At 46.1% G+C, this 144179-nt stretch overlaps 1 protein-coding gene across 2 annotated transcripts; it reads left to right on the forward strand.

The window, feature by feature from the left end:
• The first annotated feature begins 4751 nt into the window (after positions 1–4751).
• On the forward strand, positions 4752–120238 carry LOC144817945 (activated RNA polymerase II transcriptional coactivator p15-like). Of its 2 annotated transcripts, XR_013607005.1 has the most exons (6): positions 4752–4914; positions 31061–31133; positions 35490–35612; positions 49096–49204; positions 117109–118964; positions 119020–120238. XR_013607005.1 is itself a non-coding variant. In XM_078674912.1 (5 exons), the coding sequence occupies exons 2-5, from the start codon at positions 31062–31064 to the stop codon at positions 117186–117188; spliced, it is 384 nt and encodes a 127-aa protein (XP_078531038.1). In that variant the 5' UTR covers positions 4752–4914; position 31061; the 3' UTR covers positions 117189–120238. The 2 variants fall into 2 exon arrangements, 1 of the variants encoding a protein (XP_078531038.1); XM_078674912.1 differs by having other exon boundaries at positions 117109–120238.
• The last annotated feature ends 23941 nt before the right edge of the window (positions 120239–144179 follow it).

Genomic DNA, 144179 nt, shown 5'->3' on the forward strand with positions numbered 1-144179 from the left:
GCAGCGGGATTGAATTTGATGTTTGTTGTATCCGCAAAATTAGTGTATATGTTATTTACTTTGTCGAAAAAGAAAGTGGCCAGGTTATTGCAAAGGGTTTGGGTGGGTATGGGAGTGGATTGAGGGGGCAAATGTGATAACTTGGCTACAACTTGATCAAGTTCTTTGTTGGAATTTTGAGCTTGCTGGATTTGGGAGGAGTAAAAATTACTTTTAGCCTGGCAGATCGACTTTTTATACCGGGTGAGTTCTTTTTTGTAGTTTTCCTTGTCTTCAAGGGAGTATGTTTTCCTCCAGTGTCTTTCTTTATTTCGACAGTGCTGTTTCTGTAGTCTTAGGGCCTCATTGAACCAGGGTGCCGATGGGGCCCTACGGTTCTTAGAGGTAGTAGTGGTAGGGACTAATGTGTTTAAGGCCAGGGAAAGCCAGGTGGAATATTCTTCAGCAGCAATGTTGGGGTTTTGAGATAGATCGGTAGTGGAGACGGAGAGAAGGTCACGGAGTTGATGGTAATCAAGATTTTTCCAAGATCTAGAGGTCTTTATAGTCTGCGCAGTGTTATTAGGGGACAGAGAAGAACTGGATGGGATTGTGAAAATAACTGCGTGGTGATCGGTCCATCCTAGAGGGAGAATTTCAAGGATGTGTAGATTTTTGTCATTGGTGAATATGCCTTCTAGCGTGTGCCCTGCTTCGTGTGTGATTCCTTCGACCAGTTGGTATAGGCCCAGGGATTCTAGATCAGTAACAAGGGTTTTAGTATCATTGTTATTAAGGTTTTCCAGGGGAAAGTTAAAGTCACCCAGGATGGTGATGTTTTCCGTGGCAAGAGATTCCATCGTCTCTGCAAAGGTGGCTAGAAATTGAGTTTTACTGCCTGGTGGTCGATATAGGAGGACGCCTTTAAAACGTTGGGATGGACCTAATGCTACAGAGAACTGCAGAGCCTCACAGGTTAGAAGTGGTATCGAGCTAATTGTTGTCTTATGAATAATAGCTATTCCACCTCCGGTCTTTATTTGTCTGTCCTGCCTGAGGATGTTGTAGCCTTCGGGGGTGGCTATAAGGAGGTCAGGTTCAGATGAAGGGTTGGTCCATGTTTCCGTAAGGAATAGTAGGTCTAAATCGAGAGTGCTGATTAATTCAGCTACCTCGTCTCTATGTTTGCCTAGGGATCTAGTGTTAATTAACGCTGCTTTGATAGGATTGCAGGTTGTAGCGAGGCCAAATGGTTTGTATATTTGTATCTGTTGAGGAGCTTCTATTGTGTAGTGACAATGTGGGCAAAAGTTAAGGTGATAGAGCGGGTCAGTGAGGTTATAAGTAAAGTTGGGACATGAAACTGGTGGACGAAGGTTAAGGAGAGCCTTGCGATGATATGTAAGGGATGGGGCTGATTGAAAAGGACCAAGGGGAGAGGCCCTTGGCCCGGGCGAGACGCGGACGGGCGCAGACGGGCTCCGTCCGCTGCGCTTGCCCTCCGCCCTAAGTAGTCTGGGGCTGCTTGAAGACTGGTGCGCTACTTGCGGCGCCATGAACCGGAAGTGAGTATTCAGTTTACTCCCGGTGTAGCCCTCTGTGCTAGCGGCACCAGCCGAGTCTGTAAGGGCCTCGGGGCACAGGGTGAATCGCACAGTGATCGTAACTGTCTAAGGGTGAGTGCAAATTTTTAAAAACAGGTAAATTCTAATGCTACGATTTCTACAATTTTTAAAACATTCCAAGATTTAAATTTTTACAAGCAAAGTAAAGCGGCAACCTCTGAATCAGGCTGCTAGCATCCACTGAGCTCCAGCTATCAGCTCGCCCTAAGTAGTCTGGGGCTGCTTGATGAGTGAGGGGAAGGATGGAGAGAAAATGTAAATAGCTGGATGTATGGGTGGAAGGGTGATGGGTGAGGAGAAGGATGGATGGAGGGGAAGGATGGATGGATGAGGGGAAGGATGGATGTTGGATGAAAGGAAGGATGGATGAGGGGAAGGATGGATGGATGAGGGGAAGGATGGATGGATGAGGGGAAGGATGGATGGATGAGGGGATGGATGGATGAGGGGAAGGAGGGATGGATGGATGAGGGGAAGGATGGATGGATGAGGGGAAGGATGGATGGATGAGGGGATGGATGGATGGATGAGGGGATGGATGGAGGGGAAGGATGGATGGGTGGGTGAAAGGATGGATGGATGGATGATGAGGGGAAGGATGGATGATGAGGGGAAGGATGGATGGATGATGAGGGGAAGGATGGATGGATGATGAGGGGGTGGGTGAAAGGATGGATGATGAGGGGAAGGGTGGATGGATGGATGATGAGGGGAAGGGTGGATGGATGGATGATGAGGGGGTGGGTGAAAGGATGGATGGATGATGAGGGGAAGGATGGATGGATGATGAGTGGGTGGGTAGAAGGATGGATGGATGGATGATGAGGGAAAAGGATGGATGGATGGATGATGAGGGGAAGGATGGATGGGTGATGAGGGGAAGGATGGATGGGTGATGAGGGGAAGGACGGATGGATGAATGATGGGTGGGTGAAAGGATGGATGGATGATGAGTGGGTGGGTGAAAGGATGGATGGATGATGAGTGGGTGGGTGAAAGGCTGGATGAGTGAGTGGGTGGATGGTGGGTGGGTGAAAGGATGGATGAGTGGATTGGATGGTGGGTAAAAGAATGGGTGGGTGGATGGTGGGTGGATGGTGGGTGGGTAGGTGGATGAGTGAAATGATGGATGGATTGATTGATGGATTGATAAGTGCAAGGGTGAATGAATGGACGTATGAGTGAAAGGGTGGATGTAAGGATGGATGAGTGAGTGAAAGGGAGGGTAGATGGACAAAAGGATGAATAGATGTGTGAAGGAGTGAAATGATGGATGAGTGATAGGGTCAATGGATGGATTCATGAGTGGATGAGTAGATGGATGGATGGGTGGGTGGATGGATGGATGGAAGGAAGGATGGCTAAGTGAAAGGGTCGATGGAGAGAGAAAGGGAGGATGGATGGATGACTAAAAGAGTGGATGGGTGGAAGGATTAGTAAGTGAAAGGATGGCTGGATTGGTGAACGGGTAAATGGCTGAATGGATGAGTGAATGGATGGATGGGATGAAGAGTGGATGGATAAGTGTACAGATGGATAGGGTGAAAGGGTGGATGGATGGATGGATAATGGAGGATGAGTGAAAGGATGGATGAGGGGATGGATAAAGGGATGGATGAGTGAAATGATAGATGGAAGGATACATGATGGATAGGTTTGCAAATGGTTGAATATGTTTGGAAATGGCTGGGCTTACTTATATACTATTGCGCGACCTCTGATGTGTCTGTAAAACGTACCTATTGTCCTGAATTTTGACCTCCTGTCCTGAATTTGTGTCCTGAATTTTGACCCTTTGTCCTGAATTTTTACACTCACCGTCCTGAATTTGCACCAATGCCAGTTGGTCACCCTACTTATCCTCCGTACATGTTACCATCCCCTCCGCCTCATAAACCTTGTGCCTTCCTGTAACCAGAACTTTAACGTGGACAGCGTGTAGGCCCCTAATGCCGCACGAGTGCAAACTGTGGTACTGCAACCTTTTTTAGAGTAGACTGGTGCTGCCACCACTGCTACTCACTATAATCATAAGGACGGCGAAAAATCCAAAGTCAGGAGTCAGTCTGTAAAAAATTCATAATTTACTATTTTATGAATATGCAGCCTCTATCTCCTAAGGCTTGCCCGGTGCAATAGCCGCGCTGTGACGTCTTGTTGAGATTAGTAAGTATTATAATTTATTAGCAGGATGGGGCATCAGAGATTCCCGTTCTATGGACCTCTCTCACATCCTGAATCTCACCTGCTAATAAATTATGATCATTATTAGTTGTGACAGGCTACTTGGTCTTGGGGCAGTCACTCAGATCCACGTGGAGACCCTGCACAGACTCTCTGTGTGTCAAGTCAGTTAGTGCCCTTCCATTTCTGGAGATTTGCAGCTGTTTTAAGAGGATCTTATAGTTTCTTATTGTTCAAATGGGTATAATTTCTGTTTTATAGGTTTTCCTCGTCTTCATTTGGTTAATTTTTTTCTGGCGAGAGTCACTCATTACGTTGAATGTCACTCATAATTACACATAAATTATGAAAATGCCACACTAGCAATCCAAAGCCTTGCCAGCTATGCTAAGGGCAAGCTGCACAGGAGAAGTGTTGCAGGGGGACCTGGCACGAGACACGAGTTTTGCGTCTTGTATTGATTGGCATCTGTAAAGCTGAAACAACATGGTCTAATACAAAAATTAGGACTACATGTCCTATAATGAAAACCAAAAAAACCGGGACTATTTGAGATGACCTAATTCCGCATAGTCTGGACCTGGGAGGGATTTTAATGGAGATGGCAGTCAATCTACCGTCCAATGGGGGATCCGGAGAACAGGGAAATAGGGAACCCGAAATAGGCAATGTCCTAAAATTCCGCGCTTCATCTGCGCCGCCTTTTTCCTCTCGTCCAAAATCGTGGATAGCAGCAGCAGGGTGAGCCCCGAAGTAAGACCTCCATTTATCATCTCAGCACCTCCCGTCTTAAACTGCAAGTGCCCGGCGTCAAATAGAAGAGGTCGGCGTTTGACTTTATTCAAGTTTATTCAGCAGATGCAACTGCAGACTCCACAGCCAATGAGCACTTCCGAATGTTGTACTACGCATTAGGATTGGATAAAGTGCCGCCAATAGTCCAATTCAATGTCATTTTACACATTTCGACTCCGCTTATTGCAGGTCACTCCATAGATATGTGCAGCCATTGGATTGGCTTTTATATAACCTGGAAGTACTCTGACAAATGTCATCCGTTACAAGATAAATTACAAAGAGACCCGACATTACTCTGATTTCACGGACGTTCGGTGTAGCTCGCGATGTAAGTAGACATAAACTTCGTAGGCATAGTTGGCATTGTAGGACTCTTTCCTTTGTACGAACCCCGTTTTGTTAACTCGTTGCAGTTTTTGTTAAATTACAACTTTGTTAAATTCGTAGTGCGTTGATCAAATCCGCGAGTTGTGTGACATTATTGTTGTAGGTAACATGCTTGCTTAATGTACCCAACATAGATCTGTTTTATTGCTCTATATAGATAGCTGCATAAGATGCACACAGGACGTGCTTCTTTATAAGAGCTTGTAAAAACTCAGGTGGTTTGCTCTGTATGTGATTTTTCTTGGTTAATTTGCAGGGTAGAATGTCAAAGAATCTCGAAATTCTCCTGCTGTTGACAGACCAGGGCTAGCGCCTGCCTCACAGATAAAACAAGTATTGACAAAACCAATAGGTCCGGTATAATGACGGAGATTTAGCATATTAGAGCGAGACACGTGAGGGAGCCAGCATGAGCGGTAAGAGCTATACTTATAAAGTAGTCTCTCATGCAAGTACTGCATTGAGGGCGGAAGGGTATAGTTAAACAATCTAGCAGCTCACAGCTTACTTGATAGAGGAGGTAAGTATATTATATTATATTATATATATATATATATATATATATATATATATATATATATATATATATATATATATATATATATAACGTCCTGTTGTTCGAGTATTCTCTGCCCCACTTAACGAGAGTTGCGTCGTCTTGTGTGGACTCCTCGGACCAAGTCCAATAGATACAGCAAAAGATGACAACGCCGTGTGTGGTACCAAATCCTTTTATTTCGCCGCTGCCAAACAGCAGTCGAAACGCGTTTGGCAGCGGCGAAATAAAAGGATTTGGTACCGCACACGGCGTCGTCATCTTTTGCTGTATGTATGTATGTGTGTATATATATATATATATATATATATATATATATATATATATATATATTTTTTTTTTTTTTTCACTGAAAAAACCATAGGTTTCAGGGACGTTATAGTTAGTTGGACATTTCACTCGTACAAAACCATAGAAATTCCCCGTTATAGTTAGTTCAGCTAACTATAACCCATGCCTCCGCTATGCACTGCTGATGACGTCACATATTACATCATTCATGACCTGGTCAGTGCTGATAAAATCGAGACCACAGTATATAGAAAAAACACAGCGACCAACAGCATATTACACGGTAAAAGTTTCGATCCAAACAGTGTGAAGAAAAACATTACTTATGGTGAATTCATTAGGATGAAGAGAAACTGCTCCAATGAAAAAGAAATGAACCTCAAGTTCAATGACACAAAAAGTCGATTCCTAAAAAGAGGGTATCAATACAATGATGTCAGACGAGGAGAAATAAAAGCAAGAGCAATAAAAAGGTCTTACACCCTCGTAAGAAGGAAGGATCAAAAAAGTGAAATACCAACGAAAGAACCAATAAGAATGGTGATGACATTCAGTAAAGAAAGTCCAATGATACGCAACTCCTTGAAAAAATACTGGAACATCCTAATTAAGGACCCCGACATTGGCAAACAACTAGGGAAGTGGCCACAAATCTCTTATAGAAAAGCTCCATCTCTGTCGGACAAGTTGGTTAATAGCCATTTCGTCAACAAACGCCCAGAGACTTGGTTTAAAGGATTCCAAAAGGGATTCAGCAAATGTAGCCAGTGTAAGGCGTGTAAAATTGGCAAAAATCTTAAAAGCATTGTGGATCCACAAGGAAAGCTGTTTAACATCGAAGACACCATCACTTGCAATACCCCTCATGTGGTTTATTGCTTGGAATGCCAATGTGGCAAAAGATACATTGGCAGTACAACGTGCCCTTTAAAGAAAAGAATATTAGAACATACAAGGGCAATCCAAAACAAGGATCTAACCTATGCCATGTCGAAACACATGCTGACACATCCAGGAAAGACTTGGCAAAATATGAGCTACTTTGGAATGGCCACGATACCTGTGAATGAGCGAGGAGGGAATCGAACCTTGAAATTACGGAGATTAGAATCAAGACTAATTATAAGATTTAAGACCAAATTCCAGATGGGATTAAACGGGGACGAAGAGATGTATGTACATCTCTAAAATGGACATCAAGAAGGAAAAAGAACAATTGACTGAATAGGAAACCTCCAAAATTCTTAGAAGTAACATCGAAAGTGTAATGCAAACCAAAAGTGGGAACAATTGAAGAATAAGACCAGTTGAGACCAAAAAGGCACTGAGCCTTAATAACAAACCAGTAGAGACCAAAACGGCACTTAGCCTGTATAATAAACAACAAGAACAGTCGAAATTAGAGTGATCGCGTACAATCAGAAGAAATATGGCTACCCATCCTTAAATGCAAAAAGAAACTGAGCCTTGAAGTCACTGAGACTATCACGCAGGGGGAAGATGGAAAAGCCGACCTCTTTTTCGACACACTGGTACTATACTCAATATGTAAACAAACTGGTCTTGACAAAAGATCCCATATTAACTAAAACATCTGGCATCAAGATTCAAATAAGAATATTCCTTTTTTTCAAATGATTGAAATAAGAAGAAAAAAAGAGAACAAAAGCAACTTTGCACAAGTTGGAACAATCACATTTGCACTAACGGGGTGTTTATTTACACATTTGTTTATAAACGACCTCTCCCATAATGCATCTTAAATTGCAATAGTGGTGAACTGGTATTTAACTGTGAAACAGAAAAGGGACTGATGATATTTCACACCGTGATCAAGCCCTGACGGGTGAAACGCGTTGGTGAAGGGGGATAATGGCACTGCTACAAACATAATAAATCGTTAAACCGAGGTCTGTGAGAGTGTGCGAGTAATTTTTGGCGTTTTGGTGAAGGATATATATATATATATATACGTATGCCAAGGTGTATTGAAGAATGAGTTGGTGTAGAAGTGTCTGGATGGAGGATTTATTATGTGCGTGACTGACTGTATAAGTGAATGATTAAATGTGTCTAACTGAATGCATGGGTTAGTGACTAAACTGTCTGAATGTGTGTATCATTATGTCTGTTGTTGTGTAATCTGCTGCATGTGTTGGTCAGAAGCTACATGAGTGTCTATATGGGTTATTGATTGGTTGTCTGAGTATTTGTATGGGAGACTGAGTGTATGTGTGGGTGGGTGGGAGGTGTGTGACTGCATAGATGTGTGAGTGGTTGATTCACTGGGTGTAGGGTTCAAGAGTGCATGTGGAAACAGCTTTATGGGCAGGTGAGTGTGTGTATGGGTGTGTTGGTGAGAGATTGGATTTCTAAGTGGTACATGTCCAAGTAACTGCATATGTAAAAGGCAGTGTATGGGAGACTTGGAGTATATAAATGACCATGCGTGAGAGTCAGTGACTCAGAGTGGCTGTATCGATGAGTGTGTACTTGTATAAGTGATTGTAATTGTATAAGAGAGTAAGTATGTGTTAGTATATGTTTGAATACGTGAGATGGTGTGTGAGTAACTGTATAGGTGAGGAAATGGGAGTGTGATTGATTCTTTGCATGACTAACTAGGTGTGTGAGTAACTCCATTGATGAGTGGTGGTGTGTGAGTGTCTGTTTAGGTGTATGAGTGCATATGATAGTGTTGTATTGATGAGTGACTGTATGTATGAGTGATTGTGTGGGTGAATGAGTGGATGTGTGTGTAGACCTAGGAATCAGTGATTGGGTATGTAGTAACTGGTATTGGTGTGTTGATGGTTTCGAAAATGGTAGTCTGTATTTTACAGTGGGTGTATCAAAGATTATATTGGAGTGTGAGGAGGTGCATCAGATTTTGAGGTGGATGATGTCATCAGTGATGTCATCAGGGATGTCACTGACCATGTCATGAATGATGTAATATGTGACGTCATTAGCAGTGCATTGCGGGGTGCGAGTTATATTTAGCTGAACTAACTATAACGGGGAATTTCTATGGTTTTGTACGAGTGAAATGTCCAACTAACTAGAACGTCCCTGAAACCTATGTTTTTTCAGTGAATTTCTAAGGTTTTTTAAATGCTAATTTCTAACTATAATGTGCCTGAAACCTGTGGGTTTTTTCAGTGAATTTCAATGTTTTTTTAAATGCTAATTTCTAACTATGCCTACAAAGTTAGGACATGTGAAGAAAGAGGAAGACAAGCGAAGCAAGACAAATGCCCAATGGGGCAACAGAAGTCCAGAAAGAAAAAGAAAAGTGCAGGAAGGAGCAAGAGATGTGCAGAAAGAACCAACAGAGGAGCAGAAAGTCCTCCTGTGCCCCAACTTTTTAGTGGCGGGTACTGATGGTAACTGACACTGACTAACCAGGACCGGAGCCAGTGCTATGCTAATAAAGACTTAGAATACAGTGAAAATACCTACATACACTAGGAAACACTATGCATTGGGGTACCCCTGTAATGAGCATGACCTCCTCTGTATTTGCCATGAGTTAGAGCCTTGGTCATTGCATGAGTACATGGGTAGTGGCTGGATGATTAGAGTGAATGAAATGAAATGAATGAAATGAAATGAAAACAAATTTATATAGCGCTACTAAGCCCAATGGGCGTCAAGGCGCCTAACCAAAAAGAAGCTAGCTGGAGCAAATATGCTCTCTTTACTGGTAGGCCTTGATAAAGCACCAAGTTTTGAGCGCTTTTTTAAAAAGGGACAGGGACGGTTGGGCTTTAATCTCCAATGGGAGTGAATTCCACAACCTAGGGGCAACGATGAAAAATGCTCTGCTGCCCCAACGGACCTTCCTAACACGGGGAACCACCAGCAGATTCATCTCCGAAGATCTAAGGGTTCTACTGGGCACATGGCGAGTTAGCAGGGAACCCAGGGGGTCTAAAGGACCAGCTGCGAGAGCTCTAAAGGCCAGGCACAAGATCTTAAAAGAGATCCTCTGTTGTATAGGAAGCCAATGCAGGCTCTTTCTGGCCATTGTAGCAGAGGATGCATTAGGTAGAGCCAGAACAAATCGCGTAGCCGCGTTCTGGACGATCTGAAGGCGCTGAATGAGTCCCTTGTTGGAGTCTGCATAGAGTGCATTACAGTAATCCAACCTGGAACCCACTAATGCAACCACAGTCTGCTTACGTGCTAGGGGAGAGAGATAGTGCAAGATTCTTTTAAGAATCTTGATGACTCCCCAGCAAGTGGCCACTGTTCGATTGACCTGTAGAGTCATGGACAATGATGTGTCAAGTATAACGCCGAGATTTCTGGCCGATTGGGAGGTAGATGGACAAGTTCCCAAAGATGAAGGCCACCACTCACTAGACCAGATGTCCTGGTCCTTGCCAAAGACCAGGATCTCTGTTTTATCGCCGTTCAACTTTAGGGAGTGCTGCAAGGACCGTGCATGGTGATTTTATAACTGCTTGAGTTTGGGTGGCGTTATTGGATAAGTACATGATGCTGGAAGGGTGATTGGAGGAGTGCATGGGTTGTGACAGAGGGATTTCTGGAGTTGTTAGAAATGGGATTCCTGGTTAGCTGAGACTTGCGCCAAAGCCAGGCAAAAAGCCCCACTCTAGTCAGGATAAGGGAGTTACACGTCTAAAATAACCCCTGCTCACCCCCTTGGTAGCTTGGCCCAAGCAGCCAGGCTTATTTTAGAGGTAGTGTGTAAAGCATTTGCACATAACCAACAGTAATACAGTGTACGCATTACAAAAGGACACCACACCAGTTTAGAAAAATATCTAATATTTTTATATAATTAAGACCAAAAACGATAAAAATCCACACTACTATACTTAAAAGTTTACAGTTCCAAAAATACGCTGATTAAAAAGAGTTTCTTGTGTGGATACCTTCGTCAGGGCTACCACGGCGTAGTGAACAACAAAATCCAACAGTTAGGCTGGTCACGGGGTCGCGGTCCAGCTACAGTGTCACGGAGACCCGCAAAACAGTACCTGTGCGAAATGCAGGTCGTTGAGGCCCTTGAAGTCATTCGCATTTGCAGGTCGAGCTCCTCTCTGGTGGAATCAGTAGCGCTGGCGACGGCAGGTGTCGGGTGCGGCGTGCGGTGCCCCCAGGTCGCGGTGCGAGCAGCGGCACGGTGGCGGCATCAGATGACATCGTCGATGAGACTAAGGTTGCGGTGTGAGATGAAGGCAGTGCTCGTCGCGTTGCAAGCAGAGTCGTCGTCGTTGCTGAAGCGCTGGCGTCGGCTGACGAACTTGAGTTGATGGTGCCGGCGTCGGTAGGCCAAGGCTGCAGTGTGAGATGAGGGCGGTGCGTCGTGTAACTTACGAATGGTGCCCTCAAGCCACGGTGCAAGCAGCAACGTCTATTTCAGAGACATCAGGCCTTCCAAGGCGTCCTCGTGAAGCAAGGCGGTGCGGAGTGCGGTGCCCACAGGTCACGTTGCGAGCAGTGGCTCGGTGGCGGCCTCGTCAACATGCGTCGCCGATGAGACCAGGGTCGCGTTGCAGCAATGCTCTCTGTGGGGCCAAAGCTTTGGCGTGAAGTGAGGCGGTGCGGAGTATGATGCCCACAGGTCGCGGTGCAAGCAGCGGCTCGGTGGCGCCATCAACAGGCGTCGTCGGTGAGACCATGGTTGTGGTGCTCCGTTGCGGCAGTGCCCTCTGCGGTGCCAAAGCTTTGGCGTGAAGCCTCGTCAACAGGCGTCGCCGATTAGACCAGGGTCGCGTTGCGGCGGTGCTCTCTGTGGGGCCAAAGCTTCGGCGTGAAGTGAGGCGGTGCGCAGGGTGGTGCCCACAGGTCACGGTGCAAGCAGCGGCTCGGTGGCGGCATCAACCGGCGTTGTCGGTGAGACCAGGGTTGCGTCGCGGCAGTGCCCTCTGAAGTGCCAAAGCTTCGGCGTGAAGCGAGGCGGTGCGAGGTGCGGTGCCCACAGGTCGCGGTGCAAGCAGCAGGTCGGTGACGGCGTCAACAGGAGTCATCGTTGAGACCAGGGTTACGGTGCGGCGTTGCGGCGGTGCCTTCAGGTCACGGAGTCGGCAGCGGCATCGTAGACGTCGTCGAGTTGGTGTTCTTCGGGTTGCAGCACAAAACACACAGTCCCCAGTGCAGCGGGTCGAAGAACTTGAAGCCTTTGCTTTTCCTGAGACTTCGTGAACAGGGGGCAAGCTCTACCTCAAGCCCTTGGAGAGACTCACAAATTAGGTTGCAGAAAAGTTCAGTCCAGGCCTTTCACTGCCCAAGACAGAAGCAGTCATTGCAGGTCAGCCCAGCAAAGAACCCAGCAAAGCAGTCAATCCTTTTCGCAGCTTCTCCGGCTTTCCTTCTTGTCAGTCTTCTTGATCCAGATGGGTTCTAAAGTTCAGGGGTCAGGGACCCAGTATTTATGTCCAAAAATCCTTTGATCTCTTTGATCATATTTTTATAGAACTCCTGAAACTGATGAGTTGATGGAATTGTGCGTTAGTTTTTGAGTGTGCAGTATAGTACACTTATTACTCAGCCCGGACCGGGCTGGACTGGCTGTACCGGGCATTGGGCAGTTTCTTGGTGGGCCGGAAGGATTGGGGGCTGGCTTAGAGATGGTTGAGACGGTTTTATAGCGGTGCTGCAATATCAGCCTCCAGTAGCAAAAGCAACAGTGCTTCACTCTGGCAGCCCCCCTGGCCTCCCTTGGGCTGGTCTGACAAAACTGCCATGGCTGCTTTGTGTTCCCAATCCGACCCTGCAACCCTGGGTGTCTTGACACTTACAGCGCCTATTCTCCATGTTTGCAGATACTGCTGAAATAAGATTATGCTGCTACAGCAGTGCCTCCCAAACTTTTTAGAACCCTGATCCAATTTTTAGAACACTTTCACAACCCCATCAGAATTAATGTACCGGAAGTGGGTACTTTTAAAAAGAATATAACTAAAGCATTGTGTAGTAGTGCAATGTAATGTACAGACAGCTAATTTTCCATTGAAATTGCCATTAAAGTTGCACAGACATTCGGTTTTACTGAAGGAACTATGTTGTATTCAAATGATAATGTGTGGAAATCATGTTTCAGGGAATAGTTATCATTTGTGCATCACCGAGTAAAGTGTCTTGATTTGTTTTGATCCTATTAAAATCTTTGTTTCCATCGCACTTCAGAATTACAAAAAATTTGCTTTTTTTTCGTTCATAACTGCAGAGTTTGTAGAGTTCATTTAAAAGAATAAAAATGTTGTTATGTTGCCAAAAAAGAACCCCCCACCCCCATGGCCTTTCTTTCCACACTCTCTGTACCCCAGCAAGGTCAGAGGAGTTTGTAAACACCAGTCCCTATGTTAAAACAAGCATTGGCGTAGCCAAATAGTCTCGCTTTTAGGACCTTATAAGTGTTTAGCCATGCAATAGTTGATGTTGTTGCACCAAGGATATTGTGCTGCATAACAAAATACGTATAAGGTCCCAAAAGCGAGACCGATTGACTATGCCAATGCTTGTTTATCAATGGGGGTTGTGTGGCCAACTTTGGCCCTAGGAACCCCATCCCCCGGGGCATGGCCACATTTTGTTTTTTTTAAAATTAAATTATTTAAAGGATGGGACCTGCGTAGCCCCCCTCCTTCGGCCTCAAGTGGCCCCGGGGACCCTTATCCCTCAGGGCTTTGCCTCATTTTAAAAACATTTTTTTGATACATTGACAGAGGGGGGCCACGTGTTCCCCCCCCCCCCTCCCAGGCCACTCCTGGCCCCGGAGACCCCATCCTCCGGGGTCTGGCCTCATCGTTGGGGACCGTGGAAGGAGCCCCAATTCCCCCACGGTCCCGCCGGCTCCCTGCCTCCATTACTTTTCCACATGCGGAGCTGCTAACATGCAGCTCCCCTTATGGAAAAGCAATGTCGTTTGGATTTTGTAAGCGAGAGCTGGAAACCTGCTCTCGCTTACAAAATCCAAACCACAGTTTGCTATGAGGTGCGGCTCCCGCCCTACCAAAGCAAACAGCAGTTTCCCGGGTGGTGGGCACCCCGGGAAACTGTAAGAACCGGTCCTGGGGGGTGGCGGCCCCCAGGGCCATGAAGGGCTCCAGGAGGGGGGCAGGGCAACCCCTCCCACCTAGTGCACAGCCTCAGGAAGGTGGTGGTCCCCGGGGCTTAGGGGTCCGTAACGGACCCCCACATTTGCATATCAGTGCCCCGGGGAGGTGGGGGGTTTGAGTTCCCCCCCCCACACAGGTTTATTTATTTAATTCAAAAGCCCCTGGGGTGGCGATCCCCGGGGCAGCGGGGGCCATGTGCCCCGCAAATATTTAATAAAAGCCATGGGGTTGGCAGTCCCCGGGGCTTGGGGGGGCCTTGGAGGCCCCCCCACACATTTAAAAATTAGCCCCGGGGGTGGCGGTCCCTGGGGCTGCGTGCCCCCCAACTCCTAAATCAAACCCCGGGGAGGTGGTGGTCCCCGGGGCAGTGTTGGGGGGATTGGGGCCCCCCACACATTCTTTCAGTGCCCCCGGGACCTGGCCCACCCGGGGGCTTTAATACAACGAAGCACGATATTTATTTTTTATTTTCTCGGCCGGATTCACGCACCCAGCGCAAATTTGGCCGATTCATTTATTTTTTAAAGGAAATGCTTTTTTTGGCCCTGGAGGTCCTTGTGGGACCACCTGAGCAGGCCTATGGGGTCAGGGTGTTTCTACCCTGCCCCCTTTTCTTGTTTTTTACGTTTGTTTCACTGTTATCTTGTGACTCGGTTCTACCGAGTCACAAGATGGCTGCCAACACTTCCTGGTTTGGAGTGTTGACAGCCATTTGGAATAAAGCTCGTGGTCGGGAGGGTGCGCGGATCCACCATGCCTCTAGATATCGATATTTTTATTTTTTAAATTTCTCAGCAACTACTGAACGCAATTACACCATTTTTAAAAAGGTCGCTTTCCGAGCCAAGCAGTACCTTTTCGCCAAATTTGGTGTAATTCCATTCAGCAGTTCAGGCTGTATCCTTGGCTAAAGTTTCCTATGCGAAATAGATTTTTTGATTTTCTTTTTTTTGAATTTCTCAGCAACTACTGAACGGATTTACACCATTTAAAAAAAAAAAGGTCGCTTTCTGAACCTAGCGCTACCTTTTTGCAAAATTTGTTGTAATTCTGTTCAGCAGTTCGGGCTGTAGGCTTCGCTAAAGTTTTCTATGGAAATTAACATAGCGAAAACACTTTTTGGGACCCCCTCTTTTCTCAGCCTCCGCTTGACGAATCACCCCCAAACTTTCAGTATAGGAGCTTACCTACATAGACTTTTTTTTGGGAGAATTTTGTGAAGATTCGTCAAACGACGCCAAAGTTATTAGCAAATAAAAAATGCTTTTCCTATGGAAACTAGGCTCTAACTATAACTACCTACTGGCGACCGCCAGTAGGATATATATATATATATATATATATATATATATATATATATATATATATATATATATATATATATATATATATTCATCCCAAAAAGCCCCGCGTCAGGGACTGTAACCAATCAGGTTGTAACTGCTGCCTCTATGAATAAAAGGTTCTGTTGAACTCTTCCTCGTGGAGTGCGTCTCTAGAAGCGCGGGGCTTTTTGGGATGAATATGAACACGGCAACTCCGGCCGTGGGAGATGCACCGCCGCTGGCACTAGTTGAAGGTCTGTGGGGCTGCAGACTGTGGCCGCCTGTTTCCAGCACGAAGAAGCCAGAAAATGCGAGGCAGATTTACTAACTTGAGACCCACTGGAGGGTATTGAAAACATTTTTGAAATTGGGAGAAAAACATTATTGGAAAAAACGGACCCCACCGAAGGGGAGGAATTGGGACTACTGCAACTAGCATGCAATTCACTGGAGAATGCATGTTGTGGATAATGAGCAGCAGTCCGTATCTGAATTTCCAAGGACCCGCCCTATGATTAAGATGCCGTCGGCATCGAAACGCGTCAGGGACTGTAACCAATCAGGTTGTAACTGCTGCCTCTATGAATAAAAGGTTCTGTTGAACTCTTCCTCGTGGAGTGCGTCTCTAGAAGCGCGGGGCTTTTTGGGATGAATATGAACACGGCAACTCCGGCCGTGGGAGATGCACCGCCGCTGGCACTAGTTGAAGGTCTGTGGCGCTGCAGACTGTGGCAGCCTGTTTCCAGCACGAAGAAGCCAGAAAATGCGAGGCAGATTTACTAACTTGAGACCCACTGGAGGGTATTGAAAACATTTTTGAAATTGGGAGAAAAACATTATTGGAAAAAACGGACCCCACCGAAGGGGAGGAATTGGGACTACTGCAACTAGCATGCAATTCACTGGAGAATGCATATTGTGGATTATGAGCAGCAGTCCGTATCTAAATTTCCAAGGACCCGCCCTATGATTAAGATGCCGTCGGCATCGAAACGCGTCAGGGACTGTAACCAATCAGGTTGTAACTGTACATACATATATATACACACACTCACACACTCACTCACTCACTCACTCACTCACTCTCCAAGATGCATGCAGGCACCATTTAGAGAGAAACGGACCCTGGAATACGCTGTTCTGCTGTTTAGGATATCGTGCTTTATTAAATTAAATAGTGCAAGTGGTCATAACACGTCTCGGCCAACGCAGTGGCCTTGATCACATGAGTGCTAATCGGGTGAGTAAAGCATTTTTCAATAGTTCCAGAGTACCATGCGACACGCTGTCGGCTGGCGTAATGAACATGGAAAAAATACTATGCAAAACATCAATGCAAAGTACAACATTAATCCTCAATGTCAACAGGAGAAAATATTAGCCGTGCAAATGCTTAAACTAGGTACATTTTTCCAGTTTACATGTAGTGTAAAAATATTTGTCCAGTTCGGTAAAAAGTGAGACTAATTGATCGCCCCCCAGCGCCTTGAGACCCTCACAGGTGTGTAGCGCGCTCTACAAGGTCAAATATGAAACTAACATCGACCACTTCTAAGTCCGGGGAGCCCCCCAGAAGAACCCAGGAAATCACTTTCAAGTACAGGTAGTGTAATGAATGTTGTGCACTCTCTAATCAAACATACATATATATATATATATATATATATATATATATATATATATATATATATATATATATATATATATATATATATACACCTATATATATATATACCTCAGTCCTGAACTTTTTGTAGTTTACCACACGATCCAGGTACAGACCACAGTAGTGCACTTTCGAATATATTTTCAAGTGCTTTATTCTTGTTTCGTCATTGCAAGCATGACGCGTTTCGGCAGCGTAGCAGCAGCCTTGATCACATGACACCCCAGGCATTGTGCTCAACATTTATAGTGGATAGGCTAAATCACATTACTAATAGACCTCGTAGAATTACTAATTGTAAAGTCCTATACATAAAGGTCTGCAGTTATAAGAATATATACATACACATCCTAAATACATGTTTAAAAACCATATAAATATGCGTTCAAAAACCATGTATATAAATAGGAAGAAATAGTCCATAATTAGAAAACCATACATATAAAAAACTGTTTAAAATACAGAGTTACTCATAATGTGGGCCAAGTGGACCATGGTTTTGGGACTAACCATAATTCATATATCTTATTATACTGCCATACTACGTAATCATTTCCTATAGCCGTGATAAACTCCTCAAAAAGTGCAAGTGCTTGACTTATAACTATGCTAAAAAAGTGTTAGTATATCATAGAAATATTAGATATTAAAAAGTCATATCTAATAAATTCCAAGATAAAAATTATAAATACTCATAAAAAATGTATAAATATATCTAGGAAACATGTATGAAGTTATTCAGTTCAAAACCTCACCCCTCAATATAAAGTGCCAGTGCATTTAAAGTTTTTAACTTTAAAAATCTCCAAAGAACCAATAATTCTTTACAAACAGTTGTAGCTTATCTCATCAGATCTTATTACATGGGAATCATTGTGATTATTGTAAAATACATACATCACACTATAATGTCTATTCACCAAGGATTAACCATGTAACTAATTATAGAAAATATCAAACAAGTGTGAGTTAGAAAAATATGTACAACTAGAGACATTTAAGGTTCAGCTCATCCCTTATTTTCAGACTTTGAACAGTTTTGGAAAAATCTTTCTAACTGGGATAACTACAGCCACCGTGAAAGAAAAGATGGTATAAGAGGAAATTATGTAAGTCATCCCCCATGTTCAATCCATTAGGGATTCTAGTATCAAGAAGTAGGATATACTTGGATTCTAATTGTCTAAGCTGTTTCTCCCTATCACCCCCTCTTATGTTCTTTGGTACAGAGTCAATAACAAAGTAGCGCAAATCATTCAAGTTTTTATTGTGGACCAACTTGAAATGACGCACTACCGGGTAGCTCTCATCAGAATTTACTATTGCCCGTAAATGTTGGAGAATACGATTGTATGCTTGTAACCTTCCCATATATTTCATTTTACATGTACATTCAAGTATGTATGTATGTATGAATTGATCTCAAAATATCAGTGTCTGTTACTTGTAATCCCCTGGTAGGTCGTTAGTTGTTGTCTATAGCCACAGCTTTTTCTTGTGCTTTTGACAACTTGAAGGGCTTTCTGAGTTTTAATTTTCGAAAGAAATTTAAAAACATCAATTCTTGTTTGGACATAATCAAAGGAATTTTTAGGACAGTATGAAAGGCCTAATGACAGGAGTTGTTTCTCAGCTTTATATATATATATATATATATATATATATATATATCTATCTCTAAAGTCCACAAACCAGTACTGAGGCACTGGCAAAGCCTTCTGCTCGCCTCTTTCAACGGCGGTCCGCGGCGCGGTGGCGAACCTCGAATTATCAAAACCAAACGCTGTACGCTTCCTGAGAAAGCAGCAGCCGCGGACAACACAAAGAGGCCCATTAGGATCTCGGGCGGATCGCCACTGCCCGGAAGCCGGTGGCAATCCGCCCGAGATCCGTCCCCGCCCGCCACCCATTTCCCCCTGCCATATTACTACAAGTCGACCGGGCGGAAAAGAGTTTAATATGGTGGCGGTGTCTGTTAGACACCGCCAGCCATATTATCATGGGGGCGAAAACATGCCTTTCTGTGGCGGCATTGACGCCACGGAAAGGCATGCAGGAATTGCTTGTGGGGGCCTGTTGCGGGCCCTAGGGGGTCTGGGGGGTGGGAGGTGCACATGAGGCTACCTATGGTACCCCTTGCAGTTCCATGTACAACAAGGCAGGCACTGCACGGTGTCTGTCATGTTGTGCATGGAAGTGCACGACATGCCTTCCTGGCATTGTGGCGGGCGGTGCTGAGTGCAACGCCTGCCACAATGTCAGGTATGCAGGATGCGCCCGCCATTGTGGTGGGCGCATCCTAATGGCCCCCACGGGACCCTGGCCCTTATGACGGGCGGTCCCATTTCCCGATAGTCCGCCGGCCATCCTAATGACCCCCAAAGACTTGTCAGCAGTCGTTTTTTATTGCAGATACCGGCAACTCAACGCGTTATGGGACCAGGTCTCTTGATCACGAGTGCCGTGGGTTGGGTTACAATTTCTTAAATAAACATGTGACTCAAAACATTTCATGAACTGTGAAGACAGACTACATATAACACGGAGTTCACTCACTCCTTTCTTTTCGCTTAATATCTCAAATTTCATGCATGTTTCACATTTTACATTTAGATATTTAGCAACTTACGTTTTGTATTGACATATATAATTGCACTTTCAATATACCAATAAACAATTCTATGGCGAGCGTTGTCTTCAGTGTAACTGTCCGGTATTCATGTCAAAGCCGAAGAACTTTTACAACTTGCGTTCATTCATTACTGGTGTCACTCAAAAGCATTATTGCCTCAGTGGGCGGGCTGCTACCTGCATGCCTATTGCTTTAGAAGCCTCCAGTCGCTTCCTCAGAAGTCTATTCAAAATAACAAAACTTTATTAACAGCGCTATCTCACGGCTACTGAATATACCATCTGTTATTAATACGAACATTGGTTCAGCGCATATATCTACATGTCATATTCTTTTACTACGTATCGGGCCCCAGTGGGCTAATGTATGGAAATAGATACTTTCGCTTTCCAGCGTTTTGTCATTGTGAACAGCAAACACCACTCTCTGTAAAAACAAACAAACAAAAATGTGTAAATGTTTCATAGTACTAAAATACACCAGACAACAAACTACCCACAGTGAAGTTAAAAAAGAAGCCGCTCTCACTCTATTTACAGCATTCCCTATCTTTATAAAACCATGCAGTCTACACAGTTTATATTTATATCTTATTGCAGATGGACCACTATAATAACCTATTCAGTTTGTCCAAATGACACAGGAGTGGATCAGAACCAGGAAACGCCAATAAATCTCATCTTTTATAGCCCGAGACTAACCTAAATGTACGGACAGTTCCTCATCACAATTGTGACCTATCGATGCCAGTGTCCTATATTGCACAATCAATTTGGACTCAAATTGTCGCAGTTCTTTAACCCTGTTCCCTCCTCTTTCATTGATTTTAACTGTATCCAAAATACAAAAGCTCAGAAGATTGTTATTTTGATTATGATGACTTTGAAAATGTCGCGTAATAGGATACTGTTTATCCCCATTCTTAATAGCGCGCAGATTTTCAAGTATTCTTTTTTTGTTTGCTTTATGAATTGTGCTTCCTATGTATGCTTTCTTGCAGGGACAGAACAAGGCATATACAGCAAACTCTGTGCTTCACGATGTATGTTTATTGATTACAAATGGCTTACACTCTGGTGATGATATACATCCTTTTTTGTTTTTACTGGTTTTGCAGGCTTTGCAGTTCCTGCATGTAAAAAATCCCTGTATTCCTGTCGTTTTTGTAACCAATGACTCTACTGCTCTACACAGAGTATCTTTTAGAGATTTTGCTCTCTTAGAAGTAATCTGGGGGAAATTCTCTATGCTGTCTGATAGGTCTTTATCTGTTTGTAAAACTGGCCAAAACTTGTGCAAGCTTTTACGCACTTTGTGTGCCTGTCTGTTAAAGGTAGTAATAAACCTGATCTTCTCTTGGATTTTTTCTTGTTCCTTAAATTTAACCTTGTTGATTACTGACTGCGTGTATCCTCTCTCGAGGAATTTCTTGGTCATAACTATCTCTTCAATTTGGAAACTTTCTACTGTACTACAATTACGCTTCGCTCTTAAAAGCTCTCCCATTGGTATACTGTTGATCAATGAGGTGGGATGACAGCTTCCCGCGTGTAGAAGACTGCCTCCCGCAGTCATTTTCCTGAACAAAGTACTCTCAAGTTTGTCATTTTGGATTGTAAGTCTCAAATCTAGAAATTCAAGTGTTTCTTTTGACTATTGACTAGTGAATTGAAGGTTAAAACTGTTCATGTTCAGTACTTGCATTAGAAAAATATATAAAGCATAAACTTATACTATTAATTTACCTCTCTTTAAAATTGTTACCTCCTTCCGTCGACATACATCCAACTCCTCTGGAGGGAGCATAATGTTTGATATATTACAATAAATACATAAACTTTATGTTCCCTCTGAGGAAATGGACGATAATCTGAAGATGAATCCGACGATCGTAAACTTTATCTTGCTCGTAGTTTGGTTAGCCATAATTAAATCACAGGAACGAAAGTAATCATCCAACGGGTGTGGTTTATATACATTTTGGTTATTGAAGTCACTATGGAACCAATTATCTACTCCTCCCATTTTTTGTCACGTTTTTCGGTTGACACGTGCTTACATTTCCACTGTTTAACTTGCGCACATGTTTTTGTAAAAGAGAGAAACTTGTTAAATAGTTTTGTTTTATATCTTCTTACGTATTCGCTTTCTTTTTCTTTTAATTATTTCTCTCATTTATTATACGAGTATTAAAATAAATATCTTTGTATTTATTTTTATTTTTATTTTTTGAAACAAGTATATTTATTGGTTACTGTGTACAGTTTCTGTCCACAATTTTAATACACTTCCCCATCCAAAACCCCTATTATCCTTATTTTTTTTAAAAGGTGCTATTCCTTTTTTTTAAATTTATTCGAGTATTATAATAAATACATTATTGTTGATGTGCGAGTTCCTTCCCTTATACACAGTTGAGTGCCACATCTCTGAACATCTGGAGGTACCTGGTGGGCTAGTTGACCCCCAGGGACCCACAGGATTGAGGAGGAATTAATTCTCTAGCTTAAAACGCACCACAGGGCGTGTTTGCAGACATGTCACCTCAGGCCTTGTCCCCTTCTTTCAGCACTGTATCCCGTTGCGGGTTTTAAGTGGGGGAATTAATTCTCTTTCAATACTTAGGGTCCCTGAGGGCCAAGTAGCCCAACCGGTATCTCCAGTATGCGCCATGGAGCTGCGTTGCAGATAGGTGTAGAGAGCCAAACCCCTTTTTACACCTCTCTGCAACACAGCTCTGTGGCGCTTATTGGAGGTACCTGGTGGGCTACTTTGACCCTAGGGACCCTCTAAAATCAGCCGAACTATGAATTCGGATGTACTCGCCTGTTATTAGGAGATACTTCAGTGTTGCATCTTTGAGCCTAGTACTGATCCTGAAAAGTAATTCTAACCGTACTTACCAGTAACTTGAATTTCCTTCCATAGGCTAACATTAACTGGTTTCACTTGGAAATTCTTCTAAGTATGGAGTTTTCGAACTTGAAAATATTCATCTAAAAACATTTGAACAACGACTTCCGATTTACTCACCTGTTATCAGGAGAGAACCCAGTGCTGCATCTTTTAGCCCAGCACTGACCCTGAAAAGTAATTATAAGCGTACTTACCAGTAACTTGTATTTCTTTCCATATGAATCCATTGTCTGGTTTTCACAAGACCAGTTTCTAAGCGTCGATTTTCCCAAACTACAAATATTCCTTAAAAATCGCCTGTATAACTTAAACACATTCTTTAACTGTTTACAGGAGATGCACCAGTGCTGGATCCAGGATCCACCACTGAGTAAGAAAAAGTAACGATAACACTACTTACTTGCTAAATGAATTTCCTCCCATTGGATAAGATTGGTGAGTCTATGTGATAAAGTTTCTAAGTGGCAACTTTTAAAATACAATAATATTCCTTAAAAATCACTACTGTAGCCAAAACGATTTTACTCAACTGTTTACAGGAGATGTCACAGGACTGAATCTAGGATCCAGTCCTGTGGTTACAAAAGTAATCCATAAAGTAACTAATTGCATTTAACTAGAAATTCCCATTGAGGTCAATGCTGTATTGTGTTTGAAATTGTGTTGCCCATTGCAACAACTGTTACTACTGTACTTAAAAGTCTATTGCCTATTTGCAAAGTATTTAAACTAAAGTAATTTGTTCTGAGAAAGTATATTTTGTAATGTGTAATGTAATTATAATGTAATTTAAAAAATAAAATATCTAAAAATAAATAGTTTAAGAATAGTAAATCAGTATAAAAAAATAAATATAACAATAAATTTAAAAATTGTCAATTACAAAACCTTTGACATTCACTGAAAAAAACATAGGTTTCAGATATGTTATAGTTAGGAATTAGAATTTAAAAAACCTAAGAAATTCCCTGAAAAAAACAGGTTTTAGGGGTGTTATAGTTAGCTGGACATTTTACTCGTACAAAACCATTGAAATTCCTTCGTTATAGTTAGTTCTGCTAACTATAATTTGTGCGCCTGCAATCCACTGCTGATGATGTCACATATTACATCATTCATGACATGGTCAGTGACATCACTGATGACATCTCAATGACCTCAAATGATTGGACCCGTGCCCTCGGAGGCAATTTATAGAATGCTAACCTTCCATCTTTGCCTACTGGAAGTCCAAGTTGCAGTTTTTACTATGATCAAATCATACCAGCACAAGACTTAACCACTATGTAGAAGGTTTGAAGGTACTGTAAATGTCTTGAACACTCGAGGATCTGCAATTGAAAACGAGTAGCTACCATTTTTATTTAAAGGGTAATGTGTTTAGAGCTTTTAGTGGGATGAAAACGTGGGAGTGGTCTCTAAAAGGGGTGTGCATATGTAATTAAGGGTGTGGCTTAAAAATGTAAACAGTTTTTGTGATTCCTTTTGTGTACCACCCGACCCTTAGTTTGGTGCTTCTCTGAGCTTTCTGATATTGCATCCAGGTATATACATGTAACACAACAACTGATATACACCTAAACTAGCCAGGTCTATTGACTTTGGTTGTTAGCTGTTTAAGATAAATCAGTAACAACAATGATATTCTTGTAAATAATATTGAAAATGGTTCAATTCATAATTTGAGACTATACATTAAACATTAGTGAGGCCTGTGCAGTAGTGGAATTCAGTGTACCAGGTTAAGGACATGAATATAGGGCCCACTAAGGACTTGTTTAGATGTCCGCTTTTACTTACTACTTGGTCCGAGACCTGAATGGACCCCGTCCACTTAAAGACCTAGATGGGTTTATACAGTTTGTTTCAAGCACAAGAAAACACCCATGATGCTTGAGAAAATTTTTACACCATACTAGATGTTCTCTATTATGCTCTAAGAACGAATATTATTGCAGATATCGTTTCTGATATACATCCAGAAACAATTACACAACAAACCTAGACAAAGCTAATTTACACCGATGTGAGCCAGACGCAAGTGGTGCAGAAAATGTGACAGTGTGTTTCTTGCCAAATGTGTGTATGAAGCGATGGATGTGTGTTCGAAAGGCTATTTATGTTGGATGTGTGTGTGTAGATATAGTTAGATGGATGTGTGTACTAAGGGAGATATAATATGTGTGTGTAAAATAGAAGTACAATTCAACAATTTGGAATAGTCCTCACATAATTATTATCTTAAATGTGTAAAGTATGCAAATGTTTGATTTTGCAAAATCTATGAGCTGCTTAGATAATATACATATATGGAGCTACATTATGACATGCAAAATTTACACATATATTAGAAGACAATGTGTATACATACCTAAAACATTGTCACATTATGGACTGTATAATTTAACATTTACAAACGTGTGGAAAGGGGAACATGTAGAAATGTATTTATTATCCACATGCAAAGTTGTCAACTAGTTATGACAGACTCAAGTAATGTATTACTGTCCGGGCTACATTTCCTTTATCTACTTGGCGATAGAAATTTGCTAAAAGTCATAGAAAAAGACAATATTTTTTTGACCAGGTATGAAGAATTGAGTTTGGTGTAAGAGACACTATGAAATTAACACTTTAGGTGGGGCACAGATACACTAATTAATGTATGAAAGTATGACATCTTTTCCATGGTGCCGATTTAAAAATACATTTGGTGAGTCCTACCTCGAGGACAGCCGTTAGGAGAGCTGCTATTCTTGGCTTGGGCTATGTTAACAGAAGATAGGTTTTTCTGACGTTAGAAGATCAGCAATCCTCTCATGCTACACGCATTCTTCCCTCCGACTTCTCTCTGGACAATGTCAGCGTAGAGTTGTCACAGCAGATACTTTTCATGCTAAATTCTCTCAAGTCTGGCAAACGTAACTTTAAAGTATCGATTTCAGTTATATGAGGTTCTTCTGAATGAATGGGCCGAACCGTTCCACAACTAGCTTATATATTATATGAGGACTCGAGGACTGGCAGTTAAAGTGCATGAAAAGAAATGTATGTGCACGTTTTCAAAGCTACTGGGCTGAAAGTGAAGAGACTGGACGTGCTGTGGAACAGCATCTGAGCTAGAGCAGAGCGAGGCAAGAATGGACTCCGTCATAACGTGTGGGTATAACTTAAAGCTAGGGTGACCAGATTTTGAGAAGCAAAAACTGGGACAGCCCATACATAAAAGTAGTACTTAAGCCTTTAGCCTTACTTCTATGTTTGGCCTGTACCGATTTTTGTGTAGCCTTGTATGTGTATACATATATAGCTTATTTTTACTGGAAAAAACAATGGTTAAAGTAACGTTATAGTCTGATGAGTTTGTCCATGATAACATTAACGTTTTAAACAAAGAAAACTCTGAAACGCATATATATAGTTTAGTAGAGCTTACAATATTTTGTGCCCCCACCATGCAATGCTTATGACCTCATATATTGCACCACTCATGATGTTCTATGACATAATTTATGATAGCACCGATGAGTCTGCCAAGCGCCTGATTAGACGGTTCTCTAAGTTGGTGAGATCGTTTAAGTTGAACTGAATCCCCTCATGGTTGCTTCAGAGGGAGAAACGTTTTTATTTCCAGATGGAGAGCAATTGTCTCCTGAAGGCAATGTCATTTTCGTGGGTAACCTGTTTTCTTTCTCGTATCCGTCTGTCTCTTAGGTGGTGGGGGATCCAGTTGGTCAGTGAAACATACTGGCCTGTAGGGGGGTGAGTTCATGGTTGGCAGGAATATTTAGCTCACACTTGCAAGTCACTAAGTAAAACACTCATGAGAACTTTGTCAGTGGGACCTCAAAGGGGTGTGGTTGCAGCATTCGGTAGAGAAGCTGCCAGTGGAGGAGTTCAGATGGTCGCTATTGTGGCCTCAGCCTAGCTGGACACCTGCGTGGTGGTGCTTTTTGGACACTGGCCCTTTGGGGATTTGAGAGTGCTGTTCGTGCCTGGGGACCAAGCTGCCTGGCTTTCTGAAGGGTGCGAGGGTGCCCGAGGCGCAAGCTCTCTGGGGCGAGTAGGCCTTCCGCATTTGACTTAAGATCGGCTAGCTCACAGGAACCTCATGTAAGAGAGGCTCAGGGAACTTTCCACAGAAGAGCAAAAACCCTGGGATGGGCAGGGGTGATCGGGAATGAGTCAACAATGAGTTAACAGAAAAGTAGTTGCTGGGGTGTAAGAGGGGTTAGGTGACTCAATTGATAGCTGACTGTTAAAATCACATGGCTTAATGTAAAACTATGTAAAATATTTGGATTGTGTTTTAGTTAACTAATTACTGAATTTTGTGTAAGGAGTATAAATAACTTGATGTAATCAATAAAAAAAGAATTCACAATAATACTTACTCAGAAATGAGGCTTTGGACCAGGCTCTTTCACCCTTTAGTTGATTGGAGTGTCCTTTGTGTATGCTGCCCTATGGGCTGGTGTAAAACACAGAGTAGTCAATGGTGTACAATCAATGGCTATGTTTCTAGTATCTGGCTTTGTTACTAGTGTCATTCACATTTTGGGTCAGCCCAAGGACTGCATTAGGTAGTTGGATTATCAGGGAGAGTGAGTGATGGCATTTTGTCCCATTACTGTCTGCTTCCTGGAACAGGAAGTTGCATGTACACGGAAGCAAAGGAATTCACTTCTAGGCACAATTATGGCACACCCACATTATCCTCGTTCAAGCGGTTGTTGTGGGTGGTGTAAGCAATGAGGCTAGAGACAGCACTGCTGCCCCCACCAAGAGATCGATAGCACGGAGTGAAAAGACAACATCTCCAACTCCATGGTGATAAAAGGTCTCAACCAGGGCTAGGATGGCCACCTACTTTGCACTTCTCATATTTGGTTGTAGTGTATGGTTCTGTCTGTAAGCAACAAGAGCTATTCAGCTTTCTTACAACTAGCGGCCCCATGCAGAACTATAGGCCCCCCCTGCTCAACTGGTCTGTTTTGGAAGAACACAAAATCACTGCCAACTACCCCCCGCCCCCCACCCGGCCAACTCACCTGTTCAGCTGAATGGCCCTGTAAATGTCCTTAGACTGGTCCACCAATTCCCCTCCCCGGAAAGCCCCATAAGGCAAAATGCTACCTTAAACAGCTGTGAATATCAGACCTTGGGTAACTTCGAACTCAGGGCAACCAGTCTCTGCAGGTCAGTTGACGTTCTCTTGTCTTTCCACTTTCCCTCCATCCTCTGCCAGCCCATTAAGGCTTTTTTGATGGGAAATGTATAGGACCAGTACTTTGCCCACCCAACTTTACAAAGAATAAGAGGGCTGTCAAATACATCTTTGCATAAGCCACTGATCGTCCCTCCACCTTTTAGCTTTGCCAGGAACGCTACCCAGGAGGGTTGCTCCAAAATGTCACTCTAAGTGGGAAGGGTATGCCCAGACGTGGGTCCATGCTTGCTACGTCACTGGATTCATCTTAGCATGGCTGATGAGGGGTGATACCTCAAAACTGGTCCCAGGATGCTTGTTTCTGGCCCAGGGAGGACCTAGCCTGGAAGGTTCTGCTGGACTGTTTCCATTGGGAGCTGGGTCTAAAATGATTTGCATATGGCTGGGTCTAAACTGATATGGCGTGGTGTGCAAAAAAAATAAAACCAGGGCTTTAACCCAGATCTGTGACTGGGGGTGAATGTTTGACTTTCCAGCATTCTGTCCATCATCTGTTCTTTATTTCATTTGTTACCCTAAGTGAGAATGTTATGCCCAGACGTGGGTCCCATGCTCGCTACGCCTCCAAATTCAAGTTAGCCTGACTGATGAGGGGTGATACCCCGAAACCAGTCCCAGGATACTTCTTTCTGGTCCAGAGAGAACCTGGCTTGACAGTTTGGGCTGGACTGTTTCCATGGGGAGCAGGGTCAAGACTGATTTGCGTATGACTGGGTCTAAACTGGAATGACGTGGCGTGCAAAAAAAACAAAAAAAACAATGGATTTAACCCAGATCTGGGACTGGGGTGAATGTTTGCTTTGGTCAGCATTCCTTCCATCATCTGTTCTTTTTGCAGATGACACCATGGCTTGAAAAAATCGGATATCGCAGGAATGCCCCCTCATAGGCTCTCCTCGACTTAGTAGCTAAGCTGGCTGCCACGAGGTCTGGTACAATGGGACACCAAACCCTCAAAGATGATCTGGAAATGGGACGCTGCTTTCTTTGGATGGTAACGTCTGAACTCCTGCAACTTTAGTCGAGACAAAGCATCAGCATCGTTATTCAGTACCCCTGGGACATGCCCCCCTCCACCCTGCCCCCTCCCCCACTGGGGATCCTGAAACCATAGGTGAAGCCATCAAAGCACCTGTGCTGCCCTCAGGTTACTGTAACTATTAAGCCAATGGGTCAAAGCTTGAATGTTTACCGGAGATTGGGCCTTTTGGAAAACGGACAGGGAATCTCTGCTTCTTCTGCCCCTTTTCTTTACCTTTTTTGACTAAGTTGAACTCTGGGTGTGTTGGCATGCCACAAAAAGAGCAATTGTGTTTGAAATTATAGGTCCCAGGTGGTCTTGTGCATGTTTTTCTGTTATAGGCCCAGCAAGCTCCCTTCTTTTCCCCCTGTCCCTTGGCCGCGCCCTGCCCGAAAAGGCTGAGGTATGTTTGACTCTGACTTCCTGACCATCATATGGCATAACCAAGAATCGAAGTGAGTCTGATCCCAATACAATGTTTTGCAGGTTACCTTCTTCCTTCTAAATGACCTGTCATAATCTTTCCATGAGGTACCCCCAAACTCGTCATGCGCACAGTTCTGTTTTGGCCACAAGACAGCTGAGACCCCAGTTCAGGGAACTTCTCTACCCTGACTGAATGAAAGATAGTGAAACATTTAACCAAATTCAACAATGTTTCCTCTACCTTCTGCATGAGAGCAACCTTTGGAATGCGAACCCTCCTTACAACGTTTAGCAACCTCCCTCATTGGAGTCTCAATAATCTGATCAAATATCTCCAAAAACGCACCATTTCATATATATTCTTTCACCTATGCGGGGACATGACCCCCCCCCCCCCAAATGATCACGCTTAGGTCTCACCCAGACCCATACTTGGCAAAGCAGCGGCTGTCGCAACATTACCTTTAATGGCCGTCTCCTTGGCCCTGTGGGGTTGCACTGATACGGAGGACGTAGTCTCTGCTGCAGACCCTTGGCCTTTCTCCCCTGCAGGACACCCCACCCAATGCACTCTATTCTGAGTCGCTTGCTAAACTGTGTTCAGCTGCCCTTGATCACCCATCCCAAACTGGGAGACCAGCTTCCTTGCTCTCTTTAAAGCCCCGTCTAACACTTCGTTGGTTCGGGCCACCTATCATAGAGAGTCTGGGCAGTACACTAGCGATATTAGCTAAATGTGATAAACTGAGAAATTTAACTTGATGCATTTGAGGTAGACTGTTAGATTATACATTAATACTGCTAAATAAATTCAAGAAATCACTGTGTGAAATCCATCAAAGACATAACATTTACGATTCAAGTTATTAAATCCTAGTGTCTGGCCTCACTACATTCTTGATTTAAAGTGCCATTTCATATGCTCCATTTGATCAGTGGACAAAAACTCTATTCTGAATTTATAATCGTAAGATTCCGAAGGGACTGTCTCACAATACAATCCTGTACTAAACCTTAACTGGCCATAGCCCTTTTACGTTAATGTAAGGCAAACTGCCATGTATAAACATGTTTTCAAGTTATGCCATTTTATGATAGTTTGTTATTATCATTGTATAGACCAAACTATCGATGCACGTGAATGATTGGCAGGTGATGGGACGTCAGATGAGGAGGATGGGAGTAAGGTTGTGAAGTTATCTTGCTGATGAGTTGCCCAAAAGGTGGAATATGGTGCCAGTGCTGAATCTAAGGCTTGTGGGGAAACTAAGGTTAAGTGACTTGATTATGTAGAGTGGCCAAAGTGGGAATGAAGTATAATGTAGTTGTAGGAAATGGAGTGAGGATAAATTATCAGTTAGTGGTTAGAGAGGATTAAACCATAGGTGTGTGTTATCTACGAGTGTGTGCAAATATGTAAATTGTTGTCATCTTTAAGTTTTATGAATGCTGAATGTAATGTAATTAGGATGCATCAAATTGTGACTATAAATCAAAATAGAAATATGAGATGGAATGTACATGGTTGGTCGGCTGTGGAAGTTCCACCTGTCGTTTGCTACCTGCCTTTCATAAGGTTGCAGTTAATATACTCACGTGGTTACTCAATGCCTCTCTCCTTGGAACTAGGAGCACTGGTTAAACCAAAGCCCAATGCTTCCAATTGTTAGCTGTGCTTCAGTGGATTGTAGATCTTAGTGGCGGGTGGAAGCACTGTCTTTGTATCCTGTTGCGCAGGTTTCAGCCGGGCAAATGCATTTTGGATATAGAGGGAACGTATCCTACGTATTAAGAAAAATACCTTTTTTATACTTAAAATTGCAAATTCATTCACAAAGGTAAATTTATGATCAATGTTGTTGTTGTTTTGTGTGATTTATACGATTTCTTTCCGTGGTTCCATCATATTACATTATGCTTTCTTCCCTCAGTATGCCTAAATCAAAGGAACTTGACACTTCAAGCTCAGCGGAAAGTGACTCGGACAGCGAGGCTGATAAAAAGGTGAATATTGCACCCAGCGCTATGAACTTGCCAACGGATACTACACACCCATTTGTCAACCATATGTGATTATTGTAAAACCTTGTTGAAGATCCAAGTAGTTGCCAAAAGTAGTTGCTTATTCCCATAGATGTCTTTTGTCATGCACATATTTATTGAGCTTCTTTCACCCTAGTAGGCAAAAAGTAATTGGCTGTAGTTTCACCTCAGTTCTTTCTTTACCACTGAATGAGCTGTACCAAGGATCTGTCGTGAAGAGATGTGGCAGTTACTTTCTACTATTTTTGCATTTTTGACAGCATTGAGTGCCTTGTTCTGTGCTTGCATCCAACTTATATTTTTCAAAATGTTCTTGTACTGTTGCCTTTTTTGTGTTTTCTGTATTTTAAATTAAGGGGTAGTACATGCTATCTAGCCTTAAATTTGAATCATTTGATCTGAATAAGTCATAAACAGGAACTGTAAGTCACATCCAGTAATGTGAATGCTGCGATGTAGTGAAGATCTCTGGGAACCTAAATTCCAGCTTAGTTCTTTGTTAGCTTAGACTTTGTCTCTAAAAAAATATATTTGCTTCCAGGTGGACTTGTAATTTGCCTTAACCTTGTAGGTGAGTACATTAGTAAACTCGAATTCACCCACGGCATATTATCACATCCAGTCTTCATACTTTGTTGGGCTGCTTCCCTGATTTGTGAGATCTCAAGTACAACTAAGCAACATCAAAAGTGAGATGTGTACCATTCTCCAATAACCACGACAGGTTGTTGATCTACAGAAGGGTTGTCAATCTATGAAAGAAAGTTTGCCTACCAAGCCTACTTGAGTTTCATTGTAGATGTGAAGTGAACATGCAGTCAAGGTGGTGTGATTTTGAGTAAAGATATCACAGTTGCAATAAAGATGTTAATTTCCAGGTTGAATTCTGTGTTTTTGGCAAGACACGAAACTTTATTAAGATCTTTAATAAGGTTGCCACAAATATATTATTGTGTTCAGCACAAAGCACAGTAAGATACACAACAAAGAAATGTATTATATTTATGCATCAACTTCTGTTCAAGATAACTAATTACAAATGTAACATTTGCTATTCGGGAGTGCAAAAACCGAAATTTGTCTCCACAAAAATTAAAACGCAGCAGCAAAGTACAAGTTGATCTAATAGTACCTTAGCAAAGTGCAAACAAATTGTCTTAAAGTTTAAAAGCGGAAAACGCGACTAGGAAGATTAGCTTATATTGCAGTTTAGAGTTAAAAATTGTCTGTTGCGTAAAAAGTGCCTATTTTGCAACCTGGGAACCCTAGTGACTCATGGTCGGAGGCAGTACCCATGTGGGAGTGATCAGACTTGACTGCAGAATGCTGTCTTATGCTGTGATACAAACGATGTGTGAATCACAGGCAAAGGACCTACACTAGGATCACTGTGGTCCTACGTGGGGTCTCCTTAGTCTGGCTTGCGAGTAGTCTGTCGAGGTACTAGACCGCTTCACAAAAAGACAGGGTCAAATTTGAAATGCGTCTCACGGCCCGGGGCTCCTGTGAGCGGTGGAGAGCCCCGGGGCCCCCAGTAGGATGTTGCGCAAGTGTTGAAGAGCTGCAGCGTGAACGCCTGCCCCTGGCGCGTGCTGAGAGCGGAGTCCCCCGAGATTGAGCCGGTAAGTGCAAAAGGGTGGAGGGGGGGTCTCGGTGCACTTGTGTGTGTGTGTGTGTGTGCGCGTGTGTGTATGCACCGGCGGGGGTGGGTTCTCTGTATGTGTGGGTGCGTGCATGCATGGGCGATCGTGTGTGTGTGTCAATTGAGCGCTCGTACTTGTGCGCGTGACAGTTTCAAATCGCCTCCAAGGCGATGCGCGTGGCCAGGATTGTCTCCTGGAAAGCAGACACGGCGACAAAAGGTTCTCGGCGAGAACGCGCTTCCGCGCGCTTAGCCGAGACCTAAAAACGAGGAAAAAAGCGATAAAAGACAGAATACCTACTCATGCACACAACAGCAAAGAACTCTTCAACATCATCAAGGAGTTTGCACAACCCACCAGCGAGTCCACCGACATCCCTCCCTCACAAGACCTCTGCGACACACTCAGCACCTTTTTCCACCACACAATCAAGAGCATCTACGACAACTTCGATGAAGACAACCAACACACTGAACCCTCACCAACCACCCCCGACACCCTGAAGCCAGCGATCGACAACTAGACAGCCCTGACCACCGAAGACACACTGAAGACTATGAAGTCAATCCACCCCACGGACCCCTGCCCCCACCACATTTTCAATAGAGCCGCCGACACCATCGCACCCATGCTCTGCCACACCATCAACCGCTCCCTGGCAACCGCCTCGTTCCCTGACGACTGGAAATGCGCGGAGATCAACCCCCTCCTGAAGAAACCCTCGGTGGACCCCACCGACCTCAAAAACTACAGACCCATCTCCCGGCTTCCGTTCCCAGCGAAAGTCATTGAGAAAGTCATCAACAGCCAACTCGCCACAGTCATCTAACAGCACAACATCCTCGACTCCTCCCAATCCGGCTTCAGAAAAAAACACAGTATGGAAACCGCCTTCCTTGCCCCAACAGACGACATCCGTACCTTTCTGAACAAAGGAGAAACAGCAGCCCACATCCTGCTCGGCCTATCAGCGGTGCTCGACGCGGTCTCTCACCGCACCCTAATACGCAGACTCCACGATGCAGGGATCCAAGACAAGGCCCTTGACTGGATCCACTCCTTCCTCTCCGGCAGAACGCAGTGGGTCAGACTCCCCCCATTCCTCTCAGACCCTACACCTACCAAGTCCTCCCTCAGCCCTGCGCTCTTCAGTGTCTACATGGCTCTGCTCGCCCCCATAGTCAGAACCTACGGATTTAATATTGTGTCAACTCATCCTCTCCCTATCCAACGAACCCAACACGTCCAGACACAACTTTCGAGAAGGCATGGAAGCCGTCGCCAAATGGATGAAAAACAGCTGCCTACAACTAAACATAAACAAAACGGAAGTACTCATCATGGGCCCAAACCCAGACGCCTGGAATGACACCTGGTGGCCCTCGGAAGCCCACCCATCCCCACGGACCAAGCACGCAACCTGGGAATCATCCTGGACTCCGAGCTCAAAATGGACCGCCAGATCAACTCCGCCTTGCTGTCCTGCTTCCACACTCTCCGCCTCCTGCGTATGGATCCCCCTCGAACACAGAAAAACCGTCACTCACGCCCTGGTCACCAGCAGGCTTGACTACGGCAACGCACTCTATGCCGGAATAAACAAAACCTCACCCGCAAGCTACAGAACATCCAAAACGCTGCCGCAAGACTGATCCTCAACCTGCCAAGCCACTGCCACATCTCCCAGCACCTGCACACACTCCACTGGCTCCCCATCGAAGCCAGAGTCACCTTCAAGATACTAACCCACGTTCACAAGGCCCTCCACGACACCGGACCAGCCTACCTGAACAGCGGACTCAAATTCCACGCACCCCAAAGGACCCTACGATCAGCCCAGCTCTCCTACGCCGTGGTCCGCCGCACCAGAAAGACCAGATCGGGCGGCCACTCCTTCTCCTTCCGCACGGCCAGTGCCTGGAATGACCTTCTACTCCACCTCAGACAGATAACGTCGGTCCCCATCTTCGCAAGAAACCTCAAAACCTGGCTCTTCGACAGACCCCCTTCTTGATGGACTGAAACCTGCGAACCCCCCACACCCACACTCTAAGTGCCTTGAGACCCTTACGGGTGAGTAGTCGCGCTTAACAAACACCTGATTTGATTTGATTTATGGGACGATTTTTGGATTGGTTCAATGGAATGCTGATGAAGTCAATTTTTGAGCGTCTGATTTTCCTATAATAGACGTTTCTCGTGCTTCTGAGTAATTTGAGGTGCAGGGAGGAAGGAGCTGTTCTCCATTGCCGTTCAATTGTTCTTAGTGCTCTTCTGTCATCATTTAGTACTGTTGAGCATTGAGGTGTTCTCTCTCTCCTCCATTCTTTTACCAGCAATTATATTTCAAGTGAAGCCAGAATGATGTTGATGAAGTGGAATAATTCCAGCAACCCGAGTTGACACAGCGGACACTCTGGATACTACGTGTTTGTTCTTAGTGAGGAAGATGCTGTGACACATACTGTTATTGTTATATCCATATTGAGAAAAACTTTAAATAATATTAAAAAATGGTAGGTGAATACAAGTCAGGGGTGGCTTCTTGGTAGTAGTACAGACTACGTTCAAAATGCATTTGTAAAAGTTTCACATTGATTTATCTGCTTCATTTGTTTTTTGCTTTACGTTTTGGGACTTTGCAATGTTGCATGACCATTTTCTGTCTTTTTAGGCAAAACGTAAAAAGCAAGCACCCCCGGAGAAGCCTGCAAAGAAACAGAAGACTGGGGAAAGTTCTAAAGGATCATCAGCTTCTTCTAAGCAGAGCAAAAAAGCGGATGATAATATGTTCCAGGCAAGTTGGCTATGGTAAACGTTATTAGGTGTACATGTAGAAGGTGATTTGGCATGACATTTTAAGTGTACATCCTACGCCTGTGCATGCAGTATACAGAGACTATCTTTTCCTGGGCAATATCACTAGTGCAGGTTTGCATGTATTGCTTTGAGAAAATTCTGCAAATGAAAAATAACATTGTGTTCATTATGGTTTATTCTACAATTGCTTTCTGGATGCAGTTAAAATCTTGCATCATTGGTAGTACACTAGTTAGGGAGCATTGACGCGGCTCAAACTTATTTTTTTCTTATTACATTTGTTTGGATACTTCTGTTTACGTTAATGATGTAACAGTAGAAAAGTACCTTAAACGTTGTTTCCTGAATTATGATGTTGGCTTCTCCAAGCTTCCTTCGGGTTGAACTACCTGTGTTAGGAAACTTCTAAGATTTTGACCTCTATGGATAGTTTGTGTCATGCTGCTTCCTATGTCCAGTCTTCTGTCGGGATGTTAACAAGGCACATCAGGGTGTGTCCACCATTTAGCTGTTTAGGGTTGTCGAGACTATGCTGTGTTACGATAATCTGATATAGCGCAACAATTCGACCTCAAAGGGGCATCTCAGCGCTTGGATAGCAAATCAATTAGGAATCAACCATTAAAGGAGGAGGTCTTAAGATGTCTTTTTTGATAAACAATTTTATTGATTTTTGCACAGAAGAACAAAACAATTTGTTTATCAAACAAGATATCTTAAGACCTGCGCCTTTAAAGTCTGAAAACTCGATGCAAGCCTTCATTTGAAGGGGGAGCCTATTCCAATGATGGGGAGCAAGATACAAAAAGGAACGACCACTGTATTTAAGAGTTTGAATACGTTGTGGGTGAAGAAGAAGCTGGATACTTGATCCGAGGTTTCTTTGGGAAAGATAGAGCACTGGTTTATTCTGCGGCTATATCGGTCCTTTGATTGACCTAACTTTAAATGTCAGACAGAGCAGTTTAAAAATTGCTCTTTTCTTTACGGGTTGCCAATGAAGGGCCCTGTGCGGGGGGATTAACGGTGTGTCTGGTAACTGTTTATTAACCAGTCAGGCTGCAGTATTTTGCACCACCTGTAATTTCAATAGAAGGGATTTATTGGATGGTACAAGTAGTGCATTTCCATAGTCCAGGCGACTGATTATCAGCCCCTGGACTAGGGTCTTCTTGGAGGACACCAGAACCCACTGGAATACCTTCTTAAGGAGGCACATTACCCCAAAGCACGTGCCACAGGTGGCTATCACCTGCTGTTTCATAGAAAGTTTGTTGTCTATCAAAATACCTAGATTTCTTGCTGTATTATTACGAAAGGGAGAAGGCCCGAGCTTGATGGGCCATCCAATCAGTTGTCCAAAGGGACTGTGCTTTTCCAAACAATAAAATCTCAGTTTTATCCCCGTTCAACTGAAGGCAGTTTAGGAACATCCATGTAGCAATGTTTCTCATGCATGTTGTAAAACGTATTTTGACATTCTCTATCTCTGGTCCAAGAGCGATGACCAGTTGTATGTTGTCCGCATTACGAAGTATTTCAAAGCCAAAGGACCTAACCAGCTGAGCCAAGGGGGGGATGTAGACATTAAAGGGTGTGGGGCTCAGGGCCGAGCCCTGAGGCACTCCCGTTCCCAGGGACAGAGTCTTGGATTGGAAAGGACCTTGCGTTATTTTTTGAGTCCTATCCTTAATGTCAGTTAGCCAATTCAATGCCGTGCCATGAATTCCCATCTCGTGCAGAAACTGAATCAGGAAGGAATGAGATATGGTATCGAATGCCGCCTACAGGTCGAGAAGAACCAGCATTGCAGGTGTACCTGCATCCAAGATAAGGCTGAGCGAGTCAACTACCGCTACAAGGATGGTTTCTGTACTATGAGCCGGCCGAAAGCCCGATTGAGAGTCATCCAGCAAATGATGTGTCTCTAAATAAGAGGAAAGTTGTCTATTGACAAGAGATTCCAACAACTTACTAATCGAGGACAGGAGAGAAATAGGATGTTAGTGTGCCACATCCATAGGTTTGGCCAATGGCTTAAAAAAAAATCGGTGTAACAGAGTCGGCTTTCTATTCCTCAGGCACCGTGGCTGACGACAAAGATAGGTTACATAGAGAAGTAACCATTGGTGCAAGAGAAGTGGATAGCATGGCTGTGATATGGGGGGGACAAAGGTCTGCTGGAGAGCCAGATTTTTTTATAGCTAAGATATCCAGTACTTGAGTATATGCGATCAATTCAAATCTTTCTAATATAGCCTGGGAGTTATTATCTGAAAATTATCGAGTTCTGCGTATATTGGCGACAACGTGTTCTTATTAAAATTGCGATAGATGTTATCTAATTTTGTTTCAGAGTACAAAGCCAGGGATTGGAGGTATTGAAGATTCAGGTACAGTCACTCAATGATGTACAACTCATGGTCACTTTACTTCTGCCTTTTACTGATGACACCTATAATTGTCACTTTTTCTTGCTGCAGGAAGAAGCCACCATGTACTCTTTGCTAAAGCTTCTAGCTTAAAATATAATTATTGAAAAGTTTTTCTGAGTGCAGCAAATTGATGTTCTGCCAGAAGGTGTTGGAGACTTATAAAAGCTGTGGTTTAGTTGGGCTCACTTCTTATTTGACGAACTGAGGATTATGTTAATTAATCCACAGAGGAGGCACGCAAAACAGTGTGAACTACCTACTCTAGATTCACCTGTCTGTGTGTTATCCCATCATCTCAAGCTTTGGCATGGAAGTATATCTTGTTTGCTTGAATAAAGTTTTGGTTTTTGACCATCGGCAGTCTTAGAAAGACTCATGCCAATTTTGGTTCGATATGCATGGTGCCTCCCATTGATTTTGGTAGTACAGGTGCTATCAGGACAGAGCAAGTTCGGGCTCTGCACAATATTGGTCCGGGATACCTTGTTTCCGGTATTCTTTTCTACAGTCCATCGAGGAGCTTATGGTCCTCTCATCTGGCACTGGCAAGAGTGCCAAGAATGGATTGGTGGGCGCTCCATTCCCTTGTTAGGGCCTTCTGCATGGAACTCTCTCTCCCTACATCCGAGGCCAGAAATGTCAGAACCAATTCTTAGGAAGGGATTAAAAACTTAGGTGGAGAAGTGTGGCTCACTGGTTAGAGGAGGCAGACCTGGAAGCAGAGGTCAGCCCGGGACCAGGGTTCAATTCCCGGCTCGGCGGGGTCTTGAGTCCTAAAAAAAATGTCCATGGACTCGGCAATTCTCGCTCCGGTGCCTACTCGATTCACGGGTTCACACTCTGCGACTCTGGGCAATAGCTTGCTTAATCTCCACAGCGGCCCCTCGTGGCGGGATGCCTGGCTTTCACCTTGCGGATACCCTGCCGGGGTTATCTCACAGGGAAATACCAGGACGGGTTCCCTAAGCAAGCGCTTAGAAACCGCTTGGTGATTTGCGCTATATAAATTCCTGTACATTTACATTTACATTTACATTTACATTTAATTATTGACTAAGTAATTTGGATTGCTCTTGGACTAGTGTCGGGACTCCCCTTAGAGCACCTGTGCACTTTATGAAACTGTTTCAACGTCATCATAGTAATGACTCCAAAATGTATGTAACTGACGGATTCTATCTGTCTTTTTGGGAAGTTGGTGAACAAAATGCTGTTGAAATGTAACCATTGGGATACATGGGTTAATTCTATACAAGCTGTTCAATTTGTGTCTCCTTAGACCATAAACCATAGAGAGGAAAGCACGAAGGGGCAGATTCTAATACTAATATTTGGGGGGCAGATTTATAAATATTTTGTGCAACGGAGCAAGACAACTTGCGTCAAATGAAGAGGGCAGGAATATGCCATATCTACTAAGAATTGGTGGATTCCTATTGCGCTGGCACATTTGTGTCTGCCAAGTGCCAATGCAGGCACCCTTGCGTCATGTCATAAGGGTGCCTGTGTTACAGCCAAGATTGTTTTTTGTGCAGGAAGGGATTATCTTCTGAGGTTATTTCCTCTTTCTACATGTGGTGCAGAATGCAGCTCACGTAGAAAGGGAAAAAACGAGGAGAAATCAACAGCTTTGTTCTTGTTGCGCTTCTCCTGGGAAGGTGTATCTTTTTGACACATTCCCAGGTTTACTAGTGTTAGTAAATCTGGGAATGTGCCATAAAACCTGGGTCGATGTATCGGAACACTCATTCTTCACCCTTGAAATGTCTTCCCAGGGCAGAGTAACGCATGGGCCGCAACGTGCTGCCCTGCATTACTCCTGACTTAATATGCTGCACAGAGCCATGCAAAGTGGCTCTGCGTGGCATAGTAAATCTCACTTATGGTCTAGCGTTGCCCTTGTGTCACCTTTGCAACGCAAGGACAATGCAAGCCCTTGCTAAATCTGGCCAGAGTTTATTTATGATAGCTTTGGCACCATGCTTGACCCCGTTTGGGGGGCTACAGGTCAAACAGGGTCTACTGGGCCTCCTATGTTGGAGTCGAGGTTGTTTGCCTCTGATTTCCCAGGGTCCGGCATATTATGGCTCTGCAGGCTGGCCCAAGCACAACTTCTTCAGCGTTGACTCTTGGTGGCAGAGATTGAGAGCAGTCACATGCTTCTCTGGTAGGTAGTGTGGGAGGTGCTCCAGCTCAACACTCAACAAACATGATTCCTTATAATACCTGATTTTCCAACCCTGTCCTTGAAAGAAGTTTTCAGTTTAAAACTCAATACTTAGCATAAAGTTATGCACACAGTGCAATTTAGTGTTTTGGTGCTTAGTGAGTTTCCGCTTCCTCCGGCTGCAGACCGCGGTTCTCTCCCCTCATGGTCCAGATGGTCCCCACCACAGGGTAGGTACTTAGCATGATTACGCTGATGTGCAGATTACCACCATACCCTAGTGTTAAGGCACCGTCCTGAACAGTTCTGTCTTGTTTCCCACCCTCAAGTCTTTCTCAGTCTGTGATGGAGGCTGGCGCTTCTTCATAGGCCGCTCGACTCTGGAGCTTGCTCGCTCATCAGCTTTTGTACTAAGCAAGAACATGCAGTTTTCCTTTGCATCCTCAGCGGTTGCGTTGGGCAGTCCGGCTGTAGTCTGGGACAGCTTCGTAGGGAAAAGCTGGATCCTCTTTACGATTAGTCCGGCAGGTGGTCTTTGCAGCCCTACATGGGCTGTTTGTGTCCGGATTGGTGCGGCATAGCATGGCCGGACTCAGAGTTAGTTTTCGCACATGCCTTTTAGCTCCGATGTTGAGCCATGGCCTCAGGCATGCTGCAGTCTTGGTTTCACAGCAGATCTGGGTAATGCTGTGGCACTTGCAAGTGCAGTGGCTGTCGACACACCACCACTTCACAATTCAGGTGCAGCTACTCTGGACGTGCTGCAATCTTCACAGCTCTGGCACAGTGGCTGCGGTCACACTGCGATCTACAACAGTCCCGCCATAATGGCACAGATCATACCACCCCTCTAAGATGACAGTCTCCTTCCCTCCAGGAGGCAGGCAGGCTGGCTTCTAAGCACTTTAGGACAGGTAATAGCTCTTGTAGCAAGTGGTGGAAGTAGGTATTGTCCCTTTAACTCTAAGAGCTGGCTGTTAGGCTGGCGCCATCTCTGACTGCACATCAGACTTCTCTGTACTCTGCGTAGCTCTCCCTTTCTTGGTCATAGAGAACTTGGACTGGACCAACAAGTGTCCCACTTTTATACATTCAGCTTAAATAGGAGATGTAGATATACTGTCTGCACTTAGAGAACCTCTTTGGTTTAGGGGCTGCTGTATTTTGACACCGCTTTTGTGCATAGGGATGCTATTCACAGCATGGTAATATCCAGCAGGACTCCTTATAACGGAGGCACTAAAGGTGTGTGCTTCCTGCACCTGACTTTCATCAGCTGCATTGAAGAGTGGTCGTGCAAAAGACAAAAGGCAGGCCTTACCAAAGGGGACCCATTCACTTTGAACAACAGAGACGGCAGTCCCACCCTTCACCTTAAACATCTAGAGCTACATAAACAGTAATCAGCATCTGCTCTCCGCAAAAGGCCTAAATGAATTTCTAAAGAAACCATGTCTTTTCATTCCCAACTTGAGTGTCTTGGTCTCTTACTTCCTGCTTCAGGAATTTAAGCAATACACTCTTTAATGTCTGGAAAATAACCTCGCCCTTGTCTTGTGCACAAGAGTAGGCTTGAGGTATCCAAAATGGATCTCCTAGGCCTCCAGAACCCTGGTTCACCTAAACACACCATGCATGCACCATACAGGTTACGCAGACAAACCTGCACCATATACAGACTTTATATGAGTGGGCAGTAGGCCTCCACTCCAGTGAAAACTATGGCCACAATTATGGATTTACAAAGTGCGATACGCTGCCACCATCGCTCCATGGGCTAACCAGTAGTCCACACCGGTTGCACTCCTCCATATTGCCGAACAATCCCAGAACCTCACTCATGTCGAGGGGCAAGCGGGTAAGGCTGAAATCAATAACCTGGATACCAGATTCACACAGTCAAACACTCAGGGCAGGGAAATCTGTCTGCACACAATGCATAGGGCATTTCTGTCCCAAAATAGCATGACTGTTTCATTATGCGGTCTAAACCTGCTCATCATAGCAAGGCTATTTAATACAATGCTTACGTTTGGTTCCTGAGGACAAAGTTTGCCAAGGGCCATACCATTGTTTCAGAAGATGATGCGAATCAAAGGAAGCGCTTGATCTGTTTAAAGACTTGCAAATAGTTTTCCAGTGGTTATACCAACCTTACTAATAACCACTGAAAAGGTGTGGGCACACCAAGAACTTAAAAGGGCTTGAAAAAAGCTATTGAGACATTTTAATGCTGTCAGCTTTGAGAAAGAAAAAAGACTTAATTATAACCATACGAAAGACTCCTTCAGGCAAAGGCTCCTTTTTTCCTGTTGTCCTACGACAATTGACTTCAAAGGAAGATGTTGAGGTCTTTTAGTGCTGTAAATTTGGAACCACTGAAAAAAACTAAGGTCATTTTTAAAAATGTTCTAGGATCCTTTATAATAGCAAGCACAGCCAAAACTTCCACAGAAGGAGTGTGTGTGTGAATTTCGAAAACGTTCAGATCCCTCCGAATAGGGACAAGCTATACTTGCCCATCACCATACCAATCTTGTCAGAAGGCTGAAGGTATTTCTTCACAATTGGTACAAGATAAGTGGGTGCTTCAAATTGAATACTGTATAGAGTTTGAAATTATTCAAAAACCCCAACAAACTTAATGGAAGGAAGACCATATCTGTTATGTACATGAGAACCTAATCCGTGCTACCAAAGTGGTAGACAGATGAGATTCCAAAACAAGAGAGTAGTCGGCGTTCTTTACACTTTATAGCAAAGACCAACAGGACCTTGCACCTAATCCTGGATCTTCAGTCACTCATTTGATACACTTGATCACAGTTGAAAAGGACAACTTTGTAGGGCGTCCTTTACCTTCTACAACAGAAGTGATTTTCTGTAAACTATCAACGATCAGGATGTGTAGTTTCATATTGCCATACTTCCAAACCACGGAAAACAATCATTCATTGCTCTGTAAAAACTCTTTATCAGATGTTCTTCTGTGGTTGTAGTTCATCTACAACACAAAGCTATTCATGTGTATTAATACTTGTACAATGCCATAACATCACAAACAAGAGGAGCCATCTTATGAATCCCTTTGGGCTTCGCTTTCAACTTATGAAAGTCCTGTATATATTCCATGTACCTTTATCTGCACAGACGGATTGTGCCTTATAAGAAGACAATACCTCTTTGTCAGTCGTTAAAGTCTGACAACACGGACAGTGATGAAGCTGCGGGGAATGGTTGAATAATTTTTTGCCATCTACCACATACATTTCTTTATGTGAGATGACGTCAGTGATCACAGCCCTTGATGGACTTTGTAAGCTATAGTGGCTATAACATAAAGTATAAAAAGATATATACTAGTAGACATTGACATGTATTGCTGGGCAGAGTGTTCACAATCCCATCATGACTGTGACCATCACTAGGGACACTTGCGCCCAGATTTGGAGTGCGCGTGGCATATATGTCAATCAAATAGCAATGCCCAAAACTATAATCTTGTATCATAATATTGCATCAGTGTCTTAGATTTACAGGCACATTGCCTTGAAAACATTTCAGAGTCAGATACATGGGAAGGTGTTCTTAGAAGGCACCACTACTATTAGTGATTTGTCTCCTTAAGCAATTGGGGCCATCGTCTTTCTCTATCCTGGCATGCACATGCAATTAGGTACTGGGTGATATGTCTCAGAGAACTGAACAACTTCGCACCAAGGAGTTTGAAAACATACTAGACCGGGAGCTGTGCATGGTCTTTCTTTAAGTTGGTTATACAAGGGGGGTTGTACCCATAGGGTCAGTGGGACCTGGGTGATCAATAGCGTTATATATAGGGGGTCCCAGACCAAGAACACAATTCCTACTTTGAAACACACACTATTTAAATGAATTTAGGAAACACACACTAAATGAAGGTGACCAGTGTTTTTAATCCACTGTACCAGACAAACAGTCAATGTTGAGAGATCAGACGTAAAATATACAAAATTCAATGCGCCCACAAAAAGAGGGGGAGGGGGGAGGTGCAGGGAGGGGGATGTATTTCACTAGATTTTACATCACTAGTTAACATTCAAGAACAACAACATAATACATAGTTCAAAACGTAATTCCACATACATGAAAAACCATGGAACATGACATATATCATAGCAAAAAATTCCTAAGAAGATACTCCTATAATGATTAATATATCAAACTGGGGTTAGGAGTTCCTGGTTGTAGGGTGTAGATGTCTACGTTTCGACCCCGAAGGTGTAGGACAGTGGATCCTTACTGCGTGGGTCTTCGTCAGGACGTGATGGGTGAAGGGGGGGGGTTGTTGGGGCGTGTAACTCTTGTTGTAAACACGAGGGTTAAATCATGGGTCAAAGCATTGCCGGCTACATCCGTGTAGGTTGTACACCGAGCTAAGCCCAGCTCTTTATCCACAAATTTATTTGAGTGACGTGCGTTGTCAAACTTGCCTCCGCAGTATTAATCCGCAGTATTGTTTGAAGGGCCAAAACGGCCTTTTCCAAAATAGACCAAATGTTTTCAGGAGCGCGCGTTGTCAGAAAAGCCTCTGCAGTGTAAAAATCCGCAGTGGTGTTAGAAGGGCCAAACCGGTTTTTCTCTTTATTTCTTTTTATCTTTTAGACCAAATCAGGGAAAAGCCTCGTCGGTATACAAATGCCGCGTATCAAAATCCGCGCTGCTCATGGAAAATTCCGATAGTGGTGCGTGCGCGCCGCGTCTCCTGGAAACAGGAAGACGCGGCGCGCACGCACCACTATCGGAATTTTCCATGAGCAGCGCGGATTTTGATACGCGGCATTTGTATACCGACGAGGCTTTTCCCTGATTTGGTCTAAAAGATAAAAAGAAATAAAGAGAAAAACCGGTTTGGCCCTTCTAACACCACTGCGGATTTTTACACTGCAGAGGCTTTTCTGACAACGCGCGCTCCTGAAAACATTTGGTCTATTTTGGAAAAGGCCGTTTTGGCCCTTCAAACAATACTGCGGATTAATACTACGGAGGCAAGTTTGACAACGCACGTCACTCAAATAAATTTGTGGATAAAGAGCTGGGCTTAGCTCGGTGTACAACCTACACGGATGTAGCCGGCAATGCTTTGACCCATGATTTAACCCTCGTGTTTACAACAAGAGTTACACGCCCCAACAACCCCCCCCTTCACCCATCACGTCCTGACGAAGACCCACGCAGTAAGGATCCACTGTCCTACACCTTCGGGGTCGAAACGTAGACATCTACACCCTACAACCAGGAACTCCTAACCCCAGTTTGATATATTAATCATTATAGGAGTATCTTCTTAGGAATTTTTTGCTATGATATATGTCATGTTCCATGGTTTTTCATGTATGTGGAATTACGTTTTGAACTATGTATTATGTTGTTGTTCTTGAATGTTAACTAGTGATGTAAAATCTAGTGAAATACATCCCCCTCCCTGCACCTCCCCCCTCCCCCTCTTTTTGTGGGCGCATTGAATTTTGTATATTTTACGTCTGATCTCTCAACATTGACTGTTTGTCTGGTACAGTGGATTAAAAACACTGGTCACCTTCATTTAGTGTGTGTTTCCTAAATTCATTTAAATAGTGTGTGTTTCAAAGTAGGAATTGTGTTCTTGGTCTGGTCTTTCTTTAAGACACTTTGTCAGACTGGTGTTATCTGACAAATGGACTATGGCTAGACTTTGGATCCAGGTACCAACATCTTGAGGCAGGAGTAATGTGTATGGATCAATTGGTGCCAGATAATTTAGTAAGTAATCTTTATTGACTGTGCAATTAATTAAAATCTTTACAGTATAAAACACATGAACGTCCCCCCCCCCAGAGAGCCCTTCGCCCAATAAAACCCTGTGTACAACTTTAAAATGACATAACGAGTATTTTCACTACTTTATGACCATTAAAACGTCTGTTAAAAAAAACAAAAAAAACAAAAAAAAACATTTTTGTTTGATCCTGGTCTTTCCACCTTCGAGAATTTAGAGCTTGTGTAGGAGTTCGACGTGGTAGTTCTCGACACAATACCAGTGGTCAGTCGGAGTGTTCTTCATGAGGTCCTAAGCCAACCCTGTTTTGATTTTTAAGTCCGGTGAATCCACTTACTTTACAAGCTAAATTAACCGAAACCTTTTATGGTTGGGGTTCCAGATGGTACTCCTTACACAATATCAGGACCCTTAGGGTCTGTGGCCTTTTGGTGGAACTCAAGTGCCATTCTTACTTGGTGGATAAACTTTCCGACCCTTGCTAGAAGGCAGGTCTTAGTTACCGAGAAGCACCAGTCCGAGGCCTCTCTACAGGTTCTGTAGCCTAGGTTCCGTAGGGCCGGGCGCAGCAGACGATGTCGATCGCTGTCCAGCTTTGTACAGCAACACAAAAGATGCTACCAGGATTCTCTGCGGTAGCTGCATAGCCGGCAGGCGATGGCACCATCCGTACGTGCCCATTTTGGATTAAAGTCCACAATCCTGAGGGCCAAGAGACTCAAATGCAGAATTTTCTTCCTCGCTTGAATTGATAGCGAGTCTTGCATGTATGGTTGAGGTTTGCCTGGGATATAAGATTCATCCAGGGCCAGAGTTAATGTATTGTGCCGAAGTGTTGAGCAGTCGAGCTCAAATGAGATGATCTGGACTTGGCGCTTTATGGCTTGGGCCCAGGCAGAATAGGGAATTTCAAGGAGGGGTAAGTTCTTGCCCTCGATTTTCAGTGAGGCAATACCTTTTTCCACCATAGCGTGCCATGGGGTGCCCGCTTGTCCAAAAATTGTTTTAAAAAAGTGTTTAAGGTTATTTTCGGGCGCTTTCAGCACTCTCAGCTTCACACCCTATAGTGTCAGTTCTGGGCGTTTCAAGCCTATTTCTAGCCTTAGCCTGTTGTCCCTTGCCTGTTTTGGGGCTTGTAGCACGAGTTTTGCTCCTGGATAGGCTATGTGGCCGTACGTAATTGAGGGGATCAGTTTTGCCCTAAGTACGGTCAGCATAGGTTCTACTGAAGGGCTGGCTAGGCGATGGCTTAATCGTCTCAGGGACAGAATTATTCTATCGATTCTAGGTTTTAACTCCTTTAGATGGTGACTGCTGCGGCCCTCTTTGACACCCAGACACCCAAATAATTGTAGGAAGAGGCTGTACTGATTCGGTGCTCCCCCAAGGACCACGTTGCTTGTTTTTTGTGGTGGTATTTGCCGAAGATTACTATCTTTGTCTTGCTCTCGTTGATCCGAAGGCTATTTTCCTTATAATTTAGTATGCTTTTCCCCCCATTGCCGCTCACATGGGAATGTCATGTAAGGCATTCACATGCACGGATACTGAAGTTTGCATCATGACGTCTGAAGCAGTAGAGTTTCGGTCTTGAAAATGTGCAGCAAAGAGGCCTACACATTCTTAGGAAAGCTAAAGGACCATCTGCAAGAACTTGCTACTAAGCCAAGTAAAAGCGATTTCTATGCTTTCTGTTCCTTACTACAAATGATGCCTTTCCTAACCACAATCCAATATGTTTTTGAATATTTGATAATCTGTTGTATGCACATTAGTCACCAATCTATTGGAGTTTGTTTGACCGCTTACTTGGAGACATGCATTTTTGAAGGTGCTAAAACTGGGTAACACACGCCTCACCATACCCTGCTACCCACATGGCACCTAAGGACAGTACTCACTAGATTGATGCCGCCACCTCATGAACCATTTTTCAAATGGTCCCCCAGCACGTGGCATTGACCATCACTTCATTCATTTCTGTGATCTCACAAAATAGATGAGTATCGTTAAGACTCTGACAGTACAACATCCATACAGCTTATAAACAGCTCTGTTGTAAACACTAACCCAATGTTTATTTCTAGTTACTAATTCTCCATGTCAGTTGAATTCTAGAAAAACCTAAGCTGCTCCCTGGTATTAAAATATCATCAAACAGATTACACATGCTGTGCGGTGAGCTCCTTCAATTTTCTAGAACGGAAGCCTTTAGAGAGCCACATTATCAACAAAAATCTGTTTGCTAGTGGTTGCATGTAGCACTGCTATAGTGTGGGGAACACCGCTATGTAATCGGTGCACAACATGTGATGCTAGAATAAGTTGGTAAGGGAAAAGTTATTTGTCTGGAACAGCATGATTCTATTCTAGATACTCATGAGGCCATGTCACCTCTCATGTGAAGGTTAGAGCTTTTGCAGCAAAGTCAAATGTATTTGAGTTTGTATACAGTGTCAAGGAAAGCACAATTTGAAGCTGTCTTCTACAGTTAGGAGACTCTGGGTTTTAGTGGCCATCTGTTAAATCATCTTAATGCATCTTAGGGTTGATGACTAACGCGCCATAGAACTAAATAAGATGGTTTTCCTTTACCGTTTCGACCAACTAATTAATGGGGTAATAGACAGTACACATTTAAAACCGTCTCAGATTTCAAAGATTTTGTTCATGGTTACGTTTTTTTTCTCTTTCATTCAATAGATGTAGAGGTGTTCAATTGTATAGATTCGTTTTTTTGCAATGATATTCAAGGTTATTTAAAGTAACCTTATCTAGTGCGGCAGTTTTTGACTTAGAATGGAAGATTTGAAAGCTGTTCTTTTTTTCCACTGATAAAAAGAACTGTAGTTGGGAAATGCATTTACGTTTTACTGATAAAAGACACTAGATCATCCTCTTTCAGTTAAAGCTGAGAATGATGTATAGCCAATATTTTGTTCTTGGTAAATTTACTCAAGTTTGAGTGACAGCTTTTATATTTTGTTCACCTTGATTGGTTAGGTCTATATTACACGTCTTACAATTTGAGTAAATTACTGAATGTGCTTGTCCTCTTCAGATTGGAAAAATGAGGTATGTCAGCGTTCGAGATTTTAAAGGGAAAGTACTAATTGATATCCGAGAGTACTGGATGGATCAAGAAGGAGAAATGAAACCTGGAAGAAAAGGTGAACTTTTTTGTACTTTTAATAGATTGGTTTGATTTTGTTTGTTTGTTTTACCTGTTAAATTACAAAGTGAATGTTATTGGCCAGTTTGATTGTCATGCACGGGTATTTCTGATAAACTTAGTGTAGTTGGGAAGACAAATACCATTCCCTTTTGTTAACTAAACTTGGGGAAACAATATTTAAAGGGAACTTACTTGGTAGTAGTGATTTAGAGTTTATGGAAAGTTTTGCACGCTTATGTTGTACTGTCTCAGTGTCATTTGAAGTTATAATTTTAGCTTACTTCTGGTAAAAATATCCATACAACAATCGCAAAGTTATCATAAGGCAAGAGAACATAACGTTTTTTTAAAAAACAATAATTAAAATCTCCCAGCCCTATAGCAGCAGTTGCATTAGATTCTAATAAACTTAATAAAATCATCATTAAAACAAAGGAGTATCCTACACAATGCTCCTCATCATTTAAATATCTCCCTTTTACAAGTGCTACATTTACATTCACAAGGCATTCTGCTCTCAGTGGCTTGAAGACACTGGGGCAGATTTATGAAGGGCTTGCGCCGCCGGTGCGTCACTTTATTTGACTCAACCGTGGCGCAAAGAATGCGCCCTATTTACAACGTGACGCATCTAGGAGATGCGTCACGTTGTAAAGCCCTGCGCCATCAGGAGGCGTTCCGGCGCAGGGTGGGCGTTCCGGGGCAGGTGCGCCTCGCAAAAGTGGCTGATTTCACTCAGTCACTTTCAGGACAATGCTGCGTCAAAAGCCTGCGCCTGCTTGAAGCAGGCGTAGGTTTTGACGCAGCATTGTGGAGATGGGGCACCCCCGAGCCTTGCTGGAGCTGCGTCGCGCTTGCGACGCAACTCCAGCAATGCGCCACCTTTACGGCACAGATGCGTCACGCATCTGTGCCGTTTTTGCCCCATGGTGCGCCGCATTGTGAATGAGGCGCACCATGGGTGGCGGAGCAGTGGCGCAAAATAACTGGCGCATCCCTGGGGATGCGCCAGTTATCATAAATCTGCCCCATTGTGCCTTATTCATAAGAGAAAAAGACAGCCATTTGTTAAAATAGGAGGAATTTAAAGAGAAGAAACATGCTCCATAAACATTAAGATGTAATTGGCTTAGTTGAAAGTGGAGAAACCCATTAAAATTTGATGTTTCGGGGCGTGGTCTCACTACCAATGGAGTGAGACTCACTCCGTGGGAGCTCCGAACCGCCGGGGGGTGAATTTAGCACCTAAAGCGGTTCCGGGCCGGACCCGAGTAGGGGCTTGGGCGATCGACTGGAGGCTCGGTATCCCTCCGGATCGGCAAACGGTGGCATGAGCCGAGCCAGTGAAGGGCACAGTGCCAGTGAAGGGCACTTCGTCTGCCAGAAGCGAGGCCGCCATTGTGCAGCTCCCGATCCTGTGCACACTGGGGCGATCTGATAGCTGTGCCGCACTGTGCTCTATGGCCGACGCCTTGACGGAACCTGGAGAGCCCTGATTCAGTTTGGGCCCTACTCGGCCATCCACCGCTGCACTGGGGTGCTTGCTCCCCCCTCGGAGGTTGGGAGCGACACCCGGAGGCCTGAGCTCCTCCAGGTGGCCTCTCAGAGAGCACATGGCCACGCTACCCTCGTTGCTGTTCCTGATGCTCCGGCCCGCTCCCCCGCTACGCTGTGGTGACTGCGCTGGATCTTACCAGTGAGTGCGCGCGGTGTGCCGCCGGCTGAACGCTCCCCGGGGAAGTGAACACCTGTGGCCCCACACCGTAAGTGCACCTGCAGTCCTCACGGACCTCCTGACGAATCCCAGAGGGGAGCGCTATTGCTGAGGGCAGCCACGATCCCTGAGATGGCACCCCGGACTGCACGAGTGGCTCTCCCCTGGACGCCCTGGCAGAGGGGTGGAGATATCGTACTCTTGCCTGGCCTGGACCTTCATATATCAACTGATCAGCCCTGACTTGTGCTCTTATCTCTTCTGGACGGCCAGTGTGGTACCTGGGGGCCTCGCCAAACCGCCCTTCAGCCACCTACACGTTACTTCACCAGCCTCTTGCCCCGGCTGGCTGGACCCCCACGTGTTCTTTTTCAACCAGGCCGGGCAGCCCCCTGACCTTGCGCAGCGCATATTCGTCTGGGCCTCCTGCCGTTTGCATGGAACATTGAGGGGACATGACTCGCTCACAGACCGGTAAGGACTCTTCTGCACCTCCTAAAGACAACCCGGACACGGCTCTGTGGAACAAGTCGGGACCTGCTCCTGCTGCGGATATGGCCTCTTCGGCGGGAGGGCCGTCTGACCCTTTCACCCATTCCTTTATGGCCACCTTCATGCACAAACTCAAATCTGAAATTGTCTCTTTAAGAGCAGAGGTTCAGGCCTGCATCAAGAAGCTCCGAAGGGATGTCGTGGAGCTCAGAGGGACAGTGGACAACCTCGAAAGGACAATTGACGCCCGCTTGGAGGATCAGGAGCACTTGTGGCAGTGCCTGGCCACCTTGGAGGAGCAGCACATTGAGCTACAGTTCAAACAGGAGGACCTGGAAAACAGGGGGCGCCGCAATAACCTGCACTTACGGGGGATTCCGGTCGGGGCTGAGGGCACAGACATTATGACCTTTGTAGCGGACCTGCTCTACGACATTAGGGGGGACGAAGATGCATCCCCTTCAGCCCTGGATCGCGCCCACAGGGTGTCTGGCCCTCCTGGCTGCCCTGGCCTCATCCCCGACATCTTGACACAGGTCCATTTCTGTAGTAGGGGATCTCTGTGTATAGTCATAATCTAGTGAATGGTCCCGCTCATGTGCGTGGACCCCGGCAATCAAAAATAATCTCTTAAGTTGTCAGAAAATTGCAGAACTGCAAAGACACTTAAGAGAGAATTTAAAGACAAATAATGCAGCCTATATCCACAGGCTACACTGTCCAGTACTTCAACTAGAAATTCCACCAAAAAAACACACAAATAGTACAGCCTGCCCAGTTTTCTCCATAGAGAAACTTGCCTCTACCAGAAAAAAACCTCTGGAATGATAGAGAGGAAGGAATGGACAGACAAGCCCCATAGGCTGCCATTATGTGGCTTAAATAGGATAAAGTGCCTTTAAGAGAACTTTCCAGAACTTCTCCCAGTATCCCAGAATGCACAGCAGGTCCCTCTTACTTTCAGTTCTTTTTTCCGGCTCCTGCTAACAGGACCCTGGTGCATTGAGCTCTCCCTTTTTCAACGGTTTATTGGAATTTTGTGCACTTTTGGCTTTAAAAGTGTTTTCAGTTTGTGTACTTGGTGTTTCCCTTCACTCCTGTGTATTTGGTCAGGCTTTTTAGGGCTCTAAAATGCCTGCTCTCTTCGACAAGTGCCCAGCATGTGGAAGGAAGAAGGCCAAGACTGATCCACACGACGTATACATACTCTGTCTCCCTGAAGCACATGTCCCTGGAGAATGTGACATCTGTCAGACCTTGTCTACAAGGACCCTGAGGGACAGGCTGAAGATTAGGCTTCAAGGCCTAGAGGAGAGACGGCTACAGGCTGCAGGTGGGTCTGGGCAGGCTGGGAAGGCTCCCTCTGCCTCTGCTGAGGCCTCTGGGGGGCTCCCCAGAGGCAGGAAGCCCAGCAAACGGTCCCGGTCTCTGTCGATGTCGATTGCATCGACGTCGAGAGGGATGACGACGGTGTGTTCCCCATCTCCCCGGGGCTCCGGGTCGAGCCAGCGTGGAAGTTCGACGTCGAAAGGCCTGGGTAGGCTGCCGTCGAGATCACCGTCGACGGCGTCTTCGTCGTCGTCGTCGAGCCATCGACGTCGAAGAAGGACCGACAGGCATCGGCGCTCGCCGTCAAAGCGACATCGCCGGTCGCCGTCGAGCGGACGGTCGGCGTCGAGGGGATCCTCGACGCCGAGGACCTCGGACAAGCGGTCGGCGCCGAGAAGGAGTCTACGCTCATCGTCCAGGGCTGCACGTTCGACGTCGCGGAAGGGGCGTTCAGCGTCGAGGAAGAAGCGCTCGACTTCGCGGAGGCGGCGTTCGCCGCCGAAGTCGCGGAGGCGACGTTCGACGCCAGAAAAGCGACGCTCGACGTCGAAAAGAAAGAGATCGACGTCTTTGAGACTTTCCAACTCTCCTAAGCGGCGCATAAGGATTTCTGGTGCCAGAAGTCAAGCTGGGTCTGGTGGAGGATGCCGGAGACGGCGATCACCTACTGGAGGGGCTGATTCGCAGTCACCTCCCCCGAAGAAGTCACCGGACTCGGTGTACTCGGTGGTTTATACACCACCTCGGCCTAAGACGCCCCGCCTCCTTTACCTAGAGAGGATCCTCCCATCAATCCTCCTCTTCCACTACTTCCTCCCTCGGGGCAACCACCACCACCGCCTCTGCCACGTGGGCCGGCTCCTCGGTCGGAGATACCTCCTGTTCCTCCACCAAGGTCGGTGTCACTGCCTCCGCTCCCTACACCGCCTAAGGGGACTCCAAAACCACTACCCCAGGATAGGCCAAGGAAGACGCCTCCACAGAGGCCTGCGGAACGTCCACGAACTGGGAGATCGCGCCCTCGCTCCAGGAGGAGGAAACGATCGCGCAACAGGTCGTCCACGCGGTTGAGACGTCGCCACAGGAGGCGCAGGTCTCGTTCCCGGACGAGGTCCTCGGGGACCAGGGACGATTCTCCGACTTTGTCGGAGTCACCGGAGACAAGGGTGTCACCGGTTGACGATCTGGTGTCCTTTCATGATGTCCTTCTAAGAGGTGCAGCGAAATTGGGCATCTCGTTGACAGTGCCCACGCCCAAGACATCGGTGATCTTCGAGACGCTTCACCAGAAACATCTGTCTCGGCCATTACTACCACTGGTACCGGGCCTGGTGGAGCCGGCCATGGACCTATTCCTCACCCCGGTGGTGGCTAAGGCGGCCCCCTCGAGACTGCAGAAAAAATACCGGGCTCCCGACTCGGATCCGGCTTTTCTAAGGGTGGAACCCCCTCCAGACTCTGTGATAGTGACGGCGGCTCGTAAACTGCATGCCACCACTCCGTCATCCACAGTTCCACCAGATAAGGAATCTAGGTGGCTGGATTCGTCTGGGAGAAAGGTTTGTGGGACGTCGGCGACTTCCATGAAGTCTGCGAGTGCCACGGCCTTGTTGGGGCGGTATGACCGAGCCCTCTGGGAATCCCTCCAGCAGTTTGTAGAACATCTGCCGCGTGATAAGAGAGAAGATTTCCAAGAGGTGTTGAATGAGGGGATGTTGGTGGCGAATCAGGTCATCAGTGCTGCAGCCGACTCTTCCCTGCTGGCGGCGCATGGTTTCTGCCATGGGATTAACCAGCGAAGACACGCCTGGCTCCGCCTCACGTCACTAAAACCTGACGCACAACAAAGGGTTGCCAACCTACCATTCTCTGGTGAAACCCTTTTTGCTAAACATGCGGATGACGAAATGGCCCGCATGAAGGCGGAGGCCGAAACGCTCACGGCTGTGGGTCTGGAAAAACCCAAGGATAACAAGAAGTCGTACCGCCCGTTCCAGAGATGGTTCGGTGGACAGGGCAGAGGGCGTGGCCAGTCTTCGGGACAGCAGCAGCAGCAACAACAGCAACAGTTCCGAAGACCGTTCCAGAAGCGCCAGAAAAGCAGAGGCGGCCAACAGTCGGCAACAGCGACTAAGGGCCCGGCCGGGTCTAGGCCCTGAGCGCTTACTTCCCCTATCAATCAATCAATCAATCAAAGCATTTATATAGCGCACTACCCACCCGGAGGGTCTCAAGGCGCTGGGGGAGGGGGGTGGGGGGGGTCCGCTACTGCTCGAACAGCCAGGTCTTGAACTGCTTCCTGAAGGCGAGGTGGTCTTGGGTCAGGCGGAGGTGGGTCGGGAGGGAGTTCCAAGTCTTGGCGGCCAGGTAGGAGAAGGACCTTCCTCCTGTGGTGGCTCTTCGGATGCGGGGAACGGCGGCGAGGGCGTGGCTGGTCGATCGAAGCTGGCGTTTGGGAGCGTAGAAGTTGAGGCGGCTGTTGAGGTATCCTGGGCCTTGGTTGTGTAGGGCTTTGTGAGCGTGGGTGAGGAGCCGGAAGGTGATTCTCTTGTTGACCGGGAGCCAGTGCAGGTCTCTCAGGTGTCCGGAGATGTGGCTGCAGCGGGGGATGTCCAGGATGAGTCGTGCTGAGGTGTTCTGGATCCGCTGGAGTCTCTTCTGGAGTTTGGCGGTGGTTCCGGCGTAGAGGGAGTTGCCGTAGTCCAGACGGCTGGTGACGAGGGCCTGGGTGACCGTCTTCCTGGTCTCGATGGGGATCCATCGGAAGATCTTAGGTAGCATGCGCAGGATGTTGAAGCACGACGAGGAGACGGCGTTGACTTGTCTGGTCATGGAGAGGGAGGAGTCCAGGATGAAGCCCAGGTTGCGTGCGTGGTCTGTGGGTTTGGGTGCGCTGCCCAGGGCGGGGGGCCACCAGGAGTTGTCCCAGGTGGAGGGTGATGATCCCAGGATGACGACTTCCGTCTTGTCCGAGTTCAGTTTCAGGCGGCTGTTCGACATCCATTTGGCTACGTCTGTCATCCCTTCGTGCAGGTTGGCTCTGGCGGTGGCGGGGTCGTTGGTGAGGGAGAGGATCAGCTGGGTGTCGTCGGCGTAGGAGATGATGTTGAGGTTGTGCTGGCGTGCGATGTCTGCGAGGGGGCTCATGTAGATGTTGAAGAGTGTTGGGCTGAGCGATGAGCCTTGAGGAACGCCGCAGATGACTTCGGTGGCCTCCGATCTGAACGGGGGGAGGCGGACTCTCTGTGTCCTTCCGGCGAGGAAGGAGATGATCCACTCCAGTGCCTTCTCCTGGATTCCGACGTTGCTGAGGCGCTGTACTAGGGTACGGTGGCAGACAGTGTCGAAGGCCGCGGAGAGGTCCAGGAGGATGAGGGCCGCTGTTTCTCCGTTGTCGAGCAGCGCTCGGATGTCATCGGTAGCTGCGATCAGGGCGGTCTCGGTGCTGTGGTTGGCCCGGAAGCCCGACTGCGAGAGGTCGAGGGAACCGTTCGTCTCGAGGAAGGCGGCCAGTTGCTTGTTGACGGTCTTCTCGATGACTTTTGCCGGAAACGGGAGCAGCGAGATGGGGCGGTAGTTCTTGAGGTCGGTGGGGTCGGCTGAAGGTTTCTTTAGTAGAGCGCTGAGTTCGGCGTGCTTCCAGCTCTCCGGGAAGGTGGCGGTGTCGGGGGGAAGCGTTCAATTTTTTCTGGCAGAGTGGAGAAAAATTACTCAGGACAAGTGGGTGCTGAATATTGTTTGCAATGGATACAGTCTTCGGTTCACCAGCCCGCCTCCATCAATCCCTCCGGTCAGCTCGCAGTTTCAGCTGCGCGAGCTCCAGGCGGAGGCCGATATCCTGTTAAGGAAAAGGGCGATAGAAGACGTACCTCTGTCTCAAAGAGGAGGAGGTCTGTACTCCCGGTTCTTCCTGGTTCGAAAAAAGGACAAGAACGAGTTCAGGTCCATCCTGGATTTGCAGCAAGCAAACAAGTGGATTCGCAGAGAAAAGTTTCGCATGCTGTCGTTGCATCAGATTTATCCTCAGCTGCAACAGGGAGACTGGCTGTGTGCGCCATAGACCTACAGGATGCCTACTTCCATGTGCCCATTGCACACAAACACAGGAAGTTCCTGCGATTCCAAGTCGGCGCCAATCATTATCAGTACACCGTACTGCCATTCGGGCTGAAGTCTGCGCCCAGGACATTCTCGAAGTGCATGGCAGTGGTAGCCGCACACCTAAGGAAGAACAAGGTGTTTGTCTACCCTTACCTGGACGATTGGTTGATCAAGGCCTCCTCCTTCTCGGAAGCTCAAGCGCACTTCCAGGAGACGTGCGTTCTCTTGAACAAGCTGGGGTTGCACATCAACATGTCCAAGTCTGTCCCGACTCCGGTCCAGTGCATACAGTAGTTGGGAGCCACCATCAATACGCTGTCAGCAAGCGTGTCTCCTTCGGAGGAGCGACGATTATCACTCCTTCGCAAGGCTCAGGCTCTTATGACCACTCCATCTAGAACAGTGAGGACGGTGTCTTCTCTACTGGGATCGATGGCCTCTTGTATCTTCCTCACGCCTCACGCACGGCTGCACATGAGACCATTGCAGGAGACAGCAAATGCCGAGACTTTGCCTCCAGGTACTACCAGCCGGGGACGCTGGGGAATGCGTTATGGATCAACTGGTCGAACAGCTTTCTGTACGCTTTTCCACCCATTCCCCTGATTCCGACGGTTCTCATCAAGCTGTCCCAGTCTAGGGCGCGGATGATAGTGATTGCCCCGGAATGGCCCAGACAGTGGTGGTTCACGGACCTGCTTCACCGGTCTCTCCTTCCTCACATGCGGCTGCCGTGCAGGCCGGACCTTCTCACGAAGTTCGGGGGCCAGATGTTGCATCCCAACCTCTCGTCTTTGAGTTTGGCGGCATGGCTCCTGAGATAGTGCAATATGGACATCTTAATCTCCCAGAAGATTGCATGGACATACTGAAGGAGGCTAAGCGACCTTCCACTAGGACTTCTTATGCTTACAAGTGGAAGAGGTTTTGCATCTGGTGCAAGTCCAAGAACTATGACCCGACGACATGTAAGGAAGATGTCATCCTTCCATATCTTCTACATCTGGCGCAGTCTGGCCTTAATGTCCATTCCATTAAGGTTCATCTGGCTGCATTGACTGCCTACAGGAAATGCCCTTCACAGACTTCCTTCTTTCATATCTCTGTGATCAAAGATTTTTTGGAAGGCTTGAAGAAAGTGTTCCCTCCTGTCCGGCTTCCTTCGCCTTCATGGGAATTGAATGTGGTGCTGTCCAGATTGATGAAGGAGCCTTTTGAACCTATTCATAAGGCTTCGTTGCAGCACCTGTCCTGGAAGGCGGCGTTCCTCGTGGCCATTACATCGGCCGCAGGGTGAGTGAAATTCAGGCGTTGTGTTGCCAAGAACCTTATACTGTATTTCATGCTGCTAAGGTTGTTATGCGTACTCACCCTAAATTTCTTCCCAAGGTTATTTCTGATTTTCATGTCAACCAGACCATAACTTTGCCTATGTTTTTTCAGAATCCTTCATCTCCAGCGGAAAGGTCTTTACATTCCCTGGATGTTAGGAGGGTGTTGAAATTTTATCTGGATAAAACCAAAGATATTCGTAGGTCAGACCAATTGTTTATCAATTATGGATCGGTCAGGACGGGTCTTGCGACCTCTAAGCAGTCTATCTCTAGGTGGATTGTGTCCTGCATACAGCTGTGTTACCAAAAAGCTAATAAGACCTTAGGGGGTAAACCTAAGGCTCATTCCACCAGGGGCAAAGCTGCCACGACTGCTTTGCTCCGTAATGTTCCAATTGCAGAAATCTGCAAGGCGGCCACTTGGAAGTCGGTCCATACCTTTGCTAAGCATTAATGTCTGGACACTGATGCCAGGGCAGACGCTCAGGTTGGGCAGGCTTCGCTGCGAAATCTGTTCGCACAGTAGTGGTGTTGTTTCTCTTTTCTCCACCGCCGCTTTGGTGTGGGGATGAGCTTGCCATTCTATTCACTAGATTATGACTATACACAGAGATCCCCTACTACAGAAGGAGTAGTTTCTGTCCTGTAACTCCAGTTCTGTAGTAGGGGTATCTGTGTTATAGTCATAAGCGCCCGCCCGCCTCCCCGGTGGAGAGAGATATTCATGTAAGGAATGCTACAGGTCTGGCGTGTTACGCCTTCAAAAAGAACTGAAAGTAAGAGGGACCTGCTGTGCATTCTGGGATACTGGGAGAAGTTCTGGAAAGTTCTCTTAAAGGCACAGTATCCTATTTAAGCCACATAATGGCAGCCTATGGGGCTTGTCTGTCCATGCCTTCCTCTCTATCATTCCAGAGGTTTTTTCTGGTAGGGGCAAGTTTCTCTATGGAGGAAACTGGGCAGGCTGTGCTATTTCTGTGTTTTTTTGGGTGGAATTTCTACTTGAAGTACTGGACAGTGTACCTGTGGATATAGGCTGCATTATTTGTCTTTAAATTCTCTCTTAAGTGTCTTTGCAGTTCTGCAATTTTCTGACAATTTAAGAGATTATTTTTGATTGCCGGGGTCCACGCACATGAGCGGGACTATTCACTAGATTATGACTATAACAGAGATACCCCTACTACAGAACTGGAGTTACAGGACAGAAACTACTCCTTCTTCACAGAGAAAGAGGCCATCCTCAAGGCAGCACATGGTAAAGCTGAGCTCACCTTCAAAGGTGCCCCCATTCAACTGTTTTAGGATCACGCACCCACGACGCTTCGCCGCCGCAGGGACTTCTGACCCATTACTGACAAGTTACGAGAGTTGGGCATCCGCTAAAGTGGGGGCACCCGTTTGCACTTATCTTTCAGTGGGAGTCTAAATACAGGGTGCTGCGGTCCTTCCGAGAGGCTGCCCATCTGCTACAGATACCAAACATGCCGCCTCCTAGCCCATCGCGTCTGCCCTCCCTGACCCGTGAGCCGGCAAAACCCCAAAGGACTCCGGTGCACCTCTCCAAATGCCCCTCTCCTCGGGGGTCTGCACCTTATCTCAAGAAAAGGAAGACATTATACAACATATCCGATCCTTAGAAGGAGGACATTCACCCTCGGGCTCCCAGCCCTCTGAAAAGTAGTCACTTGGCGTCCCATGGTGACTTTTTGCGGGAATGGTGATTGTCGGGTTGTACCCCTAGACTGCGATAACGTTCTACTGTGACCCGCTTCCACTCCTATTCCTCGGAAAGTGACATCTCTGGGATTGCCTGTGCCACTGAGCCTGGCTTGCCCTTGGACTGGAATAGGCCTTGTTGGCCCCGTTGGTCGAAGTTACTTTTGGATATTCTGTCTCATCTCTTCTTTGTTTCTCCCTCTCTTTTCCTTTCTCCTTTCCTCTTCCCTGGCGGGAGGGTGGTCCAGATCATGGTGGTTGTTTTCTCCTCTGGGCGGGTAGATTCCTCTTCTCTCAGCATTGCACTGGGCCTTGCGATGACTCTTCGCCTGCTTCGGGGATGCGCTTTGGGGGGTATGGGGGGGTGTGAGAAGTTGGCCTGATGTGCAGTGCTCACTATTCTAGTGAGCACTATATATCAGTCCAAACAACCCTTATTGATGATTGGTTGTAAGTCAACCTTATAGACCAGCTATCCTAGTAGCATGGATACGAGCAGTCTAAGGCTAAGACTCTAGAGGGCGTGTTAAGCCAGCTGTTTTACCATCACATTACCCCTTGAACACCCAGTGAAAGGACACCACACAAGTGTTATGAAAATAAACAGTGTATTTATTAGAATCACAACAACCCTGTACTCTTTATGAGGACAGGGTGCTAGGCACACAACAAAACTCTTACGAAAATACTTAAGTTAGCACGTTATACACAAATGCCCGAGGGGCACGAAAAACCATATACTTTAAAAGTGGAATGCGAATTACTAGCAGGTAAGTAACAGTTCTAATAGGCTTTGGAATCGCTAGGACTTGACTAGGGAATCGTTAGATTACTACTAGGAGACCCAGGGGACTCGGGTGCAGAGTGTGCACTCTCACGCGGGATGCGGGACAAAGTCTATGGAGGCTAGTAAAGGCAAAGTTAGTGTTCACGGGCGAACCCGACCTGGTAGGAAGAAAACGACAGTGGATCCTGACCCTAGGATAGTGAGGCTATGCTGGGACACCGAAGTTACCTAGCCCAGGGGCTACAGCTGCATAGGTCTGAAAAGACGTCGGGGATCTCGTTGCCGGACCAGGAGCCTGGAAGGAAGAAGTTGCTGGCAGGCGACCAGTGAAGAAAAGTTCGATGGATCCAAGCCTGGATCAAGGAAGAAGAAAACCTGAAAGCAGAGGGGACCAAGTTCTTGAATCACTAGCCAGTGATTAAGTGGGCACCAGGATGGCACCGGGCGAAGTCACCGCAGTCAGGTGAGTGGGCGCTGCTGGGCTCTGCAGTCTCTCGGACCAGGAGGCGTTGTCGGCGACCAGGATGGAGGTGCGAGCTGTCCCACGAAGGTTCTTGCTGTCGACGTCGCTGGACCCAGGATTGGGCAACAAGTCTTGGCAAATGCAAGGCCCACGCGGTGGACCTAAAATGGCGTCTTGGGCGGACCAGGAGGGTCCAGGGTACTTCTCCGATGGAGGGAAGCAAGGGCCAGTCTGGAGCAACCAGACCAGCAGCAGAAACGTCGTCGGGCGTCGTCAGGAAGGCCACAAGCCAGCGGGCTAGTAGCCAAACAACGCGGTGAGCAGTAAAAAGCAGAAGGGCCCCACGCAGATCGTGGAGATGCTGGGGGGCTGCTCTTCGGTGCTGGAGCTGCTCAGGGTGGGGGCTTCTCGGACCCCAAAGCACTCACCAGGAATTCACTCGGCGGGCTTGCTGGAAAGAAGTCGTGCAGTCTTGCAGATAGCCGGTCCCTTGAGGTCTCGTCGCACCCACGGTTCTCAGCTGGGCTGTAGAGGTGGGTAGAGGTCAGAGGTGCCAGGGAAGCCGGTTCTCGTCGAGCTGGGCAGTCGGATTCCGGAGGAAGGACTTGCAGCAGACCGCAGTGTTCTTAGATGGTGCCTGCGGGTGCAGGGTGACTACTCCTTAGTCACAAGGGAGAAATCTTAGGAAGAAGTCTTGTGTTCCTTTCGCAGAAAGTAGTTTCAGGATTCAAAGATGATCTGATTTGGAAGGGGGCCAGTCTCTACCTTTATCCTGTAAAAAGGGGCTGGCACGCGACTAAGTCCTGCCCTATGGGTGGGACTAGGAGGGGGGTGGTTACACCCACTTCCTTGGCGGGCTTTTCCCCAGCACAGGGTCTGGAGTGACCCTGGAACTGGTTCCAGCCAGCCTATGCACAGTGAGCACCGGGGTGCCACGTGCAGTCACCTTCCTCTAAAGCCCTGCCTACCTACAATACACAAAACCCTGTCTGGGACGGTGCTGGCACCGTCCCTGGCAGGAAACCCTTTGTCCTTATCTCCTGCTCTGGGAGGACTCCCAGCAGCAGGAGGGCAGACTTGTGTCTCGGTGGCAGCATCCATTTTGTGGATGCTAAGGCTCTGTCTGACTTTAACCGGGGTTAGGGGTTACATACATGTCGTGTCCCTCTAGAAGGGTGGAATGCTAACCCCGTCGCCAGAATTGGCGAGGGGTTAGTATTCCAATTCGTATGACACCTTACTCGACATGTTTTGATAAAGCGATACCAGAGTTGGCACATAACCGCGAGGATTATAATGCACTTAAGAGTATATGGTATGCGATATCATGGAAACGGCTAAGGGATGGATCCCGAAAGCCGCAGACAGGCTCAGCTCATGCCAGAGCACCATCTCACACGATTCCAAGCACTCTGCCTTCAGGATTGTTAAGGCCTGCCATAGGAGTGACTGATAGGAGATCTGTGTGTCCATTTTAGGGTTAGATATAGGTATACTATATCTAAAGCAAAGGGTGAGTACACCACCTTGCCCCAGCTGTCGTGCAGCCAGTTGTGTCAGTTTTAGTTAGTCAATCCAGGGGTGGCACAATACATGCTTCAGCCCCTGGGAGACTTCTGGGTGCACCTCAGCCCTGGGTACAGGGACTTGGAGAGGGCCCAGTGCCAATTCAGTACCTGAGTACAATTTGGATAGAGAGAACAGCTAGGCTGTGGGTCTGATTAGCAGGCCCACAGCCAGGGAAAGTCGTAAACCAGTGCAGCAAAAAGCAAAAATCTGGGTGATCATAGGATTGCAGACCCTACTCTCCTACATGACCCCCCCCAAACTTTGGGACAATAAACTAACCTTGACCAGGTGAGTCTTCTTGCTCTAAGTGGAAATACCTGGAGAGCCCATCAGCATTGCTGTGATCAGTCCCAGGTCTATGCTCCACTGTAAAATCCATCCCCTGTAGGGAAATGGACCACCTAAGCAGTTTGGGGTTTTCACCCTTCATCTGATTTAGCCACAAGAGGGGCTTATGGTCTGTCTGAATGGTGAAGTGAGTGCCAAACAAGTAGGCCCTCAGCTTCTTCAGGGCCCAGACCACAGCAAAGGCCTCCCTCTCAATAGCTGACCAATTTTTCTCTCTGGGTGTCAACCTCCTACTAATGAAAGCAATAGGCTGATCATTACCATCAAAATTCAGTTGAGACAGAACAGCTCCCACACCCAACTCAGAAGCATCTGTTTGGACAATGAATGGCTTGGAGTAATCTGGACTCTTGAGGATAGGTGCTGTGCACATGGCCTGCTTTAGGTCATTGAATGCTTTCTGACAGCTTGCTGTCCACTGAACTTTCTTTGGCATCTTCTTGCTTGTCAGGTCATTAAGGGGGGTCACTATGGACCCATAATTTCTGACAAACTTCCTATAGTACCCAGTCAGGCCCAAGAAAGCTCGAACCTGAGTCTGGGTGATTGGAGGAGTCCAGTCCTTGATGGCCTGTATCTTACTCTCCAGTGGCTGAACCTGGCCTCCACCTACAAGGTGGCCCAGGTATACAACCTGTGACTGCCCTATCTGGCACTTTGTGGCCTTGATAGTGAGGCCTGCCTTTTGCAGGGCCTCTAACACTTTCCTCAGGTGGACCAGGTGATCCTCCCAGGTGGAGCTAAAGACAGCAATATCGTCAAGATAAGCTGCACAGAAGTCATCCAGCCCAGTGAGGACTTGATTCACCAACCTTTGGAAGGTGGCAGGTGCATTTTTCAGTCCAAAGGGCATTACCACAAATTGATAATGCCCTCCAGGGGTAGAAAATGCTGTCTTAGGTTTGGCTTCCTCAGCTAACCTGATTTGCCAATACCCAGCTGTCAAATCAAATGTGCTTAAGAAGTTGGCAGAAGCCAATCTATCTATAAGCTCATCTGCTCTTGGTATTGGGTGGGCATCAGTCTTAGTGACTGCATTGAGGCCTCTGTAGTCTACGCAAAACCTCATCTCTCTCTTACCACCCTGGGTGTGAGGCTTTGGCACTAGAACTACTGGGCTAGCCCAAGGGCTATCTGAGGGCTCAATGACTCCCAGCTCCAACATTTTCTGCACTTCAGTTTTGATGCAGTCTCTAACATGATCAGGCTGTCTGTAGATTTTACTCTTGACAGGCAGACTGTCTCCGGTGTCAACATCATGGGTACACCAATCAGTTTGGCTGGGTGTCAGAGAGAACATATGTCTGAAGGATTGCAAGACTTGCCTGCAATCCTGTTGCTGATGTTCAGTGAGGCTGCCACAAAAGACAACACCATCAACTGATCCATCATCAGGATTCTGAGTGAGCAGGTCTGGGAGAGGGTCACTCTCTTCCTCCTGTCCCTCATCTGTGGCCATGAGCAAGCTCATGTCCTTCCTGTCAACATATGCCTTGAGCCTGTTAACATGGAGCACTCTGAGAGGGCTCCTGGGAGTTCCAAGGTCCACCAAGTAGGTAACCTCTCCCTTTTGCTCAATGATGGTGTGGGGCCCAGACCATTTGTCTTTCAGAGCTGCTGGGGCCACTGGCTCCAGCACCCACACCTTCTGTCCTGGCTGGTACACAGTCAGTACAGCCTTTTGGTCATGCCAAGCTTTTTGGAGTTCCTGGCTGGCCTCAAGGTTTTTAGATGCCTTCTCCATATACTCAGCCATCCTGGAGCGGAGACCAAGTACATAGTCCACTATGTTGGTTGCAGGCTTTTTGAGAGGTCTCTCCCATCCTTCCTTCACCAAACACAGGGGTCCTCTTACAGGATGCCCATACAGAAGCTCAAAAGGGCTGTAGCCAACCCCCTTCTGTGGGACCTCTCTGTAAGCAAACAAGAGGCAGGGGATCAGGACATCCCATCTTCTCCTAAGAGTTTCAGGTAGTCCATGAATCATCCCTTTCAGGGTCCTGTTGAACCTCTCAACAAGCCCATTGCATTGTGGATGATAGGGTGTGGTGAACTTGTAGTTCACACCACACTCTTTCCACATAGCAGTCAGATATCCTGACATGAAGTTTGTACCTCTGTCAGAAACGACCTCCTTAGGGAAACCCACTCTGGAGAACACTCCAACTAGGGCTCTTGCCACTACAGGGGCTGTAGTGGTCCTAAGGGGAATAGCCTCAGGATACCTGGTGGCATGGTCCACCACCACCAGTATAAACTTGTGTCCTGATGCTGTCTGGGGTTCCATTGGACCAACAATGTCAATCCCCACTCTTTCAAAGGGAACCCCCACCACAGGTAGTGGTATGAGGGGGGCCTTTGTTGTGCCACCTGGCTTGGCAAGTGACACATGAGCGACAAAACTCCTTGGTATTCTCATTCATATGGGGCCAGTGAAAGTGTGAGACAAGCCTGTCCCAAGTCTTTGTCTGACCTAAATGACCTGCAAGGGGAATCTCATGGGCCAAGGTGAGAAGGAAACCTCTCAGAGACAAGGGGATGACCAGCCTCCTGGTTGCACCAGGCTTGGGGTCTCTTGACTCAGAGTACAGGAGTCCATCTTCCCAGTATACCCTGTGGGCACCTGTGGCATTCCCTGCAGCCTCAGCAGCAGCCTGCTGTCTGAGGGGTTCAAGGGAAGGGCAGCTCAACTGTTCCTTCCCCAGGTCTGCTCTGGAGGGTCCCCCTGAGCCCAGAAACTCAACTTGATCAAGTTCAAGCTCTTTAGGCTCAGTTTCCCTCAGCTCTTCTAGATCAGCCTCCTCAGAGACCTGATCCTCAACCTGGGGCAAGGGGGAAGGCAAAGCCTTACCCTTACTGCTCTTCTTCTTGGGAGGTGTCTGGTCCATAATTTCAGGATCCAGCACCTGTTCAGTGGGGCATCTTCTGGCCTGTGACCTAGTCACAGCAAGCACATGTGCTGGCAAGCCTAACATCTCCATGTGAGTCCTCTGCTCCACTTCTGACCATTGTGATGACTCCAAATCATTGCCCAACAAACAATCAACTGGGAGGTCTGAACTGACTACAACTTTCTTTTGTCCCTTCACTCCACCCCAGGAGAAAGCCACAATTGCCACACTATGACTAGTAGTGACATTGCTGGCATTGGTCACCAGGAAATCAGTACCTGGCATGATCTGTCCAGGGTCCACAAAGTTAGGTGTCACCATGGTGACACTGGCACAAGTGTCCCTATAGGCCTGAGCCATTTTGCCATTAATCAAAGGTGTCTGCCTGTATTTGCCCAAAGTATTGGGACTTATTTCAGGGGACATATCCATATCCCCTGTACAGACAAGGACAGCCTGAGTGAGTGTGCCAACTAAGTTGTCAGACCCCTCAGTACCCAAGGTTAACCCAACTAATGCCTTGGGAGTGACACTACCACTACTGACTGTACTAGGGGGTGCAGTTGCTTTAGGAGCTGTAGTGGCAGGAGTTGGTCCTCCTCTTTTGGTGCACTCACTAAACCAGTGAGATTTACTTTTGCAGTACTGGCACCACCTTTTTGACTGGCCTTCTTGAGTCTTCTTCTTCTGGGAAGCCTGACCCCCACCCTCTTTGGTTTGTTGGGGACCTGGTGAAGACTTCTGGTCATTTTGCTCATTCTTAACATTACCCTTCTGGTCTGCTTTCTTCTGACCACCCTGGTTCTGGTTCTGGTTCTGCTTGATCCTTGTCCTGACCCATTTGTCTGCCTTCTTTCCCAATTCTTGGGGAGAGGTCAGATCTGAATCAACAAGGTGCTGGTGCAGCAACTGGTTCTGACAATTGTTCAAAATTTGTTCTCTCATCATTAGATTATACAATCCTGTGTAATCTGTAACCTTGCTACCCAGCAATCAGCCCTCCAAAGCCTTAGTGGCACAATCCACAAAATCAGACCAGTCCTGAGACTGAGTTTTCTGGGGGTCTCTGAACAGCAACCTGTACTGCTCAGTGGTTAAACCAAACCCATCAACCAGTGTATTCTTCAGGACCTGGTAATTGTTAGCATCCTCCACTCTTGTAGTGAGGAGCTTATCTCTACCTTTACCATCAAAGGAGAGCCACAGTATAGCTGCCCACTGACTCTGGGGAATGCCCTGCACAGTGCAGGCCCTCTCCAGAGCAGCCATCCATTTCTGGATATCATCCCCTTGCTTAAAGGGGGGCACTATTTTAGTCAGGTGTTTAGTATCTAAACCCTTCTCTCTATCTCTTGGGAGATTGCTGCCACCAGTGGGAGCTAGCCCACTCATCTGCTGCTCTCTTGCCAGGGCAAGCTTCTCTTTGGCCAGGGCAATTTCTTCCCTTTCGATCCTCAGTTCAGCTTGTCTCATCCTAGCCTCATGCTCCCTTCTCTGAGGGGAAGTAACTCTCCTCTGTGGAGGATTCCTTCTCCCCTGAGAAGAGGCATTAGAGTGCAGAGATCTATTGGAGTCCCTAGAAAGAGATCTATCTCTCCTAACTCCAAGGTTAGGCCCACTTCGGGTTAGTACTGGGGGTCCCCCAGATCCTAGCCCAAGTAAGTCTAAGTTGGTCCTAGTTAGCCTTCTGACTACCTCAAGACCCTTGTCTACCTCATCCCCAGAGAGTACCTCTTGATCCTCCTCCTCAACTGCTGAATCAGTGTTGGGGAGATCTGGATCCCCAGAGGTTCCCTCTAAGGCTGGCATGTTCTCATGTAACTGAGAAAGCTTTCTGGCATCATATGTCTCTAAGAGACCTATCAGAAAGGGAGTGGTGGGGTTAGACCCCTGCTTCAGTTTCCTGGAGACACAGATTTGTCTCATCTCCTGAAAACTGAGAGCTGCATATCTTGAAGTGACCTGTGGAGGGTCAACACTGACCAGGGGAGTCTCAGTAGAGTCCCCCTGAGTCGACATGCTTTTCTAGTGAGGTGTAAGTGGTGCACTTACCTACACTATATGTTTGCCTACTGATCCCTTGCTAGAGTTGTAGTTTAGGGTGTGCTAGGCCCTAGGAGCTACAACAGCTGGTTCAGTAGAACTCAGAGTATTCTAAGCTAAGTTATATGTACCTTTAGTACTTATGTGATCTTTCACAAGATATTCTTAGGGCATGTGTGGTAAAACAACAGCAAGCTCAAATCCCAACCGCTGCTCACCAATGTGAGAAGTAGGCCTGATGTGCAGTGCTCACTATTCTAGTGAGCACTATATATCAGTCCAAACAACCCTTATTGATGATTGGTTGTAAGTCAACCTTATAGACCAGCTATCCTAGTAGCATGGATACGAGCAGTCTAAGGCTAAGACTCTAGAGGGCGTGTTAAGCCAGCTGTTTTACCATCACATTACCCCTTGAACACCCAGTGAAAGGACACCACACAAGTGTTATGAAAATAAACAGTGTATTTATTAGAATCACAACAACCCTGTACTCTTTATGAGGACAGGGTGCTAGGCACACAACAAAACTCTTACGAAAATACTTAAGTTAGCACGTTATACACAAATGCCCGAGGGGCACGAAAAACCATATACTTTAAAAGTGGAATGCGAATTGCTAGCAGGTAAGTAACAGTTCTAATAGGCTTTGGAATCGCTAGGACTTGACTAGGGAATCGTTAGATTACTACTAGGAGACCCAGGGGACTCGGGTGCAGAGTGTGCACTCTCACGCGGGATGCGGGACAAAGTCTATGGAGGCTAGTAAAGGCAAAGTTAGTGTTCACGGGCGAACCCGACCTGGTAGGAAGAAAACGACAGTGGATCCTGACCCTAGGATAGTGAGGCTATGCTGGGACACCGAAGTGCCGAAGTTACCTAGCCCAGGGGCTGCAGCTGCATAGGTCTGAAAAGACGTCGGGGATCTCGTTGCCGGACCAGGAGCCTGGAAGGAAGAAGTTGCTGGCAGGCGACCAGTGAAGAAAAGTTCGATGGATCCAAGCCTGGATCAAGGAAGAAGAAAACCTGAAAGCAGAGGGGACCAAGTTCTTGAATCACTAGCCAGTGATTAAGTGGGCACCAGGATGGCACCGGGCGAAGTCACCGCAGTCAGGTGAGTGGGCGCTGCTGGGCTCTGCAGTCTCTCGGACCAGGAGGCGTTGTCGGCGACCAGGATGGAGGTGCGAGCTGTCCCACGAAGGTTCTTGCTGTCGACGTCGCTGGACCCAGGATTGGGCAACAAGTCTTGGCAAATGCAAGGCCCACGCGGTGGACCTAAAATGGCGTCTTGGGCGGACCAGGAGGGTCCAGGGTACTTCTCCGATGGAGGGAAGCAAGGGCCAGTCTGGAGCAACCAGACCAGCAGCAGAAACGTCGTCGGGCGTCGTCAGGAAGGCCACAAGCCAGCGGGCTAGTAGCCAAACAACGCGGTGAGCAGTAAAAAGCAGAAGGGCCCCACGCAGATCGTGGAGATGCTGGGGGGCTGCTCTTCGGTGCTGGAGCTGCTCAGGGTGGGGGCTTCTCGGACCCCAAAGCACTCACCAGGAATTCACTCGGCGGGCTTGCTGGAAAGAAGTCGTGCAGTCTTGCAGATGGCCGGTCCCTTGAGGTCTCGTCGCACCCACGGTTCTCAGCTGGGCTGTAGAGGTGGGTAGAGGTCAGAGGTGTCAGGGAAGCCGGTTCTCGTCGAGCTGGGCAGTCGGATTCCGGAGGAAGGACTTGCAGCAGACCGCAGTGTTCTTAGATGGTGCCTGCGGGTGCAGGGTGACTACTCCTTAGTCACAAGGGAGAAATCTTAGGAAGAAGTCTTGAGTTCCTTTCGCAGAAAGTAGTTTCAGGATTCAAAGATGATCTGATTTGGAAGGGGGCCAGTCTCTACCTTTATCCTGTAAAAAGGGGCTGGCACGCGACTAAGTCCTGCCCTATGGGTGGGACTAGGAGGGGGGTGGTTACACCCACTTCCTTGGCGGGCTTTTCCCCAGCACAGGGTCTGGAGTGACCCTGGAACTGGTTCCAGCCAGCCTATGCACAGTGAGCACCGGGGTGCCACGTGCAGTCACCTTCCTCTAAAGCCCTGCCTACCTACAATACACAAAACCCTGTCTGGGACGGTGCTGGCACCGCCCCTGGCAGGAAACCCTTTGTCCTTATCTCCTGCTCTGGGAGGACTCCCAGCAGCAGGAGGGCAGACTTGTGTCTCGGTGGCAGCATCCATTTTGTGGATGCTAAGGCTCTGTCTGACTTTAACCGGGGTTAGGGGTTACATACATGTCGTGTCCCTCTAGAAGGGTGGAATGCTAACCCCGTCGCCAGAATTGGCGAGGGGTTAGTATTCCAATTCGTATGACACCTTACTCGACATGTTTTGATAAAGCGATACCAGAGTTGGCACATAACCGCGAGGATTATAATGCACTTAAGAGTATATGGTATGCGATATCATGGAAACGGCTAAGGGATGGATCCCGAAAGCCGCAGACAGGCTCAGCTCATGCCAGAGCACCATCTCACACGATTCCAAGCACTCTGCCTTCAGGATTGTTAAGGCCTGCCATAGGAGTGACTGATAGGAGATCTGTGTGTCCATTTTAGGGTTAGATATAGGTATACTATATCTAAAGCAAAGGGTGAGTACACCACCTTGCCCCAGCTGTCGTGCAGCCAGTTGTGTCAGTTTTAGTTAGTCAATCCAGGGGTGGCACAATACATGCTTCAGCCCCTGGGAGACTTCTGGGTGCACCTCAGCCCTGGGTACAGGGACTTGGAGAGGGCCCAGTGCCAATTCAGTACCTGAGTACAATTTGGATAGAGAGAACAGCTAGGCTGTGGGTCTGATTAGCAGGCCCACAGCCAGGGAAAGTCGTAAACCAGTGCAGCAAAAAGCAAAAATCTGGGTGATCATAGGATTGCAGACCCTACTCTCCTACATGGGGGGGAACAGAGCTGCGCTGCGTCCCATTTCAACCCACCTGCCCAAGATGGCGCAAGAGTGTGACACGCCTGCATCATGACTTCTACTCCCTGTCTGAAACTACTCTCCCTTAATGTGAAGGGCCTCAACTCCCCCAATAAGTGCCGCCAGATATGGCGTTTCCTCTTGCACAAACCAGACGTCATATTCCTGCAGGAAACGTACTTTCTGAGGGATGACGTCCCTCTCATGGCCCATCCTATTCTGGGCATCTGCGTTCACCAAGACAGAGGGGGTGGCAATTCTTAGTCATACGGGCATACAAAAAGTGACCCCCGGGTGATCAGCAGCACAGATGGCAGACTCCTTAAAGTGATGGTCAAGGTGGGCAACACCTCCTCACCCTATGTAACATTTACGCACCAAACCAAGCTCAGGACTCGTTTCTCAGGGTTGCTTTGCGGGAACAGATAACGCGCGATGACCCTTATTCTGGGTGGAGACTTTAACCTTGTATGAGAGGCGGGACTTGACCGTAGCGATGGCACATTTCACGGGACGGGAGCCTTGTCCTCCGCCTTAAAGAGTCCGCTTACAGAACTTGATCTCCTATATATTTGGCGCTATCACTCCCCGCGACCATTTTTATTACTCTCAGGTTGACCGTTCCTACTCCTGCGTCAGTGACATTTTTATCTTGCGCTGACTTCTCTAAGACACACTTTCGGTAACCATATCTGACATCTGTCTCTGATCACGCTCATGTAGAGCTTCTCATTCACGACCGTTCCGCCTGCCCACACCGGCCCCCCAGGTGGTGCTTCCTCCTCACATCCTCAGGGACCCCGTAGACGTGGCAGAACTCAAGAACGCTATCACGTCCTATTTCGATGGCAACGATCTCCCAGAGACCCCACTCCCCGTGGTCTTGTATTCATTTAAAGCCACAATTTGCGGCACCATTACATCCATTGCAATTGCTCGGGCTCAGGAGGCCCGCCTGTTAGAAGATAAACTCTTTTGGGACATAAAAGGCGCTTGAGAGATTGGACCAGGAACACCCCCTGGCGCTACATAAGAGCCGCCTCGCTATGCTTCGGGCCAGTTACGGGCGCATAGAAGCTACAAGGCAGAACACATCCTCTTAGCCTTGAAACAATGAGGGTGGGGTGGATAAGGTGGGCGCAGTCCTGGCACGTCGGCTTCGGGCACGGACCGCCAAGGCGTACATCGCTAACCTTAAAATAGGGGACTGTACCTGGGCCACTACTGAAGCAGCTAGACTGCAAGCTTTCCAGGAATATTACTCGTCCCTCTACCTGGGGGAGTCAACCGACCCGGACCAGGTGCAGGCTTCTTTGGAGGCCTCTGAGTGGACCCCGATCGGACGGTATCATTCCCAGCTACTGGACGACCCCATCTCTCCAGAGGAACTAGTCGGCAATTTAAAGGACCTTCCCTTTGGTAAATCCCTGGGGCCGGATGGCCTATCGGTCTTGTTTTACCAAGCTTTTTATCCGCAATGCAGGTCACATTTGCTCCGCCTCTTCAATTCTTTCTCACATGGTGGGACCCTCCCCGTCTATGGCCAGGGCTGAAATCGCCTTAATTCCCAAGCCGGGAAAAGATCATACGCTTTGCTCCTCTTTTCGCCCCATTGAAATTCTAAATACAGATCTCAAGCTTTATACTGAGATACTAGCTAAGCGCCTGGACCCACACCTCCCTGGGCTCATTGAGCCTGACCAGGTGGGCTTTATCCGCCAACGGCAAGGTGCTTATAACGTGCAACGTATTGTACACATAGTCGGGAAGGCGCAACATTGGCGGATACCCTTGTGCTTGCTATCGCTCAATGCTGAGAAAGCATTCTATTGAGTAGATTGGGTGTTTCTCTGAGCTGTTCTACATAAAATAGGACTGGGTCCTCGGATGATCGCTAGAATTATGGCTCCCTATCTCACACCATGTCGCAGGTGCCGGTTAACTGCCAGCTTACAAGCCCCATCTCTATTCACAGGGGCACCTGTCAAGGGTGTCCCTTATCCCCCTTATTATCCAGTATTGGGGTATCTTTCATAGATTCACATGCCTGAATCATTCCCCGTCGTCGAGGCGGGAGTCCCACGGTAAATTATATATATATATAGCAGTGCCTAAAAACCATTAGTAGTAGGCTAGAAAAGGATATAGGCCCAACTAGGCCCAAAACTTAGCAGCCTATCTACCTCATTATGTAAAAAGAACTGAAAATGTAGCCTCAGCCAATCAGCTAACCTCACCCTCTAGAACCTTCCCAGCCCAGGCAGTTCTCCTCAGATTTTCACCGCACTTCGTGTGTAAGGGAGTCTCCCTGAGTGCCTACTCAGTTTTTCTTCAAAATTTCTCTCTATTCAAGGCTTGTGGTTCCTGCTTCAAGAAGAGGGTACATGTGGACGACCAGCACTCTGATTGTATTTATTGTTTGCATCCTTCACATGTTGTGAAGGATTGCAGGATATGTCGAACCTTCCCTCCTAAGACCATCAGGGATAGAGAGGCAAGAGTTCTTTTGTGGCTGGAGTCGTCTGCCACAGATGACGAGGACAGAGCCTCTACCTCAAGTAAGAGAGCCAGTTCCAAAGAGAGGTGTTCTCCTGAGAGACTGAAAAAACCTAAACTCTCTCATAAACCCTCTGAGTCCACAAAGAGTGCTGCGTCAACAGAGTCTTCTACTGTGAGTACAGTCCGCACTAAAGCTGTCTCTTTGGTGTCTTCTCTCACTGTCACCACCTATTCTACGTCCTCTACTTCTTCAAGTACTGTTACCACCTCAGCAATTACTTCTCCTGTGATGTCCGTCATGGTTTCTTCTTCTGATAAAAAATCATCGAAGAAAAGCTCGTCGTCGACGAGTCTTCCGTCGACGACCAAATCACCATCTACGAAGCATTCGTCATCGCTTCCGTCGACGCTCTCGTCGACGGCTCCCCCGTCGACGAAGGTTTCCACTATCCCGTCGACGAAGATCCCGTCGACGAAGATCCCGTCGACGAAGATCCCGTCGACGAAGACCCCGTCGACGACAAGCCCGTCGACGACAAGCCCGTCGACGAAGACCCTGTCGACGACGAGCCCGTCGACGACGAGCCCGTCGACGAAGGTTTCAGCTCCATCGACGACAAGCTCGACGACGAAGAGTCCGTCGACGGATCCGTCTACTAGGACGCCTTCAAAAAAGTCCTCGTCGACGATTACAACACCAATGACGATACCGTCAACGACAATACCGGCAACGCACACATCTGTTTCACTTCTACCGTCGACAGCAGCGCTGGCATCTTTGAATGTGCCGTCTACGCATTTATTGCCCACATCTCCAGTAAGGGTACAGTATACCCATTTCCAGATTAAATCATTTCAGAGACAGAGTTACTCTCATTTGTCTCCCCTCTTGCCTTCGCATATTTTGGAAAACTACGTGGAGGCAGATTCTGATGATGAAGGGGATGATGAAGAGCCTTTTGGAGTGGCCCATCACCCTTCCCAGTTACACATAAAATATCAAGAGGATGAAGATGATGATGAGGTTCATTACTATCAGGAGAATTTAGCTACTCCTTATCATCAGGAGCAACAACACGCAGAAGACACGGCTCATCATCCGTCTTCTCTAATTCATGATTTACAGGCCATGCTGGCTGATTATCGTCAGAGGTTTCCACCAACTCTGCCTACTCCAAATCCTGTGCCAGTAGACATGCCGATAAATTCCCCGCCACATCCTTCGCACTCTCCAAGGCAGGATGTTGACCCCGGGACTGGAGGTCATGATGTTGACGTCTCCTCTCCAGATGAGGATGAAAGAGAGGATGGTGAACTTCCGGATTCCACGCCTACGGAACCATGGAATGATTACATCATTCCTATGCCCTCTCCTAATTTGCCACAACCTTCAGATTCTCCGCCAGAAGACATAGGAGGTTTTCATAACATCATGCACCGGGCAGCTGCTCGATTTGCAATTACAGTTTCGGTTGAGCAGACTGACTGTTTTCTTCATGATTTCAAAGAAGGGTATAGAAGTGTATCCAGATCTATCCCTATCATTGAATATATTTGGAAAGAAGGGATTAATATAATGAAGACGCCAGCTTCCATCCCGGCGGTTCTTCCAAGAGTCGACAAGAAGTACCGAGCACCACCGGATACTCCTTCATGTTTGATTGGTCATCCACGACCTGACTCAGTGATTTTACAAGCGGCTCAACAACGATCCAAGAATCCGGCGGCACCAATTTCAACACCTCCAGACAAAGAGGGCAGGAGATTGGATGCGATTGGGAAGAAGTTCTCAGCTAATGCCGCTGCTACTGTTAAGATTGCTAATTCTTTGGCAATTTTAGCACGTTATGACAGACAAATGTGGTCAGATCTGTCGGAATTCATCAACCTGGTTCCCGATGACCGTGTTGAAGAGGTCCGGAAGGTTGTCATGGAAGGCGAGCGGGCAGCTTCTGAGATTATCGATTGCGCCCTCGATGTCTCTAATACAGCCTTTAGACAATTGGCCGGAGCGGCAGTTCTCAGACGGCAAGGATGGCTCAAGGCGACTTCTTTCAGACCTGAAGTCCAGACCAAAATACTTGACATGGCCTATGATGGCGAGTTATTGTTTGGCAAGCACATAGATGAAGCATTGCTTGCGATCAAAACGGATACTGATACGGCCAAATCGCTTGGTACACTACAGTATAAGCGAGGTTTTTTCAGAGGAGCAAGAGGCCGTGGTTTTTCTTCCAGAGGACATTATCAAAATCAGCAAAACCGCCAGTATCAACCTCAGAATAAGCCGTACTACCAACAGTCCTATCGGCAGTCATCGTCAGCGGGTTTCTCTCGTCAAGGAGGGAAACGACGTTCTAACTACCAGGGACGCGATTCAAATAAACGCCAGTGAGTTTTGCCGGACACCATCCTCCCTTCCTTCCCTCCCCGTGGGCGCCAAGATCTCCGCCTTTTATCAACAGTGGCGGAAGATAACTTCAGATCAGTGGGTTCTGGACATAGTCAAACACGGACACACTCTGGAGTTCTTGCAGAAACCTCCAACGTCACCGCCCAGGGGTCCCTCCCCTCCTCGTCTTCATTTGTTATACATGGAAGCCATGAAGATGCTACACAAAAATGCGATAGAAAAAGTTCCAACATCCCAGAAAAATCAGGGGTTTTACTCTCGCTTCTTCCTTGTGGAAAAGGTTTCAGGAGAGTGGCGTCCAATTTTGGATCTACGAAACTTAAACAAATATCTGAAAAAGCAGAGTTTCCGCATGGTGACGCTCACGGATGTCCTCAATTGCCTCATGGAAGGCGATTTCATGGCTTCCCTGGATATGGAAGACGCTTACTTCCACATTCCCATTCATCCAAACCACCGCAAGTATCTGAGATTCACAGTGGCTGGTGTCCATTTTCAATTCAAGGTGCTCCCTTTCGGCCTGAAATCTGCACCGAGAATCTTTACCAAGACTCTAGTTCCGGTTGCAGCTGCGTTGAGGTCACAGGGAATCCAAGTATTCCCGTACCTCGACGATTGGTTAATAAAGAGTCCAACAAAAACTTCAACAAAGCAATCGGTCAAAAGTGCTCTATCAATGTTCTCGAATCTGGGCCTGACCCTCAACGTCAAAAAATCTCAACTGCAACCCAAACAAATTCTGACGTTCCTAGGAGCAGTACTGGACACTTCTCAGTGCAAGGCCTTCTTGACCCAAATTCGTCAGGACAAGATCACAAAGCTGGCAAGTCAAATACGGTCAAAAAAGTCTCTTTCGGTCCGACAGTTTGTTTCCCTGCTAGGGATGTGTTCCTCTGCACTCCATCTAGTCCCACTGGCTCGACTCAGAATGAGGCCTCTCCAAGAGGAATTGCATCGACAGTGGCGGCAGATAGACGGATCTTTCGAGGACCGAATCAAGGTCACGCCCAAGATCAAACAGGCTCTTCTATGGTGGGCGGCAAAGAACAATTTGTCTCCGGGGCTCACTTTTCTTCAGACCCTACCGGAATTTACTCTGACGACAGATGCCTCCATGGAGGGTTGGGGAGGCCATCTCCAAGACCTTCAAGTGCAGGGACGGTGGTCCCATCAGTACAAGCACAAACACATCAACTGCCTCGAGTTGAGGGCCATTTTTCTGTCCTTGCGAGCCTTCCTGCCAAGAATTGCAGGCTCTGCAGTGCTGGTGCGCACGGACAACACCACCAGCATGTTTTACGTAAACAAGCAAGGGGGCACAAAATCTCTAGCCCTGTCTCTTCAAGCGCAGGAAATGTGGGAATGGTTACTCCATCACAAAATTTCCCTCAGAGCGGAGCATGTTCAGGGAATTCAGAATTCTCTGGCCGACGATCTCAGCAGATCGTTCACAGGATGTCACGAGTGGGAACTCGAACAACGCCAAGTGGACACAATTTTCCGGCTCTGGGGCACACCAACACTAGACCTGTTTGCCACGCAACAGAACAGCAAATGCATATACTTTGCCAGCAGGTTCCACCAACAAGGATCGAGAGGAAATGCCCTGTTGATGAGGTGGACCGGAATCTTTGCGTATGCCTTCCCACCGATTCCTCTCATCCCAAAGGTTCTACAGAAAATGAAGAGAGAGCGTTGCTCTCTAATCCTAATTGCTCCTCGCTGGCCGAGACAGTATTGGTTCCAGGAGCTTCTGATACTCTCCCATCAACCTCCACTGCGCCTCAAGCCGACACTTTCAATGCTGACAAGGGAGGAAGGACAAATACTGCATCCAGATCCTCAGTCGCTGCACTTGCACGCCTGGCTCCTGACTTCCTAGAGTTTAAGGACCTTGAGATTTCTCCAGACTGTAGAGCTGTTCTATCTCAGGCTCGTGCACAGTCTACCATCAGAACCTATCGCTTCAAATGGAAGAGATTCTGTTTATGGTGCGGAGAGCGTGATGTCCATCCACTACAGGCTCCTCCGGAGAAGATTCTGCCTTATCTGCTGTCTCTAGCCAGATCAGGTCTCGCTTTTTCTTCTATCAAAGTTCACCTTGCTGCCATATCCAGATTCAGAAAGAGTTACAACAAACCATCTTTGTGCTCTTCCTCTTTAATTAAACAGTTCCTTAAAGGATTATTTCGAGTTTTCCCTCCAGTGCGGCCTCCTCCTCCTGAGTGGGATCTCAATATTGTGTTATCTCAATTGCTGAAAAGGCCTTTTGAACCAATTCATAAATCAGAACTTAAATTCTTGACTTGGAAAGTGGCTATTTTGTTGGCCCTCACTTCAGCCCGGAGAGTAAGTGAGATACAAGCGTTCACTATATCGGAACCTTTCCTACATTTTTCAAAAGATTGTGTGACACTTAGAACTCATCCTAAGTTTATTCCCAAAGTTCCGACCCAGTTTCACATCAATCAACCGGTGAAACTCAAAACTTTCTTTCCAGACCCCAAGACTCCAGCTGAAAGGATGCTGCATTCCTTTGATGTCCAAAGATGCCTCAAATTCTATTTACAAAAGACAAAAGATTTGCGCAAATCTACCCAACTGTTTGTAGCTTATGGCCAAGCTACACGTGGTCAGGCTGTGACGAAGGCAACTATTGCCAGATGGCTTTCCTCTATCATTGTCTTCTGTCATGAGAAAGCGAACAAACCCCTGACAAGAACGATTAAGGCGCATTCCACCAGGATGATGTCAGCGTCTACAGCCCTATTTGCAGGGGTGACCCTGGAAAACATCTGCCGTGCTGCTACATGGAAAAGTGTGCATACTTTTACCAAGCACTATTGCCTGCAGCCGGTGCTACATGAAGATACGTCAGTGGGAGAAGCAGTGTTGCAGCATCTTCTTCACTGAGGTTAGCCTTTTATGGTTTTCTTCTTTCTATTGTTACATTTGTTCTAAAATACTGTTTTAATGCTCTATATATATTATATGAAGGTATTGTCATGATTATGCATATGTACTGAAATATGTTCTTGCTCTAGTACCTTCCAGGTTGTGTGGGGATATATGGTTTGGATTGTCTCCCACCTTCCTCTACCGACAGGTATGGTTATTACTGCTTGCTATTCTGATTCAGGCATGTGAATCTATGAAAGATACCCCAATACTGGATAAGAAAACAAGTTACTTACCTGTAACTACAGTTATCCAGTATTGGTATCTTTCATAGATTCACATGCACCCACCCTCCTCCCCGGCAGGGCAGTTCTTATTATGGATACTACTTCTCACTTGTGCTGGGAAAATCTGAGGAGAACTGCCTGGGCTGGGAAGGTTCTAGAGGGTGAGGTTAGCTGATTGGCTGAGGCTACATTTTCAGTTCTTTTTACATAATGAGGTAGATAGGCTGCTAAGTTTTGGGCCTAGTTGGGCCTATATCCTTTTCTAGCCTACTACTAATGGTTTTTAGGCACTGCTATATATATATAATTTACCGTGGGACTCCCGCCTCGACGACGGGGAATGATTCAGGCATGTGAATCTATGAAAGATACCAATACTGGATAACTGTAGTTACAGGTAAGTAACTTGTTTTCTTATTTGCCCTTGTAGCAGAACCCCTTGCTAACATGATGCGCCTGTCCCCTGACCTTCGCAGCATTATACTTGGGTGGGTGGAACATAAAATCGCTTAATTTGTAGATGACCTCCTCCATTATTCCAATCACTGTCCTCACTACCCACCCTGCATAGACTGCTTCAATCCTTTGAGCTAGTATCAGGACTTAAAATCAACCATGCAAAATCGTGGCCTCTAAATCTCACGATACCAGCAGAGGAGATCCCTACACTAAAATCTCTGGTCCCTTACCAATGGGCGCCTCACTCCATCAGGTACCTGGGGCTCAACCTGACCCCTGACCTTGCCACCTGGACGCAAGTGAACTGTCAGGAGTGTAAAAAGGCCGTACTAGCCGATCTACGAGCGTGGAAATCCCTCCCGCTCTCTTGGTTAGTGTGCCTGAACACGATCAAAATGTTGATCCTTCCAAAGATACTCTACCTCTTTCAGGCCCTACCCACGCCCATTCCAGAATATCAGATTCAGAGTCTTCAGCGTGAACTCACCGTGTTTATCTGGGGAGGGAATAGGCCGTGCTTCTCTAATAAGATACTTATGCTCCCGCGCGATAGAGGGGGTCTGTCCTGCCCTAACTTATTAGGATATTATTGGGCATCGCATCTCCGCTTTATCTCAGAATGAATAGTGAAAAGGTTTGGTTCCATATGGACAGGGCTGTGATCTGTCGACCCATCTGGGACCTTGCCTGGCTCTCATGGGAGGCCCGTTCTCGTAGCACGTATATAGCGGGCCCTACCAAGACGGTACTTGATGTCTGCGATAAGTTGGCAGTGCGTAGAGGTCTCACCTCCTTTCCGTCCCCCCCATACACCTATAACTCGCAACCTACACTTTCTGCCTGCTTACCATCCAACCTACTTCTCAAATTGGACTGAAGGGGGCTGCTGGACGATTCTGGACCTGTTTACAGGAAACTCCTTCAAAACTTTCGATAAATGCAAGCGGGACTTCCAACTATCCGGATAGATTTCAATATATCCAACTCAGACATTGGGTTCAGGCATCATCTTTGTCGCAGGCGGCCACCCGACCTTTAACCCCATTCGAACGACTGGTGCGCTCTTTTGGCAACTCCAGGGGTTTAGTTTCCCGTACATATCCAACACTCTCAGCGGACTGTGACCCACCCTTACCAGTCACGGTGGCAGTTGGCTTCCGATACCGACATCACCCCCACTCAATAGGATCACTTGTGGCAAGACATCCTGAATGTCTTCCTTAGCATATCCCAGCGGGAAACCTCATATAAGGTCATGATGCAATGGCATTCTACCCCTCACCGGCTTCATAAAATGTTCCCACCTCCTCACCACAGTGCTGGCACTTTGCAGGGGCCCTGGGAGACTTCATACACATTTGGTGGACGTGCCCGCTCTTGACCATCTATTGGAAGGAAGTTCTTAGCCATATCCGATGGGTGATTGGTTACCCGCTGCCTGATGTCCCGATCTCGACTGTCTTGGGCCTCCTACCGGAGAACCTGCGTGCATGATTTGCCCAGACTGGCATCTAAGCCTCCATATGCTGGGTGCTGCCAAGCAAATCATTTCTCTTTACTTGAAAAAGGCTGAAATGCCTCCGATTAACGTATGGTTGACCCGTCTGTGGCACACAATGGCGATGGAGTTGCTTACTCGTGTCTGCAACTTCGCAACACTAACTTTACCAAACTCTGGCAACTGCTTGTGGACTACTTCTGTAAGTTGGAACACGCTCATCTTCAGCTTCCGAAACTATGGGCTTTGCACCTCTTTGAAGATGCTATACTCCCTTCGGAGGCAGATAGACTTTGGAGACTTACAGATGGCGCAGCGCGAACCCTCTCCCTGGATGAGTGTTCACCGCAGGCCCTAGACACTTAGCCTCCCTCTCTGGGATAGGCTGCCCCGGCCCTTGGATGTGCACCACCGCGAGCTTTAGTGACCTAGACAATCACGGCGCCCCGCCCTACCACCTCCTACACCAAGCGCCAAGAGGCCGCTGACCACTCCCCGCCTTGTCTTTCCTATCCTTCTCTAGCCTTCTCTCCTCTCTTGTCTCCTCTCTCCTCCTTTTCTCTCTCTCGCTGTACCCTTTGCTGTTTGTATTGTTCCTCATCGATTCTGTGATCACCATGAGCAGCTTTGCAATGTACCCCACTCAGGCAAACATTAGCTCTGTCGGAGTTTAGCTTAGCAATACAGTGATTAGCTGGTCATCCTATGCAAATTAATGCTCTGAGGTCGAACTCTGTACTAGGCACAACTCTGACACCGAGATCCCTCTTAAGATTATCATTCCCTATTGTTTACAATACCTCTGACACTATTTCAGTTAAACAATGCATATGGCAACCCTGAATACTATATAATGAATCTCGCCCCTTGGTGGAAACAATGCATTATAGTACTGTGGGAGAGCGGCCAATAACACTGCCTGTATCTGCTCTTGTGTGATTGCATATTGAGGCCACCTGTGGGTTACCCCACACCTACCCCTAATTGCCACCCATCTCTTCTTGGCTGTCCACCACCACAAAGCCTGAGTTGCGGTGAAGGAGCACTGCTGCCCCAGCCACCTTTCTGGGTGCAGAGGAAAAGAACTGCCTCAGGACATTGCTTCATCTCCTCCAATGCTGATCCACTTCAAATAGGTGCGTTTCCTGAAGGAGGCAGAAATGTAATATCCACTGTTTTAACTCATGACATTCAAGCCCCTCATATCATAGGAAGCTATGAAGACATATAAACCGAAGAAAAGTAAATGTAATATGTACCTTTGCTTTGAGTGTTGTGAATAAATTGACTGACCTGCTGACTATACTGATAAATCAGACACACAATGTTAGATAAATACCATAGGTGTAGATTTATCCTCATAGCTTCCCAGGGTTATTGAGCTTTCAAATCTAGGCCTAGAATTGATGGGGGGATTTGGGCAGACTCCTTTGCTGTACTGAGAGACCTAAAAGTATGAAGGCAGCTGTGCCCTCTTATCGAGATGCACACAGACATCCTTGACAGCCAGAAGGGCGACTCAGTCCTGTGTAGTGGACGAAAGTCGGATTGAGAAGCGTCCAGGAGTTTTTTGATAGCGGGGAAAAAGTAAGATTGATTTGTTTTTCCTTGATTTGCACAGTGAACGTAACAGAGAAAAATGTCTATAGTTAGGTGAAATCTGGGGATCAAGGGACTGCTTATTTAGCAGCGGAACAATTGTAGTATACTTCCAGGCTACAGGAATAGAAGATGATTCAATGGATGTATATATTCATGAGATCTGTGATCCCCGGATAGATGGCCTTTACTCCTGAAGCCAGAACATGATGAGGGCATGGTCAGATTTAACTGAATTGATCAAAGTGTGGAGTGATTAAAGAATCCTAAGAAGTAGTTCTGTGGGAGAGTAGCCTGCGAGAAATCAAGAGGACTGTGAAAGTTCTGGAAAAGGGACTACAAAGGATTTAGGGGGAAAGTAGAGTATATGGTTTCTATTTTTGGCGACCATTATATAGTCAAATTGTTCCAGAAATCCTGAGAAGTAGGGGTAGTTGGAGTAGGTGCAGGTGGATCTGTAAGTGATTGTAAAATATTTACCAGAAACTATTAGTGTCAATCATTTTTGTTGGAATAGTATGCTGTACCAATGAAGCAGATAGTTCTATGATAATATGTGACAGCCAGTTTGTACTTGGCTTTGGGTGTGGGGGGTCATACTTGACTCTATGGTCATGCTCTAACGCTCTGTATACAGTGCTTAAATTGCACACAGAGCCGGCACTCATTTTGAGGGACAAGTACTTATTTTTCCTTATCTGACTTTGTCCCAATACAAACGAGAGAAATCACTCAAGAGGAAGGGTGAAATGAAAGATGGAGAAGCAATGACCATGGCAGAAAGCAAGGGTGATAAAGAACTTGAAAGAGTGAAATAAATGGACATAGATTGTCTTGTGGTTGATGGAAGAGGTGGAATCAAGAATATGCAGCCCTGATATATAATAACACCAGCGTGGGCATATGGACAAAACATTTGACACCAACACTTTTGCCAAGTAAGCGCTGCCTCCAGGTATATTCCAATGTTCTCAAATGGTCATTGTCCCAATGGGCCGTGAGCCGAGATCTGGTTATGGAAAGCTTTTTTAAGGGGCTAGCTTTGTCTAAAGCATTCAGTTGGAACAGTTGGATGTAGCAGCATCAATGTCTGAAAGTATCATGGGAGGGCATTTGCATAAGGTTAAGCAGAGGTCAGTAGGGTTAAATTAAGACCATGTGCAGGAAAGGGCAGGCTTGGAACAGGACATCTGTTAGAGGAGGAGCACAACAGAATTTTAAAAAGTATTACAAGATGGTTGGTCCGTAGAAGGAGGATTTTAGAGCTGACCATTAGCTTTAGAGAAGATAGGATCTAGTATATGTCCTCCTGCCTGATTGGTAAGGGTGCAGAAAAGTTTGTGTAACTGCATGACAGCTGTGGCTTTACGGAGATTGTTGTGCTCTAGCTTTCAGTTGGCCTACTATTATTACCTTATCATTCGATGTTCCGCTGCCCTGCTCGTGTGTTACTTTCTGCCAAAGTGGATTACTGCATATTGGAAATTTCCTTCACAAACCTCTTTCTTTAAGATACCCGCAGGGAAGATTTTCTAAAGGGCATTAAGAAGATATATTCTCCAACTAGAATTTCTTCTCCGTCTTGGGAAATGAAAATTGTTCGTTCAAAATTAACAGGTTCACCATTTGAACCAATACACAAACCTACCCTGCAGCATATAACATGGAAGGCCGTTTTTTAGGTAGCTATTTCTTCCATTTAAGAGAATGAAATTCAGGCCCCGTTTTCGCAAGTACCCTGCAGTTTGTCATAGGAAATGGGTGGTAATGAGTTTCTTATCGAAAGCAATAAAGGATTTCTATGTAAACTAAACAATCGCTTTACTAACCTTCTTTCTGAACATTTCCACTCCAGTAGCAGAAAGGGTTCTCATTAGATGTTAAAAGATTTCTAAAATTCTTTCTGGACAGTAGAGAAGATGTGAGGCAATCTGAACTCTTGTTTTTAAAATTAAGGTTCTGTAAGGAATAGATTGCCTACACCAAAACAATCTGTTTCACGATGGATAGTTTCTAGCATTAAACTGCTTTATCAGCAAGCAAGTAAACCGCTTCCCGCCAGATATAAGAGCCATTCAACCAAGGGAAAGACTGCCATCTCAGCTGCTACCTAACCATACATATTCTTACCAAACACTATTCTTTATATTCAAGCTCCATGGTTGATGTTCAAAGGATGAATGCTGTTTTTCTTTCTTCTCCACAAGTTTAAATGGGATGGGCTTTCTACTCTATTCATTGATTTTGACTATTGATGAAGAACCCCTAGAAGAGATGGAACATGTACTTACCTGTAATCCTAGTTCTCTTCCAGGGGTCCACATCAAAGTCCAGCATCTCTTCCATACACCCAGGATTCTCTTGTTTCTGTAAAACATAAACTGGCGTAACTGCCACCTGTAGGGCAAGCTGGGACGCAAGAGGAAGCTTGAGGTCATTAAAGACACTTTAAGTTTTTAATTTCATGCATTGTGCAGCTTATCTGTAAACATTATCCTTCATTCCCTTTCTTTTTTAATTTTAAAAGAAACTTTGTGAAAAATATTTTCTAGTTACTTTTGTAAGTGCAGGCACTATTTGATTTAATTAGATGCCTTTTTTAAAATGAAAAAATATGAAACATGGACATTTCTAACCTTTAACAACCAACCACACGTCTCTACTCAAAAGACTTGGGCAGGTATACAAATGTAATTTTTTTTAGATATTTTAGTAGTCTGCTCCGGGATCCCCACGTGGGCGGGCCCATTTAGTGCTTATGACTTGTCTGATTCCCCTGGAAGAGAATGTAGGTTTCGTATGCAGCTGAAGTACAACCTAAATGTTTCAATGACCGCTTTCTTGCAAAGGTGGACTGTTATAAACCAAAGATAAATAGTAACAAAACTAGGACAGTTGACCCGTATATAAGCAAAAATAAGATACTGTTTCCGAATAGTAAGATCTTTCTTGAATAGTTGCATAGTAGCGAAGGAAAAGATAGTTTTCAAGATTGTGAAAATATAATTTGGTGATTGTTACTTATTTATGGAAGAGCCCACCATTGACTACAATCAAATGGCTCATGTGATCAGTCCAGTGATTCCCAGGAAAAAAACAGAACTAGTCTAGGGGTGAATGTTTGAGGTTTCTGTGGCTCAGATTGCAAGATGTTATCAAGGAAGATAAAATTCATTTAAAATACCTCAATACAGGATTACTGCTAAATTAAGCGATTAACAGTCTATTCTTCATAACGTTAGCACAAATGAATACGTTTTATGATTCCTAAACTCATCTGAAATTGTAAATCCTCAAAGTTGTAAACTGGTTTACAAATTGCAAAACAGCATATTGTAATGTACAAAGTCCCTAAAATGAGTTGATCGCAAAAAATGCATAGCAAACCTATTCATTTTGGTAGTCACAAAATGCAAATCTAAATCATGATTACCAAATTACGACTCTGTAATCTGCTATGCATTTGCAAATAGCATATTGTCACAACAATAAGAAATTGCACTATCAATATACCATGAGGTCACAACCGGTGTTGGTCATATACAAAATGTAAAAATTCATGTGAAATGCATTTAAACCAACACAGTACATTACCACTTTGTTAGGTGATGATATCTGATGCACATCAATGACAAACAATGAAAGGGGATGGGTATAAATAAACGTATTACTTATTACTACAGCAGAGGTTGTAAAGGCTAAGTACAATATGTAATGCATAAAATGATGTCTGGCAGTTACCTGAAGGCTGTACTTCATAATCATGATCCATTGGCTTAAATGTGACTTAGTCATTACTGTTGTGTCTTACACCATGGCTAATGCGTTTATGTAAATCAGGAACCACAATACAATGGATGCTTTACAACACAAAGCAACAACATTATCATCAAATGGTTTTATAGATGATGTGTAATGACTTCAAGACCCTTCCATCTTAATTAGAAATGTGGCTTTAACTGCAGTGTGTATTGTCATTTGGCACAGTGAACGTTCTCTACATTGATCACTTTTCTAAGGCTGAGAATGCCGACAGGGTATATAGGATAATACCAAGGAAGCACTCCCCATGTAGGGATGTATACGAACATTTGAAGAAAAAAAAAACCACAATCCATATTGTTTAATATGATATAACAAAGTTGACACCGAGGTACATGTTATGCTACTGAAACATTAGCGTGTGTATTCAATACACTATTATAAGAAATTTGGGTAATAGTTGACAGGTATGAGTACCCTCCTCGGATAATAACCACAGCCCGTGCCAAGGTGAACCCTTTAAGTCGCTAAATGAACTTCAGCTCAACCCCTTGGTAGCTATGGTACAGAGGAGACTGACTTAACTTAGAGGCAATGTGTAAATTAGCAGAGGCCGGAAGCAGGGTCCAAGGCATGTCCAGTTGCAACTGGTCAGCTAAGCAGTTACAGAAAAAGGCCCAGTTGCAGAAAGAGGCCTCTTGTAGCTTGTTGTGTCCCTGAGCTTGAACAGGAGGTCAGCCTTGTGGCCCTTAGATTCCACTTATTTGTCCTGGGTGCAAGAGAGCGAGCATGGCCAATCTTTTAGGCTCTTCTCTAGTTACAGACAGCAAATGGAAATGCCAATTTAATGCATGGCACAAGACTGTGGGCGGGGAAACTCTGGTCACTTCCTAACCAATGGGTTAAAAGTTACCAAAGATTATTCTTCCCACTTTGGAGTAGTTCCTGTATGCCCCACTACAGACAATTCCACAGTGCTACTCACTACCTACAACCAAAATAGAAGACACTTTCTTCCCCTGTGCAGAGCTTCTGTGGCCAACCCCACTGGTGTGACCAGGGAAATTAGCAACTCTCATTTGTGCTCACTCTAAAGTATTTCTGGGGTCAGCACCACTCCCACTGAGATTGTGCCTCCCCCCCTGCCAGCCAGGCACCTAAGGGCCCTGCCCAGGCGTCAGCTAATATTTGCCTGTGACAGGGTAATCTTCTTTGAAGTAATTCAAGTTCCTGGGCATAGCCCTCGATGGTCATCCTGCCAGAAAAAGAGATCACCTCTCCATGCCCAAGGCCTTTGTTACAGCTCTGTGAGCAAGTTGACATCTTATCAAGAGAGGTATTCAGCTTCCAGGTGATAGTTGAAGCTCATGCAAATGGGCCTCTATAGGTTTTAGGCAGGAAAAAGGAAACTTTCTAAAAGTGCCTGTTCCAAAATATTTATTACAAATCTGACTTCAGCAATGAATTGGGCTTATAACAATGTATTTCAGTAAGTCCAAGAATTCATTTTGTAGTGGGTTCCTAGTCAAAGATAACATTATTGCATTTAATATTGTATCCCAATTCGCCTTTCTATGTAACAGCCAACCCTGCTACAGTGAAAATAGCCTTTGGGACCTTTTCACTGTAAGAATAAGTTTAACATTAAACTTTTACGTGCCATACCTTTATATACCATGTTCCTCCCCTTATGGGCAGTAAGGCCGTCTTAGAGGTGACTAATATTTTGAAGGAAGGTTTAGGCCTGTTAACAGAGGTGATTTGACAGGTCAAATTTGCATTTTTAAAATTGCACAGCCAATCTACGGGTGGTGGGCCTTCAGTCACATTTACATTGTCAATGTGGTAGATTGCACAATGGGTGCTGCAGTCCACTTGTGACATTCAAGTTACCGGCCCTAGGAACCTTTTTTACCATATACTAGAGACTTCGAGGTAAGTTAAGTAGGCCAATTAGGGTTATGCTGCTTTCATTATGTTGAAAATGAGAGGCCAGGCTCTTTCCTACTGGTTAGTACGAGTGAAGTGGTCAGAGTTTTACAATCAGTACAAACAGTCAAGGCAAACATCTGAGATTACACCATGCAAAAGATGGTAATTTGCTACAAATATACAAAGAATCCTAAAGTGTAAAACACATAAATGTCTGAACATATGTTAATGATTGTGTGCCATATCTGTACCCAACATTAATTGGGCATGCCGGGAAACGCACTGTATACAAGCTGTTGACTCAACTACATTACAATCTACTCTGGTACATATGCTTAACACCTAAACTAATGTGGCCTTTACTCCTATCCTTAGTGCTGAGCCTGATTTTTTAATGTTTAGAGCACTCCACCCTTAAGTTTCATAACGTTTTTTACACTAAAGAGTCTGAGGCCAAATTTGTGTTCTTTGTCACACTTGTTGGGGATTCTAAAGCTACCACGTGTTGTGTGTTTTGGGTTCTGAAGGGAGCCAAGAAATTTGTAAAAAATTAGCAAAACTTTGGGTTTTGTTTTGAAAAATGTGGTGCAAAAAATTGTATGCTTTTTCATTTTATATTTTTATAAAATGTATTAACCTAAAGGTTTGCTGTGCTAAGACCATTTTCTTTTCAGCTTTTAGGAGCATGCAGATTTGTTAAAAAAATAAAAAATAAATATATATATATATATATATATATATATATATATATATATATATATATATATATATATATATATATATATATATATATATATATATATATATATATATATATATATATATATATGTGACATTTTCACCTGTAAGAGTAATATACCATTACAGCTGTCAGACCGTTTTTGTTGCAGCAATACACAGTGCTTGTTGCTTGTCCAGAAACATACGATACCCAGAGTCAACAACTGAGCTGCAGCTTATGTTTTTATTTTTTTTATTTTGTACTATTAGACCTGGCACCCCAAATTGCCTTTACTGCTCCTGTTTAGCTGAAATTGTTTTGTTGGCCTTAGGACTTGTTACTTCACCACTGCTACCAGAGCTAAAGTGCTTGTGCACATGGTAGAATTGGCCTACATCTAATTAGCACATTAAATTTACTCCTAAGCACTTTTGGACCTGCAGCTCTCATTGTGCCAGCAATTAAAGTAGCACTTACAAGAATGTCCCAGGCCTGCCACTGAAGCCTGTAGTGCAGTTTTAACCTGCTTTTCGCACTGGTAAAAGAAATTAGATTTTTCGAAAGTTTACTGTGCCAAACCCAGTGTGCCTTACTGTCAATGTCCTGGGCCACATAACTCTGAATGGTTCTCCTGCTCTGGGATGTGCATTCCTTCCAGATGAAGGGACAAAAGGGGTGTAGGTGTGACCGGACGGGCCATCCTGGCAAGAAGGCTGGGGGAGAAGTTGTGCCCAGTTCCAAAAAGGAGCTGCCGCTAGCCATTTGTCACCCCAGCCATTTGGGAGCTAAAGCCAGGAAGGACAGGGCAGTAGACCAGGTGTTCCCCCTCACTTAAAGGCTGGTACTAGGGATAAAAGGTGATACTCTCAGACTCCAAATAAGGTCAGTTCTGGACCTGTGGAAGACTCAGAATGAGGACTGCACTGCTGCCGCTTTGCTGAAAGGTCTGCCCTGTTTCTGGAAGGACTGCCCTGCTGCTTTAGAAAGAAAGACTTGACATGCTCCTTGAACCCAGGACCACCAGAGTAACTCCAAGTGCTATCTAGCTGGCCTCCGATGTGATCTACAGGGACACAACAAGCCCCAGAGGTCCTGAAGCAGACTGCCTGCTGCTGCTGTCCCTTCTGGAATGAGTCCTGGACCCCAAGTGGTGCCCCCCAGATCCTGGACCCTTGGTGTGGTGCTAAAGTGACCTCCTTCTACAAAAACCTGGGACTTAAATATTTTCCATCAAACATTGCTCTGAGAACTGACAGAAGTCCGGCACCTACCTGCAAGCCGATTCGACGAAGGTGCATTGCCGATGGGATAGAATCTGTTGCTATTCCGCACCAGCAAATCCTCTTGAGTGGGACCTCTTAATGACGGCATCTGGCCTCGTGGAGCCCTGTTCTGCTACAGCCAGCAGCCTTGTTCTGCTGGATGAATCATAGTGTTCCCCTAATTCGTCGACCGCTTCACCGAGACCTCGTCTAATGGTTCCCCGTCGTTGACGACTCGTTTTCAGATACAGCCATTGTGCCTTTCCCCGCTTGGATTCTTATCTTCTCAAGAACTTTTCTGAAATTGATTCTAAGTCCGAAGATAAGCAAAGACCAAGCCCAATCCACCCCTTGCATCCGACCCGCTCTCCATCGTGGACAGCCTTTTGACTTTGACCTGGTCTCGTGACACTTTGGGCCATATATACAAATCATTTTTGCGGTTGGAAAGGTTTCGGCAGTAAAAATGCTTTTGCAAATGTACATATGCCAAATTACAATTCGTTAGCTTGTTACCGAATCACAATTTGGTTTAGCGATAGGGTATTTGTAAGGGGCGTGTTTAGGGCGTCCCTTCCAAATACTGAATTGTAGTGCTATGTATAAAAAATTTGTGACCAAGTTATGGTCGCAAAATATTAATTTTTTACCATCAACTAAAAATTGGTTACCATTCACAAATGGGAAGGGGTCCCCACTGGACTCCTTTCCCTTTGAGAATGTAATAAAATATATATAAGAGCAGGCAGTGGTCACACAGACTTCAAAGTTGCATTTTTTCTTTTTAAACGCAGTTTGTATTCCTTTAAGAAAAACGGGCTGCATTTAATTTACTTTATTAAAAAGCAATCACAGACATGGGGTCTGCTCACTCCAGCAGGCGACCATCCCTGTGATAGCTATCATTCCTAATGGTTTGCAAATTGCGACCTACCACATTAATATTCACGAGGTAGGTCGATTTGAGGCCCATTAAAGATGACTATTGGAAATTTACGTTTTGCAATTTCTTAATTGCGTTTCAGTAAGAATTGCAATTAGGAAATTGCAATTGCTAAATTTTTTTAATGTGGCCCTATATTTTTTTTGGGCGCAAGAGTTCACTAAAATCTTTAAAAATTCATAACTGCGGTTCTACTAATTGGGTTTTGTTCGTTTTTGGTAGTGTTTTATTTATTAAAATATACTATTATTTTTCTAAATTGGGTTTGGATTTTTCTTTTGTTGTGTTTTCACTGTATTACTGTTTGAGTTCTATATAAATACTTTATACATTTCCTCTCAGTTAATCCTGAATGCTTTTGTGTCAAGCTACCAGAAGGTTAAACACCCTCTTAATTTAACAAGGATTGTGTTTATTATGTGAGTGGGGCTGCCACCACACTACTAATAACCCAATTACTTACTAGTACTGATTCAAAGTAAAATACAATACAGGACACTGATAACATAGAAAGGCATCCCCCACATTACCCTATGCATTGTTTTAATGTGTGCAAAATGCGGAGTTTAGGAATAGGGATTATTTGTACAACTCTAAATTTCTAGTTACCCATACTTTCCTGTGATTCAGAGGGAATTTTGCTAAATGCGTTCTTTCTTGTACTTTGAATTACGTTTGAAAGGCAAAAATGGAGAGATATTTAATTGATAAAACATGCTCTACTATTCTCTGTTCCCTCACTTCCCCCTAGACAAATGGTACCCCACTTGTGTGACTAGGTCTATCAATCGTGACAAGAAAAGACCCATAACACAACTTGGAGATATCAAGATTTTATCTTGAAAATTTACTCAGTTTGGCAATGTGGGTCTCTGTGGCATTTAGGCCCGGTGCTGGGCTGACACCAATCGAACCCAGACATTTCTAAAAACGCAACACCCAGGGTAGTCTATTGGCATATTACTTTTGTGGAGCCCCTTATGTCATAGAGCTTTTGAGCGCCTGGGTGGCAGTTGGAATATCATGCAAATGGGCTTCTAGAGGCTTTAGGTAGGTTATGGTGACTTTTTAAAAGTATCTTTTGTAAAATGTTTCTTACAAATTCGACTTTACCAATGAATTGGATTTGTACTAAATATTTAGAAAAGTCCAAGAATGAACGTTTTATCTGATTCCAAGGGGGAGGTAAATGTAATCATGTGTCCCAATGCTTTCCTATGGAACTTCTAACCATGCTACAGTGAAAATAGCATTTAGAGCAGTCTCAATGTAAGGCCGTGTTTAACGTTACATTTTTCATGTCCTACTTTTTTTTTTTAAAACACTTTTTACATTTTTTTTATTAAGCAACTCCCAATATTATACAAAAGGTAATAAAGATATACATATACATCAGTATAACATATTTAAAAACCTACAGAATCCATAAGGTTAATTAGAAAAGGTAATTCCTTACATTAGATAACACGTATCATGAAGCCTAAGATATCTATATAAAAGAAAAAAGCAAGAATAGGAACATTTCATCTTTAAACATTTCTTACATCCCCTACTCCAGACAGCAGTTAGAAGCCAAATGTTACCACCACATATTCTAGAGTTTTTCCCTCTAGGTGCTTAAATGGCTTTTTCTTGATTATAGATCCCCAGAAAGCGAGTTAGCCACATTTGAAAGCTTGGGGAATCCGCGTCCTTCCAACGGGCTGCCAGTATTATTCTATAAACTGCTGTACCTAGGAATAGACATGTTTCCTCTTCCGTGCTATGCCCAAGAGTACTATCATAACCAAGAATAAAAAGGGTGGACGATTCTGCCACTTTATGGCCAAACACTTCCTCCCAAAATTCTGATAGCATTCTTTTCAATGGTGTTAATTTAACACATTCATAAAACATGTGCGCTAGGGTGGCAGGGCCTACTCCACATCTCGGACATTCATCATTTAATCTTTTGCCCCATGCATATAACTTAACCGGTGTGTAATATAAATCGTAAATAGTTTTGTATAATTGGGCTTTAAAATTGGATGATAGGAGTAATCGCGATGTTAACAGCCGACACATATCAATATCTACATTGGGATTAACAAGTTTACCCGCCCATGATGTCTCTATGGATGTATGACATTACAACGCATGCTTTTACATCGCATGCCTTTTCAACGCTGTTTTTACAACGCATGCCTTTACAACGCATAGTGCTTTGGGGCGCTGGATAGTGAATAGTTTAATTTACTATTCCAACTCCAGTCCCCGTGGATAGTAGGGAAGGTGTTGGATAGTAAATGAAACCTATTCCCTATCCTAGAGCGCCCCCCAGCGCAATGCGTTGTAATGGTTTGCGTTGTAAAAGTTGCATCGTAAAGGCACTGCGAGGTAAAAGTTGCGTTGTAAAGGATGTTTCCCTGTCTCTATATGTTCCAAATCATCCTTAAGCTTTTCCAAAAGCATATCATAGATTGTGCCTATTCTAGTCGAGCGTTTACATATATTGTCAAGAAAAGGAATGTTCTGGAGTGTAATTCTTGGGATTTTTAAATTAAGAATAGTATTAACTTAGAGCCTCATTGGGAAAAGCCATTCCACTGTCACCAAAGGAGGCCGTCCTCAATGTCTGGGGTGCCACGGACCTGAATGACCTAGAGCTACAGTGGACTGCTTTGAGTTTCCTAATTGCTAAACGTTCGATTGCAATGAAGTGGGGTGTTGCTGAAAGACCTCTCGTGGTGGGTTGGATGGCTGAACCGGACAGATGCATGTTGGCAGAAAAAACTGTTTACAAGATCCGTGGCTGCCCCACGAAATGGGACAAGAAATGGGGCCATTGGAACACTTACCGGGGCGAACTCTGTGAATCCCCCACGGCGGAACTGGCCATGAACCGGACTAAACTTTTGGGCTAAATTGTGCGTCTTGCATTCATATCAATGTACCATGATTTTGCTTACACATGCCAATTTTGTACTGCTTTTGACTCTGACCTGCTTTCATAAAAATGTATGTTTTAAAAAAAGAATAGTATTAACTTGGATAAACTTAAAATAATCAGTGCTAGGAATAGCAAAGTTTGTCTGAAGGTTCAGAAACCTGGTATCTAAATCACCACCCAAGAAATCCCACACTGTGGCAATAACCATTCTTTCCCATTTTTAGGCAATATTGTCGTTAGTTTGTATTGACAATACAGAGGAGTGCTTTAATGGAGTGTATTTGTTAAATTTTGGGATTGCCAAATGTCTGGAAGCCTTATTCCATACTTTCCAAGCACTGATAATAATTTTAAACGTAACTTTTTTATAATAAGAAGGTTATAGTTGTCTCAGCAAAAGACCTTTTGCTTTTTTCCCAATTGCTAATTCATAGATAGATGGTATTTCACTGCTCTGTGTGCTTTCAGTGGGTGATACCGTATTAAATAGCAGTGCCATTTGATGGAGAAGAGCAGCCCAGAGGTAAAGCATCATATTGGGAATCGCCAAACCACCCCTATGTTGAAGTAGAGATAAATATGTCTTAGCCCTCCTAATTTTTCCGTATTGCCCAACAAACTTAGACATTTGTGACTCGATGGATTTGATTATATTATCCTCTACAATTGGGGGGATAGCTCGGACCAGATATAGTAGCCTGGGAAGTATATTCATTTTTAAAAAGTTTCCCCTACCAATGATTGACAGATGTAGGCTATTAACCCTAGTAAGATCCTTTTTATAGCCCTCATTAAGGGTTCAAAGTTAAGCTTGTTGATGTTTTCTACCTTTGGAGATATAAGATATGTGGCTTTATCTACTTTCCTGGGATCTACATATACAACATTGTCGGTGCATAGAACCACTGTTTTGTCTCGATTAAGCGAGTACCCAGAGTAGTGGCCAAATGCCTGAGTAATAAGTTCTATTTCTACAATTGCCTCAGCAGGGTTTGGTGTTATTACCGCCACATCATCGGCATAGGCCAGTATCTTAGTTTCATAAGCGCCGACGATAATAGGTTTTATTGCCCGAGATCGTATTAGTTTTAAATTCAGAGGGTTAATGTACCTGTCCCTGCCTTGTACTTCTTAATATGTTAATTGAGCTAGATTCAATACCCATCACTTGAAGCTTGGCCCTTGGGTCCTGATACATTGCTCTGATTGACTTCGCAAAGCCGGGCCCAAAATTATTCAGCTCCAGCACTCTCCATAGAAATTTCCATGATACACTATCGAAGGTTTTCTCCGCATCAAGGAGGATCATAGACATCTGGCCCCCGTCTCGCTCATGTCAAAAAGGGAAATGACCCTGCGGGTATGATCCATTGTGCCTTTACCGGGAATGAAGCCATGTTGCCAGGGGGAGACCAGGTGTTCGATGACCCTCCCGAGCCGATTGGCCAAAATCTTTGCATAGAGCTTCGAATCGGAGTTAATCAATGAAATTGGGCGATATGATGATGGAAGCTCAGGAGGTTTTCCGTTTTTAGGGAAGATAATTATGTTGGTTTCCTTCCATGACTGGCAGGATACCGCTCCATTGTATACCAAAAAACAGATCTAATAAGAAAGGTATTATTTGCTCTCCATGAATTCTATACAATTCTAGAGGAAGTTTATCGGGAGCTGCAGCCTTCCCTGAGGCCAGGCCGGATAGGGCCAATTGCAGCTCAGTGACCGTGATCTCTTTTTCCAGATCTTCTCTAGTCATATCATCAATGGTCCTACTCAGCCTGGTATCCATTAACAATTCCCTTAGATATTCTCTAATTTCATTTGAGTCAGTTATACCGTCACTTTGATATAGCTTTTGATAATACTGCCGAAATACTTCCACAATATCACCAGGTTTTGTGTATTCTTGACCCTCAAATTAATAGCGGTGATCGTATTATAGGACAAATTCTGACGAGTACGCAATGCCAGCTGCTTTTCCACCCTCTCCCCATTTTCATAAATATTATTTTGGTGTGACTGAAAGGTCTCTGCAGCTCTCTGGGTAAGCCCGTTGTTAAGTTCTGTTTTAAGAACTATCATTCGACGCATGGTTATTCCCCCGTCTTCACCCCGAGCTATTGAAGTGGCATGTTCTTCCTCTGCTCTAGCCAGTTCTTGCATCAATTGATGATAAGCCTTGTCTTGCTGCTTTTTACGTCTGGCAACATAGCTAATTGTCTCTCCCCTGAGGGCGGCTTTGAAACCGTCCCACACAATCCCCCTAGATGCACTATATCGATTGCTATAAAAAAATCCCTGAGTCGAAGCAGTTATATACTTTATATAGTCTCTGTTAACCAAGAGTTTTCTATCAAATGTCCAGTTTGAAAGCGCCCTGTTGAAATTTGCTATATTGATTGTGAGAATCGGTGAATTATGATCAGAGATTGTCTTCGGGCATTTAATAATTTCTGCTTGAGTAGAGTGGTCTCTAGTTATCAATATTTAATTGATTCTTACATATTTATTATGGGGATACGAAAAATATGTATACCCGGGATCAGATTGGTTTTTTACATCCCAGATATCTATAAGATCATAGCTATCCCTGAGCTCGCTAATGGCTCTAAATACTTTCGGTTTACGTCCTATATATATATCCTGCCTCTGCCTGCTACCTGTAGACCCCAGGGAGACATTAAAATCGCCACAGAATATAAGCGTTCTTGGCCAGTAGGCAAGTTCTAATTCTAACTCTTCGAATATTTGTGGGTCATCCTGATTTGACCCATAAACTGAGCAGATGGTAATTCCCAGTTCAAGTTCTCCAATAGCCCACCTTCCATGAATGTCAACTACATTGCGTGTAGCTTGTCAAAGGGAGATTTTTAGCTAAAATGGCAACCCCACGGGTATTTGATGTTTGTGTAGTAGAGGCAAGCAGGGACTTTTAATAGATCCCTTTTGTCCCCAGGCAGGTGAGTTTCTTGGAGGCAGAGTATATCATAAGAGTTTTGTCTAATTATTTCATATAATAGAGCCCTCATGCCCCTATCATTGAGTCCAGCCACATTCCAAGAACATAGCTTTATTTTCCCCATTACGGTTTACTTGTTAGCTCCCATGTGATATGTACTCTTCTCAATTTTACAAATATTTCCAAGATCTGGATCTTTTGCATTTCTTCTAACCATTTTATCCTTATCGTTGTTTTATTTTTAATCTTGGAGTTGCTTTTTTTTTAATTGCTTTTTCCCCATGCCTTCCCACCACCACCCCCCCTCCAAACCTGCCTCCCCACCCTCCCCCCCCAGCACCCAAATTGAAGCATTCAGACTCCATAAGAGTCTGTTTGTGATGGATATGCATCTCCTGACCAGTGCTCAGTTTGAATCTCCTAACTCGTTAAACATACAGATAAAGTAAGCCTATATATTTTTAACACATGCAAGTACCGAATTGAACTAGTTCCTCATATAGTCCTGTTTCTTAATCTCTGCCCTTAAGTGATTTATTCATGCTATAGCTTATGCAGTTATAGTTGTTATCAGCACTTGCTAAATCTGTTTAAGCCCTATTAAAGCTCTATTTAAGCTCGTCAAGATATTCTTTATCTTTGATTTCCGAAGAGAAAGAATTTCGTCTGGCCCCCATAAATCACTTTGAGCCGAGCAGGATTATTAAGATATGCCTGTGCTTTTTTTTCTTGGAATGGTTTAATTAGCTGGCGTAACCTCCACCTCCTTTTGACGGCGGTGTGGCAGAAATCAGGGCGCACAAAATAAGAAATCCCACCTCTAGCACATTTAGCTTCAGGCCTAGCTTTCTCAAAAATTGCCTGGCAGAGGAGGAAATTACCCAAAAAACGAGAATAGCCCGGGAATATGCCCCAGGTTTCACTGGGTGTTTTAGGGTGAGGGGTACACGATGCACGCGCTGAACTTCTGTGGCCCAGTTCCAGCCGGACAATTCCGGCAAGGAGTCGCGGAGAAGATCCACCACAAATGATCGAACATTTTCCCCCTCTGCCGCCTCCGGAACACCTAGTATGCGTAGATTATTTCTACGCTGGCAGTTTTCGAAGTTCTCTAGCTTCCATCGGACATCTGCCAGTTCAGCCTCGTGAGATTCGATCCGCTCCTGGTTCACAGCAATCTCGGATTCGTTTGAAGCAATTCTGGACTCCAGCTCGGTCATTCGATCCCCAAATGTGTTGACAGTTCTAGTCAATTTACGCACCACCCCTTGCACCTTCCGTAGAGCTGCCCGAGCTTTACGCCCATCTTGAGATGTCTCTTCGCGGTGCGCAGCAATGGCTTGGAGCACAGTGTCAAGTGTTGGTATAGCTGGGTTTGAGTATACTGGGCAGTCTGGATGCTAGACTGGACTAGCAAGCTGAGTAGACGGAGTATAGTCCCAGGCCAATTCCGCTACCCCGTGATGGCTTTTTTTGTGTCTCAGCACAGTTTTTGGATTGACCTTGGGATCATCGAGTTTCTCGCCACTGTCACTCTCATCCGTTAGATAGGACTCAGCATCATCAGACCCCTCAAATTCGTCTGAGAAAGAAAAGAAATCACTGGGGTCTTTGTCTTGTTCAGCACCAGTATCCTCTATGTTGTTCAAGTTTAATGCAGTAATCTTTCCAGTGTCAATCTCTGTCTTGGGGTCAATTAGGCTTATTTGAGGCGTTGGAGGCTTGAAGACATCCCCTACCACAACATGTTGCTGACTAGCTTCTCCCGCTCCGGTCCCAGCCCTATTGTCAATGCTGAGCCTCCGCCCTTCATCTCCTGTGTTAATGTTAATGTTAGGGATAGTATTGATATCTGATTCTACCATCAGGGGGAGCAATGAAGGGGACATACCTTCTTTATCGCCAAGGTCCCCGAAGTCGCTGTCACACTGGACCCTCGTGCTTGTGCTCACTTCAGGTATCTCACTGTTATCGCCCTCCGAGTTTGGTAATTCAGATCCCCCAGGGGTATCAGAAGCATTAGGGGCGTTGGCCGGTGTTGCCGCAGTATCAGGGTGTTCGTCCGACAGTAATGCTGCGGTAGCCAGTTCGGCAGGATCTCCTGTTTTGCTCTTCCCTCCTGGACCCGGAAGGAGTTTAGCTGGTGTTCTCCGCAGCATGTCTGCCACCGATGGACCGGTCGCGCTCCCCTTCCTGGCTGCAGTTCCTCCCTGGTTCGGCGTTCTGGAGCCTGGAACAGTCTCCACCGTGATACCACCACCTTGCTTGCCCACCGGTTCGCCAATCTCTCGCTGTGCGAATCTCGCCGCTCTCGCGCCGCATTTTTTGGAGCCATATCAGCGTCAGCTTGACCCTCGGTGCTCGCAGAAAGGTATGCTCCGTTTCCTGTTTTTTCTTGTACTTTAGTATTGTTGGATATCTCCCTCCATAGATAGCGGGGTACCATGAGGCCAATCAGAGAGCCTAGGGTTAGTAACTGGTTTCTAGCCGGCTTCCTTCCATCAGAACAGGACTCCGCCACCATCTCCTCTTCTCCTCCTGCCAGCTTTTTTCCTTTATATAGCGCAAAGATTCTAGTACCGTTTTGTCAACATGTTTTTATGCAAGCAACGGCACTTGTATCAGCATAATCCGCAACTCTACTTCCAAGAACACTGGTCCGAGTGCACTGCGGTCTCACACAACCGCCATCTTGCCTCGGAGGCACATAGTCCTTTAAACACATGTTGTTGTGTTTTTCATATGAAGGAAAGAAAAACATTGCACTACCACACAACGTGGTAAACCTATAACTGTAACAAGGCGGAGTTCACCACCCAAACTTCACCCACCCACCAATAGCACAAAGGGCTCCTGAATCATGTAGGAGATGAGTCTCAAAGTAACTCCAGTGGTGTGTCAGTGGTTCGGACCACCATAAGTTTCAATCTTTGCACCCTGGCTTGATCTTTGAGCCTCGTCTGCTCAATGGGAGCGCCTCTTTGTTCACCCAGCGCTGCCAAATTTTCACATATTTTTGGGGCCACCCCATGGCATCTTATACAGTTTTTTACTTGTCAAGGAACAAGTCCAGGCCCTGTTTCCATTGTGGATCAGGCCAGACTGTATCCTTTCAGTGGTGAGCTGTATCTCGTTTCATGACAGTTGGGCTGAGCCAGAGGAAGGTGATTGTGTATCAGTCATCCTCCTAATCACTCGATATATGAAGAAGGATCAGCCTAGTATCTTGTGGAATGGGGCATCCCAACACCTGGCCCAAACAGTCCAGAATTTGTGTTGAGCATCTTTCTATGGTTGCACAGCTCCACACATATGCAGGAAGATACCCTTTGATTCTGCGCAGCGAAGACATGAGGGGGAGGCAACCCTGCCCATTACCCAGAGCTCATGACGTATGTGGTGGAGGTACTTCAGCTGTATGAACCACAGCTTGGATGCAATGGCTGCACCTCACGGGGAATCCCTAGCCTCTGCTTAATCCTCATTCGCCAAAACCCCGATATCCCTCTCCAAAGCCTTGCGCAGTATGGCAAATAAAGCGGGCATGTGGTGAACCAGAGACGTATAACCTGCGTGATTCTATGCTTAACTAATTCCCCCAGGGAGTAGTTTGGCCTTGAAGAAGGTTATATTCAGGGAGTCTCTCCAGCCCGCTAATGTGTGGTGGTCAAGGCATGGCACAGCTGGAGGTAGCATTGACTGTATTGTCATTGAAATTCGCTCTGGAGGGTAGTGGCACATCCTCCATGACCTCCCCTAGAGTCGAAATACCTATAGTTTTTCAATTGGAGAAGCCCTCTAGAACCGCCACCACTGGGAGTGAAGCACCAACCCATAGTGGGGGTAGGTGCCGTAAGGGGCCGTTCCCATCCCATCTTCATCAGCGCCCCCTCTCAGCTCCATAGCACCATCCACATCGTTAGGGGAAGTGGAAACCGCTCCTGTCCTCCATACAATAAGTGTTGGATTGAGTTGCCTTGGAGCTTCCACTTCTTGAACGCAAAAGCGGGGTTGTCTTGGTTGTCATGAATGAATGAATGAAATTATTTGTTGAGCGCACGATGGCCAAACGGCTTCCTGGCGCTGGGAGGACTCGGGAGCAGAGTAAACAGGGCCAGGGAGGATTAGCAGGGGTAGGCTAAGGAAAACAAGAATGTTTTAAGCGCTTTACGAAAATGTGAGAAGATAGGGATAGAACGCATAGAAAGAGGAAGAGAATTCCAGAACCGGGGTGCAAGAACAGAAAATCTAGACCCACCGGTGCGAGTTTTGGGGAAACTGGGTACAGTGAGGAGGGCAGAAAAAGATGAGCGGAGAGTACGGACAGGGGTGTGGGAAGAGATAAGAGAGTTGATGAACGCCGGTGCAGAGCGATCAAGGGCCCGGTAAACAAGGCAACCTAATTTGAACAAGGATCTCTGCGGAATGGGTAACCAGTGAAGGGATTTGAGGACAGGAGTGATGTGGTGAGATTTGGGCAGGTGAAAAATGAGACGGGCAGCCTGATTCTGGATTGCTTGAAGACGGCGGGTTTCGTAGGCAGGAATACCCACGAACAAGCTGTTACCATAATCGAGGCGAGAAGTGATGAGGGCAGAAATGATAATTTTAAGAGATTCAAGGGAAAAAAACGGGAAATTTTTCGGATCAGCCGAAGGGAGAAAAAGCAGGAAGATACTACAGCACTGACCTGGCCGTGCATGGACAGGTCCTGGCTGACCTTGATGCCCAATGTTTTAACAGAAGCAACCGGGGTGGGAGGGGGGCCGAGGGTGGGGGGCCAGAAAGCAGAGGACCAAGGGCTGGATGAGCCGCCAGTCAGGACAAGCTCAGTCTTATCTGGATTGAGCTTGAGATGATTGGCGCCCATCCAGCCAGAAATAAAGACCATAGTGGAACGAAAGAAGGATAGGGAGTGAGAAGGAGAGGAAAGGTCAAAGACAAGCTGGAGGTCATCTGCGTAATTAAACACCGAGACCCCCAGCTGAAGGAGAGAAGAAATAAGTGGGTGAATGTAAAGATTGAAGAGAAGTGGAGAGAGGGAAGACCCTTGGGGAACCCCACAGGGCACTGGAAGGGGGGGAGCAGAAAAACCGGGGAGGTGAACAGCTTGTGAACGTCCTGTTAGAAAGGACGTGATCCAGGAGAGGGCAGGGCCTCTAATGCCCGCAGCGCTGACACGGTCCAAGAGAATGTTATGGTCGACCGTGTCAAACGCAGCGGACAGGTCGAGGAGAACCAAAGCTTGGGGAGAATTAATGTCAGCCTTGGCTTTCAGCTCGTCAAGAACGGCGAGCACCACAGATTCGGTCGAGTGACCCGAGCGAAAACCTGCTTGGTGAGAAGCAAGAAGATGGTTCTGCTCAACGTAGGTAGAAAGACAAGAGGTGACATAAGATTCCAGAATTTTAGCAAGGTAGGGAAGAAGAGAAATGGGCCTGAAGTTAGAAGGGAGGGAGGAATCGAGACCGGGTTTTTTGAGAATAGGGGAGACAATAGCAGATTTAAATGAAGAAGGGACCGATCCAGTGGAGAGAGAGGCGTTAAGAAGGGAAAGAGGGGTAGCAGGGCAAGAAGAAAAGAGAGTTTTAAGAATGCGAGCAGGGGCACAGTCGGTGGGAGAGCCGGATTTGATTTTAGTGAGCAGGATTAAGAAGGAGTCCAGGGAAAGGGGTGGGAAGGAGGAGAAGGAGGAATTGGACGCAGAGGGGACAGAATGAAGCGGAGTGAAAGGAGTGATAGAAATGTTAGATTTAATTTTAACGATCTTCTCGATGAAGAAGTCGTTTAAGGAAGAACAAAGAGCCTGAGAGGGAGTAAAATTAGGGCAGGCACGATCAGAAGTAGCCAAATTTTTGACTAAGGAGAAGATCTCTTTAGATTTGTTAGACGAAAGGATTACTTGTTCCGAGAAATACTTAGACTTAGTCTCGAGAATGGCTTTCTTGTACTCCTTAAGAAGAGATTTATATTTCTCCTTGAGGTCGGGGCAATAGCTACGGCGCCAAAGGCGCTCAGAGCGTCTAAGTTCCAATTTAAGGGCCTTGAGCTCAGAGTTAAACCAACGGTGAGCCTCGTGGGGACGGATGAACTTAACTAGCTTAAGGGGGGCTACAAGATCGCAGGCAGACGATAACCAGTTGTCAACTGCGGCGGCCTGTGAGTCAAGGGAAGTGCCAGTGAGGTCAGGGGGAGAAGAGGCGAGGGAATGAGAAAGGGAAGACAGGTCAGCACGATTCCAGCTACGTGCAAAAACATTCTTGGGACGAAGGTGTTTGTGAGGGGGACCAATGTTGATAATAAAGGAGATGAGAGAGTGGTCGGACCAGGTGCAAGGGAGAATGCTGTGGGAAGAAACTATGTCCGGGGATGACCAAACTTGGTCCAGAATGTGTCCAAGATTGTGAGTAGGGGACATTACATGGGACTTAAAATTCAGACATAAGAGAGTAGCCGTGAAATCCTTGGACGCTAGGTCCTCCCTGGGGTCACCTGGCCAGTAATTAAAGTCGCCTAGGAGGAGGACGGAAGAATTGTTGACTACAAGGGTAGCGAGAAGTTCCTGCAGGGAGGCCACAAACCGAGGCATACTCAGGGGGGGGCGATAGACAAGGACGACAGTAAGAGGCGTGGAAAGATTGGTGGAGCGGGCGACCAGAAAGTCCACCCCAGCTATAGAAGGTTGTGAAAGAGGCTGAAATTGAAGGGTGGATCGAGCGATCATAGCGACACCCCCCCCCCGGTCTTGCCGTCGGGGCGATCGGCCCGGAGGGCGTAATAAGAGTCGGGGAGGATGGCTAGAATGTCAGGGAGAGAGGCCTCAGAGAACCATGTTTCCGTTAGGAACAGAATATCCGGGGAGTCGGTGGTAAGAAGGTTGAACAGTTCCAGGTGATGCTTGCCTGCCGAGCGAGTGTTAAGAAGGTAGGCAGAGGCAGTGTGAGAAAATAGTGAGGTAGTAATGGGGGGAGGTCTAATGTCCTGGGTAGGCAAGGCTGAGGCACAGGCTGAGTGGGGGACATAGATGCCTAATGCAACGAGATGCTGCATGAGAGAATGGGGAAGAGGTGCATTAGCAGTACAGGAGAGAAGTTGTCCGGAAGTATATGTCACAGAAGAGGCAGGGGGTATGGCCCCTGGGCCCGTCCAGCCGCGGACGTGCGCAGACGGGCTTAACTCTGGCGCAACTCCAGCGCGTTTACGGCGCGCCCGCTGCGCTCGTCCGCTGCGCTGACGCGTGGAGGACGTATAAATAGGCATGTGACGAGGGAGGTGGGAGGAGTCAGGAGGGCGGGGTAGGAGGGGTGTTAATTAAAAAGAGTAGCCGTCCGCCGCTCGTATTCAGTGGGACGGGGAAGCTGTGGGGCTGCTAGTAGTCAGCAGCGAAGGTAAGGTAATTTAAAAGTGCTGTCTGCGCTCAGCGCACGAGCCCTCTGCCCTCTGCCACAGGGCTTCAAGTCTGCGCTAGAAAGTAGGCGGAGCCTAAATAGGCATGTGACGAGGGAGGTGGGAGGGGTCAGGAGGGCGGGGTAGGAGGGGTGTTAATTAAAAAAGAGTAGCCGTCCGCCGCTCGTATTCAGCGGGACGGGGAAGCTGTGGGGCTGCTAGTAGTCAGCAGCGAAGGTAAGGTAATTTAAAAGTGCTGTCTGCGCTCAGCGCACGAGCCCTCTGCCTTCTGCCACAGGGCTTCAAGTCTGCGCTAGAAAGTAGGCGGAGCCTAAATAGGCATGTGACGAGGGAGGTGGGAGGAGTCAGGAGGGCGGGGTAGGAGGGGTGTTAATTAAAAAAGAGTAGCCGTCCGCCGCTCGTATTCAGCGGGACGGGGAAGCTGTGGGGCTGCTAGTAGTCAGCAGCGAAGGTAAGGTAATTCAAAAGTGCTGTCTGCGCTCGAGCCCTCTGCCCTCTGCCACAGGGCTTCAGCCACCATTCATGATAATTAGTAGATGGTATGTCCGATAATAGGAATCCGTGTCAGGCTAGGCAATCCTTCCGTTGTTATGTGGATTTGAAACATTTAGTGAAGGCTAAGTATCTCCAATCCACTGAGTCAAAAGCCTTTTCAATATCAGTCAGCAGTAATGCCCATGGACCCTCTGGCGGCCTGCCAGGGCAAGTGCATTATATACCCTATGGATTTTATGTCTGGTGGCTGGCCAGGGCATAATGCCCACCTGGTCACAGTGGACCAGGGAGGGGATAACCTTAAGCTAGCGGTTGGCTAGAGATTTGGCCAGGGTCTTGGCCTCCTTGTTTATTAAAGAGATCGGACAATAGGAGAAGCACTGGTCTGGGTGCCACCCCGGTTGGGGAATCCATACGATCTCCGACCTGTGGAAGTCAGGAGGAAGTATTCCTGTGTCAGCCACTTCTTTTGAGATCTGCCATCGGGATTGCACTGAGTTTGCGTGCAAAGAATTTAAAGAACTCACACGGGAACCTGTTGGGGCCCGGCGTCTTACCTGATTGGAGCTCACCCAGGTCAATAGTCTACTCTTCAGAGGTCAGGCTTCAAGTGTTATACTGTCAGTCAACCAGAGGGTTCTGAAGGGCAGGTCTGACACAAACTGAATGATTTGCATGTGAGGCAGCTGGTCGAGCAGACCTTATAAGTCTGCAAAAAAATGAGCAACTGGGTTTGCCATAGCATCATCCCCAGAGACCCCGGAGCCCGCAGCAGCCAACAAATAAAGGATATGGGAACGATGTCTACCATTGGAGCATAGATGGCGGAGTAGTTTACTATCTTTGTCCTCCCACTGAAAGAGCCGGGACTAGGAGGTCAGCCACACTGTCATGACCTCATCGAGCAAGAGAGACGCATGAAGTTTATGCCTGAAGAGCCTAGGGTCGAGGTTATGGGTGTAGCGTCTTTCTAACCAGGATTTGTGTCTCCAGTTCCTGGGCCATCTGCTGTTTACATTTTTATGCAGTCAAGCAACTAATAATCTTCCCCTGCAATGTCGGGTTTAGGGCCTCCCACAGAATACCTGGGGACTGTACTGAGTGGTGGTTGTGGGATAAGTACATCAGGGAAATGAGGGCCACATTCCAAAGGCACCATGAAGACCAGGGTCAGTGGAATGACTGCATTGAGTGGGCCCTACGCAGTGTGAGAGTTACTGGTGAATTATCCGACAGCCCTTGAGGCAGGATTTGTGCACCCAGAGATCTATGAAGGTCAGTTTTCGAGAGAAGGAAATCATCCAAGCTGGAGAAGATATTGTGTGCCCCAGAGTAGAATGTATAGCCTCTGTCCTCTCAGTGGAACCCCTGCCACACATCAGCTAGGCCCAACACCTTTGAGAACGTTTGTATCAGGGAGTGGCAATGCGTGAGGCCATCTCCTCCCCTCTAACCCCCCCCCACCCTGAAACCTATCCATGTACTGCTGTATCACGCAATTCCAATCTCCTCCCAGCACCAAGGGTCCCACTAAAAGAGTCCTAAAGGAAGGAGCGGGTAAGTGGGGACAGTGTGTAAACATTCAGCAGGGTCAGGGTTCCCCAAAAAACTGTCCATTGACGGGAGCATATCAACACCATGGATCAATCCAGGTCTGTCGCACTACATAGAGAAGGTGACCTCGGACCATAGCGGGCCAGGAAAGGAACTCGGTTGCCCAGTAAGTGTTTCCTGTGGAAATAGGAGGGTCAGCATGTATGCCTTTTGCACACCAGAGGACGGCCGCCCTGTTTTCATTTTATCCAACAGGCCATTGATGTTCAAGGATAGCAGCTGAACCCGGCTGAGCTGGATAAGGCCACCCTCAGCTATTGTGTGTTGAGAATGTGGGACTCCTAACAATATGTAGGACAGCGATAGTCTCATGTTGTGGGTGCGCCCTCCACTGAAAGTTAAACAGAAAACAATAACTGCAACCACACAGTATTCGAAAACTCCCCACCCTACCCACTCTACTCCTAGAACCTGAAGTATCTTTCGCTGGGCAGGGCATCCTCCGGCACCAAAAGGGCGACAGCGACACCATGCCACAAAGGATCCCACCCCAACTAAACCTAAAACTGGTGTCAACCGTCCTGTGCCAAGACTGCTACCCCTACGGGCACTAGTGGTTAACACCGGAGGGGGGCTCCCTTCCGCTGGCCTGCACTCTGAAAGAGACACGTTAGTGATAGATTCCTTACCTTAGGATAGCCCCAGGCGTCAGACTGGATCCGGAAATTATTTGCGTAGCAGTACGCATGCGCGTCGGTAGGCGTCGTCCGCAGCTCCGCGTCCCTCATCGGCGTTGTGGGTGCCGTGATGACGTCGTCGGAGTACTTAGGCGCCGCCTCCGCGTGCTGACGTCAGTTCTTTTTTCCACGCCAGCAAGCGCTGATCCAAAAAAAGTGGTACCCTTAGTCTATTTTTGACTAAACTTTTTCGATCCTTTTTGATCTACTTCGAAGTCTGTACGACTCCGACGGTGCCGGTAGGGGTGCCCGGGTTCAAACCCTGCGCCGACTGATGTCGGTTACCGACCCCTATCGCCGGTGTCTTCATTGCTTAGGCCTCGACCACGACGACAAGGCCTGCTCCGACTGTCGAGCCCTGACGTCTAAAGCTAGACGGGAGCGGTCCCGCAAGCGACTCGAGCTCCGGTAGTCGGCCCCGCGCCGCTCGAGGTCCCGGTCCGCGAGAAGGTCGATGGACCGGTCGCGGGGTCAGAGCCACCATGGCTCCGAGAGTCGTCCACGGTCTTCGGGCTCCTCAGGTAAGCACAAGAAGTCAAAGAGACACCATCGCTCTTCTGACTCCCCCCCCGACGCTCGCGCGACACCGCCCACGCGGCTCCGCTGGAGCCGCAGGTGTCGCGGCCTGCTCCATTCCCGCCGGTCCCTGGGCAGAACGCGACGCCGGGGGAGATTGATGACTTCCTCATGGCCATGAGGTCGCTCGCTCCTCAGTCGGGTTCCGCGGCGCCTTCGTGCCAAGCAGTCCCGACTGGGTCCCCACGCGGGCCGGGTGCTTCGGCCCCGGCACCGTCAGGTGCTCCGGTGCCGTCGGCGACTTCGGTCCCGACGCCGCAGGGCCCCACTGGATCCGGTTCCGGATCCGGGTCATCCCCGGTCAACCTTATGACCTCGCCGGCGCCAGCCCCAAGGGTGTCGCCCCCGGCGCCGTCCCAGGACGCCGCCGTCCCTGGTCCTGCCCTCGGTTCGGGTCCGGCGTCGGAGCGGCGCCGCTCTCGACGCCGATGGGAGATTTCTATTTCTATGACCCGGCCCCATCCTTTGAGCCTGAGTACGAGGCGTTGGGTGACGAGGGGGACTGGGAGGAGTCTGAGGACCCTCTGGCTCGTGAGTGTCAGTATTCTACGGACTGGACAGGAGAGCTTGGGGATGCCAGTGGTCTGGACACTTCGCCCGACACTGGTTTTGTCAGCCCCCTCCTCCGTAGCCACGCTAGGAGGGGGCTGCCTATAGCTTGGTGCTGATGAGGGCGGCCAAGGCCTTGGGCCTTGAGCTCCCCGTCGCGGCCGTGAGGACTAACCTCCTCACTTAGGTCCTTAAACCGCAGGCAAGCTCGGCCGAGCCTCTGCTGCCGTTTAATGAGGCCCTATCAGACGTTCTTCTGGGCACTTGATCCAAGCCCGCCACAGGTCCGCCTGTGGATAGGAACGTGGCCAGGGGACCCTTGCTTTCTGTCTACCCACCCCACTCCCGAGAGCCTGTTCATCCAGGCCTCTAATTCCCAGACCGCATTCCCATCGGCTCCCCCCGACCGGGAATCCAAGAGGTACGAGCAATACGGAAAGAGTATTCTCCTCCCTGAGTTTAGGATTGCGGTCAGTCAATACCGCTTGCCTCCTGGGCCGCGTCACCCACTCTCTGTGGGATACGGTCACAGACGTGCTGCCAGAATGCCCGGTGAAGGTCCGGGCTAAACTCGGCCAGGACCTTGTGGAGGGTCGCGATGCGGCGCTTTATTCCATCCGTTGTGGGCTGGAATCACTGGGCAGAGCGATAGCAACGACGGTGGGGATTCGTCGCCACGCCTGGTTGAGGTCTGCCAACTTCTCGGCTGATGTCCAAAACACACTTATGGACATGCCGTTCGATGGCCGTCGCCTCTTTGGCGACAAGGCAGAACCTGCGCTTGAGCGCTTTAAGGACTCCAGGGCTACTGCCAAGTCCTTGGGCCTCTCGGCCCTGCGCCAGCAAACTGCTGCCTTTCGCTCCTTTTGTGGCCAAGGAAGGGGCGCCCCCACACGTTCTGCCAGACATGGGCCGCAGACTACCATCCAGCGCGGTGGCGGATGTGGAAACCGCCGTGGCGGCGGTCGGGGACAACGGCGAGGCCAGTCCACACCTTCCCCTGAAGCATCCGCCTCAAAACCCTCCTAGTCCGTGCTTTCAGGCCCATGTGACGCCAGTGGGGGGCAGGATTCGCCATCACCAACACCACTGGCGCACTGTCACTTCGGACAGGTGGGTGCTGCAAATCGTCCGAAGGGGCTACTCCCTCCCCTTCGAGGCGTCCCCTCCAGCCATGCCACCGCAGTGCCACCGCGTGTCGGGGGATCACTTGAGACTTCTACAAGAGGAAGTTACGGCCCTCTTGGCCAAGGGGGCCATTGAGCGCGTTCCTGGGCCAGAAGTAGGGTGTGGTTGTTACTCCCACTACTTTCTGGTACCCAAGAAGGGCAAAGGGGGCCTACGCCCTATCTTGGACCTACGGAACGTCAACGGCTTCCTCCGGAAGGAGAAGTTCAAGATGCTGACATTGTCTCAGGTCTTAGCTGCCCTAGACCATGGAGACTGGATGGTAGCGTTGGACTTGCAGGACGCTTATTTTCACATCCCCGTCCTGCCGGCGTTACCTGCGGTTCACGGTAGGCCACGAGCACTTTCAGTTTACCGTGCTCCCCTTCGGCCTTACCAGCACCCCACGGGTGTTCACGAAAGTGATGGCGGTGGTCGCAGCTCATTTGCGCAGGTTAGGGTTTCAGTCTTCCCCTACCTCGACGACTGGTTGTTGAAGGCGGGCTCGCCCCAGACAGTCGCCAGCCACCTCCAGACTACGGCCGACCTCCTGCACCTGCTGGGGTTCTCCATCAATGTGCCGAAGTCACACCTGTGTCCCCCTCAGAAGCTCCTCTTCATCGGAGTGGTTCTAGACTCTGCGCAGTTTCGGGTTTATCCTCCCGAACAGCGGGTTCGGGATATTCAGGCTCTGATTCCGATCTTTCAGCCTTTATCCCGAGTCTCGGTCAGGTTGACGCTGCGGCTTCTGGGGCTGATGGCCTCCTGCATCCTTCTGGTGCATCACGCCCGGTGGCGGATGCGGGCTCTGCAGTGGGACCTGAAGTTTCAGTGGGCCCAGCATCAGGGCAACTTGTCTGACCATGTCTTGATCTCGGAGGGCACTGCAAGACAGTTGCAGTGGTGGCTCGCCGACCGCGATTGGGTCAGCGGCAAATCCCTCTCCCTACCCCAACCAGAGCACGTAGTTGTGACGGGCGCGTCCCTCCAGGGCCGGGGGGGGCCACATGGGAGATCAGAGGCCTCTGGTCTCCGGCGGAGTCCCAGCTCCACATCAACCTTCTGCAGCTGCAGGCGATCCGGCTTGCACTGAAGGCATTCCTCCCCTCTGTCCGGGGGAGTGTAGTGCAGGTGTTCACGGACAACACCACTGCCATGTGGTACTGCAACAAACAGGGCGGGGTGGGGTCATGGACCCTATGCCCGGAAGTTCTGCGCCTCTGGCAGTGGCTGGAACATCAGGGCGTGACCCTGATGGTTCAACACCTGGCAGGTTCCCTGAACGCCAGGGCGGACAAACTCAGCTGTCGGTGCATGATGGATCACGAATGGCGTCTGAACTCGGACGTGTCGCAAGGCCTCTTTCAGCAGTGGGGAGAGCCTTGGTTAGATCTATTTGCCACAGAAGAGCACGCGCAATGTCATCTGTTCTGCGCGTTGGAATTTCCAAGGCGGCACTCGCTCGGAGACGCTTTTCGTCGCGAGTGGAGTTGCGGTCTATTGTACACCTTTCCGCCTATACCACTTCTGCCCAGAGTGCTGAAGAAGATCAGGCGCGACCGGGCCCAGGTTATCCTTGTGGCTCCGGACTGGGCACGAAGATATTGGTATCCAGAGCTACTCAGCATGTCTGTCGATCCCAAGATTCGTCTGCCTCTTCAGGAGGACCTTCTGTCGCAGCAGCAGGGGACGGTCCTCCACCCGAACCTGTGCAGTCTCCACCTCCATGCTTGGAGATTGAGCTGCGACAGTTGAGGCCATTTGACTTGCCTCCTGAAGCTCGTAATTACATTCTGGCAGCCAGGCGTCCCTCCACAAAGTCGGTATACGCCTGCAGGTGGAACAGATGTGTGGCATGGTGCACAGCAAAGGCTGTGGATCCACTCTCTGCCCCCCTTTCTGAGGTTCTCCTCTTCCTTCTTTCTCTAGCCCAGCAGGGCTCTGCTCTGGGCACTACCAAGGGCTACCTTTCTGCCCTTTCCGCCTTCTTACGGCTACCTGATCAGCCTTCTTTGTTCAAGTCCCCGATTGTTAACAGATTCTTAAAGGGCATCACTCATATGTTCCCTCCTGTTCCTTTCGTGATGCCCCAGTGGGACTTGAACCTGGTTTTAACTTACCTGATGTGCGCTCCTTTTGAGCCACTTCATAACTGTCCTCTCCATCTTCTTACACTTAAGACTGCTTTCCTGGTTGCCATCACCTCTGCCAAGAGAGTGAGTGAGCTCCAGGCTCTTTCCTCTAAACCTCCTTTCCTTTCTGTCCATCCAGACAAGGTTGTGTTGCGGACAAGACCCTCTTTCCTGCCCAAGGTAGTCACAGCCTTCCACATTGGGCAGTCCATCACCTTGCCCACCTTCTTTCCGCCTCCGCATCCCTTGAAAGAGGAAGAGAGGCTCCACCGTCTGGACCCAAAACGTGCGCTCTCATACTATCTGGATCGCACACGCCAGTTCCGGGTGGATGACCAACTCTTTGTTGGTTACGTGGGCGCTAAGAAAGGATGGGCGGTGCACAAACAGACCATATCTCGGTGGATCGTGTTGTGCATCCAGGCGTGCTACTCTTTGGCTAAAAAGGAACATCCTGTTGGGCTGAGGGCCTATTCCACTCGGGCCACGGCGACTACTACTGCCCTGGGCCGGGGGATATTCTAAGGTAAGGAATCTATCACTAACTAATGTCTCTTACAGATATATCGTTACACAAGTAGTAACTTGTGCGTCATGCTGGCAGGCCCCAACACAGTCAGAGGTAAAGAAACTGGGGCCCGTAAGTACTCTTGCCCAGGCATTGTCAAAACAGGTTCATAGTTCTGCCACATCCCACGAGTCTATGGTGAGAGGCCCCCTTTGACCCATCAGGGCCATCGAAGGAGGCAAGGAGGATAATGTCATGGCAACCCTGGTAGACACCAGCATGGATACAACCAGGTCTCTGTGGGGGTCCTTGGTCTCCGCCGAGACGCTTGGATTCCTGCACCATGAGGAAAGTGAGCAGTTCCTGCGCCTCCCTGTTTCTCGTGTGTCATGGGCAGCCTACTCTCACTGTAGAAACACAGTGTTATATTATAGATGTCTGCAATTAGTGGGTGACCCCATACCTGCCATACATAGGTAGTTGTTCTACATCTCAGGCAGCTACGCTCTCTCACGTCTCGGGACCTTTGCTCTGTGAGAATGTGTCCGATCTCTTTTCAAAACGACAACCTTATATGATGAGAACAGCAGCTGGATTTTGTTTTATATTGTCTAGATGTTGGTGTCCGACTAAAGGGAAAACAGAGCACAATCTTTTTCACCCTTGTATGAAATGTTCTGTCTTAATCCTAGAAGAAGAACCAAACAACAAAACAAGTGCAGCTGATTTGAAAAATAAATGTGTTGTGTTCTTTTGTAACGTGGCAAAGCAAATGCTGGCTATTACGTGCAATTAGGCTAACATAAGGGAGGAAATACATTGGGCCTCAGTAAAATACACAACACCATCGGTCAAGTGGGGAGGGGGTGCGTTCAAAGCAGCACGGCTCGCCGGTCCACTGGAAGACTTTGGAGTAGCAAAGAAGAAGGTTTGGGATTGAAAGATCACTTGGAGTTTAGCATGGAACAACAATATTTTGCAAATGTTGAGGCTATGGAGCTTCTTCGAGAAATGAGCGACCTTGGTCTTGGACCAGCTTGTTATGATCCAGGAATATCATGATGTGGTGAGATTAAAACCGGAGTGAGTCCTGCGAACGAACGTGATGGAGGATGGCATCCTTATCTAGGTAGTTGAGGATGCATGCAATCGGGTGGGTCCCCCGGGGGTGGTTTCTTAGCCAGAATTCTGTGTGCTCTCTCAATGACCAAATAGGAGAATAAGGAAGCAGCGGGCATGATAGAACGGATCGATTGAAATAGGAACTTTCGGGTGAGGATCCTTTCAACCCTATGGGAAACCCACGAAACGAAGGTCATTCTGGTGGGCCCGCCCCTCCGCTTCTTCCCCACTCACGGCCAGGCCCCTGGAAACAGAGGATGAGTATGAAAGTTTTTGTTTCATCTCATACATCGCATTCTCTATAGTGGAGAACCTAGTCTGTGCTTCTGTGATCCGGTCAGCTGCCTTACACAAGTCTTGACTCAGTTACATCACGTCGGATCCCACCACACCTATCTTTGGCTCCAGAGTAATGCATGATTGATTTATCCCCTCCAGGATTGCGCTTGTGTCCGAGTCATAAATATGCCAATTAGGACTATTTTAGGGGTCTGACCACATGCACTCAGCATTGGACAGCAGTGTTCCAGTGCACAGGGTAAAACAAAAAGCATTTACAATGTTATAGGTCTCGCAATGACATTATTTTGAGCTATTGACATTGTAAATGACATTGATTTTTTAAATTTTGTTATTCTTCTGTAAAACATAAAAGCATTTGCTATTGACTATTAACATTGCAAATGACAATGCATTTTATTTTTGTTTTTAAAACATAAGTAAAGGGCATTGGTATTTATAATGCCAATAGCTTAACCCCTTCACTGCGGCGGCTATTCCGCAGCAGTGCTAAGGGGGCGGGGCGGCCGTGCGGCGGGCGCATGCTGGTGACGGAACCGCTCCGTCACCAGCTGCGGTTGCGCTGTGCTCATGACGGAGCGGACCACTTGAGAGTGCTATCGACAAATCAGACATTTGCAGAATGAAAAGTATTATGTGAGTCCAGCCACTGAAACGGATCCTAGAACCAGTTTTCTACTTTTCTTCGGTCAGTCCCTGTGGTGAGGTAGCTGTCTGGTCCAAAGCTCTGTGAATAACTCAGTTAACAAAAATGTTTTGATTGAAGATAATTTGAAACAGGTAGACGCTGTGGGCTGTTGTAGTTCCAGATTCTCTGATACTTCTTGTAAGTCTCTTATGGGTGTTACTTGTTAAGGAACAAACCCTCGGTAAAACGGTGTTTCCTTGGAGTGAAAAGGTCTTTGAAGTATTTGAGTGGCCGCTATAACTCGAGATGGCACCCCACAGTATTAACATGTAAGGTTGGAATAAATCCCGGGTGAAGGGTTGATTGTAGGACCTAAGAAAAACAAGCTGGCTCTGCGGAGCCGACGGGAGGGGGGAAGTTGGGGGGATGGGCGGAAAAAATTGAAAGAGCGCGATGCGTGCTGCCAGCCTCCGGGGACAGGAGATGTGCACGCGTACGGAGTGCACATCTCCTGTCCGCACGTGCCACCTCCTGTCTCCCTTCGGCACAGAAAACGGCAGCAATAGAGGCTCACAAGGCGAAGCAGCGCATGCGCTGTGTTCACTAGCGAGACCTAAAAACGTAACATCAGTCCAAACCAAAATAATTGCCATGATCATGCTAAAAATAGGCATTTCCTTACAGGTAGCCTTTCTGAAATCTGTAAGCATCACAGAGCAGTGTCTGCAGTGTAACGAGGGATTATACTTGGTTTATTCATGAGATTTTACTAAACTGATACAAGTTTTACCCACAATGTGTTCAATGTTCACCCTATTTGGCGAGAAGAGTGACTATAAACGTATTGTAGTTAGGTAATAAGTTTCTATATTTGGCATTTGTAGTCTGATTCTTCATGTCTGGCAATCTTCATAGAGCAATGTAAAATTAAAGTACTGGGTGTTTTGTTGTTTTTCTCTGCAATCTTGCTTAAGTGTGTTATATGTTCAAACAAAAAAGACACAACGTGGTGGGAGGGTCCAAGGGAGATTTAAGGACCAGAACGTGTATTATCCCCATACAACTAACATTAATAAACCATGGTATCCATGGGTCTAACAGGTTACTAAGAGCACAGAAAGAATTCTCTCACAAGCAAGAAAAAACTCAGCCAAATACAGGAAAGTCCTTTTTTAAGGACGGAATCCCATCACCCACCGAGGTGGCATGCTTCATCATCTGGGATCTCCTATCGGCTGTAACACCTAGTAGGGCCAGGGGCTACAACCCCCTCACTGTGAGGGAGGAGCTCAGGGATGTTTTAGATCCTACTCTTTCCTAGGATCTACTAAGATCCACCAGATGTGAAGTGGAAGATGTAATATCTGAGTGATAGACGCAGTGCAAAAAAAGGGGAATGTGAATGTGAGATAAAACTAACTACCAAGCTAAAAAATCTGTATTGGTTATCTCTCGGTGTCAGGATTACAAATAGTGCTGGTGCAGTTTGAAAATAATAACTGCAATTGCCCGGTAAATGGGTCTACATGTTTCGACCATCATAACCTAACAGATTGTCTCGGCCTTCCTCAGGACCTAGATCTTTTATGCTACTGCGTAATAAAGTGAAGCAAGAAAATTTTTTGTGAAAACAGTGTAACTGTTCAGATAAACCTGATACAAACTATACCCCCAGCAGTCTCAATTGGAGAATCATTATATACTGGTGAACCTGTGTGAAAAGAGAAATAGAAGAGGAATCCGATGCGTGTGTGAAAGAATGAGTCGCGCATACGTCATTTTCTTAAATACATACAAATGTTATTTCAAAGAAAATTTCAAAAAGTTAACTTACCCGTAGATTACAAGTAAGAGACTTCACCTACCCTGGCAACAGCTCAGGACATGAGGCACCACTCTAGAAAAAATATGTGTTTGACAGAAGTTAGACTTAAAGATATAGTCATAACATAATATAGACCATTTAAAATTTGTTTCTGCTAAAAACCAAAATGGAAACCAAATGAGGTAAATATGGACATTGGTGGCCAGGAATCTGCAATATTTATTAATCACTGAAAAGGGCCAACATGAAAACAGAGAGTCAAGAGCCCTCTCTCTTTAATTGGATGTAATAACCCTTCCTTGGAAACAACAACTCTTGTTTACCACAATATGGATAATGAGCCAATCGTTTAGGAACAAGAGGCCAGAATACCACCTCACATTCCAGTCACGAAGGGCTGCAAAATCCTGCTGCCTATAAAGATAATTTATTCAAGGTTAGCAAAATAGTAATCATTGCTCAAAACAGTCCACAAACCAATGGGAATACCGTGTTGAAGTTGGTAAAAACTAGTGCCTTTATGATATAGCCCATAAAAATAAAGTACATTCCGAGCAAGTGTATCATCTCAATATGACTTATGCCAGGAATTTCAACAAAACAGTGCATGTTTGGCAGAGCAGTGAAAAACAGGCCCAGTGTGGTGTTTAGTCAATCACGGATTGTCCGTGATTTCACTGTGCCTATTTTTCACTGCTCTGCCAAACATGCACTGTTTTGTTGTAATTCCTGTCATAAGTCATATTGATATGTCTAGTTTTTACAGCCGGGAGGAGATCCCAGATGATGAAGCATGCCACCTCGGTGGGTGATGGGATTCCGTCCTTAAAAAGGGACTTTCCTGTGTTTGGTTGAGGTTTTTCTTACTTGTGTGACAATTCTTTCTGGGTTCTTAGTAACCTGTTAGACCCACGGATATCATAGTTTGTTGGTATATGTTCAAACAAACCTTAATCATATAAACCTAAACCAATTTCTTTGTTGCATTACAGGGATTTCTCTGAACCCAGAGCAGTGGAATCAGCTGAAGGAACAGATATCCGAGATTGATGATGCTGTAAAAAATCTGTAAACCGTGCACAATGGGTGCTCAGTTTTAGAAATTTTAAAAGGACTTTTTACTTTGGCTTTTGTTTTATATCTTTTTATTAAAAATGTTAAGGTTAATATTGTTTTGTGTGCAGTAAGTGTTCACCGAGTGAAACTTGTTTGTGTGGATATTTTTGTAACCATCACGAATGTTCACCTACTTCCCTACACTCATCCGGTGAAACTGGATATTGATTTATGCATAGTGATTTAAAGATTTCTGGATGGAGGTCAGGTATGTTTACGTGAGACATCTTAAACATTTATCCATTTATTAAGTATGAGATCGTGCAGGAGGCCCTGAGTTGCATTTCCTCACTAAAGCCATTTATTTTCACCATTTTGTATGCTGACATTCCAAGATGCTTGTTTACAGGCTTGCATTTACACCACATGTGGGTGTAGGCTGAAAAAATATTACTGTTATCTCCCTACTACACACTTCAAGATCAGACATTCATCTCCTGTAAGATTACAGATAACAGAATAAAGGCTTAAAGAAGATGTATTTAGTTTGGCTTAGTTTACAGCATGATCAGACAAGTTGTTTTATCTCGAACTGAAAACGGAAGATTTGAGGCCTTCTGCCATCTCATGCCCCTCTCTCCAACTAGTGTGTTTCTTTGTGCCTGACCTTTAAGAGGAGTGTAGGACACGGAGATTGCATCACGTGTATTGGAAATTCAGTGTGATATTGAGGTTTTCTAGAAATGCAAATCATAGGCAACTGCTGCAGTCATACCCAACTGTATCTGGGTATGTAAAATAGTTTCAGCATTGCAGCACTATCGTATACATATAGCTCTTGGTAATTTATAGGCTTGCAAAAACATGATGACAGCTCCCTTCTTTGGAAAATAGTGCTTGACTCGATCATTTTATAATCACATATGTACTTCATGAAAAAAACTTTATGTACTCAATCAACTGTTGCGTAGATATTAAAGGAGTTCTATCTAATTAAGCTCTCACCAGTCCACAAAGTCACTGGATTAATTTGATATCTAAATGGTCCTCGATTTCAATTTAGCCTTTTCTCTATTTTGGCTGTGTGAGGTAGAGCTTTACTGTGAGGGTGGTCAGTAGGTGGAGCATGGATGTCTGCTTTCAAACCTGTACACTCGAGTTTAGTATCAGTGACTTTAAATAAAAAAAAGTGTTTAAAATCTTTTTCGTATGTGTGAATATACTTTAAAAAAATATCATCTTAATAGTTTTGAGATGTACTTATTGGAGAATTTTTGCGTCTACCCCTTCCCTTGCACACTTCTGCAACACTCCTCGCTTCCCCAACTTTCCTGCAAGCCTCATCACAGTACCTTATCTCTCCTCTGTCATGCATTACTAATGATGGCAGTAGCCTCACTTTCCCCATTTTCCTCTTCTCTTCTTCTGCACAATATATTATAAAACTCAAATGCTGTAGAATGCTCTGTTGCTTAATTGTTAGGCTCATTCTATAGGAGATGTACATCTGCTACAAGTCATAGCGCATAGAATTATGCTGTAAAAAAAGTGCTACAAATTAAGAGCTATTTTGCCATATTTGCAATAGTGCAATAGGCACACATACAGGACCTGATTACGATGTTGAGCAGACAACACTGTTGCGGTTTGGAACTGCCTGACCTTAGGTCGATTGTTCCGACCACATGATTACTGTGCGACTGCCCTATGGTCGCAAAAATCGATTTTCCAATGGAAGCTTATGCGGCAGGCGGAAAAGGCCTGCAGCACAACCTTCAGTTGAAAAATGGATGTTTGTTAACATCCCTGCAAATGTGGCACCATGCGGTGCCTGCCACATGGTGCAGGGATGTTTAGGGGGGGGGCACCATAGGTGCCTCCCAGGCCCCATTGCGGAGGGCCAGAGGATATGGCGGCCCTGCTAGGGGCCCCCAGTGTCGCTTTCCGACAGCCTTACTATGTCGGAAAGGCCGACATTGAATGGCTGTCGGAAACTGATATTGTAATCCCAACAGCGGAACTTCTGTCATTAAGGGATTATCCTGTCTTTTCGATGCACCGACGGGCTATGTGAGCACGTTGGAATCCCCCGCAGATTTAACTCACACTGCCGTCATCCTAATATGGTGGTCTGACAGTAAACCTACTATGTCGGCGGAAAGCCTCCGACCGCTGATTGGAGGCTTTCCGCCCATCATCAACGAGGCCCACAGTGTCTTAACCCTGCTTATGTTATATCATTTAGAGGTTACTTAAAGAACGCTTGTTCACCACATGTTCAGTAGCTCTAGACCACTACAATAAAGAACCGAACCTGAGAAGTAGTCTAGAAGGCCTGACTTTGGGATTACTAAATCCAGATCTGAATTTGATTTAATAAAAACATGTTTGCTATTTTGGATATTATGAACACTTCTGCATTAAAATGACAACATTGCACTTAACAGAACTTTATTTTTCTGTGCTTGAGACACTGGGGTCCGAATTAGGCCTCAACTGCATTTTTATTTTTGGAAGCCACGATAACAATGTTTTCATTCTTCTGTTCTCCGCATGGAACCAAAATGAGCACACGAATGCTTTGTATTGACATTCTGTTTTCAAAGAATCATTTCAGAAGCTTTAGCAACATTCAAGGCTTTTCCTGCCTTATGACTTCCATTGTTTTGTAACTAGTTTGTACTGCCTCATCTAATGACACTAGATTAGAATAGGACACATTATTATGCAGTTAAGAGGCTGGTGATAGAATGGTGGTATTAGATGACGTATAATTCTGTATTATGATTTGTCAATTCATTGCTAAGCATCTCCTTATGCTTACTGCGATATCTATTGACTTCTATGGTGAATTTGGTTATATATTAGCTAAGAACTCGGGAGGTGAGCCAAGCTTCTGTTTCATTGTCTGTTCGTTTTATGATTTTGACTTTAAATATTTTTGCCTTGACTTTGTCGTTTACTGCTTCATTTGATTGCTAATTCCTTATACTGATTTATTTTGTATCTACTTTTTGCATTTTGTATTGCCCCTGACTTATTTTAATAAACCTTTATTCTAATGTATTGATTTGTATTTGGGTGCTACTTATGGACACATTGCCTTATACATGCTTGATGTGCAAAAGTGCTTTATTTGATAGTATAGGACCAACACGAATAAGTTAGTTGTGGCGGAATGAAATGTTCTTCTGGCACAGTTTCATTTGTTTTTTCTTTGAATGCTGCAGAGAGTTCATGCCGGACTCTATGAACAGTACAGACCAGTTTAAATTGAACATGTTCTCTTATAGAGGAGGCGATTGGCATGAAAGAATCTTGAGTCTCTGATGACAAAGCAAACTGCCTCATTTTGAATATGTATTGACTTTCCTCAGTAATTATAAGCGATAGGAGCAGGTAGAAAACACTGAGGCTACACGATCATTCTTGGACAAATCTAAGTCAATTTTCACAAATGTATTCAGGGTAGGGAGATCACATTCCTCGGCAGCGGCGTAGGAAGGGGGTGTGGTGTGTGTGGGCCGCCACGGGTGTCATCACCTAGGGGGGTTACAAAATGGCAAAAATATGTGTTTTTAAAATAAAGTAAAACATTTTTGGCTCCCAACACTTTTTTGGGAAAAAATAATATTATTTAAAATGAGTGGTGCGCAACAAAGAAAAAAATAGAAAGGCAAAGCTTTAAGTATTTTATTTTTCCTTTTAATAATTTCAATGTGTGTGGGGGGTGAAAAGAAATGTTCCCCACCACGTAACACCTGACCTTGCTACGCCACTGCTCCTCGGGGAGGAGTAGTTATATAGCCAGAGGTGTGTTTCCCATTAACCACTAGGACTTCAGTTTTGTCTGTGTTTAATTCAAGCCTGTTACTTCCCATCCAATTCCATACATTACTGCAAAGAATGGCTCGAAGGTAAATCACCATCTAATTGTACTAGCAGCTCCGTATCATTAGGTTACATATACATGTTAATTCCCATTGTTTTTTTTGCGTGAGCCAAGGTCTCTCATATGTTTTGTAAGGATAAGGAGAGAATGCAGCGCCATTGAAGCCAATGTTTAGGCTTTCTGGTGTTTGTTTTAACCCAAAAAAGGCAGATTTGAAGCAGGAGCTGCTCATTTATTATTTACTGCTCAGGCAAAATATATAATTTATAAAAGCCATGGGCCCCATAAGTGCCCATGGCTTTTATAAATGACATATTTTCTTGCTGGTGGTACCCTTAGAACGGACTGGGGCACCACCAAACTTTTCAGTCTTAGATCACAGATCTGTATATAAACACAATAATATCACCTCTTTGTACACACTGGTTTACAAACGATTTTAAAACCTTTTGCCACTTTCGTAATACGCGATACATATAAAATTGACAATTATTGTATAGAATACATAATAGATATTTCTATTGAACTTCATGGATAGAAAACTTCATGGTATATTTTCATACTCTCGTGCTATAATTTCAGAAATTGTGAACACAGCCACTCAAGTTTATATACAGTTCTACATGTGGTATATTATACTCCAGTGTGTACATCTAATATATATTAAAAACAATACATATTTTTTGTCCTTATGTCAACGCGTTTCAGTGTGTCTTGTGATTTCTTAAACACCTTCATCAGGATTCAGATTAAAAACAAGATTTTCCCTTTAAAACCAGACCAAAATATCTAAAGAATGAATAACAAATACAATTAAATGCAAAACATTATGTGTGCGAACATACTCAAATTGTTTTGGTTCAATGCATACTCAAACTAATTAGTAATTGTTGACCAGCACAAAAACAATTGTCTAATTGTTTGTGTTTGGGGACCAGACACAAATGCCATATTACTTAGTCACCCTTCAAGCTGAGATCTTACAAAGGCATCAATTGTTCATGATTAATACATGAAAAACAAGGCATTGTCTTAAATAATAATATGAGACATTGCCCATATGTGGAGTATCCACAGCAATTCAGAAATACCTGAGGAGGTATGATGGAACATTACATTTAAATCCATCATCTTTATTGAAACTCCCCAGTGATGACAATTAAGGGTAAGACATTTTGACAACTGATGCCTTTGTAAAATCTCAGCTTGAAGGGTGATTTTGTAGTGACGTCAAGGATATATGTAATCCAGACCGGGGAAACCCGGTCGGAACGTGTCATGTTGATGAAGGGAAAATTAAGGCACAATTAATATTCCAACAGCGTGGTGGTCCGTACCTGCTTTGTCGTTGAAGGACGTTTTGATGTCAGGACTGTGGTTTTGAGAGCGATATATATATATATATATATATATATATAGATATATATTCCATTAGAAAAACTGCTGCTAAGAAAGGGCCACAGCAGGTAAATGAGCTTCAAATTTGGCAGGCAATATTCATTTCCTGTATGCGGCAAACTCTAATAAAGAATTAGAAGCTCATTTACATATATATATATATATATATATATATATATATATATATATATATATATATATATATAAATAGTCCCCAAATAATTATGATATAAAGAATTTATAATTTTATAAACATTTTTAGATATAATGATATAGGACTAAACTTGAGAATGTGTTATCTACACTAAGGTGCTGTTTTTTGGTGATACTTATGCTTCTTTGTACACAAATGGTATGCCTGGCTATGCAGCAATTTAATATCACATAGTTATGAGTAGCATTTTTACAACACCTTTCTTTTATGCTTTATGTTTATTGAATGATCCTGATATGTTTTTCTGATGCAATGCGAGGTGCGTTATGCATTCATGCATAATATAAATATATCTTAATTTTGATGTATAACAACATCAGTGCATTCATGCAGTCATTCTGTCACCCGCACAATTGTATATAATTGTACATACTTTTTACTTGCAAACAGTAATCAATCAGGATTGCCAACTACTTGCATTTAAGCATGAAGTACAAATTTGTGATTGTGTGTTTTTTTGATGCAACAAATGTATACAGACACAGCTAATAGACATACTGTGTCTTTAAATTTCTGTTATTCAGTATCAGGCATAACCATGTGACTCATGAGTGGAAGGTGGGGCCTAATAGGGTGGGCCTGCACTTGTACAGATAAAAGAACTTTCCGTTGTTTAAAATGTGGTGTGTGAACAAGAGTACGTCAGTACTCGAAACGTTGCATTTTGAAAGGCACTGGAATAAATAACATTTTGCATTGATAACGTGGGGTCTGTCTCTTCTCTCGCCGCTGCTGTTACCGCTGCATGTGGAGGTTTGAAGAATTTGCTAAATATTACGCGGAAGCTGGCTGTCTCCGCTGGCGGCACCCCCTCCTCGACAAGCGGCTCTCTGCCCAAACAACCACACATGGACGCGAATTCCTTGAGGAGTACAGCGGCAGAGAACTCCCTGACAAAACATTGACGGACTGCACGAGTGTTCTTTACACCGAGAGAGGCTAGTTTGCTTTACTGGTCATCACGCTGTTGAACTGGGCGTGCACCGTTTCATTCTTCAACGTCAGGTGAGGAGGCAGCGTTTTTCCAAAGGCGGCGTGCAAACGCGAAGGGTACGAATCAGCAGCCCTAATTCCACGAACATTTTGTGTAGTGCGCATAAGACTTTCATTATTACACCGCTTGACTGCCCTGCTCACAACCATGGCGGCCAGCTCGGAAACGGAGCGGGAGGCGGCAGCGGCCGCTTTGTTTGCGCAAGTACCACGAGGAGTAGGTAGCAAGCCAGCTTCAGCCAGCACCGTCACTACAGGTAATCAAGATGTAACAAAAATGTTAAAACTACTTGAGAAAAAGTCTCGTGCAGAGATCACAAAGTGGTGGGAGCACAAATCTCTTTCAAAATACGAGGAAGTTGGGCGAGTCCCAAGAGGTTTACGAATCATGCTGGCACCAAGTTTTTTGGACCCCAATCCCAATATGTTAAGAGAATGGGGGGGAACTCAATTTGATAGCATCAATGAACATAGTCAAGCTCCTAATAAAATATGCCATCATTGACCGTGCTGTGCTTTTGGATGAAATAGCACAGATTAACAAGGATTTAGACGCTTTTATGGAGGTTGCAATACAGGCAATGATTGTCAAAGGGCGTAAAGACATTAGTGAGCGATTGAAGAAACATGAGGACAAAATCAAGTTGCGCAAAATAAACAAGTTTGCAAGAGACCTCAATGACTATGAGACTGGACAAATATATACATTTGCCCGCAAGTATGATCAAGCCAAAAAGCAGCGGCAAATACAAAAATCAGCTTCAAAACCACAAACAGTGCAGGCTCAACAAGTTTCAGTTGTAACATTGGATAGTCAAGAAACATCATCCACCGATACTGCTTCACTGGCCAGTTCATCCAGCGCATGCGGGTCCCTGTCGAGTCTGGCAGAGGACAACTCTTCACACGCCATACTCGATTTAGGCGAGGAGATGGATTTTTTAGTCGAGGCCCAGCTGCAAGCTCAAGGACCACGGACGCGGTCACACAATGCAGCAAAAGGAAAAACGCAAGGCGGAGGGCAAGAAGAAAACGTGCCAAAAGAGTCGCAGCCACCGAAAAAGAAATGGTTCAGAAAGAAAAACAACTAGCGATTGATGCTAGCACGATTGTTAACCTATCAGATGTGACACTAACCACAGCGGAAGAACAAATTCTTAAATTGGGTCTGAATTTCTGTCCTGAGAGCTCTTTTGACTATACCAGCACCAGGGCTGATGTCTATCTATATATTAGAAAGTTGAAACTTCGCAAATTTCATGCAATCAAAAATAAGTCCAGCGATATCTCGAATGTACTACAGAAAGGGACTGATGAAACAACTAGCCCTTCTTTAGTTCCAGCCAATGATGCAAGAACCCTCATCACGCTGTGTAACCTTAACAGTGCAACTGCACCACTCAACATGGAGACAGATGTCTCTGACACCCAAAGAGAATTACGTGAAATCGATGTCCCGCAGAAAGGTGCTGGCGAAAGTCCTTTCAAACCAAAGAGCAAATTTGTCCCCGTCATGCCCAAGGACGCAGTGGACATTTATCACGACTGCATTATTGAGGATCTAAAAAACCTCAATAAACAGATTCAATCCAATAAAGACATGACCAGTTTCCAAACTAAGGAATACAACAATTTAATGACCAAACTGTCTAAAAATCAAGAAATTATTGTGAGTCCTTCTGACAAAGGAGGCAATATTGTTTTGTGGCAAAAAGAACAATACATTACAGAAGCAACACGCCAATTGAACAATGCTGATTGTTATACACGGAGCAATGGCATTCAGTACAAACATGCAAAGGACAGTATTAAAAAATTGCTTTTGTCCTATAAAAGAGAAAATTTGATCACCACTACTGAATGTGCATTTTTGTTGATTGAACATCCAGTGATACCACACATGTATCTAATTCCCAAGGTGCACAAGATGCAGAATCCTACACCCGGGAGGCCCATCATTTCCGCAATCAGGAGTATGGGTGAAAATATTTCACGGTACATTGACTTTTATTTACAAGAGCATGTTCAATCTTTACCCAGCTATATCAAGGATACAGGTGATTTTTTATCCAAATTGGAGGCCATAGTATGGCAAGAGAACTGGTGCATTATCACTTTGGACATTGAGTCCTTATATACCTGTATTGAACACAAGAAAGGCATTGAAGGCATCAGACATTTTCTGGGGCGAAAGTCCTGCATGTATTACAGCCACAACAAAATGATTTGCAATTTGGTACAATGGTGTTTGGACAACAATTACTTTTTGTTTGGAAAGGAAATTTGGAAACAGATACGTGGTGTGGCCATGGGATCCTGCTTCTCCCCCAGCTACGCGTGCTTGCACGTAGGACTGTGGGAGGAGCAGGAGTTACCGGGCATTTCTGGATTTGAATGTGTTAAGCATTGGATGCGTTTTATTGATGACATTTTTTGTGTATGGGAGGGGGACATTATAAGTGCTAAAAATTTTGTAAATGCACTCAATGTGAACCAATTCAATCTGTTCTTCACTTCCAATATTAGCGACACCTCGGCTGATTTTCTTGATGTCTCTATTAACATCATGGGCAACAAGATTATCACTTCCCTACACAGAAAGACCACTGCTGGTAACAGCATCCTACATGCCAGCAGTGGTCACCCCAAACATGTCATCATGAGTATTCCGCTGGGCGAATTGCTGCGCCTTAAGCGAATATGTAATACTCAGGAAAAGTTTGAGGAGGGGGCAACGGCAATGCTTGAGAGATTAGAGGCAAGGGGCTACAGTAAAACCTGTTTAGCCACCGCAATGCAAAAGAGCAAAGAAAGAACTAGGGACTCTTTATTGGCACCCAAACCCCCTGAGACGGACGTCACATCCAATGCCACCAGATTAATAACCACGTATAGTAGACAGCACCGCAAGATAAAATCTATAATCAACAAACAATGGGCTGTCTTAAAAACGGACGGAGTATTACGTGATAGAACTCCAGACAAACCAGTGGTCACTTTCAGGCGTGCATACAGCATGCGCAGTAAGCTAATACAATCTAGCTCTGAATTGCCCACGATCAATCAATGGTTTGGAGGCAAAGCTTTCATAAATGTTCCTCATGCCGAGCTTGCAAGTTTGGACAAAATACCACTCACTACCGCACTCCTTTTTCTGAAACTGAATTCTTGATTCAGGGCAATTACAACTGCCGTACGGAGTTTGCGGTTTATGTCCTAACTTGCACCTGCGGTCTACGCTATGTAGGCAGTACCGGCGCACAGGTGCATGTGAGAATACTGCAGCACCTCCGTGCTATAGTGAATCACGATGGGGCATACCCGGTGGCACGCCATTTCAACAGCAAGCATGACCGGGATCTGTCATGCCTTAAGTATTTTGTCATCGATGCTGTTACTCCCCTAAGACGTGGTGGTGACCGTGAGAAACTATTACGCCGGTTAGGAACGCAGTACATTATAAAACTCGACAGCAAACAACCCAATGGGTTAAATGCGACAGAGGACATGCACAACTTTCTGTAAAGGCATTAGATCCACTGTATATATTCTGCACAGAGCATGTTTATCTTACAATTCAAGTTCTAACATGAGATTATTCAATATACCACATAGCTATATTTGCAATATGTACACAGATAAAATCTTGAAGTCAAGCACCTGGTTTAGGTAAATCTGTAGTCCTGTCTCCCCTATCAGAGTTAGCTGTCCAGGTTACTGAGCAGTGCAGTCTTTTAACTGTAATTTGGAAATTGGTTTCTTTTGGTGGTTTTTCTTAGACACTGTAAATTTAGTATAGCACTTTTTTCACCAACACAATTGTCTTGTAAATAGTCCCCAAATAATTATGATATAAAGAATTTATAATTTTATAAACATTTTTAGATATAATGATATAGGACTAAACTTGAGAATGTGTTATCTACACTAAGGTGCTGTTTTTTGGTGATACTTATGCTTCTTTGTACACAAATGGTATGCCTGGCTATGCAGCAATTTAATATCACATAGTTATGAGTAGCATTTTTACAACACCTTTCTTTTATGCTTTGTTTATTGAATGATCCTGATATGTTTTTCTGATGCAATGCGAGTTGCGTTATGCATTCATGCATAATATAAATATATCTTAATTTTGATGTATAACAACATCAGTGCATTCATGCAGTCATTCTGTCACCCGCACAATTGTATATAATTATACATACTTTTTACTTGCAAACAGTAATCAATCAGGATTGCCAACTACTTGCATTTAAGCATGAAGTACAAATTTGTGATTGTGTGTTTTTTTGATGCAACAAATGTATACAGACACAGCTAATAGACATACTGTGTCTTTAAATTTCTGTTATTCAGTATCAGGCATAACCATGTGACTCACGAGTGGAAGGTGGGGCCTAATAGGGTGGGCCTGCACTTGTACAGATAAAAGAACTTTCCGTTGTTTAAAATGTGGTGTGTGAACAAGAGTACATCAGTACTCGAAACGTTGCATTTTGAAAGGCACTGGAATAAATAACATCTTGCCTGGATAACGTGGGGTCTGTCTCTTCTCTCGCCGCTGCTGTTACCGCTGCATGTGGAGGTTTGAAGAATTTGCTAAATATATATATTTATATATATATTTATATATATATTTATATATATATATATATATATATATATGTATATATATATATGTGTAATATATTTTTTTCACTGAAAAAAGCAAAGGTTATATGGACTTTATAGTTAGCTGAATATGTCAGTGACAACATTAACGTTTTGAAATCAAAAACACAGAAATTCACCAGTTTTAGTTATCAGAGATAACTATAACTTGTGCACTGCTTATGATCTTACATATTCCATCACCCATGACCTGTTCTGTGACATAATTTATGACATCACTGATGACATCATCCAATGAGTGGGTTAGTTTGTTTTATTGTCTACATAGTGGCGGTTAACTACTATATTACTTTTCTACATAATTTTGTACAATCTGTGTCCTGCTAATGGGTGTGTTTACAAAATGCATTTGCTAATAATGCATCATAGGTGTGTAGAGGTATTGAATAGGTTATAAATCTTTGTATTAAAGAGTATCTCTGTTTACAGGTGATAGTTGACAACTTGTGTTCAACATGTTCTTCATAAGTTTTTTGGCACTGCGGAAAAGGTTTACCTCAGGGCAAAGATTCTATGTACTACATTCAAAGTATTGTAAGTAGCCTTACGTTATTAGATAGAATAGTCTCAGTCTGAGAATTTCTACGTAACATCGAAGATTATGTGCAAAAGGTACTAATCTTTGTACATGTGTATGTTTGATTTCAAAAGATAGGCTATCTGTCACCACAGTATGAAGGCTGCAGATAGTGTGCTCATTAGCGCCTTGAGACTTTGGTTATTTGAAGTGAATAGACCATGGGTACTCATAGTACGGCCGGTGGCGGCCCGGCAAGCCTTCCTCGGCGGCCCGGCAAGCCTTCCTCGGCGGCCCGCGGACCTTCCAAACATCGTACCCATGTATTATTATTTTTTTTTTTTAAAGAGTGTCTGCTGCAGCACGACTCAGAGGGTCTCTGCTGCTCTGTGGGGGTCGGGCGATTCTCGCATAGCCCGAGTGGAGATGCAGGGGCCTTAGATGAGATGAAATAGAACAAAGCCTCATTAGCATGCAAATGGCCTTTAACGACCTGTGAAGTGCTTGGGTGCGGCTGTGTGTGTGTGCACCTGGAAGCTGTCTCAGCCCCGGCTGAAACGCAGCAAGGGTGAGATGACAGAGGGTGACAGAGGGAGGTAGAGAGAGGGAGGGAGGGAGGGAGAGAGGGAGTGAGGGAGGGGGAGAGCAAGGAAGAGAGGGAGACGGGGAGTGAGAGAGGGAGGGAGACGGGGAGGGAGGGAGACGGGAAGGGGGGAGTGAGAGAGAGGGGAGTGAGAGAGGGGAGTGAGAGAGAGGGGAGTGAGAGAGGGGGAGAGTGAGGGAGAGAGGGAGGGAGTGAGAGAGAGACAGACAGAGGGAAGGAGACAGAGAGAGACAGACAGACAGGAAGGGATGGTGAGGGAGAGAGGGAGCGAGGTAGGGGGAGAGAGGCAGAGGGAGCGAGAGAGAGAGGGAGCGAGAGAGGGAGGGAGAAAGGGAGGGAGAGGGAGTGAGAGAGGGAGAGAGGGAGCAGGAGAGGGAGGGAGTGAGAGGGGGGAGTGAGTGAGAGAGGGAGGGAGTGAGTGAGAGAGGGAGGGAGGGAGTGAGAGAGACAGACAGAGGGAAGGAGATAGAGAGAGACAGACAGAGGGAGGGATGGGGAGAGGGAGCGAGGGAGTTAGGGAGTGAGGGAGGGGGAGAGAGAGGGAGAGGGAGTGAGAGAGGGAGGGGGAGAGGGAGCGAGAGAGCGAGGGAGAGAGGGAGGGAGGGAGGGAGGGAGAGAGGGAAGGATAGAGGGAGGGAGAGAGTGAGAGAGGGAGAGAGAGGGAGTGAGAGAGGGAGAGGGAGAGTGAGAGAGGGAGTGAGAGAGAGGGAGTGATAGAGAGAGGGAGAGAGAGAGAGAGGGAGTGAGAGACAGACAGAGGGAGGGAGAGAGAAGGAGCGTGGGAGGGAAGGAACGAGGGAGGGAGAGAGGGAGCGAGGGTGGGAGAGAGGGAGCGAGGGTGGGAGGGAGGGAGAGAGGGAACAAGGGAGGGAGTGAGAGGGAGTGAGAGGGAGGGAGGGAGAGAGGGCGAGAGAGAGAGAGAGGGAGGGAGTGAGAGAGAGGGAGTGAGAGAGAGAGAGACAGAGGGAGGGAGCGTGGGAGAGAGAGAGAGAGGGAGCGAGACAGGGAGCAAGACAGGGAGCGGGACAGGGAGCGAGAGAGGGGGCAAGAGAGGGAGCGAGGGAGGGAAGAGAGAGGGAGCGAGGGAGAGAGCGAGAGAGGGAGCGAGGGAGAGAGAGAGAGATGTGTCTGGTGGCTCAGTGGATGAAGGCATCCGCTGCAGGGACCTGTGATCAACCTCATGGTCATAGTTTTTTTTTGTTGATCTAGCCCGCCCCCTCCCCCACTGACCCCGCCCCCACCGGTGTGGCCCTCGGACACAAACCACACTGTAAATTAGGCCCCCAAGAGAAATGTTGTGAGTACCCATGGAATAGACTGCCTTTGGGCAAGTTTTGCATAGAATTCACACTTTTCTTAGTGGCTACTTTTTAATTGGTGTACATGTCATGAGAGCTTCTCTGTCTGCAAACAATGTTGTATTGAGTAAACACTGTTTACAGTACCCACTTACCCACTTTTCTACTTATATCCACTTAATTTCTTAATGTAGTTTTAGTGACTGTGTGGGGTTTGATACAGGCAAAGACTATAGTAAAGCATTGGTTTTGTAATAGAAACGTGGCTTTCCCTGACCAGTTGTATACAGATTGACACTGTGTGCAGTACATGTTACCCTTTTATCTGTGGTTGATAGTCCAAATGAACCCAGCTACCCATGAAGTGTATGGTATTAGGTCAGTGCTACATATAACACATGCTTGCTTCACCAATGGGGGTTTTATATATGGAAGCAGTAGTGATGCTTCATATTATTATGAGCTATTTTGCACTTACTATCATAGCTTTAAAACCAAACCATGTAAAAGGCCAATATGTGCAAAAGAACCTTGGACGATGTTGTCATCAGTGATGTCATCGATGATGTTGTTTGATATGTTAGCAGTCAGACCCCCCAGCATTTTGCGGTTTCGCGATTCACAAAAAAATCGCGAAATCAGCTGGCAAGCACGACGGGCGCGATATTTACCAAACTGCCCGCGAAAAAAAGTCTCCCAGAAGGCATGAAAAAATTAGGCCATTTTATTGGCTGTGCGCCCATACGTCAACCCGTGAAACGGCGTTTTACAGCCGTAATAGATGCCTGCTTCCTCGATTATTTTCAATAGTTATGAAAGAGGAGCGAGAAAAGTAAAGTGTCGCTTCTCTTCTTTCCAGCTTGCAGGCTCGACTGGAAAGAATGTCAAAAATTAGTATTCCAGCACGGGGACGGGAGGGGCGCGCGGAGAAGGAAAAGGACTGTCTTTTCCTTCTTGCGCACAGAATACACTAACTGTGTCTGCTCTGCCGCTTCAACTGCCCTCCCCCCTTTCTTTCTACCTCCCTTTTCTTCCCTCTTTTTGTCTTGCAGCTTCTCTCCTACTGAAAACCCTGACTTCAGAAACTGTTCTCCCCGTCTCTTTTCTTCATTCGTTGATTTGTGCCTTGTCTTTTTGTGATATTTTACTATTCCAAAGCAGTGCTTGAAATGGATAAATAGAAGTGCAGGTACTCTGTGCTAGAGTACCTGCTTGTTTTTGAGAAATGCCGGTACTCTCTCTCTCTCTCTCTCTCACTCAATATAAAAAAGTGCCGGGTACTTCGTACTGGACAGTACCGGCCCAATGAAAGCAATGTTCCAAAGTGTAGCTGTGGGAAAAAAAGGTTCAAACCATGAAAAATAACTAAATATAGCCAAACAGAGTGATAGCAAAGTGGGCAGTTTGATTTTATTCATACCCAAACACATTTGCGCCACTCTACAGGGTTTGCCAGTGAAGCTCTACTTTTGTTTACTTGTCTTTCTTTGAATAGCGTTGTTTTCCCTGGGGGCGGGGAACTAGTGCACCAGTGCTGGAGGCACTGCAACACGTGGATTGGAAAACAAAATGTGTACTGCGTCTCGGTGTTCAGGGAATTGGTCTTTTCACTATACTGCTTACATTCTGTAAGGATATAAGCAATGGACATTGAAATGGGTCCATTCCATGACCTGTAGTCATGTCCTTAACTTTTCAGGCAAAAGCACTCTCTTATTTCTGAATAGTGAGGTAAAAGTGTTAAAGTGACATGTTTTTCCTGCTTACATTGTACATGATTTACTTAATTTTGTATTCCCTATGAGTATTTGCTTTTTCCAGGATGATAGTACTTTTTTAGGCAGAATATTGCTCTTGTCTAGTGCGTAATTTAAATTGAGCCGCATCCAGGTGTTTATAGGGGGCACAATTGGGTTATAGTTGAGGCAGTGTGAGTTTCTCTCAGTGGGCGGTATGGTGTTTAGTGGGGAAGAGGATGTGACACCATGGTCAGAGCTACTGAATTTAGAACTGGGGAACCTGGTTCTGAAGGATGATTATTGCGAGATGTCTTCCCTGTCAGCACTACCCATAAAAGGGAGTCCGTGCAAGAAACACAAGAGGAGGCTGTACCTCTGCACCCAGGGAGCGATGGGGGTCTGTGTGACTGCACCCAGGGAGCAAATGGGGGCTGTGTGATTGCACCCATGGAGCAAAGGGGAGCTGTGTGACTGTACCCAGGGAGCGGTAAAAGTGGTGCCCCGGCAGGGGTCCACTCATGGGCGCTAGGAAATCCCCGGAAGAAATACGCCCCCTCCCACAAGGTTAGTAGATTGGAGCTGTGCTTCCGTAGAGCTGTAGAAACTTTAACCATGCCTATTTCAAAGAGGAATACTATGCTAAAACAGGTTCCATTGATTTAGGGCTGAAAAGGAATGATTACGAGTAAAATACAGTGCCGCAATAATGACCCTAAATTTACATTTTTGTGCCGCTAAATTTACATTTTTGTGCCGCAAAATTTGCACTTTTTTGCCGCCATATCCTGGGGGGTCTGAGCAGTGATCTCCTAAATTATGTTATAGAACATGTCATGAGTGATGTAATATGTGAGGTCATAAGCAGTGCATGGCAAGTGTGCAAATTCTAGTTAGCTCGGCTAACTTAGACTGGTAAAATTATGCAATTTTTGTAGTTCAAAATGTGAATGTATTCACTAGCCTATTCACCTAAATAAGCATCTCTTTAACCTTTGGGTTTTAAATTGAATTTCAATTTTTTTAAAAACCAAAAACTGATGTTTTTATCACATCTAACAGTAACGTTACTTTAATTTTTTTTTCTCGTGAATTTCTCCATTTTATTTTTATGTTACGTAATATTTTAGTACCATAAGTAAAGCCAGCCCCCCTAGTGTGCACAGTCTTTGGCAGTGTGCAGGGGGGTTGGCTGCAGGGCCTGGCCTGCGGGTAGGCCCTGGAGAAAACCCCCTCAGGCAGCCAACCCTGCACAGTGGACAGCCTTTGGCCGTGCAAAGCAGCCAGGTCGACCACAGGGCTTGAATGTGAGCTGGATCTGAAATTGTTAGCTAAGCAAAAAAGTTTTGACTTTTAACAGGTTTTACCCTCAATCTGTAATTGTACTTTAGTCCGATTTCATTTTGGAATTTGCAGCGTATTGGTTGACAACCATTTCATCTAACACCACACTTTTCTGGGATCTATAAATTAAAAGTGAGAATGAGCCACTGATAATAAATGTATTTCTGATCAGGCATTCATCTCATGTAAGATTACAGAAAACAGAATGATGGCTTAAAAAGATGTACTCAGTTTGGCCTAGTTTAACAGCATGATCTGGCAAGTTGTTTTTATCAGAACAGAAAATGTAAGATTTTATGTCTTCCACTACACCCTATTGCCAAACCCTCAGCAGGCTGCCAACCCCACGCTGCGCACAGCCTTTAGTTGTGTGCATTTGAGGCGTTGCCAATGAGCTTGGCCTGCTGCCAGGCCCTCTGTCCAAGACTCCAGTAGGCTGCCAGCCCACACCGCTCACAGCCTTATCAAGGCATAGGGTTGGCCTTCGGCCCCAAGGTCTCCATCATCCTCAGAGGCCAAAACATATATATTAAATGGAGGGGGCACACATCCTGCCTCCCCGAGCATTAATTGGCCCCAGGGTCCATATCCCCTGGGGCCAGTTTCAATAAAAGGGACTGGGGGCATTATTCCCTCCAAACTTTAAAAGGCCCGGGGACCGCATCCCCAGGGGCCAAACACAATTGAACAGCTGAGGGGTGCGTGCTGCATCATTTCCTGAGCCTTCTTGTGCGCTGGGCACCCTATTCCCCGGGGCCAAAGTCTAAGTGGAGTGGGGCGTGCAGCCACCCTTCCCAAGTCTTGATAGTTGCCAGAGACCCCATCCCCTGGGACCAAATACAATAAAAAAGGGCAGGGGGGCTGTGAGCTTCCCTCTAAGAGCCTTCTTGGGCCCTGGGGGCCCCATTCCCTTGGGCCAAAATCAGAGCTGATGGGGGCATGGGACCCCCTCCCTGTGCCAGGAGATCTTGCCGGTACAATGGTCTGATCTTAAGGCCGTCATATTTACAATTAGAGCCTCAGCCCATAACAAGACAGGGAGTAAGCCTCTCAATTCATCCACATATCGGGATTGGTCCAAGACTGACCCCAAACTCCTGCAAACTGCTTTAAACCTGAATCTACCAAGTGGAAAGGCAGAAATCAATCTGGCAGCACAAAATATCTCATTGTGGATCACGGAGGCTGCTAATATAGTAGCCCCCTTAAAAACCGTTACCACTAGAAGGAGTAAGCCTTCTGAACCTTGGTTCTCTGACAAACTGAGCCTTCAGAAACAACTGTGTAGAAGGACGGAAAAACAGTGGAGACGTTACTATGACAAGGATGCAAAAACGAAGTATGCCCAGAATTTAGCTGCTTATAGAAGACTAATTATGGAAGAAAAAAGTAACTACTTCACTAAGAAAATATTGTCTGCTAAGAACTCAAGTAAAACGTTCTTTAATACTTTAAAAACACTTACTAAACTCCCCATTAAGGAGGGGGCAGATAATAACGTAGAATTCTGCAACGTTTTGGGCCAGGCCTTCACTAATAAGGTGGATTCAGTATATAAAACATTCTCCCAGCTCTCTGTTGAACCTGAACCTATACCGCAAAGGAATACTCTTGTGACGCAAGCGCCAGGCTTCTCCTTTGCCCCCCCCCATTGCTGGACCAAATCACAAAAACTATAATGGGTACCAAGTCAGGGGCACCTTCGGATCTCTGCCCTCCTAGGGCCTTCCATCTCTTCCCAGAGACCTTGGGTAAACAACTGAGTGACCTATTTGCAGGAATAATACAGCAGGGAAAATTCCCTGACCCCTGGAAACTGGCATCGGTTCTTCCACTATTGAAAAAACCCCACCTGGACCCTGCTGAGCCTAATAATTACCGGCTCATTTCCAGAATCCCATTCTCCGCCAAGGTCTTGGAAAAGCTATTAAACACCCAGCTCGCCACCTTTGTCTCAGCCCATGATTTGTTGGACCACTCCCAATTTGGGTTTAGAGTGGGTCATGGCACCGAAACGTCCCTCATAGCCCTCTAGTGAAGAGTTAAGGAAGACTGGACATGGGCGGGAAGGCCACCTTGATATTATTAGATCTATCGGCGGCCTTCGATACCGTTAACAACCAAATTCTTATCAATAGACTAGCGGCGATGGGCGTCCAGGCGTCCGCCTTGGCTCTACTTACATCCTACCTCATTGAAAGATCTTTTCGAGTGGAACTGGGCGAAGTAAGATCTCAAGCCTTTAACCTTCAGTGTGGCGTGTCTCAGGGCTCGACGTTGAGCCCTACTTTGTTCAATCTGTATGTCGCACCGCTGGCCTCCCTGATAAGGCAGTTTGGATTCTCGGTTATCTCTTATGCGGACGACACGCAGATTGCGGTGTCTATCCACAATAACGAAGAGGAGGTAGCCGATTGGTTTAACAGCTGCATGACCCAGGTCAATGCATGGATGCATTCAAACTGCCTCAAGCTGAATGGCAGTAAGACCGAGGTGCTCCTTCTAGGCGCCAATCCACTGTCCTGGTCGCGGAGGTGGTGGCCCTCGGCGTTAGGAGACTGCCCTACACCGGTCACTAAGACAAAAAATCTGGGGATTATGTTCGATGGTAGGCTTACCTTCGATAGTCAAACCAATTGTCTTACATCTAGCTTCTGGCTGATTCTGAAATTGATACGGAAGGTGCGACCTTTCGTGCCGCCGGAGGCAGTAAAAACGTTGGTAACTACACTTGCATTCTCAAGACTAGACTACGGAAATGCATTATATGTTGGCATCCAAACCCAATTTTTGAATAAGATGCAACGCCTGCAGAATGCTGCAGCCAGAATGTTACTGAACATCCCTAAGCATGAGCCAGTGGCACATCATTTAGGAGCATTGCACTGGCTTCCGGTTAAAAAGAGGATTGCATTCAAGACTCTTTGCATTACATTTAAGGCATTGCATGGTAAGGGTCCTGCTTACCCCACTTCATGCATAAAACTCTACATCCCTTCTAGGAGTCTTAGATCCGCACAACTCAGACTTTTGCAGGTGCCTAGGTTCAGACAGAATAGATGGGGAATAGATGGGGAGGATGGGGAGGAAGGAGATTTCTGCTGGGAGCTGCCAGGCTTCTGCTGGGAGCTGCCAGGCTATGGAACCTTCTCCCACCATCTATCAAAGAAAGCGCAGACCTTCTAGCTTTCAGAAAAAAAATAAAAACCTGGCTTTTCCAAACTGTCATTTAGCCCTCACTGGTCACTAGTGCTACACTCCCACAGCGCCAAGACGCCTCCGGGCATTCGTTGCGCTTTACAAATTCAAAATCAAATCAAATCAAATCAAATAAGAGGCCCCAGTGACCCCATCCCCTGTAGCCAAATCAAATAAAAAAGGTAAGGGTGGCTGCATTCCCCTCCTGACTGAGCCTCATTTTGCCCGAGAACCCTATCTTCCGGGGCTGTGTATTTTTTTGTTTTTAAAAGGAGAAGGGTGCTGCAGGGCCCCCTTCACCGCCGATTATTAAGAACCGGGCACCCTATTCCCTGGGGCCACATTACATTATAAAGGGGTAAATGGGCCACATAGCCCCTCCTCCCAGAGCCTTCATAGGCCCCGGGGAAGTCATCCCCCGGGCCATATTTAATTAAAAAGGGGAGGAGGCATGTGCGGCCTCAGTTATCTATAGGTGGGTGGCCCAATGCCCACCTAGAGGCACCCTTCAAGTACAATGCCCGTGGCCACAGGGAGCCCCAGGGCACCCACAGCCTCAACCGGCTCCCCGCATGGTATGGGAACTGGCATTGCTTCCGCCCAGAGGGAGCAGCTATCATTGCATGCTCCCTCCAGGCCCGGGGGGTTGGAGTTGGGAGTCTCTCTGGGTCCCCCCCCCCCCATGGGGCCTTGCTGGCAGGATGTTCCTACCATGTCCCCTTATCATTTTTTTCTCACTTCATGACAGAAGACTAAGTCCCCGAGTCCTGTAATGGCTTCCAGCAACATTTTCCTCATTTTGCTGGCAGCCAGTCAGAGCACTCACTCCCACAGGAGTCTGACCTGACTCCCATAGGCGCAAGATGGCCCAAGCGTAAACATTTTTTAAAAAAAAGAAAGAAAAATGCTCCCGGGCCAGTCAGAACACTATGTTTAAATTTGCTTTTCTGCGAGACTCTTTAGAGACTCTTGGGGACCCTTTAATTTCTCAAACACAACTAAAATGGATTTACACCAAATCATAACAAGTGCAATCTGCATACCAATATCTAGCTTCCTGCTGAATTTGGTGTAATTCCGTTGAGCAGTTTTTGCAGCTGCGCTGCCTAAACATGTTTATGGAAAATGTATGAGGATTTTGCATTTTGGGTCCCCCTTTTTTCTCAGGCCTCGCTTGACAGATCACCCACAACTTCCCAGGAAGGAGCTGAAGTGAATTCGATTTTTTTGTAGAAACGTTTGCGAAGATTCATCAAATGGAGCCAAAGTTATTAGAAAACCAAAAAACGCCATACCTATGGAAAAGCAAACCTAACTACTAACTAGAACTACTCAGTGGCGACTGCAACTGGGTAATATGGACACACACACACACACACACACACACACACACACATTTATATATATATATATATATATATATATATATATATATATATATATAATTCACTGAAAAAAACGTAGGTTTCAGGGGCATTATAGTTAGTTGGACATTTCACTCGTACAAAACCATAGAAATTCCCCCGTTATAGTTAGTTCAGCTAACTATAACTCGCGCACCCCCAATGCATTGCTGATGATGTCACATATTACATCACTCATGACATGGTCAGTGACCTCACTCATGACATGGTCCAGTGAATGTGTGTTTTTCTGAAAATTAAATGTTTTATATATGTATATCTCAAGGTCGATGGAAGAATAAATGGGTATATAAGTGTCTAAATGGATGATTTTATTTTTATGAAATTGATTTTATAACTGACTAAGTGTATCTTAGTGAATACATGGGTTAGCAGGTAATGTTTAAACATGGACATATCTGTTTTAGTCTCTTACTTTGTGTATAAGTTGCTGCATGGGTTGGTGAGTAGCTAAATGAGTGTCTATATGGGTTATTAGTTGTTTTTTTGAGTATCAGTAGGAGTGTCTGTATGGTTTGGTTGGGGGTATTACTTTGGGCATAGATGCATGAATGAGTGACTCACTGTTTGTATGTGTTGAAGACCGCATGTGTGCAGGACTGTATGGGTGGATGAGTGTGTGTATGGGTGTGTTAGTGAGTGAATGACTGTCTCAATAATGTTTTAATGAGTAACTACATATGTTTTAAACTAGTATATGTGAGTTTTGATGTATATAAGTGAGTAAATGTGAGAGTGAGAGATTGGAAGAGTATCTGTATAAATAAATGTGTTTCTATAAGTGATTGATTAAGAGAGTAAGTATGTGTAAGTTTCTGTAGAAGTAAGTGTGGTAGTGTGTGTATAACTGCATATGCAAGTAAAATGAATGTTTGATACTTTGTTTGCATGTGTGAATATGTGCGTGAGTAACTATGGATGAGTGGCGGTGTGTAACAGAATGTTTAGGTTTATGAGTACATATGATGAGTGAGTACATGTATGAGTGACGATATAGGACTGTTGCTGAATGAGTGGATGTGTGTGTAGATCTTGGAAATATTAAATAGGTGTGTTGTAACTGGTATTGGTGTGTCCATTGTTTTGAAAATGTTAGTTTCTATTTCTGAGTGTGTATCAAAGGTTATATTGGGGTGAGAGGTCTGCCACTCTATCACAAGGATGATGTCATCAGTGATATATTTGAGATGTCATCAGTGATGTCATGAGTGATGTCACTGACCATGTCATGAGTGATGTAATATGTGACGTCATCAGCAGTGCATTGCGGGCGCGCAAGTTATAGTTAGCTGAACTAACTATAACGGGGGAATTTCTATGGTTTTGTACGAGTAAAATATCCAACTAACTAGAACGCCCCAGAAAGCTATGGTTTTTTCAGTGAATTTCTTAGGTTTTTTTAAATGCTAATTTCTAACTCTAACGAGCCTGAAACCTATGTTTATTTCAGTGAATTTCTAAGTTTTTTTAAATGCTAGTTTCCAACTACGTCTACAGAGGTAGGACATGTGAAGAAAGAAGAAAAAACGCACAGAAAGAAACAAAAGAAATGCAGAAAGAAGGAACAGAATTCCTCAAAGACAAAGAAAAGTGCAGGAAGAAGCAAGACATGCGCAGAAAGAACCAACAGAGGAACATAAAGAGGCCTTGTTACAAAATTATCCTGTGCCCACAACTTTTTCAGACGGGTACTGGTGTTAACTGACTCTGACTAATCAAATCCACGAGGTCCGGTAGCAGGGAACGCTAGGTACCAAGCGGGTGCAGGGCGTTGCGGGCGGTGTGCCATTGTCGCCCCACCCACCTCCCGAGACCTATGGGGAGTGGATTGTTTTTCACACAAACTACACAGGTTCCTCTAAACCAGAGGTAATTCCCACTACTTGGTGGTTTGTTTGTTTTTTTCTGCACTATTTTACACAACCGATTTTAACTTTCACGTCCTCTGGTAGGGTGGACCTTAGCGCGCCCACACCGCCGAGGTACACATAACATGGTCCTGAAGAAAGCCCAGTAAATCTCACACATAAGGGCTGAAACATGTCGACCCCACTCTAAGTGGAAATAACCAATACATTAATTTGCACATTTCCCGACCCATATTTTAACCTTGTCAGACTGACCATTGAATAAATTTTTCTTTCTGGTACAGCTCTTGGACAATTTTAATACCACGTTTTTCACATCAGTGTCACAAAAAAATCCAGTTCCGCAGTAATCTGGCGTTGTAGCACACCAGGGAGGCACTCTGCTTCTCCTGGTGGGCCCGATGATGAAGCATGTCACCACCCAGGGTGGTGAGTGAGGGCTTCTAAAAAATCCCTAATAATTTCCAATGTGTAGTTGACTGGAACATATTGATCTCTGATCATGTGCTAATCTACCTTGTTTTCTCGACACTCTCTTGTTGTTCTACTGAGATAGCCCGGGGGACTGAGGGTGTCCCTTTTCCCTCTCTCTTATTGTTACTACTAATCAGGCTTAGAGCCAGTGGCATGCTAAAGACACTTAGAATACAGTGAAAACACCTACATACACTATGGAACACTATGTGTTGGGGTACCCCTGTGATAAGCATGACCTCCTCTGTAAACCCCTAGTACATAATAGGGCAGGGGGATTAAAACTACCTCTTAAAATGTGCCACGGGTGCGTTTGCACACTGGTGAAGGGAGCGGGGCAGCCTGAAGTGACATGTGTGCAAACACGCCCTGTAGACGTTTTAAGTTAGGGAATAAAGTTCCCTTGAATCCTGAGGGTTCCTGGGGGCCAACTAACCCACCAGGTATGTCCAGTAAGTGCCACAGAGTTGCATTGCAGAGAGGTGTAAAATGGGGCTTCGGCTCGGACCACCTCTCTGCAACGCAGCTCTGTGGTGCTTACTGGAGGTACATGGTGGGCTAGTTGGACCCAGGGACTCTCAGGATTAAAGGGGATTTAATTCCCCAACTTAAAACGTGCCACAGGGCGTGTTTGCACACGTCACCTCAGGCCCCGTCCCCTTCCTTCACCACTGTGTAAACGCGCCCTGTGGCCGTTTTAAGTTGGGAGATTAAGTCCTTTTGAATCTTTTGAATACTGAGTGTCCCTAGGGTCCAACTACCCCACTTTGTACCTCCAGTAAGCGCCACAGAGCTGCATTGCAGAGAGGTGTAAAAAGGGGCACGGCCTAGACCACCTCTCTGCAATGCAGCGCAGTGGCGCTTGCTGGAAGCACCTGGTGGGCTAGTTAGCCCCCAGGGGCCTTCAGGATTGAAGGGGAGTTATTTCCCCAACTCAAATCGAGCCACAGGGTGTGTTTGCATACGTCACCTCAGGCCCCGTCCCCTCACCACTGTGTAAACACGCCCTGTGGTCATTTTAAGTTGGGAGATTTAAGTCTCCTTGAATCCTGAGGGTCCAGAGGGTCCAACTAGCCCAACAGGTACCTCCATTAAGCGCCACAGAGCTGCGTTTCAGAGAGGTGTAAAAAGGGGCATGGCCTCTGAACACCTCTCTGCAGCAGAGCTCCCTGGCGCATTCTGGAGGTTCCTGGTGGGCTAGTTGGCCCCCAGTATTCAAGGAGAATTAGTTCCCCATCTGCCAAAGCGCCAGGCGCCGTGTTTGCAGAGTGCTTCAGGGAGGGGGTGGGGCCTCCGGCGCGATGTCAGTCTTTTTATTAAAATTGTTTTTTTTTTAAGAAGGGGGGCTGTGTGGCCCCTATTTTATTGTCCCTGGGGACCCCATCTCTCAGGGTCTGACCCCTAATTTTTTATTTTTATTTTCTTAAAGTGGAAGGGGGCCGAGTGGCCCCCCTCCAGAGGCCATAATCGCCCCGGGGACCCCATCCCCCGGGGCATGGGAAGTTTTCATGTAACTTAAATATTAGAGGGGGTCTGCGTGGCCCCCCACCTCAGGCCATTTATGGCCCTGGGGACCCCACCCCCTGGGGCCGGCCTTACCTTTAAAAAAAAAATGTTTGAAAAGGGGAGGGGGCCGCGTGACCCCCCTCCCGGGCCACTTAAGGCCCCGGGGGACCCCACCGCCCGGGGCTGGCCCTATCCGTTGGAGACCGTGGGGTTGTCCCCAATACCCCCCACGGTCCCGCCGGCTCTCGTGTTCTGCGGGAGCCGGCATTGCTTTTCCACATGGGGAGCTGCTAAGAAGCAGCTCCCTGTGTGGAAAAGCAATTGTCTTTGGTTTTTGGAAGAGAGAACAGGATTCCCTGCTCTCTCTTCCAAAAACCATAGCAGTTTGCTATGACAGGGCGGGAGCCGCGATGCTCCCACCCTGTCATAGCAAACAGCAGTGTACAGGAGTAGGCACGCCTGGACACTGCAGGAGCCGGCCCTGGGGGGGTGGAGGTCCCCAGGGCCCTCGAGGGCTCCAGGAGGTGGGCCTCACGGCCCCCCTCCCACCATTTACAACGCCCTGGGCAGTGGTGGTCCCCAGGGTGGTGTGGGGAGGGTTCAAGCCGCCCACACAGGTTCTTTTGTTTTTAAAAAATAGAAACCTCGGAGGTGGCGGTCCTCAGGGCTGCGGGGGGCCTTTGAGCCCCCCAAACCCATTGATTTTAGAAGCCCCAGGGGTGGTGGTCCCTGGGGCTGGTGGTAAGCCCCCCGCAAATATTTTCAGATAGCCGCGGGGGGTGGCGGTCCCCGGGGCTTGGGGGGACTTTTGAGCCCCTCCACCTATTATTTGTAAAGCCCCGGGGGGTGGTGGTCCCCGGGGCTGGGGGGGCTGGGAGCCCCCCCACATATTTTTGAAAAGCCCCGGGGGTCGGCGGTCATGGTGATTCTACCCTGCCCCCTTTTCGTGTTTTGCACGTTTGTTTTCCTGATTTCTTGTGCCTCGGTTCTACAGAGGCCCAAGATGGCTGCCAACACTTCCTGATTTGGAGTGTTGACAGCCAATTAGCATGAAGCTCGTGATCAAGAGGGTGCGTGGATACTCCGCGGCCATAGATATCGAAACTTTTTTAAATTTTGATTCTCTCAGCAATTACTGAACGGATTTACACCATTTAACAAAAAGGGATCTTTCTGAACCAAGGGCTACCATTTTGTCAAATTTGGTGTAATTCCGTTCAGCAGTTCGGGCTGTAGCCGTGTCTAAAGATTCCTATGGGAAACTACATGGGGAAAACATATTTTATGGCACCCCCCTTTTTTCTCGGCCCCCGCTTGACGAATCACCCCGAAACTGAAAGATAGGAGCGGACCGGAGCGGGCCACAAGTTTTAAAAATTTCACGAAGATTCGTCCATCGGCGCCAAAGTTAATCGGAATAGAATGTTGCGATTTTCCTGTGGATAATACGTCCTAACTATAACTATCTACTGGCGACCGCCAGCAGATTATATATATATATATATGTATATATATATATATATATATATATAAAAAGAGTCTGCCCCTAGTTGAGCCTCACACGCAGGAGGCCAATAAAGATCTGAAAGTTCGCCACTTCTCTGCCGTATTTCCGACGAGTTTCTGGCATGCGCCCTTTATCACAGGAAGGCAGCACCATCATTCAAGATCACCATAGGGACTACAGCATCTTCTGTGATTTATTACAGCAACAACCAAACTCAGGTGAGTACGTCGCTATGGCTTCTGGAACTTGAAGTCCAAACATTCTCACCCCTGATAGCGACGTACTCACCTGAGTCTGGTTGTTGTGATGTCACTGACCATGTCATGAATGATCTAATATGTGACATCATCAGCAGTGGAT

This window comes from Lissotriton helveticus, chromosome 2_1, assembly GCF_964261635.1.
Source record: "Lissotriton helveticus chromosome 2_1, aLisHel1.1, whole genome shotgun sequence".
Taxonomy (NCBI): domain Eukaryota; kingdom Metazoa; phylum Chordata; class Amphibia; order Caudata; family Salamandridae; genus Lissotriton; species Lissotriton helveticus.

What these genes read in the sequence shown, in the direction of transcription:
- LOC144817945 (XM_078674912.1), top strand. Translation starts at nt 31,062, where the DNA reads ATGCCTAAATCAAAGGAACTTGACACTTCAAGCTCAGCGGAAAGTGAC. An exon ending in CGGATGATAATATGTTCCAG is followed by an intron (nt 35,613 to 49,095) that starts GCAAGTTGGCTA and finishes TGTCCTCTTCAG; the next exon opens with ATTGGAAAAATGAGGTATGT. An exon ending in AATGAAACCTGGAAGAAAAG is followed by an intron (nt 49,205 to 117,108) that starts GTGAACTTTTTT and finishes GTTGCATTACAG; the next exon opens with GGATTTCTCTGAACCCAGAG.